The sequence below is a fragment of the Megalobrama amblycephala genome, linkage group LG2 (genome assembly GCF_018812025.1).
Source record: "Megalobrama amblycephala isolate DHTTF-2021 linkage group LG2, ASM1881202v1, whole genome shotgun sequence".
In the NCBI taxonomy this organism is placed as follows: Eukaryota; Metazoa; Chordata; class Actinopteri; order Cypriniformes; family Xenocyprididae; genus Megalobrama; species Megalobrama amblycephala.
This window is the reverse complement of record NC_063045.1, coordinates 18,149,008-18,276,049: the sequence shown is the minus strand read 5'-3', so window position 1 is coordinate 18,276,049 and position 127,042 is coordinate 18,149,008. Positions and strand designations below refer to the sequence as shown.

General features: G+C 37.1%; 7 protein-coding genes across 14 annotated transcripts; 3 read left to right on the top strand and 4 right to left on the bottom strand.

Annotated features, from left to right (window-relative positions):
* Positions 1–17,194: 17,194 nt before the first annotated feature.
* On the top strand, positions 17,195–20,463 carry s1pr1 (sphingosine-1-phosphate receptor 1). Its single transcript, XM_048164250.1, has 2 exons — positions 17,195–17,378; positions 18,137–20,463. The coding sequence occupies exon 2, from the start codon at positions 18,337–18,339 to the stop codon at positions 19,423–19,425; it is 1,089 nt and encodes a 362-aa protein (XP_048020207.1). The 5' UTR covers positions 17,195–17,378; positions 18,137–18,336; the 3' UTR covers positions 19,426–20,463.
* A 1,783-nt stretch (positions 20,464–22,246) lies between these two features.
* On the top strand, positions 22,247–30,892 carry zbtb37 (zinc finger and BTB domain containing 37). The gene is made up of 4 exons (XM_048164232.1): positions 22,247–22,824; positions 24,323–25,296; positions 25,784–25,883; positions 26,128–30,892. The coding sequence occupies exons 2-4, from the start codon at positions 24,353–24,355 to the stop codon at positions 26,647–26,649; spliced, it is 1,566 nt and encodes a 521-aa protein (XP_048020189.1). The 5' UTR covers positions 22,247–22,824; positions 24,323–24,352; the 3' UTR covers positions 26,650–30,892.
* Positions 30,863–34,406, bottom strand: serpinc1 (serpin peptidase inhibitor, clade C (antithrombin), member 1). The gene is made up of 8 exons (XM_048164240.1): positions 34,251–34,406; positions 33,365–33,729; positions 33,070–33,285; positions 32,852–32,989; positions 32,087–32,305; positions 31,826–32,000; positions 31,413–31,477; positions 30,863–31,292 (listed from the first exon to the last, which is right to left on the bottom strand). Exons 2-8 carry the CDS (start codon positions 33,722–33,724, stop codon positions 31,113–31,115), a joined length of 1,353 nt encoding a protein of 450 aa, XP_048020197.1. The 5' UTR covers positions 33,725–33,729; positions 34,251–34,406; the 3' UTR covers positions 30,863–31,112.
* A 253-nt stretch (positions 34,407–34,659) lies between these two features.
* On the bottom strand, positions 34,660–65,158 carry rc3h1a (ring finger and CCCH-type domains 1a). Of its 3 annotated transcripts, none has more exons than XM_048164207.1 (20): positions 65,004–65,158; positions 59,329–59,764; positions 54,151–54,271; positions 53,518–53,757; positions 53,261–53,436; positions 52,400–52,600; positions 51,999–52,131; positions 51,781–51,899; positions 45,701–45,813; positions 45,335–45,622; positions 43,384–43,589; positions 42,946–43,298; positions 42,700–42,861; positions 42,020–42,166; positions 41,208–41,412; positions 41,040–41,124; positions 40,852–40,945; positions 40,545–40,676; positions 39,821–39,912; positions 34,660–39,339 (listed from the first exon to the last, which is right to left on the bottom strand). In XM_048164207.1, the coding sequence occupies exons 2-20, from the start codon at positions 59,557–59,559 to the stop codon at positions 39,183–39,185; spliced, it is 3,255 nt and encodes a 1,084-aa protein (XP_048020164.1). In that variant the 5' UTR covers positions 59,560–59,764; positions 65,004–65,158; the 3' UTR covers positions 34,660–39,182. The 3 variants fall into 3 exon arrangements, with proteins under 3 accessions (XP_048020164.1, XP_048020170.1, XP_048020177.1); XM_048164213.1 differs by having other exon boundaries at positions 39,821–39,909; XM_048164220.1 differs by having other exon boundaries at positions 43,384–43,541.
* Positions 65,159–65,686: 528 nt separating this feature from the next.
* On the bottom strand, positions 65,687–78,096 carry stil (STIL centriolar assembly protein). Its single transcript, XM_048164200.1, has 17 exons — positions 77,758–78,096; positions 77,433–77,519; positions 77,230–77,337; positions 76,168–76,283; positions 75,875–76,056; positions 73,815–74,056; positions 73,647–73,730; positions 73,411–73,497; positions 70,127–70,274; positions 69,793–69,902; positions 69,527–69,653; positions 68,235–69,224; positions 68,030–68,165; positions 67,745–67,946; positions 67,445–67,589; positions 67,054–67,340; positions 65,687–66,976 (listed from the first exon to the last, which is right to left on the bottom strand). The coding sequence occupies exons 2-17, from the start codon at positions 77,516–77,518 to the stop codon at positions 66,253–66,255; spliced, it is 3,774 nt and encodes a 1,257-aa protein (XP_048020157.1). The 5' UTR covers position 77,519; positions 77,758–78,096; the 3' UTR covers positions 65,687–66,252.
* Positions 78,097–78,990: 894 nt separating this feature from the next.
* Positions 78,991–118,658, top strand: eps15l1a (epidermal growth factor receptor pathway substrate 15-like 1a). Of its 6 annotated transcripts, none has more exons than XM_048164152.1 (27): positions 78,991–79,092; positions 80,599–80,640; positions 80,762–80,851; positions 80,940–80,987; positions 81,066–81,161; positions 81,240–81,305; positions 81,400–81,525; positions 83,477–83,536; positions 84,796–85,038; positions 85,115–85,272; positions 85,359–85,515; positions 85,853–85,915; positions 86,479–86,564; positions 87,951–87,983; positions 88,130–88,202; positions 91,674–91,835; positions 91,926–92,123; positions 92,352–92,516; positions 99,561–99,666; positions 99,899–99,949; positions 108,360–108,496; positions 108,594–108,654; positions 109,487–109,569; positions 109,759–109,849; positions 112,108–112,266; positions 114,885–114,901; positions 115,570–118,658. In XM_048164152.1, the coding sequence occupies exons 1-27, from the start codon at positions 79,006–79,008 to the stop codon at positions 115,714–115,716; spliced, it is 2,805 nt and encodes a 934-aa protein (XP_048020109.1). In that variant the 5' UTR covers positions 78,991–79,005; the 3' UTR covers positions 115,717–118,658. The 6 variants fall into 6 exon arrangements, with proteins under 6 accessions (XP_048020109.1, XP_048020127.1, XP_048020100.1 ...); XM_048164170.1 differs by having other exon boundaries at positions 112,108–112,313; XM_048164143.1 differs by lacking the exon at positions 114,885–114,901 and having other exon boundaries at positions 112,108–112,313.
* Positions 118,659–121,960: 3,302 nt separating this feature from the next.
* Positions 121,961–124,739, bottom strand: klf2a (Kruppel-like factor 2a). The gene is made up of 3 exons (XM_048164189.1): positions 124,375–124,739; positions 123,036–123,945; positions 121,961–122,898 (listed from the first exon to the last, which is right to left on the bottom strand). The coding sequence occupies exons 1-3, from the start codon at positions 124,444–124,446 to the stop codon at positions 122,723–122,725; spliced, it is 1,158 nt and encodes a 385-aa protein (XP_048020146.1). The 5' UTR covers positions 124,447–124,739; the 3' UTR covers positions 121,961–122,722.
* Positions 124,740–127,042: the final 2,303 nt, after the last annotated feature.

Genomic DNA, 127,042 nt, shown 5'->3' with positions numbered 1-127,042 from the left:
AAGTCAGTTGCATTTCTTTGTTCACAAACATTCTCCGCGTGCCTCGTACAAACAAACGACTTCTCTTTGTATGTCAGACCTCCTCTGTGCAACGTAAATGCAATGTTAATGGCTGTATAGATGATTTATGCTCCTTTCATACACAGCATATGTGTTTTGTGAATGCTGACATTTTTGCTTCGAGTTGAAGCGTTGATGATTGGATACACAAGCGCTTTGTGTCAAGTGTGTTCTTTCATATTATAATAAGCCTTTCCTCTTCAAACAAATGTCAAAAATATGTAAATTATCTTGGTATTATCTGTTTAAAGTGTAGGACTATCTTATCATGCCCACTGGCGTCTAATTAATGAAAAACTCATTTATCAAAACAACTCCGGTGTATTATTAATGAACTTGACATTTTGCTTGAGTTTGCTCTACCAACGTCTTCTAACGGCTAGAAATATGTTGGCTAGTTAAATGCTCTTTCTTGTTTATAAATGGATTGAGAAGTACTCAATACACCCATAGGCCTACATTTTACAGTTCATTTAACATTACCCAGAAGGCTTTGGATTCATAAGCATATCGATTTAGGACCAGCCAAACATCAAAATAGGTTTATGAAAAAATGCCAAAATTGAGCCATTTCGGAATAAATTTACGCGCTGAACACTTTTTGGTGCTTATCTTTATGAATAACAATGTTATCTCAGTTCATTATGGATTTAAATGAAATCACTGCATAATCAATGATGTCTAAATCTATTTTTTGCCAAGCAAAAAGGCAAATCTATCAACAAAGCACTTTTTTTTTCTGTTGCTCAACTTGTAAAGCATTGCACTAGCAATGCCAAGGTCATGGGTTAGATGTAAGTGTGTTTAAATTGAAATACTTTCTATATTTTGTACTAAATGTTTACCTGGTAAAAGCGTATTGAAAGTGGCACTGATGCCATAGGCTAATTACCAGCTATGATATTATTTAAAGGTGCCCTAGAACTTTTTTTAAAAAGATGTAATATAAGTCTAAGGTGTCCCCTGAATGTGTCTGTGAAGTTTCAGCTCAAAATACCCCATAGATTTTTTTTAATTAATTTTTTTAACTGCCTATTTTGGGGCATCATTATAAATGAGCCGATTCAGGGCTACTGGCCCTTTAATTCTCGTGCTCCACGCCCACGGAGCTCGGGCTTGTCTTGAACAATGCATAAACAAAGCTTACACAGCTAATATAACCCTCAAATGGATCTTTACAAAGTGTTTGTCATGCATGCGGCATGCATGCGTCGGATTATGTGAGTATTGTATACTGTTATATTGTTTACATTGATTCTGAATGAATTTGAGGCTGTGCTCCATGGCTAATGGCTAATGCTACACTGTTGGAGAGATTTATAAAGAATGAAGTTGTGTTTATGAATTATACAAACTGCAAGTGTTTAAAAATGAAAATAGCGACGGCTCTTGTCTCCGTGAATACAGTAAGAAACGATGGTAACTTTAACCACATTTAACAGTACATTAGCAACATGCTAACGAAACATTTAGAAAGACAATTTACAAATATCACTAAAAATATCATGTTATCATGGATCATGTCAGTTATTATTGCTCCATCTGCCGTTCTTGCTTGCTTACCTAGTCTGTTGATTCATCTGTGCAGATCCAGACGTTACTGGCTGCCCTTGTGTAATGCCTTTCATAATGTTGGGAACATGGGCTGGCATATGCAAATATTGGGGGCGTACACCCCGACTGTTACGTAACAGTCGGTGTTATGTTGAGATTCGCCTGTTCTTCAGAGGTCTTTTAAACAAATGAGATTTATATAAGAAGGAGGAAATAATGGAGTTTGAGACTCACTGTATGTCATTTCCATGTACTGAACTCTTGTTATTTGACTATGCCAAGATAAATTCAATTTTTCATTCGAGGGCACCTTTAAACAAAGTGAAAATGTTCATGGTCAGTTTATGGGAAAGTTGCATATGGAATTTTTAGAAGCATGTAGTTAGTGTAAAGTTTACTTTTGGATATTCCCGGGATGTGAACCCTCTTCCACCTGGTATATGGCACTAGCCACATGATTATATGATGGGACTGGGCCAGGCTTTTGTTTTGAGGTTGTGGTGCTGGATTATACCAAAGGAACCGGAGTGTAGGAAACCGGATTGGAAAATAAGAGCCAGTCCTTCAACAGGGCGGTCATTACTGCTGTGAGTAATGGTTTAGTCATTTACTTGCATCCTGGAACATGTATCCTTTAATGTGCAACACTCAAGAATTCAGTCTCATAGGGTTATTATAATGGAAAAATGTTGCATTTTAGTGTACAAATGGACTTGAAGATGCAGCTTTTTTTGATTTATAGCTTCAGTGTACTATTGGATTAGGGTAAGAGGAGATCGCTATAACTGTAACAAGCACGTCTGTGACTAAAGGAAAGATTTAGTGTCTCGGCAGGGAGGCTCAGGTCATTCATTATCTGAGCAGTCAATCTGTTGGAGGAAATTAGACAATTGCTTGAGAACTGGGTGTTTGTGAGATTTAAAATAATGGGATTTCAGCTCTTTTAGCTTACAGTGGTTAAGGGGCTGTTGATTAGAATAGCAGAAGACAAAACTTTATATACAGCTGTGTGTATATATAATGAGCCTGTATTAAATGCAGTTTTTATAACACTTTACAATAAGGTTCATTAGTCAAACATTAGATAATATATTAAAGGTCCCGTTTTTCATGGTTTTTTGAAGCTTTGATTGTGTTTATAGTGTGCAATATAACATGTGTTCATGTTTCGCGTGTAAAAAAACACAGTATTTTTCACATAATTTACTTATCTGTATACCGCTGTTTCCACTGTCATAAAAACGGGCTGATGACTTCCTTGTTCTATGAAGTCCCTCCTTCAGAAATACGTAACGAGTTCTGATTGTGCCAGCGGTTCCTGTGTTGTGATTCGACAGCAGTTTAGCGCTCCTTGCCCTGAAAGGTCACGCCTCTTACCATAACGTGGAGATGCACGCGCTCAGTGTTATTGTAAACATGTCTTTAATTTTACCCTATCAATTTGAGCCGGAATCAGACCCGGTGATTGGACTGCGGGATGAAAATAACAGCGTTTCGACGACATGGCGACAAACACACTCTACAAACGCAACTCTTGTGTATTCCTGTGGGCGGAGGTTAGTCAAAAAACTGTTTTAGTGACGTCATTAAAGAAGGAAGTAGAGGGATGTAGTCCAAACTGGCCGTTCGATGTAGGCGACTTCTGTTAAATAAAATATCTCGCTTGGCATTGAACTTTGAGCTTTAAAATTTTACAGATTTTATTTATACTCTAACAACAACATTACACACTAACTAAAGTTTGAAACATGGGATCACGAAGAACGGGACCTTTAACTAACATGAACTAACCATGAGCAATACATTTGTTACTGTATTTACTAATCTTTGTTAACGTTAGTTCATGAAAATACAGTTGTTCATTGTTTGTTCATGTTAGTTCACAGTGCATTAACTAATGTTAACAAGATTTTAATTATGTAATAGTAAATGTTGAAATTAACATTAACAAAGATTTAACTACATTATTTAATTTAAAACATTATTAAAGACAAGTAAATGGTCAGTAACAAAATAAGAACAAATAATCAAATTACAGGCAAAAGCACAAATAAATACAATATAACAATGATTTGATTGAAATAAACAGTGCTATTCATGTTTTTCAGGTAGGTCTAACAGTAGTTTTCAGGTACACAAATTTAAAGGATTAGTTCACTTTACAGTTTTTCTCAAATGCTAAAACACATTTCACAAACGTTTCCTCCATGTTCCCCAATGTCTAAACACAACACCCTTTTCTAAAGCTACATAAACACAACCACACCTTCTCACTTCAAAACTCAAACTGTCACACCAAAAGAGCAGCTCGAAGCTTTCAAAAATGTAAACACTATACACATCATTACACACTACAGCAAAACAATTGAAAACACAATGCTCAATTTGTGAGAAGGTTCTTTGTTTCATAACTGCCAATGCATATTTTTAGAAACTTTACAGTAATGGATGTTCTTAGATCTCTGCAGAGGATTAGGCATTTAGATTTGTGGGTTTCATATGAAGAGTATAAATCTATAGTAAATTCTGCATGTACACTACTGTAACACAACTCAATGCAAAAACAGAATCTATTGCACACAACAGTACTCTTGAAAACATGATCAGGGTGTGAAGTTTTTTTATTTACTTTATTCACACCACACACACACCACAATCACTGTGCGGCATCATGTCGCTGAGCTGCATCGGGCCACATCACCTCATCCACGTCGCAGGCTATATTGTCTCTTGCCAGGCACCGCGGGAAAAACACCCTGGAATGGCGAATCCATCCTTGGAAGGCCTCCACTGGGATGTCAACACAGGCCAGCTCCATTGCCCTTAGGAGGTTCTCTCTAGTGTATGGTTGTTTGTCGTAAACCTTCCATCTCCACGATGAGAAGAACTCCTCTATAGGGTTCAGGAAAGGGGAGTAGGGTGGCAGACAGACGTTTAAAAAGTGGTTACTGTTGGTGGTGAACCACTCTCTGATTTGGTTTGTTTTGTGGAAGCGTACATTGTCCCAAATGATCACATAAATGTGATGTGCGGGCCCAGGAGGGTGTTGTTGGCGGTCCAGGAGGATGTCTTTTAGCTCCTCTAGGAAGGTGAGGAGACGTTGGGTGTTGTAAGACCCAAGGACAGCATGCCGGTGGACAAGACCCTCCAAACCCATGGCCGCACAAAGAGTAATATTACCCCCCCGTTGGCTCTTTGGCCAATGATGTTACGGCCTCTTTGCCTTCGTTTCTGCAGGTTGAAGCCAGCCTCATCCAGGAAGAGGTACTCATGAGGTCTGGCCATCGCGTCCAACTGTAATATCCTCTGTGAAAATGTGAAAGTGCACAGGTGTTCAGAACAACAGTCAATCAGGTAGCACAGTATTGTCCAGAAGTAATGTAGGCCACTGAGCAACACAGTATGTCCACTAACTGTACGGTGAACATGGATGTATACTTACTTGGACATACTCGTAACGTAGGTCTTTGTGTCGCGCAGAATTGCGCTCAAAGGGAACCCTATAGACCGGTTTCATCCGCATCTTTTGGCGCCGGAGAACTCGGTCTATTGTGGCCAAGCTGACATCATCAATGCTCTCAAAGTTGACACTATCGGCAATGACTTTGTCTCTGATCTCCCGGAGTCTGATGAGGTTGTTCTCACGAACCATATCCACAATGAGGGTTTCTTGTGCCGCTGTAAATATGGCAACCCTCCCACCTCTATGAAAGAAAGAAAGATGTGTTGTCAATTGACATGTTTTACAATACAGTAACAACTGATTTGAAACCAATAGACTACTTTCACAGGCTTGTAAAATTGTATTGTGACAAAGAAAGCAATAGAGTACAATACCTGTTGTGTTGTCTGAATGCCCTGATAATGGTGGCCACGGTGAACCTACTCAGGTTTGGACGGACTCGTAGTCCTGCTTCAGCCATTGTCATGCCATGGACCATGACATGGTCAATGACTGTTGCTCGCATCTCGTCCGTAATGGTGTGAGGTTTTCTTGCTCTCCCTCCTGGACCTTCTCCTCTCCCTTGTTGGCCTGCTCCTCTTCCTCCTCTGATTTGAACTCCTCTTCCTCGTTGGCCTACTCCTCTTCCTCCTCTGACTCGAATTCCTATTCCTCTTCCCCTGACTCTGCTTTCATCCATTGTGTTTGTTTGGAATCTTCAGCAAACTGTGCACTCTGAACTTGCTTTTATACATGTGGTCACAGCATTAGCAACAAGTGTCTTCAATTTGAGTCGTTGTGTGTAATGAATGACGCCAGGTGTGTTGATTGTGTTCAAATATTGCTGACTGTGGCAAGCATTTTGCATCACATGAGCTTTTATTTGAGAATATGAGCAGAGTTCTTTTGCAACTTGTGTTTTAGCAAAGAAAAATGTGTTAAGATTTATGAGAACGGAGGATTGTGTTTTGTGAATTGTGTCTTCATGTGAAATGTGTTTATGATATTGGAAAATGATGGCTAGATTTAGTAAATGTGTTTAGACAACTGGTCATTTGGTTTAGAGGATTGGCTTTTGTGTTTTAGCATTTGAGAAAAACTGTAAAATAAAAATTTCCTCATAATTTACTCACCCCCATGTCATCCAAGATATCATGCCAGAAAATGACCAATCGTTTCGCCAGATAAGACCCTTATTCCTCGTCTGGTATCGTTTAAAGCCCTTTGAAGCTACACTGAAACTGTAATTTTGACCTTCAACCGTTTAGAAGCCATTGAAGTCCACTATAAGGAGAATAATCCTGGAATGTTTTAATCAAAAGCCTTAATTTCTTTTCGACTGAAGAAAGAAAGACATGAACATCTTGGATGACATGGGAGTGAGTAAATTATCAGGAAAATTTTATTTGAAAGTGGACTAATCCTTTAATAAAGTAAGCAAATATAAAATAACTCTGCATAGTCTTCACTGCATAAGTTAAACATCCTTATTAATCCTTTTTAAAATTACAAAAGTTATTCAGTCAAGACCAGTGAGTGTTTTTTTCTTTGTCCTTTGTTGTTTGATTAAAAACCGCCAGCAGCAGGAATATTTGGCTGCTGTCACTTTAAGAGCGAAAGCTTGGATCTAATATACAAATACTTTACACACGCGTTTACTTTCTCAGCTGTTTATGTTCACTTAAGACATAACTGACTATGTTTACTAGTATACTCTGTATTTTTTGACAGAATTTTGTGTGAATTTGCAAGAAGATATGAAAGAGAGCTCAGTTTAGTTTTTGTGTGCTGTCTGACACGGCTTTCTGGCCATGCGCTTTGGTTGTGTGCACACACAAAACTTTCCACTCAGTGCCCGAGTAATTTTAAATTTAAAAAGGCTTAAACTTTTGTGATGATGCAGCGCTGGGCCATCAACTGTCCCGAGTGTCGTTCACAGTTGTTCATGTTCATGCATTGTTAGAAATTCATAAAAATGTTATTGGCCAACTGGCGATTGACACCGTTTTATATACTCACCAATGTCAATTTCTACTCGCATTTGATGCTTGGTCAGTGTTAGGCCTTGTATGTATGTGTATATATATATATATATATATATATATATATATATATATATATATACAGGGAGTGCAGAATTATTAGGCAAGTTGATTTTCTGATCATATTTTTTCCCAAGCACATTTTACCAATTCCAATCCACATCAATCTTAATAACTACTATTAATATTGTTTTTAATCATTTATAAGTGATATATAATTGTTCATGAAGGCTGGAAATGAAAAATGCCTTATATTCAGGTGTGCAGAATTATTAGGCAAGTTTTCTTTTACAGGCAAAATGAGCCAAAAAAGAGATTTAACTCAGACTGAAAAGTCAAAAATTATTAAATACTCATGAGAAGGACGCAATACTAATGCAATACTAGAAATTGCAAAGTTAAAGCATGACCAAGGGACAGCAAAATGCTCATTGGGTCAGCGGGGTCAGACAAAAACAGGTGGAAAAGAAAAGACACGTTAACTGCAAAATAATTAAGAATTATGTGTGAAACCATCAGGAACCCTTTAGTCTCCAGCGCCACCATTTTCCAGAACTGCAACCTACCTGGAGTCTCCAGAAGTGCAAGGTCTCAGGATCTCAGAGACTTAGGTTAGCTAAAGAATCCTAAAAAATGACCCGCACTTGATAAGAATCACAAGCTGAAGTGTTATAAAATACATGAAGACTGGGTTTTTATAGGCCTTATAAACCGACAGCTTGAGAGTGACTCCTGAAGGACCAGCACCACATCCTCTTGTACCACTGTTTGAAGAATTTATCTTCCAGAATCTGGCAGTAAGTTTTGGAAGATCATTTTTAGTCCATCTCTGCAAGACAGACATTTCAGGATAAGAGATGGACTAAAAGTGAACTCAAACACCTTACTGCCAGATTCTGGATAAATTCTTCAAACAGTGGTACAAGAGGATGTGGTGCTGGTCCATCAGGAGTCATTCTCAAGCTGTCTGTCTATAAGCCCTATTAAAACCCAGTCTTCATGTATTTTATAACACTTCAGCTTGTGATTCTTATCAAGTGCAGGTCATTTTTTAGGATTCTTTAGCTAACCTAAGTCTCTGAGATCCTAACACCTTGCACTTCTGGAGACTCCAGGTAGGTTGCAGCTCTGGAAAATGGTGGCGCTGGAGACTAAAGGGTTCCTGATGGTTTCACACTTAATTCTTCACCTTAATTCTTAATTATTTTGCAGTTAACATGTGTCTTTTCTTTTCCACCTGTTTTTGTCTGACCCCGCTGACCCAATGAGCATTTTGCTGTCCCTTGGTCATGCTTTAACTTTGCAATTTCTAGTATTGCATTAGTATTGCGTCCTTCTCATGAGTATTTAATAATTTTTGACTTTTCAGTCTGAGTTAAATCTCTTTTTTGGCTCATTTTGCCTGTAAAAGAAAACTTGCCTAATAATTCTGCACACCTGAATATAAGGCATTTTTCATTTCCAGCCTTCATGAACAATTATATATCACTTATAAATGATTAAAAACAATATTAATAGTAGTTATTAAGATTGATGTGGATTGGAATTGGTAAAATGTGCTTGGGAAAAAAATATGATCAGAAAATCAACTTGCCTAATAATTCTGCACTCCCTGTATATACACAGTGGGTACGGAAAGTATTCAGACCCCCTTAAATTTTTCACTCTTTGTTATATTGCAGCCATTTGCTAAAATCATTTAAGTTCTTTTTTTTTTCCTCATTAATGTACACACAGCACCCCATATTGACAGAAAAACACAGAATTGTTGACATTTTTGCAGATTTATTAAAAAAGAAAAACTGAAATATCACATGGTCCTAAGTATTCAGACCCTTTGCTCAGTATTTAGTAGAAGCACCCTTTTGATCTAATACAGCCATGAGTCTTTTTGGAAAGATACAACAAGTTTTTCACACCTGGATTTGGGGATCCTCTGCCATTCCTCCTTGCAGATCCTCTCCGGTTCTGTCAGGTTGGATGGTAAACGTTGGTGGACAGCCATTTTTAGGTCTCTCCAGAGATGCTCAATTGGGTTTAAGTCAGGGCTCTGGCTGGGCCATTCAAGAACAGTCACAGAGTTGTTGTGAAGCCACTCCTTTGTTATTTTAGCTGCGTGCTTAGGGTCATTGTCTTGTTGGAAGGTAAACCTTCGGCCCAGTCTGAGGTCCTGAGCACTCTGGAGAAGGTTTTCGTCCAGGATATCCCTGTACTTGGCCGCATTCATCTTTCCCTTTGATTGTCGTCCTGTCCCTGCAGCTGAAAAACACCCCCACAGCATGATGCTGCCACCACCATGCTTCACTGTTGGGACTGTATTGGACAGGTGATGAGCAGTGCCTGGTTTTCTCCACACATACCACTTAGAATTAAGGCCAAAAAGTTCTATCTTGGTCTCATCAGACCAGAGAATCTTCAGGTGTTTTTTAGCAAACTCCATGCGGGCTTTCATGTGTCTTGCACTGAGGAGAGGCTTCCGTCGGGCCACTCTGCCATAAAGCCCCGACTGGTGGAGGGCTGCAGTGATGGTTGACTTTCTACAACTTTCTCCCATCTCCCGACTGCATCTCTGGAGCTCAGCCACAGTGATCTTTGGGTTCTTCTTTACCTCTCTCACCAAGGCTCTTCTCCCCCGATAGCTCAGTTTGAGCCAGCTCTAAGAAGGGTTCTGGTCGTTCCAAACGTCTTCCATTTAAGGATTATGGAGGCCACTGTGCTCTTAGGAACCTTAAGTGCAGCAGAAATTTTTTTGTAACCTTGGCCAGATCTGTGCCTTGCCACAATTCTGTCTCTGAGCTCTTCAGGCAGTTCCTTTGACCTCATGATTCTCATTTGCTCTGACATGCACTGTGAGCTGTAAGGCCTTATATAGACATATGTGTGGCTTTCCTAATCAAGTCCAATCAGTATAATCAAACACAGCTGGACTCAAATGAAGGTGTAGAACCATCTCAAGGATGATCAGAAGAAATGGACAGCACCTGAGTTAAATATATGAGTGTCACAGCAAAGGGTCTGAATACTTAGGACCATGTGATATTTCAGTTTTTCTTTTTTAAAAAATCTGCAAAAATGTCAACAATTCTGTGTTTTTCTGTCAATATGGGGTGCTGTGTGTACATTAATGAGGAAACAAAATTAACTTAAATGATTTTTGTAAATGAAATTATTAATTTTAACACTATATATAGTAAATTAATTTATAAAGATTCTTATGAGAATTGTATTAATTTAAATAATATATTATATTATATTATATACTTTTAATCAAAACTGGTTATGTCCTCATGCTACATACAGGTTTTGTGATGTTAGAGACTAACCCTGGTTAACCATTGACGTGTCTACAGAAGACATGCTCCGCAGCGTCCCATCCAGTTACATTCCCTCAACTTCCTTCCAGCAGCGCGGCCCTGAGAACTCACAGTGAGTCAGACAGCTGCTGATAAACTGGATGTTGTGTTTATACTCCTACAGAAGTGTGGCGGGATATTGATTGGAGCAGTGCAAGAGGTAGCAGTGACAGATCTGTGTAAGAAATGAGTCACTGGAAAGGGAAAGAGTGGGAAGAGATGGTGACAATAGCATGGGACCTCTTGAGAGTAACTGTGAAGGACTTTATTTATTAGGTGTGTTTATTGTGGCAGGTTTTGGCATTCTCGTAAGGATACAATTTCTGAAAGTTACAACAGTGTTAAAAGTCTTTTAATTAGAGGTGTTTGGTAAACCAAGCAATCACTATTACTATTGCTAATACTTCGGGTTACAGGTTTGTTCAAATCACTTAAAGGTAGGGTAGGCAATTTTTTATGCTAGTTGAAAAACTCTTCACATCCTGATAGCAATCAATAATAGAATTGGTCTAAATATAAAAAATGTACATATATTTTCTGTGGAAGATTTTTCATCCAATCATTGCAACCATACCTAGCAACCATACACAATACCCTAGCAACACCCTAGATTGTGTTGGTTTGTGTTTTTATATGTATTAACTCAATATTATAGGTTTTTACTATGGTACTTTTAATGGTTTTTCTTTTACTATGGTAACTTTTTTAATGTTGTGTTAGCTGACACCTTCTTGTATTGTGTTAGTTTAGCAAAATCATCTGCATTATTCATACATTTGTACAATATACTTTAAAAGTGAAAATCATAGCAGAGTTCTAGTCAGCCACAAACTGAGACACATTACTGGTGTTGTGAGGGACTATGGGAGATGGCGAATGGAGAGGGGAAGAAAAGAGAGGGAACTGAGTGTGGACTCCACATAGTTTTCCCTGCGCCATGGCAACCGGTGTATAGAGCCGAGCGCTGAGATCTCCAGGCTTCAGTCTCTGACCCCGCGCTTCCCAGAGGAGCTGCTTCAGCGCTACAGTTCTTCACCTTTATGCTGCTTTTACAACAGCCTCTCCAGCCCAAATCACAATCCCACCCGTCATGAAAGAAACAACAAAACTGCTCTGATATCTGCAGCGGGACACAGCCACAGCCTCATGGGAAATGCTTTTTTCAAATGTACTGACATAATAGTGGCATAGCCACAGCATCCCACTTTTGTCATCTTCATTCATAATACATTTGCTCGTTTTGTTTGCTTATTATCATCAACCGTTTTGGCAGCTGACATAGTGAATGAAGTGAGTCAGCTGTTTCAACAGCTATTGTGGGATTAACTTGCTGATTGTCATCTAACTATTTAGCCCATGTGTAATATTAGCTTAACATCCACCACTTATGTTGACCTCGATAAAAAGTCACAAATCGTTCAAAGGGGGATAATCCATACAAGGTTAATATTTTATTTTGTTTTGTTTTGTTTTATTTAGTTTTATTTTTAAATTTATTTTTCTTTTTATGTATTCTAGCTTTTTAAATTTTTCTTATTTTATTTTATTATCTATTTTATTGTATTGTGTTGTTTCTTTCTCTTCTTGCTTACTTACTTTCATTATTTTTTAGCTTTATTTAAGTTTTTTGCTTCATTGTTTTATTTTAGATTTTTTATTTTGTTAATTATTTTATTTTATTAGATTATTTTAATCTGTTAGCTTTTTTATTTTATTATATATTTTATTATGCTGTATTTTTACTTATTTATTTACCTTGTATCCTGTTTTGGTGTGTGAATCTATTTAATTACTTCAAGAATACAGATATAACCCTCACTCAAAATTCGAAACCCTTTTAGTCACTTTATGTAATATTTTTTTCACATTTTTCAGAGGGGAATAATACACAGACGTCTATAAAGTAATTTATTCATTGTGTTGTAACTATTTTATTTTATCTTATTTTATTTTATTATCTTATTTTATTATCTTTCGTTTCTATTTACTTTATCATATTTTATTTTAGCTTTCTTTATTTATTGTTTTATTTTTTATTTTATTTTATCTATTTTTATTAGTGTTATATTTTGGTTTTATTTTATTTTATTTTATTTCATTGTTTTGTTTTTTCATTTTATTTCGATTTTTGATTTTATTTTTGTATTTATTTTATTGTATTTCCAGGCATATATCTAGATGAATGTTATATTCAAGCACACATTTAAATTTTAAGGAGATTGCCCTTCACAATGACAGATCAGTTGCAGTCATAACTAGGTGCTGACATGGTTACCTTGGTTGTCCTTTGGTAGATTCAGTTTTTTTGCTTGTTGCTTAACTGAGATCAGTTTTGAAATTTGAGAGGACAGAGAAATCTGCTCTACGGTCAGCCTATAATGCTGTTTTCATTTTACCCTGCTTCTAATGACTAGGGTCCAATATCTTCTTACATAACATTGGCCAAATCATGCGTACGTGTATGTGTGTTGTGTCCTGCATTTAAACACAAAGTCTTCTATTGTTCCAGAAAGCCTCTGTAATAAACAGTTCTGCAGAAAGGCTTACACTGAGCTGAATCACGCTTGGATTTACCCTGGACAACAAAGACCATGCGGGTGGCTTTAGACTCTGGTCTCCACGGTTGTTTCACTTTCCCTCTGGCCCACATTGCTACGGGTGCGTTTGTGCTGATAACCATGAAGTGACACCAACATGATTTTACATGCTTTTCATCACTCAGATTTTGCTGGGATGGTCAAGAGTTATAACTTATGTGATGTCTGATTTACATATTTAGTAGTCTCATAGTCTCTCATAGGCCTATTGATTTTAAATGTATATAATTTTATAGGAATATAGTCAAGCACGCTTTTACATTCTACAGAGATTGCCCTTTTGTTAAAATAATAATCATTTATTGGATGTGGATGTGACGCTATAAGTGTATATTAAGTATATTATTTTAATTTTAATATAAATATATATATATAGTATGTGTGTGTTTTCCTGAGATTATGATAATACTTGAGAATACTGTAAATCAATTTGACGTTTGTCCACAGATAAAGTTTCTCTCACCTTTAGCAAAAACAACAACAACAACAACAACCAACCAATGTCTATAGGTTTTTAGCTATTGTGTTGACAAGTGAAGCTCAACAGAAACAGTTGGGAAACGTCATTATTTGGGAGAAATTCCTTTGTTGGCCCAGCTGAGCATGTGGAACTAATTACTGTCGAGGAATTTACACAGCAAGTGAAACTGAGAACATGTGCTGTGTGTCACCAGCTTGTATGAATTGCTGTAGCAGTCATGACGTTGTTATGAGCGTCTTCCTGTCTCAGGATTAATGGATGGAACCCGAGGTTAAGAGACGAGGTCACAGACGTATTGATTGCAGTTTATTAATCACTAATGACTTAACGGGAGTAAATACACAAAGACTCCACCTATGTGCGCTGTAATTGTTTACGTCACGTTATGTGCTAGCTTTGCCTGTGAGAAGCAAAAGGACGCAGGTTATTTTGGGGGTTTTGGTTGTGAATAAGAGGATAGAGTTTGACTCTCATGTTTGGGCTATGGGCTATCAGCAGTTCCGCTCTCATCGTTCGACCTGTTGCTGACCTGGTTTTTGTGGACATTGCGAAGCTGTTTAATTTTCATCTCTAGTATTTCAAACAAAAATGTCTGGAATAACAGAAAGAGGAGCTATTTGTGCCGTGTTTCAGGGCGGGCAGCGTGACCTCGGAAACCGAATATAGCTGTCTCGCTCTCTTTCCTTCTTTCTAGGAACAATATGTTTCTTTATCAGTCACTTTTCCCATATTTTCCAGCTAAATCATGTCAGCCTGTGTAAACCCTTGGACAGCCTTGTTAAAATAGCAGTACGTCACCTGTGTGTGTGTGTTTGTGTTGGCTGGCTGTAGCCTGTTAATTCATTTGTTGTTCATTTGTTGTTTCCTGAGATCATATTCCCCAGGAATGCTTTATGAGGTCAATTTGATGTAGTGACTACAAGTTACAGCCATTTTTATTATACACGCCTGAAGGGGCAACAGATCTTTACACTTTTTCAAAGACTTTAAACTGTTCTGCAAGTGGCCTACATCTGGATTCAAAGAAACTGTTCTGGGTTTAATATTCAAGTTAAACTCTATTGATAACATCTGTACCATTAATATATTTTTGACTTGAATCAATCAATCAATCAATCAATCAATCAGTGAATCGATTAGTGAATTAATCAATGAATCAATCAATCAGTGAATCGATTAGTGAATGAATCAATGAATCAAACAATTAGTGAATCGATTAGTTAATGAATCAATGAATGGATGAATCAATGAATCAATCAATTAATTAATCTGTGAATGAATGAATCAGTCAGTCAGTCAATGAATCAATCAATCAGTCAATCAATTTATTATTTTAAATATTTTAAAAAGTATGTGTATTTATTTATTTATTATTTATTATTAAATATAAATATAATAAATGTATTTATAAATGTATTATTTAAATGTATATTATTATTATTATTCATTTTTTAATTCATTCAAATTTAAATATGTAAATAATAAATGTATTATTCATTTAAATGTTAAATTATTATTTAAATAATAAATAGATTAAATCATTTATTATATAATCAATTTAAGATATTTATGAATAATAATAATAGTACAAATATATTAAATAATTAGGTAAAATATTAAATAATAAATTATTATTATTATTAATGAAATAATGAAATGTATTATTTATTTAATTTAATAATAAATATTACTAATAATTATTATTATTTAATTAATAATAAACTTTTAAATTGTAATTCTATACTAAAACTACTAAAACTCTCAAAAAAAATTAGTAAGAAAGGTTAATAAAAAAAGTAAAAAAAAAAAAATATTGTCCATTATAAGTACATTATTGTAAATGCATTTGTTTGTTTCTGTAAACTGAGGGATGGATGAGATGACTTGTTTTTAACACAGAACTTTCATGTTTTTTTATGTTTTGCTTCAAAGAATGTGATGGAAACAGGATTTGTAATATTTTTTCGTGGGTCAAACATCATTTGGATCCACCAATCATCAGTTTGGCACTAATTGTAAAGTTTTGTGATCCTGAAATTGAACTGCAGCTGTAGGGGAAATTCTTACATACTAGGTGCCGAAGAATGGACAGATTTAGTGTTGACTGACTTATGTGTGAATTGTGCACGATGCTTCGAACACTTTCCACGGAATGTTCACCTAATGATCCGTTGTAATGCCTGAAAATCATCCGCGTTTTGTTGGCATGGGAACGAATGGGGTGAGGAGTTGACAGGAAACACATGGCATGTTAGGTGAACGGCTGGGAAGAGGAAAGACCTGTGAAATGTTGTGTAACCGCAGTACATACATCACGTGTCACGCCAGTGCTCAGAACTGTTTTGAAGAACTTTCTAAGAAGACACACCAAATACTTTCACCCCCAATGGGACTATTTCCTTTCTCTTTTCTCTGAAGCTGTGAAACAGTACCATAGGTGAAGTCAGAGAAACACAATTAAAAATACTGCTCCATATTCAACTTTGCTCTCTTCCCACCCCCAATCCCATATACAGCTGCAGGGTTTCTCACAGCAGCTCCGGGTGTGTGACCTTTGACCCTTTGCAACCTTGACCTCTCGATCTGATCTTTGAAGAAGCTGCTTTAACATGAACAGTCGCTTCTGAGGACGTGTCTTTAAGATTCTGTGACTGAACACCCTAGCAACTACTCAAAAAACCTTAGCAACCACATAGCAACACCCTAGCAACCACCAGCACTGATGGTGGTGAGTGCTGCAATTGTATTATCTTAATATTATCTTAATAAAATACAAATTTTTTATCTGTTTTCCCACATGACAGTGATCACAACGTTTTATTTTTTTAACCTCTGTTTGGCCTGCGACACATCCGAGAGATTTATGAGTGGATGGATGAACAATGACTTAAGTGTGGCTTAACACTTTTTGGGGCCACTTTATATTCAAAACATTATATCACTAGATGCAGATCACCCCTGACTGTGAATAGATCTATTAATCCAACTATGAAGATGTTCCTTGGAGGTGTAAATCCCTGACACATCAAAGAGCAGCTCCTTTGCTCTGGGAAACACAGTCCTCTGGACCTGCAGTAGAGGTTTAGGGGCCATTGAGAGCAGTAGACCTGAACAGACCGGGTGGCACATGTGATTAATGCTGAGTTGAAATTAGGGCAAATGGGGGGTAGATGAGCAGTCATGCTTGGCCTGCCCACCCGGTTCAGGTCGTGGTGTTTGGGGTGAGTCTGTTCGCAGCTGGGACATTCCCATAGGAAGAAACAATAGAACAAGGGATATGGGGTTAATCTGAATTTAGCATAATGTGATTTGACATAATACAAATGAGATCTACCTCTATAATGAACTATACATATAAAATGAATATTTATAGACACTACCAGTCAAAACTTTGAAATCATTTTTAAGTTTTTAATAAGTATTTAGTAAGCTTTTTAAAAAAAAATTTTTTTTTTTGAAAGAAGTTTCTTATGCTCACCAAGGCTGCATTTATTTGATCATAATAATATATGTATATATTATAGAGATTTCTGCTTATTATTTTGTGCCATTCATTATTATCCCAGTGTTTGAACTTCATTGTTTTGGAATGTCTTGGAGAGCTTTGGATGCTGTGGAATAATAAGAGGGTAATGAGACCGAGGGAAGGGGAGGGCTATGAAACGGGTGGGCTGAACTGCAGAGGGGAGAATTGGCTCTCCGGTCTCTCTCCAGTCAGAGAAAAATTACCCCTACAATCCTCCACACGAGACTCGAGCGATGCGATAAATACTGCATCTTTGATATCTGGCCATATTGCATCAATATTACAGGATTACACGGTCAAGACGTTTGGTCTGGAGTTTAAAGGTAAGAAAAACTCTTCTTGTCCAACCTTTAACTTTTGAATGTCAAGCGAAAGCGATCTTAACCGTCATAAGTCTAAAGTTTTACTATAAAAGTTGAAAATATCGCGAATGGCTTTTAAATGTAAGTGTGAAATATAACAGAATAGTAATCGTGAATACGACTTTTTTCGTCGCAGTTGACATCTCTTGTCGTACAAATTTGACAGTGTTGAAATTAGTATTCACAAAATGAAGAGCGAATATTTAAAATGTAACACGCATTATTTACACGTTTTTCGTTATTCTGGGTTTAACAAAACATTTTTAAACAAAAAGTAAATTATTAATTTGCTTTTCATTTTCTTTTACATTAGAAAAATACGTTTTACGTTTTATATGAGTGTTGCTATAGGATATAAAAACAGTTTAATCGTATATATATATATATATATATATATATATATATATAGTTGAGGCATCTCATGACATGTCCTCTTAAGTTTGACATTGTTGAGATTAGTATAAATAAGATGATACCGAACAATCCAGTAGGGAATACCAAACGTTTTCATGTTTATGATTCACTTTTCATTATTAAATCATTTCTAATAGTTTTTGTCAGGTGCTTTCTTGTTTTTCTTTCTTTTTTTTTTTTTTTTTTTTTTTAAAGAAAATAACTAGTTTTCAATGAAGCTGTTCATAACATCAAGAAATGTAAATATTCTATTATAGTAATATGCCGTTCAAGTGTTCTAATTTATGGCAATTTATTTCCTCTAGCGTTTTCATGATGCAGTTTTTGGATTTGTGGACCGCATTCATCCTCTGTAAGGATTTTTACCTGACTTGAGAAAACCTTGCTTACATGACATCATACTGAGAGGAGAACTGGATACCCAGTTTCCCAAGTCCACCAGCACCCCTCTGTGGCCTGTGGTGGGTTGCACTTTGGATTTAAAACTACCAAGCCAGTGCGAACCATGGATGACCTAATCGCCAGACACTACAACTTCACTGGGAAATTTCGCAAGGTCGACAGGGACCCCGGACTAAGAGCGGACTCTGTCGTGTTCATCATTGTGTGCTGCTTCATCATCCTGGAAAATGTTCTGGTTCTCCTCACCATTTGGAGGACCAAGAAGTTCCACAAGCCCATGTACTACTTTATTGGGAACCTGGCCTTGTCAGACTTGCTGGCTGGGGTTGTGTACACGGCAAACATCTTGCTGTCGGGAGCCAACACATATAAGTTGACCCCAACGCAGTGGTTCTTCAGGGAAGGGAGCATGTTTGTGGCCTTGGCCGCTTCAGTGTTTAGTCTCTTGGCCATTGCTATTGAGCGACACCTGACCATGCTGAAGATGAAGCTCCACAACAACGGCAAAACTTGCCGGGTCTTCATGCTGATCAGCACCGTGTGGTTCATCGCTGCCATCTTGGGCGGCTTACCCATCATGGGATGGAACTGCATCGAGAGCATGAACAACTGCTCCACAGTTTTGCCTCTCTACCACAAGACCTACATCCTCTTCTGCACTACCGTATTCAGCGTCATCCTCATGGCCATCGTCATCCTGTACGCCCGCATCTACGCCCTGGTCCGCACGCGGAGCCGTAAGCTGGTCTTCCGCAAGGTCGCCAACGGCCGCGGCAGCAACAAGAGTTCGGAGAAGTCCATGGCCCTGCTGAAGACCGTCATCATTGTGTTGAGCTGCTTCATAGCGTGTTGGGCGCCGCTCTTCATCCTGCTCCTGCTCGACGTGGCTTGTCAGATCCGTGCTTGCCCGATCCTCTTCAAGGCCGAGTGGTTTCTGGCTCTGGCTGTGCTCAACTCCGCCATGAACCCTCTGATCTACACCCTGACCAGCAACGAGATGCGCCGGGCCTTCATCAAGATGCTCAACTGTGCCGTCTGCTGCCAACCGGAGGGCAAGTTCTCCAGGCCCATCATGGGCGCCGAGTTCAGCAGGAGCAAGTCGGACAACTCCTCCCACCCCAATAAGGACGAGCCCGAATACTCGCCCAGGGAAACCATAGTGTCTTCTGGGAATATCACCTCTTCTTCTTAAAGGGACTATCTTCTAAATTTTCGTCTCATTCCGTAGCAAGTGTTTGTCTGATTGAGTGTGTTTGTGCGGTCTTCAGCGTCCTCGTTGTTTGCGATCCTTAATGGTAGCGGAGTGCTGGGAGAAACCAGGATTTGTTGGAAGTCTCGGCTTGCGCTTACATTTAAGACTTTGTCTTCTGCTATTCCTGACAGACCGCCAGTTGAAACTTTTCCGCAACTTAGGGAAGCACTTAACCAACTGTTATTGTGTCTTTTTTTTTTTTTTATCCCAGTCAAATGGAATCCTGTAGACAAGCACTTTTCGGGGAAATGCTCCTTGAGAACCAACATAGGCATTACTGACTCGGTCTAAAATGGATTGATATGAAACATACTAGCTTGTTATGGTTGTTTGTACTACATTTTTGGAATTAAATTGAAGAAATGCAGTCGAGAGGTACTTGTGTTTCTTTGAGTTAACACTATGGTTTAGGATGTTATTTTGCCCCTGATCCAGAATGTATTTTGTAAATGTATTTGTTTTTCTTTACCTTTCAACAAATAAACTTTTGTTGTAGAAGAGTGTGCATGTACATTAGCTGTCAATATTAATTTATCTTGAAACAGTTCCAATAAATTTGAAACTTGGAGGGATGGAACTAAATGTTGTGTTTATTAATTGTAAATATATTTTATTATTTTACTTTGATAGTACCCCGTGTATTATAGCTCGTGAACATTGATCTGCTCTGCCGCCCATCAGGTGTAGTTTTGTCTTTGCTGGGCTGCATGGCTCAACTCTAATGACTCTAATTTGGTGGAATGGAAAGATCTGGAGAATTTAAGGTTAATGTCTATGTGAATTTTCTGGTGGCATGTCACAATACAACAGAATTCCAGCTGGTTTATCAATGTACAGGCTTCTATTTATCCATATGTTCCTCATACATACAATTAAATCATGAGCCAGTTTTATCCGTGTTCACTGTTGCACATTGTAACATCTAGCCTGTGTTTTTGTTCTGTTAGTTGTTAATAAATATTGTCGATGAAAAAGAAATTAAAGTTGTGATTTATATTTTAATGTAAATTTAAATTTTAATGTTTTGTTTAGTATTTAGAATTGGGTCCAAAAGTTTGAGGCCATGCAGATCATCACATTTAAACCTGGAAATAAAGTTCAAAAACCTATTGGACGAAAAGGCCATATGTTCTTCCATTTAAGCTCAAAATGCTCTGGATCATTATCATACAATTCTGGAGAACATGATCATCAGGTTTGACACAAAACTGTCAGCTGCTACTGTCATTAAACTGATAGTTCACCCCAAAATTAAAATGTTGTCATCAAAATTTTGTCAAAATTAACAGTAGCCATTGACTTTTTTTTTTTCCTACTGTGGAAGTCAATGGCTATTGGTTACCAACATTCTTCAAATCTTTTGTGTCCAACAGAAGAAAGAAACTCATACAGGTTTGGAACAACATGAGGGTGAGTAAATGGTGACAAAATTTTCATTTTTGGGTGAACTAACCCTTTAAGGCAGACATACTGAAATTTATGTTGTTTTTTCACGTTAATTATTTCAAATGTATGATTATATAGGTACACTTATAAGAATTTAATAACTCCCAAAGAGCACAAAAAAAAAAAAAAAAACCTTTGAAAAGATTAATGTAAATGTACCTTTGATTCATGCGCAGTAGCAAATATGTTCATATATATGAGCAAAGAGCGCCACCTACTGGATATCTGATGAAATGGCTTCTTCAGAGCGTCAAATTTTAACAATATTTTCATTAATAATAATTCATTCGCAAAGCTTAAAATATCAGGCATAATAAATGCTTATCATGTACACATTTACACTAAAAATACACATTTACATTTAAATGGATGATATCATATTGAGATTTCTATGACACGCATCCAGTTTTAAGATGGGTACAGCTACTGCAAACAATTAATATTCTGGATATTTACCATGGCAAGTATGAGCATGCAGATCATTTATTGTTTGACCTTAGATGTACATTTTCCTTTATACATCCACATATATTTTAATCTAAAATCTTGAAGTTGATGAAAAAAGATTCATGAACATGTTATGAGTAGGTAAACTACCTATTTAGCTTTAGATTATTCTAATAATGCAAAATACTACTACTACTACTACTAATAAAATAAATAAACCCACTGAAATTGAAAACGTAAATAAACGTAAATATAGTTTAAATATCACTTGGAATTTCGTTACTGATTAAGAAAATTTGATGAAACTCTACAATTTATAAAATAGAATGTAAAAATGACAGAAATTATTATGACATATTAAATAGATGGAAACAAAGATGTTGCTATAACACAATGATGAATTTTTTTTTACAGTGAACCAAAGCATTACTATGACAAAGAACAGTATAATTCAATATTGCAATAATTTGAATATGGTTGTGAACACAATGCAAATCACGGATGGTAAGGTTGAACAATAGATAAATTACGTAAAGTTTATTTTAGTTAAGACACATGACTAATACATTTTTTTTCATAGGTTCAATGGGTTCAGTTTATTGGAATGGGCCTGCACTGCCCTGCAACAAGAGTTTATTTTACATATGTGTAATTTATTCATTAAATGTTAACATTAATGTTCAGAACGGCTTACGGTATTTCAGTAAGTAAATATCTCTTCGTTTATATCTTTATACTCCCTCACACATACAATAGAGGAAGAAACTGTCACCAAAAAATGCAACCAAACTCTTTACCCACTTTCACGGCGATGGTAAAGCAAAAGCATCATGGGAGCACGAGTCCTTTTCGCCGAGTTTCCCTATTGCTTGTTGCTATGGCTGCGATGCGACAGAACTACAGTTCCCAGAATGCCATTTTCTGTACATTGGCTCATGTTATACATGGGGGAATAAGAGAGCGGCGGAGGAACCGAAAGCGAGAGCAGAATCCCTGGCGATAAGTATAGCGATTAATAGTGATCGTGAAATGGGGGGGATTCAGTGCCAAATCCTTCAAAACAGGTTGTCGTAAAAGAAAAACCGCATTTTGGTGTTGTATTTTTAAATATAAATTTGGCGTGGACCGGGGTAAGGCACCTCCCTGCCTTCTCTGCACCGGGGTGTGTGCGTGTTTTTCGGGTAGGCTTCATCGCATCACCGCGCTGCAGTGTGTTACTGGAACCGAACTGAGGTGCCACGCCGCCGGTTACAGCTGCCCTGCGCCGTCGCCCGATACTATGTCAAAAACAGAGAGAGACAAAGTAACACTGCGAATCAATCCTACTGACCTATGCAATGAAAAAATGGCAACTTTGCTCTCTAACAGCTGTGGTTTGTAGCCATAAAGAAGTGCAATTGTGCCGAAAAATATAGTGGAGCGATTTTTGTGCCTGGTATTAAAAAGGTGAGGTAAAAATGTTTGCATTTCACTGCAACTTTCTTAAAAAAAAAAGGGGGGGGGGGGGGTCACTTTACATTACAATGTTACAGTTGCAATCCTACTGTTTAATTACATAACTACGGAATATTATTAATGAAATATGTATGTATGGTGTTTGTGAAACTGCTTCTAATTGCACAAACTTGTAATTAAACAGGTTGTTGTCATTGCTGCTGTTAACCTATAATTTTAGTTATCTATCATTAAGCATTATAATACAAGTTTTTCAGCATGTTACATTGTAAAGTAAAGTGTTACAAAAACATCTTGTCAGTTGTCAAAGGTGAAATGTGTAATTTCTGTAAAATAATGGGTATGTCCATTGGCAGAGAGATCCCTGCAAAGTAAACTATACACATGGTCAGTTTGTTTGGCCATTTAAGGTGGAATTTTGGATTTGCACTGCAAATGGCTTAGGAAACAAATGTACAGTTATATGACTTTACAGGAAGTAGAAAGGGGAATTGTACCCATGCGTCTTGAATATATGTACTTTGCTACAGTTCTGAACGAAGATGCCAGTCGTGTTTGTTTTAGCTAAACTTTTTCTGCGTCCAAATCCCATACTATCAGAGTGATGAATAATTGACTAGGCTGACCAACATTCTTGGTACCTATAGCTCTTACATGTGAAAAGAGCCACCCGGCTAAATATTTTTATTTGTCAGCTTTTTGACAGCTCCTCAGTTTCATAAGACTTGTGGGACAGAAAAGTGGCCTCTGGGTGCACTCCTCAGTCTCAGCAGATGCAATCTGTCAATTTTGGGTAGTGTTCACCTACTGTTACTGCTAGTGTTCACTCATGAATACTGCATATTCGGACACAATGCTCATTTGACATACTGCTTTTTGCATACTATTTAATTAAAAAGATGTGCTTTTTATCCTGTTGTTTGTGAGTACAAATTGCCGTGATTACTGTCGGCTATATAATAATTAGGAAGACATCACATTTGTTTTATGATAAACATCAAAACAGTAATTTATTACTAAATATAAGGTTCTCAAATATGACATAATTATTTAAATATATAATACTATATATATCTATATAAATACAGTATGGAGTTATTATTTACCTTTACATAATTGAAAGTATGGTAATGTATATTTATTTCTACAAGTTGACCCTACAAGGGACTCAGTGAATCGGAATTCAGCTACTTTGCTGTTTTTCAAACAGGTTTCCTGAACACTCCCGTCGGCCATTGTCTAAACCAAAGAGAGTGTTCACACTTTTTGTGGGAATCAACCTTCGAACAGTTAACTTAGTAGTTTTCTCTGTATATAGAGTTGGGATAGGAGAAGGTACTTTCATAAACATCACCTTTAACATTGTTTGCTAATAATACAGATTGTCAAGTCTGGGATGTTGTAATGGATTTATTGCTGACATGCTCAAAAAGTCCAACTGTAGCAGTCTTGTCCAGTCTCCTAAACATTTCTTGTTTTTTGTCAGCAGCTTTGAAAAGCAGCGCAATAGGCAGCCCGCATGGAACGAGCAGGAAGCATTCAACTTGATATTCCAGACTTCAGCAACTCCGTCCTGTCGCACCTGAACCAGTTGCGAATACAGGGCCGTCTGTGTGACATTGTGGTCAATGTTCAGGGCCACAGTTTTCGTGCCCACAAGGTGGTCCTCGCCGCCAGCTCCCCTTACTTTAGGGACCACATGTCGCTGAGCGAGATGAGCACCGTGTCCATATCAGTGATCCGCAACCCAACCGTGTTTGAGCAGCTCCTTTCTTTTTGCTACACGGGACGCTTGTGCTTGCAGCTTGCTGATATCATCAGCTACCTGACGGCTGCCAGCTTCCTCCAAATGCAGCACATTATTGACCGCTGCACCCAGATTTTAGAGGGAATCCACTTTAAAATCAGTCTATCTGACGTGGAGGAGGAGCTCGGGAACGGGGCCCACAGGACCACCAATCAAACCATAGAGTCAGGAAGAGGTGGGACGGTGTTAGGTGGGTCCCGCTCCCTAAGTCCAAGACACACCAGCTCCCGATTGATCAGCAACACTGGGGTGATCAGCATCCGTGATGTGAGGGAAGTCCGAGAGATCAGTCCCCCTGGGGAGTCCATGAGCCCCCAGATAGTGGAGCACAGCGGCATTGGCTCGGAGGAGGTAGGATCTGGGAAGGAGCCCATTCTCCGTATTAACCGAGCCGGGCAATGGTATGTCGAGACGGGGACTGAGGTGGAGAGAGGTGGAGAGGAGAATGTGCGGATGGTGGATGGGTTTCGGATTAAGACTGAAAGGATGGAGGAATGGATGGGAGCGGAGACCCAGGCATCGGCGGAAGAGGGCAGTGGGGCTGAAGAGGGGCCGACAGTGATGATTGACACCTCAGGACGCAGCACACTGGTGCAGGAAGGAGGAAGAGGCGGGAAAGGTTCTCAGCCGTCCAGTAGCTTCAGTGAAACAGAAAGGTATGTCAAATCTTTTGGAAGTTTACTTTCACTGTCAAAAGGAAATAAAAATGTATCCTATTTACATTTTTAACATGCATTCCTTGTCTTACTGCACATAATTAATCAGTTCATGTTATTCCAAAGAAATTCTTTCTGTATTTTCCTTTATCAAAATGTAATATCTTTCTCTACTTCTAAAACATCATTCTCTTTTGACTTATGTCACCAAGCCATCTTACTTCTCAGCCCCTTCCCTTCAAACATTTTTCATGATCCAGTCTATTCTAGATGGATAAAATCTAAGAAGTCTCAATCTACATTTTTTTTTTTTTTTTTTTTTGTATAAGTATCCCATTCCACTCATTCCACATTGTTTCATGTTGGTTTTAAGGTTTGGAAAATCCAGTTGTGATGCTTTAAAATGTGCTACAATAACTCCAATAGCCAATTTTATTCTGTCGACCAGTGTGCTGTAAAGATTGAACCCACACTGGTTTTCTTTCAGGTTTAGTCCAACAGGAAGTGTGGTGGTAATGGCTGATCGACAGAGAGCCAAGAGTGAGTCCCCAGGAAGAGTCGACGATCAGAGACTCCCCACCTCACAGGTAGGGCATCCTAAATGTAGAAGACTTGATCAAGACTTGACCTTTACACTTACTAAGTTTCAAATGAACATCACACCTTACCAAGCAAATAAGTCACTGTGGATTGCTTACATTTGCGTCATGCTCAGAACAGGTGGTGTGCCTGAGTTGGGAACCATTTAAAGTGCATTTCAATTTGATTTCATTGTGGAAATTGGATGGGGGTCATGAAAACGGACAATAACCTCTCACCTTTCCCCTACAGGGTGAGGAACAAGCTGTGTTTGACATGGGGGGATACGAGGAGTACTTACGAGAACAGGTAGGTGACCGGTGGTTTCGCTACAACCCCCGTCTCACCTGCATTTACTGCTGCAAGTCCTTCAACCAGAAGGGAAGCCTGGATCGTCACATGCGCCTACACATGGGCATTACCCCTTTTGTCTGTCGAATCTGCGGAAAGAAGTACACCCGCAAGGACCAACTCGAGTACCACATCCGTAAGCACACAGGAAACAAGCCCTTCCATTGCCACGTCTGCGGCAAAAGCTTCCCGTTCCAGGCTATTCTCAACCAGCACTTCCGCAAGAACCATCCAGGCTGCGCTCCACAGGAGGTGTCCCACAGTGCCTCTCCTGAGACCACCACGGTCACCTCCCGTGGAGGCCAGAACGAAGATGAGTCGCCCTCCCAGGAGGAAGCCGAGGGTAATGGTGGAGGAGGAGGTGCCGGCTCGTCCTTTGGAGAAGGGGTCCAACCTTCAGTATCCACCACTGGGCCCGACTGAAACGCTTCAAAGGAAAACATTGCAAGTTTAGGGAGACACAGGACAGTGGGGTCCAACAGGACCTTTTCTGCCTCTGTCCCTTGTCTCCCGCCATCCACACTGAAGTTGCAAGTTGGAAGGAGTTGAGCGAGCAGGAGGTTCTCTCAGCTGCTGTCAACAAGGAACGGATAAAAAGGGAGAGTCTTCTGCATCCTACTTGGACGAAGATCCTCTATATTTTTTTCACAAAGATGCAAGGAACAGTTTGCTAGGCATAGTATTCTCTAGGGATTAATAAATGGTATTTCCGCTTTAAACCGCATCTACCTTCACCATACAAACTGAACAGAACGTCAATATATGAAGACAAGCCACACTCCAACAACCTCACACACCACTGGATGCAGTGATTTTTGTTTTCTTCTTCTTTTTTTTCTGTTTTCTTTTTTGTCTTTCCTGTCTTTTATATGTTACGTTTTTTTTATATTTTTGTACTACTACAAATCTTTCAGGATAAAAAAAGAGAAGCTCTAGCTATGATTTGGTCAAATTGCATTGAAATTGCCAAAATTCTCTGTGCCAGAAGATGAGTTTTAAAATGAGAGGACATCGTAGTCCTTTGCTACTTTGCCTTGAGACAATCTTGATAAAATTTATCTGGGGCTAGACTTTGCGCTCCCCAGCCATGGCAAGCTTAGGAAAACGGGTTCAGTTTTTTATTAGGGACCCTCAGGTCTGACCTAACATCAGATTCTTGATTTATTTTTTCGTTTTGTGTTAAGTGCCGATCCGGCCTGCCATAAAACCGAAACACGTTTTTCACACTTCGCCTCGACGCGAGGAAATTGTAGTCGTAGAACTTTGGGTTTATAGCAAGAAACACCCGGGTCATCGTATTTTACTGTTTAACGTTGGTGGTAATACTGTGATATAGGCACGCTGGTGAAAAGATGATGGTAGAGTACAGCAGTTCCATATGTATTTATTCACATTTAATTCCCGTTTAAGGCCTTCATACATCTCCAAGCTCAACAACTCAGCTGCTGAATGTTGACGATAGTGATATAAAACACAGGAAATTCTTCAACCTCAGATAAGCTACAATAGACCGCTCAGTTACCTCTCTCACACATCACTACGCAATACCGATCTGTCGCACGCAGATGCGTGGATGCACTCGGCCGAATTTTATGTTCAGTGTTTTTTCTTCTCATACTTTTTAACTGCTTATAAGTCGCTCATTGAGATTCGCACGTCTCACCAACTCGTTTTACTGGTCTGACGATATTTTGTTTGTAAGAATGTGTTTGAACAGGGCAATGGGTCTCTCAGAGGGCGTAACCTTCTTCCTTTTTGTGTCAAGTCTTGCAGGCTTGGTTGTCGATGCCGTTTAGGAAAACGGAAATCGTATGTCTGTGATGACTGGGAAACGTTGAAATGCCACGGAATGACTTTGAGTGTAAGATTTCCCTTCATCTGATGGAAGGCACTTTAACCTTGGGGTCAAGTGCCTTTACACTTGGCTTATGAACAGATGTTTCCAGCTGGTGCTATGACGTGAATTTACTGAAGCTTTCAGTAACCAAAGGAACTGAAATTTATTGTGGAAGTTCTAAACCCTTAAGATTTGGAGGGCGAAGAGCAGGGGGGAAAAAAAGAGATTACATCAGGCACTTAAAGAAAGGGTGGGGGTGTTTTTTGTTTTGTTTTGTTAGAATATTTGTATATCTATATACATGTGTCACTTATGCATATTTAGACAAATTTATACTTGTAATAACTATACAGAGGCAGTTTCTAGAATGATCAACAAAAGCAAAGGAGTTTTAAGTGAAAGTAAAGCTGTTATCATTTTTATAAGGCTGTGAATCACACTTGGTTGTGACTGATTTTTTAGGAAAGGTTTGATGCATATTATAAAAATCAGCTACTGATGTTTCCAATAGGGATTTTGTGCACCTCACTTCATATCGACATTACTTTTACCGTTACTCACATCTGTGAACACAGGTCAGCAGGTAAACACTTCTTACAAATATCAGGAACTCACTGTTTACTTTTTGTGTTTACCTTTTTGGGTTGTACCAAGCCGATTTTCTTACTTGGAATTCTAGCTCTGGGTAACTTGGGTCAGCATATTTCACAAGTACAGCAAAAAAGGAAAAGAAAAAAAAAAAGAAACTACATGCGTATAAACATTTCCTCTCAATGTAAATACCCATGCCTCAGAAGCAGTGGCAGTGAATTACAATCCTGAAACTGTATAATTTCACGTCTGTTGTACAGTGCAGAACCCAGGTAAAGAGCATGTTGATATTGCTTTTATTTGTCACAATGCAACCTCAAGATAATAGAAAAGGGCAAGTAATTTTGTCTGTAAACAACATAATCATAACCTAATATGTTACAATATATCAAGAAAATAGTTTTTTTTTTTTTTTTGCCTTTGTTTAAATTTAGATTTGGGGCATGGGCCTGTTTTGTGTATGCCAATCATATAAGGGTGATAGTGTTTTTAAATTATCTCTATGTGAATGAATTAATTGCAATTTAATAACAAGGGATCTATATCTGTAATCAGTCATTCCAATTATTGTACTGCACATCTTAGCAGTCTAAATTTAATCATATTAATTTGAGTTTTAGGGCTAATGATAACTTTCAGCATGTTTCCCTATGTTGACCTTCAAAACATTGACGGTTGACCAACCTGCCTGTTTGTTTTTTATTTTAAACAATATTATTCATTCAAATATTATGTGTTTGGCTTCTGTATTTGTTTTTCAAGCTTTAACATGACAGAGAATAGATTTGTTGCTACAGTGTATATATTAGGCTGTAATATTTAATGTTTCTGTATGACAATACATCTACTGCAATTTATTGGTATTGACTGATCAAGTCATTTCTAACCAAATTTTGTCTAATCCTAACACAGTGTTACTGAATGCGTAGTTCCATATGGAACTTCATTTGAAGCAATATTTCACCCCATTTCCTAAATTGCCAAGTTGCTTTCAGATAAAGTGGTGCAGAATTAAAGCACACCGTAACAATCGCAAATGATGACCAATTGATTTCAACAAGAAAGAAAAAAAAATCCTGACTTTGTAAAGCAAATATGCATATTGGCAAATGTGATCAAATTTGTGTCAGTGATTACATTTACCTCATGGTTTTTTGTTTGTTTGGGTTTTCATGGTCTGGCTTGTGAAAAGTGATGCAGTGCATGTCTCTACTTGGTAAATTTTTTTGGGAAGACCGAATGACAACACTGAGCCATATTTACAGAGTTTGTTCAGTTTTGTCGCAAGTCCCTCTGGAGCAAATATTTTGTACATGCAACACATTTTAGAAGTGGACACTTCAATGCAAGTAGCCTACATATATATTTCAACACTTAGTCTGTCTGAATAAGCAAGCAAATGTGATGCATTGTCAAAAAAGTTGTCAGTTGTTTTCTTACCTCAAAAGAATCTTTGTACAAGGAAACAAGACATTGTTTTTCTACTGACCCTCAGTAGAATTTGTTTATTTGCATGTTGTCTGTCTTTTGTAATGGCCAAACATATAAACATTTCCAGGCATCTAAATTTGCACCAAGAGAAGCCAAAATATTGACATTTACAATTTGTCTAGCTATATTGTTTTATCTTGCAAAAAGCAATATAGTCTTTCCACGTGTCTTATATGTTAATCACTTTAATTTAAATCATACTTCAGAAAATATTTTATTTTACATAACCATGCGATAAAACAAAATATAATAGCTATTTTATTCTTGAAAAAAAGTCAAATTCCAAAACATGAGGAGTATTAACTTAGAAGTCAATTTTTCTGATTTTATTAGCAAACCAATATATTTATTGAAATAGTAAATACGTATAAAATTCTAGAATATATTCATAGGTGATTAAGGTATAATTGCTTATTTGAAATTAATCAGAGTTTATGATTACTTAAAATTTGAGACTTTTCACATTTAAAAAGGTACAGGAATCAAAAAGATTAATCATTATTAATGTGAATGCCATTTTCACAATAACCACTATGTTTTTTTTCCTTACTGGCAGTGTGTCAAGTCCATTCTTCTAAATAGAAATAAAGCACTTTAAGTGTAACTGTGAAGGATTTTTGATTATGTTCTTTAAATGTATAATTATGTAAGCCCAGATTGTGTGATACTGCTAAACCCAAATTTCTAATATGAAAAAATAAACCTGTTTTATCCTTGTTCGGTGCCTGTACATATTGTTTTTATTTGTATTTTTCAAATCCTCTTTGCAACCTCTTGCTCCTCAGTGTGTTTGTTTCCAGTGCTTGCTTGGTGAACTGACAAAAACAACATATTGGTACAAATTTTATGTTCATTATTAAGCAATAAGGCAAGAAACAAGGTAGCCTTGTCAAGTTAAAAATTAACCACAAGGATTATCAGTGACCGTCCTCATTGCCCGTCATGTCAAATCCATATCCAATCCATATTAGCTGCTCCCACAAGGATTTGCGACTCGGCCTGTGAAGATCAAGGCGTTGATACTGGCCTCGCGGATCAGCAGAAGGAAGGGCCGGTCCGCAACAAAATAATCCCGGAAGATGTTTAAGGAACGTCCGGTAGCCACTACTGCTGTGGCGGCAGCAGCCTCACTACCTTCTTCATTCACCTGAAGAATTGGAAAATCAGGCCGTTGACTAAGAAATTGTTTAAAATTTCTTGCAATTTGGTTATGCTAATCATAAAAACAGGTTATTTGATTTTACAAAAATTACTGTATGCATCTTACCTCAAGGAAGGCCTTATGGTAGGCGTCAGAGATGTACAAGTTGGGCCCATCATCTGCAACCATTCCTAGTGCAACATGTCATGGGGCAATATTATTGTGCAGTCATCAACTCAATAGTTCGCCCTGACAATGACATGCCTGCCATTTTTCCAAACTTATATGATGTTTTATTTCCCCATGGAACACACTTCCATACAGCAAAAGTTAGAAGTAATCACACCAAGATCCCTAAAGAACCATAAAAATAGTCTATATGACTTGTACTCTACATTCCTAGTCTTATGATGATTTTAGGTTCTACAGAAGGAAGAAAGTCATACAAGTTTGGAACGATATGATGACAGGTGGTTCATTTTTGGGTGAACTATCCCTAAACGACAGCAACAAGTTTTCTTATCAGCCTAATGTCATACCTGGGAGACTGGCATTTTCTGGACTAAAAAGATCTTCAAGGCCCATTTTTGTCAGCTGCTCTTTGAGGCTGAAGCTGTCCTCGATACGGAAACGAGGAACCTGCACTGAAACTGTGGTCTCTTTCATGGCATGTAACCAACCAACAAGTTTCTTGAGGTTCATGTTCGCCACCACCTTAATTGGATGCAGTTTTGTTAAGTAGGACCATAGGAGAAGATCTTTAAGGAAAACATTTTGTTTATTGTTTATAATTGACTTACTTCCGACAGGGCTGTACCCTCAGTTGGTAATATGAGCACCATTGTGATGTCACCACCATTGTAGGGCAATTCAAGGATCTTCACTTTGTCTTCTATGATTTTGGCATACTGGAATTTCTTCTCTTGGTACATCATGGGGACTGGACACTTATGTGTCTCGCTAACGTGAAAGTCTAACTTTACAACATTTTGCTTATCAAACTTGTGTTTCCATTGACCCTGGAATGTAAAAAAAAACAAAAAACAGATTTTAAAAGATCCCAAGTCAAGAGTCCAATCCTGCTCCTGGAGGGCCACTTTCCTGCAGAGTTTAGCTCAACAAACATGCCTGGAAGTTTGTAGTGAGCCTGAAGACCTTGATTAGCTGGTTCAGTTGTGTTTAATTGGGGTTGGAGCTAAAGGTGTGTTCATGCCATGTCGTAATTACCATAGTAATTCTGAACTGTAAAAATCTTTCACGTGCTTGTAGAACTTGTAATTACAACGTGTAAACTCGTAATTTTCTGAAAGCTACCATGTGGCTGCTGTACCACCTGACCACTGCAGATTTAAGGTGTGTTCGACTTGAAGCAGTGCTATGCAGACCGACTGGTGTATGAAATCAGAGCGATTCGAAAGCATACAGAGCTTTATTTACGTAATTACGACATGGCGTGAACGCAGCATAAACTCTGCTGGAAGGTGACCCTGCAGGTTCAGGATTGGATTACTGTCAGAGGTGGAAAAACTGCATCTTAACAAGTACCACTCTGCATCCTCACTTACTTTGAAGTAGATCGCGTTCACCAAGACTAATATGGTGTTGGTGTCTATTGAACCATCAGGCAGGGTGTCTTTTATTCGGTTTTCTGTCTTGTTGGCAATCCATTCATTTATCACCATCCTCGAAACGTCCGGTTTCTCCTAGGGGGCAAAACTTGAATGATTAGTATAAGGTCAAGGATCAGATACCCTACATTTGGCACTTATGGACGTAACGTAACCTTAAAATTGAGAGGCATCAACTTGGCTCCGTAGACCATCTCGCTGATGTGCTGGAAGGACTCATTAAAAAGCGTGGATTTGTCTCCAAACAAACGGTTTGCAGAGATCAGTTCTGTCGTCTCGTGCTTTTTGCGGTATAGCCGACAGTTCAGCTTGGCAAAGAAGTAGTGAACCTGGTCTGATGTCTTCTCCTTTATCGAATCGAAATGAAACACCTACATGTGAAGGACAGAGAAGGTGTTGACCTGCTTCACTGATCAATCTTTATTTGGAGTTACAATTACTTGACCTTACTTTCATGAGCTGCTCCAATGTTCTGTTACAAGCCCCTAGCTTCGTCATGGCGAAAGCTGTTGAGATACTAATTGGAGACAGAAAGATGTTTTCGTCGCTGGACTTTCCCTCGGCAAGCTGCTTGAAAAGCGAGAGGGCGAAGTGGCTGTTGGCTTTGGACAGTTCCCACACTCGAGGGTTGGTGCCAGCTGGGATATTCTCGGGTTCTTTGGTTGGTTGTAGCTCAGCATCCTGCCTTCGGTAGATGCACATTGGCTCCAAGGGAAGGTCTTTGGGCTTTGCGTTGCAAATATCTTTGGTTGCCTGGACGGAACAGAAGGCAAGTACCCACAAAGCCCACGTACATGCCAACAACTTCATTCTGCCTGAGGTGGAATGAGAAACCAGCCCAGGAAAAGTAGTTCAGTGCAAATTCTGGTGGTCAGTCAAGTCATGGAATCATGTGATACAATCGATGTTGCGAATTCAGAAGAGATTTTTCAAAATTGTACTTTGTAGAAAAGTACTGTTATGGAAAAATGTTTGCTAAAATCAAATCTGCATTGACAAAGTAACCAGCTTGTACATTAAAATCCACAATGGTTACAAAGAAATAAAACAATTTCAAGTTTAATTAGCATAGCAAAGCTCATTTTTAATTATTATTCATACATTGCTAGTTTCCCAGGCACAAATTAAGGTTCAATCAGAACTAAAATTTACTACCAATGGCTGATTTACTAATAAAGACTTCTTAACTGGTTCTTGTCTGAGGTGAAAAGTTCTTCATTAAATTAAATGTTAATTCACAAATTGGCAAAACACTTTTTTTTTTTTTCAGCTGTTCCAACAAAACTGCTCTTTTTTGATCAGAATATTCATTGCATTTACGAATCTTTCCACTTACCTGAAGTTGTAGTTTTGTTTCTTTTTAAAGACGAGTTTTAGGGCAATGTTGTACTAAACTAAGCAGCAAAGTGAAGCAAAACACTGCTCTCTGGACAGGTCAGTGCCCTTAAGTGTACTGGAGTGACTAAAGAGATGAAAATTTACTCAGAACAACCTTTGAGCTATTGATTGGTTTTGTTAGGTTAGTCACAAGCAAAGCAAATATGATTCATAATGTGGAATCTGTTCAAAACATTGTTAAAAGAACCATTTCAGTACAAATGTGTAGATCAAATGCCTTTTGAGGCCTGAAGTGAAACTATTTTGTTGTTGACAGTGGTGAACTTAAAGGGTCTTTTGTTCAACGTTCAGCACCAAGTGGTTGTTGTGTAAAAGTACATGAATTTGTAAGAAACACGAGAGGAAAATGGTTTACAATCTCATTTAATCATAATCCATGCCAGAATCACTGCTGCACATAAAATACATTTCTTATTAAATAATTTTTTCAAGTTTTTTGATATCTAATTCAAAAATCCAGTTAGTAATACCCCCTGCCCTCTCAAAGAAAAGCAATTGTATTATACAAAAATGCAATCCAAAATTTCACACAGTGAATTCTTGTACAAAGAGAGAGAGAGAGAGAGAGAGAGAGAAAAAAAAGGTATTACAACTACATCCACATTGGAGAAATATTCTAAACATTCCTTAATGGAGTATAATATACAAACATTTATTTTCTTATTCAGGTTTAAGTTAAAGTGTACCTTAATTTAAGCAGTCTATCATGAGATAACATGGGAGAAATCATCAAAAACAATCATATATCCCAATGTTAGGAATCATGGTATAAAGACCACAATGCAACACCCCTATCTCAAGGAAAATAGTCAATACATGAGTGCAAGCAATGAGTTTCAGTGGGAACAAACATACAGAAATGAGGTGGACAGACAGCACTCTCTTTGGACACACCTGAACACAAACACACAATCATTCATTTCAAAACTACTTCCTACAGCTATAAGCTAAAGCACTAAAGCCTGTATTTGTGCACAACCCTTATGTTTTCAAGTAACATTATGACTTCTCATAAATCTACTACGTGTGTATGTGCATGACGCATACTTTCCCCTCGAGACCAGGGAACAATATGTACCATTAATCATTTATCTGTGGGAAAACATACTACAATCTCTGGTGTTTCAGGCACTAAATGTCAAAATTCAGATTTCAACAATTCCTACTTTCTCATTTTTATAACGTTTGACACTAATTAGTACTACATTTGTATTGAACCCTGAACACGGTCAACAATCACAATAAGAAAATGAGTTCCAGTGAGGAAACACTGAGGCTTTTTATTACACACTGATCATAAATACAAATTTTTTTTTTTTTTTGGATAAATCTCACGAATTAGTCATATTTCACCCCAAAAGAACTTTAAAAAATTTGCAGTAAAAAAAAAATAAAGCACATCTTTAAGACCATTTATTTTTAGACAATTAAGCCAATTAACCCCCCCCCCAAAAAAAAATCATTACCACAATGCAAAAAAAAAACAAACAAAAAAAAATCATTCTCATTACTGTAAAACAGTAACAAAAACAATTTTTTAAAAATAAAATCAGTATAAATTAAACTATAAATGCTACAATGATGTATCAATACTTTTAAATTTTTACAATACAAAGAATTACTTGTGCTTAATGTCATGAAAATAAAATCCACAAAGCAAAAAATAAAAGGCCGCAAAAATAGGATTCATTTAATGCAATGCATACATACATACTTTAACTTTGGGATGAAATGTGACTGTTTTATGACTGGTTTCATGAGATTCACCGTAGTAAACATTTTGGTTCCCTTTTCAAATCGATAGCGATTCCCATTGGCTCATCGGGTGATCGTGTAAATGTTGCTTTGCAACAATAGTTTAAAAGTTGGTTTTCAAATGGCTGACTTCAAATACATAATTTTAAGCCCTTCTGCAAGTGTTCATACAATCTGCGTTTCATTCAAGGAAACAATGAAAATCTGTCGAGGATTGTATCAATGGCTTTTATGAGAACAGTAAACCTTGATTTGTTTACCTGTATCAGACCTCCAATAATGTCGTTAAATATGAGCCTTGACACTCCCTCTCTGAATATCGATATCAAACTACGAGACAATTCACAGACTGTCCTTGTTTTCCTGTTCCAATTTAGACTCTTCAAAGAACCCCAACATCAAAAGACCACCATCACACCATGTAGCATGCTTAAATACTCTAGTTCACTTGCACGAAAGATACACAAAATGGCTACAACAACAAATGACCTGGCAATAAATTCCTTTATCTCAGAAAGGATAGGCAGTACTCAGTTTGGCGGTCTAAAAGCCTGCATATTCGAAGAGATCATTTAATATAAATGCTGACTTAGACTGAGAAGAGTTGAATATTATAAATAAAGATGGTTCAGCTACATCTACACACCCAATATGTGAATAACTGCAGATCTGCATAAAGGCACAGTCCTGAAGTCTTCAAGTCTCCAAACAGACAATTGCAGTCCTGAAAACAAAAAGAGTGCGCAATGGAACAAAGACGTTCACACCCAAATACACTAAAAACCGACCCTGAGATAAAGACAGGTGTTTCTTTAAAATGAAAAAAATTAAGATGACGTTACCACCCAAGTGAACCTAGAACGCGTTCTAGATGCTCAAAATTTTAATTCACCTTCGCCTTTTACTAAATGCCAATAAAGTTTGTAATCCATTTGGCTTCAAACCAACAACAACAAAAAGCTTCTGCTTTTCTGTTTCTTTACAACAAATTTTGGGTAAATTTGTGCTATCCTCAAAGTCTACACTGTGCATTCACAGTTCTGTTACCTAAACGAAGAAATATCCAATCTTGACGATTGCTTATATGTCAAAAGCTCAGACCAAAGCCACAGTAATACCGTAATAACGTAAATAAAAACAATAGAAATCAACTCCAACTTAACAGAAGTTCCACCAAAATAGGTGCTTTTAAGGTTGCGGCAGGATGTCTCAAGAGACTATTATATGGTAAAAAATAAAGCAAGCTCATTTCCAACTTAAAGCTAAATTATCGAGGCGTGACTTTTTCTTAAGTGATGAGATCTCACCACCAAGGAAGCGATCTACATGGAAGAATGCAAGTTTGAGATTTACAGTGCAAGCGTTTTGATAAACCTACAGCAGTATTGACTGCAGATAAACTAACGGAAATATGACTACGTGTTGTGTACTTTATCGATGAAACTAATTTAACAGTCACATTTTAACGCAATTGCTGTTTCTACAAACTTTGACTTTTATACCCAACAACACAATGTATAAGCCATAGGCAGTCACTCTTGATGTTTTTATGTGCCAAATGCCTTACAGTAAATACATTTTCATCATGAAAAAAAAAACAAAAAAACAGAACTGGTTAGTGGTGGGACTGACACAAAATACATTTTTGGATGGGTCGGAAAAAAATCCAAATCATGTGAAATATGGAAAGTGTCTTAATTAGTAGATTGGCTCTCTTAAAAGATAAGGAGTCCAACAGGTCACATGGTGTGATACAAATGACAGGAGCTCCTTTAATCCCCCATCAGTATTTGAATGAAGTTGAGGAGGACTGTGATGTACACAGTTGAGCCCAGCCTATAGGGGAATTCGATTGAACCGGCCCATCAAAACAATGGTCTTTAAACTTCAAAGATGTAACGGAGAATGAAGGAGAGTCTTGAGGCGGCTACAGCTGGATCAAAGTCTTTCTTTTTGCTCTGAATATATGCTACATCTTTCGAAGTGAAAAACGCCGCATACACAAAGAATGTGGCTTGTTCTGAAGATCGTAATTTCACTGACAAAGTGAAGAGAAGTACATAAGCATTCTTACAACAGAATGCATCTTTATGCATTATCGTAGCGGCTTTCTTTCCATCCTCAGGATGGAAAATGTATGTATACCCACTATGGAAAAAAACCAGGCTGACCTGGATTTTTATTCCTATCCACATCCACAAAAAAGAGGCTAAATAATGTATCCCTGAGGACATTACGGCAGAAGATGAGAATGATTACAGGCGGTTCAATCGAAATCCCCCAGGCAGTGAAGTGTACAATACAAGGGTCCCGTTAAGACTTTTGGGTTTGTTGGCATGAGTGCAATCGAGGTCAATTCAGTTAACATTTGGGTTTACGAGCATTACTATAACACACAATAATGTGCATTGTAACAATCGCACTGTAAAAGCCAAAAGGAAGCCTAATGTATGACACATGATTCATCATTTTGACCCTCATCGTAGAACAAAATGGTTTCTGTTTAGGTGAATATGCAGCAAGTCTGGGGTTATATTAAAAAATAATGAATCTGAACACTGTAAACTCAGAAAAAGACAGAAGTGTAAATGCCACACAAAGCACAAACGAGCGTAACTACCGAAAACGTAGCACATTATGATAAAAAGGAAATTTTGAAACCCAAGATAGTGGATTAATGATCATTAAACAACATAAGTGAGATCATGTTATATGTCGCCTGACAAATACTTAAGACTGAGGATATTTTGGATTCACCCTGATTTATGAGGCAATGAAAAAAGGCTTGTCTCAGGAAAAAGGATACAAAAGAAGAAAATACTCAACAGCAGATACTGCTGTAAAAAAAAGGAACTAAATCAGGGCATGATTGTGCAAGTCTCTTGAGGCACATGCACAGTGAATCCCACACAAACTCCACCCATATCTGCCTGACGGGTGTCGGAGGGTCAGCGGAGGAAGCTAACGATCAGGATTAAGCGAATGCATTGGGGTGTGTTATACAGCGATTATGGAGCATCCTGCTCCAGACCGTTTAACCTGGGACAAGAGAGCCACCTGGTTACTGAGTGCTCCGGTGGTTCGCAGAAGGGGAATCTGAGGTAGAAAGAGCCGGCTAGGAGTGGACAACTCCGTTCTTGGGCAGATCAGGGCTGCTGGCCACCTGTTCAGAGGACAAACTGAGAGATGATGTCTTGCTGGTCAGCGAGGACATGCTGCTACTGACAAGACCGCAGTCCTGGACCAAACTGATGGAGCCGTTTAAGCCCTCACTACAACCAAAGAGAGAGAGAGAGAGGCAATAAGAACTACTGTGATGGACACTATAAACCAGATATATGTATTTCAATTTCATTTAATGTAGTGGACGTAAATCATGTATTTCTGAAAGCCAATCTGTTATTGGGTGAAATCACACAAAACCGGTCATCCCCAAAATTTCACCCCAAAATCAAAAATAAAGAACAAATCAATACAACTCAAACGCCTGAAATGTTACTTGTAGAAAAAAGGGAAAAAATACAAAAACATCAAAAAAGAACACACACACACACACATACACACACATATATATATATATATATATATATATATATATATATATATATATATATATATATATATATATATATATATATATATATATATATATGTGTGTGTGTGTGTGTGTGTGTATATAAAATTTTATATGATTTTTTTTTCTTTTGAGTTTTTATTTAAATAATTTTAGTGAGATTCACTTCTATATTTCACCTAAGAGTTAGTGGATGATCCTCTCGTTGCAAAGCGTGTTCGTCTTGTCCGTTTTCGACTGAGACGCGCTTGTACTTGCCATCGTGGTTCTCCTGAAGGCAAAATACTTTAAGCTCAAGCACAGTGATGTAAATCACATGATTTTAACACTTCCTTAATGCCATTAAAGGGATAGTTCACAATATGCACAGTATACGTATAGTCATCCGCCAGAAGCTAGTTATTTGAATTTATAAAGTTTTAAAATATGGATAGTTTTCTTACAAAAACGCATGCCTTTGCTTCAAAAGGCCTTTATTAATTCTCTGGAGCAGTATGTAATACTTTGATTATGGATGGATGCAATTTTTTTTTTTTTTTTTTTTTGAACGTGACCCCCCCCCATTTACAACCATTATAAACCTTAAAAGGACATAAGGATATTTTTAAATACATCTCAGATTGTGTTTGTCTTAAAGAAGATAGTAATATACACCTAGGATGGCTTGAGGGTGAGTAAATCATGGGATAACTATCCCTCTCAGTGAACAGAAATATAGAAGTCATTTTATACTCTACAATGCCAAAATAATAATAAAAAAACACTACTTTTACAAATGACCTTGCTTAAAAATTGATTTTCTGCTCAAGAAATGCCAGTGGCCTCATGAATTATTCACAGGTAATAGAATATATTAATTATGAATAATTAATAGAAGCTCTATAAATTGCATGTCTCACTAACCATGGCCATCTCCTGTGTCCTAATGTCAATCTCTCTCTCCACCTGGTGCAGCTCGAGACTCAGCTGTTCACTGGACATACTCCCAGAGGACCAGTCCACTCGTGGTGGCTGGGACATCACTGAGCTTGGCTTCTGCCAAAGGAGAGGTTGAGATGCTGAATCATGATATTTTTACATTACACACAAACACACACAGATGTTATGGGGACAAAATGTCCTCGCAAAGATACTTTGGTGCCATTTAGTTGGCTCGAACATGTTGCGAACAGGCCTTTAAAATGACATTCATTTAGATGGATAATCTCACCTCAAGGCCGCGGCTCTGAGTCTGTTGACTGATTTGCTGGTTGACCTGCTGTAGCTCCATCCTCAGCTGTTCACGCACCTGCACGGCAGGGGATCTGCAGGATGAGAGGAAAATATTTTGCTCATTTAGGACATTTGCAGATTAAAACTAAACTGAAACTAAGCGAAGGGCGGGGCAGGGCAACATACCGCTCGTTGAAGTGCCCCTGAGACGTTTGGTGCGGCTGGTAGGAGTCGCCGCTCCACCCACTGTGGTTCACATAGGTGTAGTCAGCTTAAAAGAGAAGACAAAGGCTTTTCAAAAAACTGAAATAATCACGCCATTAGCAACGCTGAGACAAAGCATGAAGAGTTTACCGGCGTGTTTGGCAGAGTTAGGCAAAGGCAGCATCGTACTGTTTGGTGGGTAGCCTGGTTTAGACGTGCGTGAAATGGCTCCAAAACGAGACACGGTTGGCAGGGAGCCAAAGGGAATGATGGGGTCGTCGTCTTTCACGTCTGCCGCTCTGCGTTGGAGCTCCAAGTTGTGCGCTCTCAGACTTTTGCCTTTGTCTAAATTTTGCTGGGAGAAATGGTTACAATTTACCTGAAGAACTTAACTAAATTAGAATATGCTTATACTAATTTTCAGCATACTATTATTTAAATATTTTCAGCGCTATTGGTCAAATATTTAAGAATAATGTTAAACCATTTACATGGAATAAGCCTGAAACATGAACAAAACTCACTGGTCCTCTGTTAATATATATATGGCCTTTGGTTTGTCAACAGTATGATTGGTACAAACTAGACAGAATAAACACTGATAACCTTTTGTAATGGAACAGCCACTGAAAACAGCTCAAATTTGAATGTGAGGGAGAAAACTGGACAAAATCTACTTGCAATGCGAAGCTTTTCAGCTTTTAATGAACTCATTTACGTTTTCTAATGCAATTCTTGCCCATAGAAAATTCTGAATTACAATGCTATGGTGTTGTGGTTGGTTGCCAGAGAGTTGCTATGCGGTTGCTTTCAGCCTCAAGTCAAAAGAGCTTCTAAGTTTCTATAATATTCTTTTCTCTAGAAATGGCTCTGGAATGCCAATTTGGCTGTTTTATCGTCAGGCAGGTGAAAGTCGTAGAAATTTAACTGCTTGAGAATCCCTATAAACCAGCAAAACTTACTGTTTCCATGGAGTTCATGCCCTCTTTGGACTTCATATCCTTGCTGCCGATGTAGGAACCAAAGGTGTCGCATGACCAAGGGGAATATGAGGCGGTGTAGTCCGGATCCCGGAAGTGTCCAAAACCATGGGAGTTCTCCTCCATGTACTGCGAACGACACAGACATTGCAACTCATTACCAAACGCTACCTACTAGGGCTGCATGATTTTGAATTTCGAACTGGGGAAAAAAAAAAAATTCTAATAAAAATTGTGATTTAAAAAAAAAAAAAAAAGCTGATTTACTAGTTTCTAGGTCTGCAGAATTTGACTCAATTTTGTGATTATATACCAATATGACTATAAAATTAAACAACAATAATTTTCATTATTATGTCAATTATAATTAAATAAAACCATAACTACTGTAATATTTCACTGTAAAATAGAGTATTTCATATAATAATAATAATAATAATTATAATTATTGTTATTATTATTAAAAAAATATTATAATTTATTTAATTTTTAAAATTACTAATAATTATTATTATATTTTATTTTACATTACACCTGTAAAATTACAATATTAGTATTTTTTTTTGAATGTTGAAACATTGTTTTATTTAGACTAAAAGTGCATCCCTACTACCTTCTTCTTTATTATCATTATTATTTAGTGAAATATTTTTCTGGCTCACATGGCTCTGTCCCCTCATGTCCTGAGGGTAGCTGGGGTCGTACGAGTGCGAGGAGCCGAAGGGTGGCGAGGAAACAACCTTTCTCTCCTCCAGTTGGGCCATGATCTCCTGTCTGCGACGGTGCAGGTAGTCGAGGGAGGGCTGTGCTCGTGTGTAGGCATTCTGGAGACACATGATCAGGTTACGTTTTGTTTAGGTTTGAAATGGGACCAGTGCAGTTCAAATATTGTAAGCAATGGATCTTACCCTGTGGTAATTCCTGATCTGACTGGAGTGGTTATAGTTCTCTGTGGCGTATCTTTCCTGAGCTGATTCCGGCAGGTACGAGGCGGCGGCGCTTTGGGGCTGTAGTGGCGGAGGAATGTCCGGACTCCTTCGGACCATTTCCTCCCGTGAGGCGAATGTTTGGGGATGGGCGTAGGCTGAGTGGCGACGGCCATCGTGGTGTGAAGGGTATCCATAATGGGAGCTAGGGTTGGCATACTGGTGCTTTGAAGAGTAGGAGCTGGGATAAGAGTCCGGATATGGTGGCATGCCTGGATCTGGAGCGGGATGACGGGTGTAGCGTGGGTGGACGTGGTGGTGGGGATAAGGATTACCTGTTGAAATGAGAAATATGGAAATGTTTTCCATCTAAAAATGCAACATAATGTGCTTGTTAAAAAAATTAAAGTGTTTTTGTACCTGCAGGGTACTGGGAGGATTCATATTGGGCAGATGGTGGCGGCGGCGGCGCTCTAGCTTCAGAGTAATACAGTTCAGACTGGTGTGGTGAATATGGGTAAGGAACTCTAGGCACAGCAGGCATGTGCTTCTGTCCGACTGAGCCATCGCCGGCCACCCTAGAGAGAGAATTTGTAAGCATTCCTGATTTTGGGATGGATTCCAATCTGCAAATCAAGAGAGAAAGTGCAGTCACTCTGCAGTCTTTCTTTTTTTAAAAGAATACATTTTTTTTTTAACTCAAATCAATTTGTCCATTTATTTATTTATTTATTTATTTGGCAAGTAGCTGTGTAATAAGTTGAATGATGTAATGTATAACAGCGTTGTTATTGTTAACTATTATTCAGACTTATTAAAAATCAATCATTTCAATTTGTTTCTTGAAATGAAACTGAATTTTAGGATGTCAACTTATTTTAAGTTAGTTGTCAAGGCAAATTTATATTTTTTTGTTTCGAGTTTAAGTTTGTCATTTAATATATTGTCATTTTATATAAAATACAGTTATTAGATAATTTATACTCAAACGAAAATGAGAAATGTCGTCTTGGCAACTAATTGAAATAAAATAAGTTCAAGCAGTAAATTACTAAAACAAATAAAAATAAATTAAAGCTAAAAAGAAATATAAAAAAGGCAAAAAGAGTTCAAATGAAAACAAAATATAAATATAAAAGCTGATTCAAAATTTTACTAATAGTATATAATGTAAATTACATTAAAATAACACTGATGTACAATTAGTCTATGCTGAAAAACTAATAGTGTTGCTGCTACTACTACTAATTAAAAAACGAAAAAAAAAAAAAATTCTTGTGTCATAAATGACACAAGTCATTGTCATTTAATCAGTAATTTATTATTTTAAACTATTAACCATTATTAAATTTTAAAAAGTTAACATTTTACAGATAATATTTAAAGTATTGTTATTTTTCACATAGCTCTTAATACACGCAAATATACATATTCCTTTATATTTTAGGAAGGTGAATGTGATTTTACCAAGTACATCCTTGTTAACCCTGGAACAACATTCCAATCAACCAATCAGGTTTGAGAGATATCAAGTTAATATCGAGGCTTACAACAAGGGTTAAGGGATTCTACACCATTCTTATGCATCTATCATTAGGTTTAGGAGTAGGGATAGGGTTAGGATTATGTTTTTTAGACAGGAACGTTGTTCCAGGATCAACAAAAGATGTCTTACTTGGAAAAAAAATCACATAGACCGTTGTTATGAGCATGAGTCGTTGTTCATTCGTTCCATTCTGTCCTCCTGTGTATATTGTCACATACATGTTTGTGCAACAGGTGGGCAGTTTCTTGTATTAACTTGCTGGAGGCTGCGATTGGTTCTCCACACCTGACCCAGATATAAGGACCACCCCAAACCTCTGCCATTATTGTGCCATAGTTTGTGATTGAGTTATTTGCTTCGTAGTGTTGTCGTTTTGACTAGTCTAGAGTGTCGTACCAGAGAGATTGTGAGTGATTATTTGCGAGTGTGATTGTGATTTCAATTTGTTATAATTCTTGTTAACTTGACCCATGCCTGTTTGACTACGAAGTTTGCTCCGAACCAGTGTATATATATATATCTGTAAATATACTGTTATATAGTTTTTTTGGCAAATTAAAGGGATGTAGGGGGTTTAACACCATTTTATTTTGTATATCTTTTCACGCTGTTTTTGGTTTAGGGAGGTAGGTAAGTTTAAGTTGTATTTTATTTTATTTATTTTCGTTTTAGGAAACGTAGAGATTAAAAAAAGATTGTTTTGTTTGTTATTTTGTCCCTGGCATCTCTCAGGTAGAGAGACTCTCTCTTTTCCCGTTATAGCTGACCCTTAGTGGTCGTAACAACCGTGCTAAGTAACATGAATCAATAAATCAATAAACTCACGAGTCTGGAGGTGAGCCAGGGGCACTGAGGCTCCCCGAGTCCATCTTCCCTGGTTTGTGTGATGGCTCATAAGACGGGTCCGAGCCTCTAGAAACCAGGTGGGCCAGAGTGGATCCAGGTCCTGCTGCTAGGATGCCGTTGGTGATGGAAGAGGGTTTGCGTGGAAGGCCCTCCATCTGCAGCCCCTCGTCAGATAACAGACCAGCGGCAAGGTCCATCTCGTTCAGCTGGGTCAGGGACTGACTAAGCTGTCGGCGCAATCCCAAACGTTTATTCATCTTACGGTACCTGTCATCAGAGAAGAGAAGGTGAAGCTGGTGCTAAGGCTTATTCCGTAGTACTTAACGTACTTAGCATGCTGCTCACTTTTCAAGCTCTTCCTGAGAGTGAGCGAAGGTGCAACTTGCTCCACGAGGACAGCCGCCTTTTTGTTTCATGTCCCGGCACATGTAGGTCTTGTATTTGCTGTGCTGAGGTGGCTGTGGGCAGGAAATGAGATATATTTACTTTTTATTTTTGTGCAAGGTACTTGAATGAGTTGAAAATATAAAAAGAAAAGCTAATTCAAAATAATAATACTATAGTAGTATATAAATACTAAAATAACACTGACGTATAGACATTTAGTCAATAACTGTCTCCATCTACCTATTTTTATGCAAATTGTGAGATCACAAAAAAAAAAAAAAAACACAAGATAGAAAGGCCAAGATGTGGATACATTCTAAAAATGTGCATAAAAACTTTTTTTTTTAATCCGATAAGACGACATGCTCATAAACAACGATGAAAACACATTTACCGAATAAATCCCTCGATGCGCAACAAATAACTCACGTGTCTTTCCCTTTAGAGGGTGTGACTGGATAACTGAATGAACCAGCAGACCAATCGCATCACACAGAATCTCAAATGTTGGTTTAATCATTCTGAAATGCCTGAGCCAAAGTCTGTCATCAAAATGTTTTGGTATAATTACTTCCCAGTCTCACGCGATTGTGTTCCCAAACACCAGGCATCCAAACCAAAGATAAAATTACAGCATTTATTGTGTTCCTCTGCATGCTCTGGTATTTAAGTCATTTATGATGTACAAAAAAGAGCCAGAGTTTCTTCCCCGATTGCAGCCACTTCCATTTCTATTACAGATATTTTGTGCCAATTTCTCAGCATGTAACGATTTTGTTCTCTTGAACACATGGGGGTGGAAATGGTGCTTCATTCGCAAAACGTCACCTTGGAATTCAGAGATTCTATCTGCATTCTGAGCAGTTTTGAGATATTGAGCTTCAAAGTTTTTTCCTTTCATACTCTTTTGTAGATAGAACCTTTTTGTTTCCTAAAAAAAAAGTCCCAAAACGTACACAACTTAAAAAAACATCACATAATATAAATAAGATGTCACAGAATTAGAATATATGAATAACTCAATTTTGACAAAAATGTCAGATAGAACCTTATAATTGCAAGGTGACAAAGTATGTAATATTCTAATTTTGCGCACAAGTTAAATTGGTGACTTTTGATGAAAACTGCTATTGTTGCAAAATTTAGGTAAAAAAAAAAAAAAAAAAAAAAAAAAAAGTACTACTGCTAAAATAATAATAATAATAATAATAATAATAATAATAATAATAAAATATAGCTGCAAGCAGCAATTACGGGGCCAAGCACAAAAACGGCACAAGAAGCCAGCCAACATGGCTGGGAGCATCAGACCAACAGCAGCAGTGAGCAATTAGAAAAAAAAGTTATTAACGTTTTTGTCAATTTTGTTATAACTTTTGACCACAAGGTGGCGCTGGTCCGAAACTTCTCAGGCTCCTTCAGTGCATTGTCCTGATGACCCATACCAAATTTATGAATTTTGGTCAAACCCATCAGAAGTTATAAGCAAAAATAGCTATTTTTCATATCTCCACTCCAGTAGGTGGCGCTACGCCGAAACACTCTATGATGCCTCAGGTCATGCTTGTGATGACACGTACCAAGTTTGATCTGAATATGATAAAGCATTGCAGAGATACAGCTTCAAGAGTCATTTTTGCATCATATCTCAAATTGTTTGCTCTGGTATACGAAAACGGTTTGACATATCGACTTGAAATCCATAACTTTTTGTCGACATGGTCTGAAGATGACACGGTTCAATTTTGGTGAAAATCGGAGCAACGGTCTAGGAGGAGTTCGAAAAAGTAGGTTTTTAAAGAAAAACAATATGGCGGACAGGAAGTTCAGCTAACTATGGCAAACTTGATATCTATGTTCTCAGCATGACCCACAGAATCTACTGAGATCAGTTTCATTACAATCGGTTAATATAGTCAAAAGTTATTAGCATTTTTGTAAATTTTGTTATAACTTTTGACCACAAGGTGGCGCTGGTCCGAAACTTCTTAAGCTCATTCAGGACATTATGCTGATGACCCATACCGAGTTTCATAATGATACGCTAATGCGTTCGTAAAATACAGCATTTAAGCACAAAATTCAAAATGGCTGACAGCTGAAATGGCCAATATGGGAAAATTGGATATCGTTCGACTCAAGATGATGCCCCAAATCCAACGAGACCAAATTCATGATTTTTGGCCAAACCCATCAGAAGTTATAAGCAAAAATACCCATTTATCATATCTCCGCGTCACTAGGTGGCGCTGCGCCGAAACACTGCATGTTGCCTCAGGTCATGCTTGTGATGCCATGTACCAAGTTTGGTCTGAATACGATAAAGCGTTGCGGAGATACAGCCTTATGTCTATTTTCGCAAGCACTACATACAATTTGTTTGTGTGTTTTTCGAAAACGGTTTGAGGAATCGACTTGAATTCCATAACTTTCTGTCGGCATGGTCTGAAGATGATGTGGTTCAATTTTCGTGAAAATCGGAGTAGCGGCCTAGGAGGAGTTCGAAAAAGTACGTTTTTCAGAAAATTCAAAATGGCGGAAAAATTTTCATGACGGAAAATGACGTCATAGAGTGCAATCGATTCGTCTTGACCCAAGGAATCAGAGGAAAAAAGAATTTTGTTTCTAGCCCTTACGGTTCAAAAGTTATTAACATAAACATAAGTGCAACTTTAGACAGCTGGTGGCGCTAGAGGGATTGAGTTAGAGACTCCAAATTTGCTATGGGCATAGTTCAGACTGTCCTCTAACTGTGTGCCAAATTTCACAACTTTCCCGCAAGCGGTTCTATGGGTTACCATAGACTTCAAGAGCGGAAGAAGAAGAAGAAGAAGAAGAAGAAGAAGAAGAAGAATAATAAATATAGCTGCAAGCAGCAATTACGGGGCCAAGCACAAAAACGGCACAAGAAGCCAGCCAACATGGCCGTGAGCATCAGACCAACAGCAGCAGTGAGCAATTAGAAAAAAAAGTTATTAGCATTTTTGTCAAGTTTGTTATAACTTTTGAGCACGAGGTGGCGCTGGTCCGAAACTTCTCAGGCTGCTTCAGGGCATTGTCCTGATGACCCATACCAAATTAATGAATTTTGGTCAAACCCATCAGAAGTTATAAGCAAAAATAGCCATTTTTCATATCTCCACTCCAGTAGGTGGCGCTGCGCCGAAACACTGTATGATGCCTCAGGTCATGCTTGTGATGACACGTACCAAGTTTGGTCTGAATATGTCAAAGCATTGTAGAGATACAGCTTCAAGAGTAATTTTTGCATCATCTCTCAAATTCTTTGCTCCGGTATACAAAAACGGTTTGACATATCGACTTGAAATCCATAACTTTTTGTCGGCATGGTCTGAAGATGACACGGTTCAATTTTGGTGAAAATCGGAGCAATGGTCTAGGAGGAGTTCGAAAAAGTAAGTTTTTAAAGAAAAACAATACACCGGACAGGAAGTTCAGCTGACTATAGCAAATTTGATATCTATGTTCTCAGCATGACCCAAGGAATCTACAGAGACCAGTTTCATTACAATCGGTTAATATAGACAAAAGTTATTAGCATTTTTGTAAATTTTATTATAACTTTGGACCACAAGGTGGCGCTGGTCCGAAACTTCTTAGACTCCTTCAGGGCATTGTGCTGATGACCCATACCAAATTTATGAATTTTGGTCAAACCCATCAGAAGTTATAAGCAAAAACAGCCATTTTTCATATCTCCACTCCAGTAGGTGGCGCTGCGCCGAAACACTGTATGATGCCTCAGGTCATGCTTGTGAAGACACATACCAAGTTTGGTCTGAATATGTCAAAGCATTGTAGAGATACAGCTTCAAGAGTAATTTTTGCATCATATCTCAAATTCTTTGCTCCGGCATACGAAAACAGTTTGACATATCGACTTGAAATCCATAACTTTTTGTTGGCATGGTCTGAAGTTGATACGGTTCAATTTTGGTGAAAATCAGAGCAACGGTCTAGGAGGAGTTCGAAAAAGTAGGTTTTTAAAGAAAAACAATATGGCGGACAGGACGTTCAGCCGACTATGGAAAATTTGATATCTATGTTCTCAGCATGACCCACGGAATCTACTGAGACCAGTTTCATTACAATCGGTTAATATAGACAAAAGTTATTAGCATTTTTGTAAATTTTATTATAACTTTTGACCACAAGGTGGCGCTGGTCCGAAACTTCTCAGATTCCTTCAGGACATTGTGCTGATGACCCATACCGAGTTTTGTATCGATATGCTAATGCGTTCGTAAAGTACAGTGTTTTAGCACAAAATTCAAATTGGATGATGGCCAAAATGGCCGATATGGAAAAATTGGATATCATTCGACTCAACATGATGCCCCGAATCTAATAAGACCAAATTTATGATTTTTGGTCAAACCTATCAGAAGTTATAAGCAAAAATATTCATTTTTCATATCTCCACTCCAGTAGGTGGCGCTGCTCCGAAACACTGCATGATGCCTCAGGTCATGCTTGTGATGACATGTACCAAGTTTGGTCTGAATACGATAAAGCAGTGCAGAGATACAGCTTAGAGAGTGTGTTTTACATCATGCCTCAAATTCATTGCTTCGGTATACGAAAATTGTTTGACGTATCAACTTGAAATCCATAACTTTTTGTCGGCATGGTCTGAAGATGATACGGTTCAATTTTGGTGAAAATCGGAGCAACGGTCTAGGAGGAGTTCGAAAAAGTAGGTTTTTAAAGAAAAACAATATGGCGGACAGGAAGTTCAGCCGACTATGGCAAATTTGATATCTGTGTTCTCGGCATGACCCAATGAATCAACAGAGATCAGTTTCATTACAATCGGTTAATACAGTCAAAAGTTATTAGCATTTTTGAAAATTTTGTTATAACTTCTGACCACAAGGTGGCGCTGGTCCGAAACTTCTCAGGCTCCTTCAGGGCATTGTGCTGATGACCCATACCGAGTTTCGTAATGATACGCTAATGCGTTCGTAAAATACAGCATTTTAGCACAAAATTCAAAATGGTCGACGGCCAAAATGGCCGAAGTGGGAAAATTGGATATCATTCGTCTCGGCATGATGCCCCAAATCCAACGAGACCAAATTCATGATTTTTGGACAAAACCATCAGAAGTTATAAGCAAAAATAGCCATTTTTCATATCTCCGCACCACTAGGTGGCGCTGCGCCGAAACGCTGCTTGTTGCCTCAGGTCATGCTTGTGATGACAGGTACCAAGTTTGGTCTGAATACGATAAAGCGTTGCGGAGATACAGCCTTATGTCTATTTTAGCAAGCACTACGAACAATTCGTTCGCGTGTTTTTCGAAAACGGTTTGAGGAATCAACTTGAATTCCATAACTTTTTGTCGGCATGGTCTGACGATGATCTGGTTCAATTTTCGTGAAAATCGGAGTAACGGCCTAGGAGGAGTTCGAAAAAGTACGTTTTTCAGAAAATTCTAAATGGCGGAAAAATTTTCATGACGGAAAATGACGTCATAGGGTGCGTTCGATTCGTCTTGACCCAAGGAATCAGAGGAAAAAAGAATTGTGTTTCTAGCCCTTATGGTTCAAAAGTTATTAACATAAACATAAGTGCAACTTTGGACAGCTGGTGGCGCTAGAGGGATTGAGTTAGAGACTCCAAATTTGCTATGGGCATAGTTCAGACTGTCCTCTAACTGTGTGCCAAATTTCACAACTTTCCCGCAAGCGGTTCTATGGGCTGCCATAGACTTCAAGAGCGGAAGAAGAAACGGAAGAAGAATAATAATAAGCGTACGGAACGCCAACAGATACAATAGGTGCCTAAGCACCTTCGGTGCTTGGCCCCTAATAATAAAAAAAAAAATTAAAAAAAAGAACGCCAACAATAACAATAGGTGCCTCCGCACCTTCGGTGCTTGGCCCCTAATAAAAGCCATATCTTCTAAACACTGGTCGTAAATCATGAGACAATTCTGATCATTTTAATTAATTATTTAAAAATATTAAAATGTTGAAAAGTTAATATTTTGTGTTTGTGATCTGGTTACCGACCTGCTGCTGATCACCTCCCTTCTTGCTATGGTTCTGGATGAAATCCACCAGGCCGTGAACAACGGTACGCACAGCTTCCAACCCTTTGGCTAGCTGCTCCCATGTGGGCGCAGGGGCATCTATCAGTGCAAAAAAAAAAAAAAAACAGCCATAAAGATTCAGACATTTATGCAAAATGGCTGTACTGACAATTGCATGAATAGAGCAGGCCGACAGACCTGGGCTGGGGTCGATGTCAGCCAGCAGCTCCAGATGGGGTCTGAGGCGGTTGAGATTGGCTGGATCTCCGGTTCTCTGAAGGGCAATGGTGAGTTCCTGAACACTCTGAGCAAAGGATGCTGGTGTCTGCAGCTGAAACACACAAAGCCACATAAACACATACTTCACATACCATCAGACAAAATCAACGTTTTATGCACAATGTGACATTTGCTACAACCTAAATGTGCTCTCTACACAGGGAGGGGTGTTACTGGAGAATTTAAACATGTAACACTGGGTAGTACCTACAGCGCCACCTAGTGAAATCTTAAAATAATACCTGGGAAACAATATGAACTTGATATGTTTGTAAAATGTAAGGTATAATTACTTAACATGCACTTCTGCAAGTTCATACCTTGTCTATAATAGACTGCATGTGGGACTTGTGGGACTGGTCGCCATAGAGTAGAGATGACCACTGGTCAGGGGCGATACGCAGTCCACCCTCCATTGCAATCTGAACAATCTGAGAGTCGTGTTCTCTCCGAAGAGCCTCATATGTGCGAAACTCCTCCTTTAGCTGCATCAAGGAGGAATCCTCATCACGTTTAGTGACCTGAGGTTAAAACACATAAAATGTTATATAATTAATAATATTATATATATATATATATATATATATATCTGATATATGTACACACACACAATGAAACAATGAAAATGTCATTTCTAAAAAACTGTCAAATATATATATATTTTTTAAAATTTACATTAAACTACATTTGATCATATATAAATAATACATATTTTTAGATATAATAATTTTATATAGAATAGAGTTTAAAACAAAAAGGCTGTCATTTGAAATAAAATTTAATAATATAAATGAATTAAATTGTTTGATGTTGAACAATCACCACATAGCAAAATACAGTCTGATTTAGACAATCCTTTATCTGTTTCTGGTTTGAATGGCACATGCATATTCGTTTAGTGAAGTTCAAAAGAGATTCGCTTATGGAAAAAACAAACAGTATTTCGTAATGAAAATGTGTGCCTTGAATTCATTCAGTCATGTTCGACAATCACTAAACTTTTGCCTCGAAAACACTCTGCTTGTATGATAAACTTATTTTTAGAAATTTTTAATTTTATGTTTTAGAAAACAGGTGCAATAGTCTGGAAACACAAATATTTCTCCATACTGTTTTCTTTTTTCCATACTTTTCCAAGCTGCTTAGGAACCCTGAATATCTTAAAAGAAAAGTCGAGGCACCTTAAAGCAGGAGGCCCTGTAGAGGAGCTGCACCACATGTCCTATGCTGGTTTTTGAGGCCTGAGGAAAACGTGGTTCGAGTCTCTGGACCACAAACAGGACCAGAACCTTCCGTGAAAGGGCCGAACCATCTTCCAGAGCGAGAAGAACCAGCTTCAATGCTTCTTCCTGCATGGCTTTTGGACGACAACCAATTTTTTTAGTACTCACAAATGATTTCACCGGCCTGCTATAATGTTACGGTGGTAAAATCTTACCAGGGCCGAGAAACTGGCAGCCTCTGGCTCTGACGGCAGCCCACAGGTTGGAGGAGAGCTGCTGGGGGTTCTGGTGCTGGAGGATGAGCTCAGTGACAGTACGTTCACCCAGAGAACGGGCCGCCCGCATGGCCCGGATGCGGCCCTCCTCCTCCACCAGCTGGCAGTGAACCAGAGTCACCAGTTTCCGCTGCATGGGCCTGCTGAGCACGCTCTGAGTAGCGCCATTCAGCCCTGCACCTGCACACACCAAGACCAACAAAAACCAAGCGTTAACTGAGCCTTTTCACTGATTACTAAATAACACGAAGGATGATAAACATGGTGAATTGTTAGGCATCTAAACAATTAAAAAATAATAAATAAATAATAATTATAAGATAAAATAAATAAATAATTATATACATTAATTTATAATATAAAATTAATAATACAAAATTAAATAAAATATTGAATATATTTTTAAAATACAAAACCATTTTTTTCCTTTTTTGCGGTGCAATTGCAATCTAATTATATCTTGATGCTTTTGATGACATATGAGTTGATGATAAATCTCTTAAAAACCATAAAGTATACGCTAACTTGTACTGAATAAATGAACAAAAGGGGTTATGTAAAATGGCAGGGGACCTCTGGTGTTGCTCAGGGGTTTAAGATAGAGCGCCAGGTCTTCCACACATGTGCGGGACTCCTCATAGTGCTTGACGTCCTCTGCAGCTGTCAGTAAGGTGACGGGTGGAGGTTTGGGTACCTGCAGGAGAAGAGAAAAGAAAAGAAAACAACATTTATCTCTTACCATACTAAAGATAGTTCACGTCTATAAGGCATTAAAGGCATTCTTCACATAACTGACCAGCATTTAATGGGACTGTGAACATTCCTCTTTTACAGAACACGTTCACACCCACAGCTGCATCACACCGAGCAAACATGCTCAGAACAACACGTGTTTTATAATCAAAAACAGAGAAATAAGGAAAGACTGTTTTGACCATGAGGTTGGGCTGTCATGGCTATGAGGTTTAGCTGATTAATGATCATATAATTAACTGCATTTCTGAGTGTAGACTGAAGCTTGGGTCTAAAAATTTATAATGGTAGATTGATTTTGAATTATATATGATTATTACATAAGATACACTACCGTTTAAAAGTTTAGGGTTAGGAAGTGTTTTTTTTCCCCATTTCAGTAGTGTATGATTGTCTTAGTAGATAGTCAAACTTCAATCAAGCTTCATGTTTATAATAATAATTTTAAAAATTGGTAACGCTTTAGTTTAGGGTCCAATTCTCACTACTAGCATGCATATTACTAGGATATTGGTTGTTTATTAGTACTTATAAAGCACATATTAATTCTGCATGTTCATATCCTACATCCCTTAATCCTACCCAATACCTAAAGTTAACAACTACCTTACTAACTATTAATAAGCAGTAATTAGTTGTTTATTGAGGCAAAAGTCGTAGTTAATAGTGAGAATTGTGGCCTTAACTAAAGCGTGACCAAAAATTATTTTCACCATCAGAAAGTTTGTTTTGACATGAAAATGTTTGACGATTTTTATGGCTTAGTACACAAATATTGCACTGGGTATAATGGCATGAATAGTACAATTTTAAATATGAAGAAATACTTCAAAATATTTCTCTTTTGCATCCACTTTGTGATTTCCAAGTCTGATTTCCATACTCACTGTAATTTTTGGGATCCATTCCAACTGAATAATATATTAATATCTTAGTAGAAGTAATAATAATAATAATAATAATAATAGTACAAACAAATATTTTACTGCTATTTTTGGACATTTGCATGAGTTTCACAGTGTAGCTGACAGATTTTTAACAAATATTCTACTGGGTAGAATGACATGAATAATTATGATTCTAAATACTGGAATATGAAAATATTATTTAAAATATTTCTCTTTTTTCTGATTCACGCTCTAATTTTTTTTTTGGAACCCATTCCAACTGAACAATATATTAATATATTAGTAGTAGTAGTAATAATAATAATTATTATTTTCCAATAGTAACATTTTCTGTGCCAAGTTCTTTACTTTTTTCATAATTTCATTTTCTGTGTGTAGTTGACCGTTTTTAACATTCTGCTCATTTCAGATTTGAACAAACACTTTGCGTGAAAACAAACAAACCTGCAGTTTTTTCTGCAGTTACGCAAATGTGAAAGTATTTTTGTGTTTGCATAAATTCCCTTATTTAAATGCAGTGCCCAATGAAGCGCTCAATGACTGTGGTCATCTGAAATAATCGTGACTAGACAATTATGTAATAGTTGCAACAGTCATACCTGACACTGGATAGAGAAGTCTTTTTAAAGACAACACTAGGAATGACAGGCAGATGTTGATTCAACTTCCTGCTTCTCTATTGACAGTGTGAGCCAGGAACCAATGTGTTTTTCTGCATCCTGTCATGCATTCTCACGCTTCGGTATGTCGCATCAGGGCTGAAATCCAACCAGACCGGAACGACCGCGAGCTGATCTTTAGAAACCCGATGCCCTAAGCTCCACCTCTAAATGCTGCACTTGACACGTTCTGCTTGTCCTCTTGATTCAGAAATAAGTGGATGCAGTAAACACTGTGATAAACACACTTCACCTAAAATACAACTGCTGTACTATTTGCATGATCAGTGCGGTCTAGTCTTTTTGGCCCTTTGCCTTATGCTACGATTGTTATGATAATTCGAAAAGGAAAAAAAGTACAATGTCTGAGTGACAAGGAACCACTGTAGTTTTACTTCCTCATCCTCGCAGTTCAGCAGTTTAGACTGAGGCTTGGGGGCACAACTTCATGCATACAAGGCAAACAAAGTCAATAAAGTGAACGTATTGTGCACCGATGTGCACTGGGCTGGCACACAGCAGTGCATTAAGGCAGTGTTTCCCAAACCTGTTCCTGAGGGCACACTAACACTGCACATTTCTCCTTTTCCTAAGCCATAAATTTCTGGTCTTGGAGTCTCAACTAACATGCTGAATTAGGTGTGTTTGATTAAGAAAAGCGGGAAAATGTGTAGCGTTCGGTGTACCTTCATGGTTGGGAAACACTGCATTAAGTGACCGTACCATTTACCATTGTTCTGTGAATTTTTGCAGGTGAAATCCAGTAATTTCAATAGCAATCTCTGCGATTGGGAGTTTTGTGTGAAAGCAAAAGGTTTCCCTGGCATATTTCACTCAGGTTCAGTTTGGTCATGCAAATTCAGGAGTTGTGGGACTTGCACGGGCACTGTAGCTGTGCATTAAGGTGCCGTCATATTTTTCATTGTTCGGCAAATTTATGAGGGTGAAATCCAGTGATTTTAATAGGAATCCACGCAATCAATTTTGTGTGGGGGCAAAAAGTTTGCAGACTCTGCTCATGTTCAAATAGGTTGCGAATTCTCAAGTTGCAGGGCTTGCATGGGAATTGTAGCTGTGAATAAAGGTGTGGTCAAATTTACTGCTGACTGGCGGTAAATATAAAGTCAATATAAAGCAAAAAGCTTCTGTCACAGATTTTGTTTGTGTTCAATTTGGTCACGCAAATTCATGAGCTGTGGGACTAGCATGGGCATTGTAGCTGGCATTAAAGGGATAGTTCACCCAAAAATGAAAATTTGATGTTTATCTGCTTACCCCCAGCGCATCCAAGATGTTGGTGACTTTGTTTCTTCAGTAGAACACAAATGATGATTTTTAACTCCAACCGTTGCCGTCTGTCAGTCAAATAATGCGAGTGGATGGGAACTTCTACTATAAGAGTAAATAAAACTTGCATAGACAAATACAAATTAAACCCTGCAGCTCGTGACGACACATTGATGTCCTAAGACACGAAACGATCGGTTTGTGCGAGAAACCGAACAGTATTTATATCATTTTTTACCTCTAAAACACCACTATGTCCAACTGCGTTCAGCATTCGGTTAGTGTGGTCTGATCACGCTCTGACAGCGGCAGTGATGTCTCGCGCATATACTTCAATGAGAGCGAGACATCACTGCCGCTGTCAGAGCGCGATCAGACCTCACTAAGCGAATGCTGAACGCGGTTGGACATAGTGGTGTATTAGAGGTAAAAAATGATATAAATACTGTTCGGTTTCTCGCACAAACCGATCGTTTCGTGTCTTAGGACATCAATGTGTCGTCACGAGCCACAGGGTTTAATTTGGACTTGTCTAAGCAAGTTTTATTTACTCTTATAGTAGAAGTTCCCATCCACTCGCATTATTTGACTGACAGACGGCAACGGTTGGAGTTAAAAATCATCATTTGTGTTCTACTGAAGAAACAAAGACACCTACATCTTGGATGCGCTGGGGGCAAGCAGATAAACATCAAATTTTTGGGTGAACTACCCCTTTAAGGTGCGATCACACTTGTCGCTGTTCGGCAAATTTTTGCAGACGAGATCCATTCATTTTAACAGGGATCCACACAAAAATTCATGCGATGGCGTCACATTCACCATTCGCCAAATTTTTACGGATGACATCCAGTCACTGCAAATCAACGCACTCCTGAGTTTTGCGTGAAGGTGAAAAGTTTCCCCTAGCAGATTTCGGTCACGTGAATTCAGGAGTTGCATGGCTTGGAACGGATGGATTTCATTTCAATAGCAATCCACAAGATAGGAATTTTGTGTAACGGAGAAACGTATGCAGAATATGCTTATCAATTAGTTGGCAGATTATTTCTTCGATTAATTGATTAATCGGATAAAAATCCCAATTCTCTTTTTTATTTTAATGACAAAACACTCTATTCCACATCCTGCCCAATGCTGTCCATCAAACAAACGTGCAAATGAATGCTATGAAAACATATATAGTGAAAATATCTATATTTATGCTAAATGCAAAAGAGCTATAAACCAAAAGGACAGTTTAAATCCCTTCATTAAAAATGAAGACAATCAAGATAATAAAGAAAAACACAAACTCAGTGTTAACAGATAAGAGGAATGTTCTGCAGGAACACACACATTCACACTGTCATTTCTTTGTCCTGTAAAACTAAGAAACGTCTTACATTTATATTAAATTACACACTGTTATCCCTTCACAGTTACCACTCTCATAAAATACTTGAATTACATGTCAACTTTTAAACCTAAATTTAACATCCAACAACAAATATTTCAGGAAAATGAATATTTTGTGTTGGATTTTAATTGTCTCCCTCTCTAACGCATCCTGTCTGTTCGCTCCTTCATTAAAGTCTGAAGTATAATACAGACTGACCCTTAAAACAAAATGGAAATACTTGCTTGAATTTGTAACACTTACAGATAATGATATAACTGTAAAATGAAAGTTTTGCGCTGAGGAAACATAACACACATTAAACAGCACACGCATCTTTCAAAGCGCCTGACAGGGCAAGCCATGTCAAACATTACGCTATCGCATTAGCTTGAATCTTAAAATAAAGAATTCTCATGTTTTGGGCACTTGGATCACATACCTTTGCCGCAGCAGCTCATTCCTCAACTATTTTTAGATGCATTTTGTCCATAAAAATGCGTTATTCAGTGCTGCGATTTGATGCGATTGGCGGGATTTTTCTGTGCACGGTGGGCAGACCCGACTAATCGATAAGGACATTTGTTGTCAGTGATTTTAAATATTGATTTTTATCGATTAGTTGTTGCAGCCCTAATGCTTATTATGTTAAAGTTGGTCATGAGAGGTTTGAAAGTGACTTCTATGTGAGCTGTGCTTCATTCATCACTACAATGGACATTTTTGTCATGAAATTTTGCCAATGTGACTGCACATTCAGACTCACCTGGCCACTGACGAGCTGCAGCAGCGCAGTGTTGACGGGCAGCTGCTCGATGTCCGTGCTGATGGCGGTCTGGTCGAATGGGCAGGCCTTGCGGTGCAGTTTGTTCAGGCACATTTTGCACACGGTGTGTCCGCAGCCCAAGCTGATGGGCTTGCGGTGGCTCTCCTCGAAGGTTTGCGTGCAGATGGGACACAACAGAAACTCGGTCCATTGCGGGGCTTGCACGGGCATTGTAGCAAAGAGCGGTCTGTGATGCACCGGTCCCCAAGATCTTCTCTTATTGCTGCATTTGTATCAATGTGCGTTTTGTGTAAAGCAATACGGCGCTATGTTCTAGAGGTTCCACTGGAACCGATAAAGCTCTTCCAAAGATCACAGTTCTTAAATATTTCCTGGCATTGTAGGGGCGTTCAGCACATAGTGTGAAAAACATAACCTGCAAGACAAAAACAGAAAACAATGAGTTTAATATATAAAAGATGTCTAGCTCATCCCAACTTGCCAAATTAACTCAATTACGCAATGTTAACTGTGTCTGGACCCATTATTTTTTCAAATGAAACATTAAAAATGCATTTCTAATACATACCTTAATTGAGCCTCATTTATAAAACATAGCAGAACAAACTTGTGTGAATCAATGTTGTTACATTTCTTGCTTTATATGGAATATTGCAGTATTTATTATAAATGATGCATTTGTGCACATTTTTTTTATTCATGTCCCCTTGTAATGAAAAATACTTTCCCTCCCTCTTGCAGTGACATCTCTTCTCTGATAACATGTTTACTGGTGCGAGGGCGGGACAACCTGTCACTCACATGAGATTGACCAATAGCAAACCACTTCAATCCAATCAATTCCCGATGGACAAAATCAAGTCCTGCCCTACATTTTTTCTGGTTCGAGAAGCCGTTTCTCTCAGATATACATCACAATAGCGAAGAAAAGACTATCACAACTTCCATTTCATGCAGACTTTAAACTAAAATAACTTTTGTTAATGAAAATAAATACTCTTTCACAACTTCGAAACAAAACAAAATAAAATGGTCTCAAATTAATTTGAGTTTTTGATACAGAAAATAACCAAAAAGGTTAAAAATGTGATAAAGAGCCTTTAATTAAACAGAAAAATTCCAGTACATAACACTAGACAACCCTGAGAAATGTAATGCTGCTATAAAAACTGCCATTAACACAAAAAAACAAGCAAACAAAATAAACTGAAACAAAAAAAAAAGAAAATTCTAAAAGTTAGTAAAAACTAACAAAAAATAAACTAAAAAGACATATAGCAATAAAAACTAAATTCAGTTATTCTTCTTTTTGCATAAACTGTTAAACTGAATTGAAATAATATAATAATTTTAATTATTTATCAACGATATATAAAACTTTAAATTAAAAAGGCACAAAATGTAATTTTTCGCCGCTAGAGGTCACTTATTCAAAACAAAGGCGTAGCTTAATGATGCCAAGATTGAGCATAGAATCATGGGAGATGTCGTCTTCACCTCACAGCTGGTAAAAAAAATCTGACGGGACTCAGGCAGAAATCACATTGATGGATGAGATTATTAACGTTAATGTAGTTAATATAAAATGATGTTACCACGTTACTCAGTGTGTTCGCTCAGCGGCTGCTATGAGACACTTGTTGCACACTGCAGTAAGCTAGATTGATATTAGAGTATCATATTAATATAATCAAGAACACGAGATTAAAACAATAAGACTAAATGTGTTGAGCTGTATAACAATAATTTGTTTTCTGTCTATAAATGTAACCAAACAGTTGTTCCCTTGTCATGGTTTCTACAAAATAAAACCGGAAATCGAGGGTAATGCAGGTATGATGTCATTAAATTTGCTTATTTCTCTGGATTTAAACATTCTTGGAAACATCTGGGATAATCTAAGTACACAATTCAACAAAATACAAAAAAAAAAAAAAAAAAAAAACCCACTATTCTGGTGGTTTTTGGATATTTGAATCCAAAAATCTTACATATTGTGTCTTTAAATGGCATCATAAACTGCATCAGGAAAACTTCATGGTATTCAAAACTTTCCATTTGGAAAAATAAGTTTAAATAAGTTTAAGTGAAAATTGTTAAAGCTGCAGTCCGTGATTTTTGGCCCTCTAGCGGTTAATAAACAGAACTGCACGCATCTTGTGGAAGAACATTGTAGCCGGAACTACTTTTCTCCGTGTATGTCTATGGCGAGTCACGCAGTTACTGTGATACTCTGCGGCGAGTCCTACTAGTCCGGTCTGAAATAGTCCGAATATAAACACTAATTATAAGTGTACCATAATGATTCAGGATAAGACAAAAACACGGTTTGGAAAATGGATTCATGTTGTACATTCTCATTATATAATTTTTGTCAATTTTGAACACAAAAAAAGTTACGGACAGCGTTTTTTTTTTTAAGTTAATAATCAGGAATTGTATTTATATCAATTCCTTTGTTGAAAAGAAGATCAAAGATCACAATCACTAGTGCATAAAAACATATGACTTTATGAAAAGGAAAAGATTTTTCCTTTTCGTCATCTTAGACATTCTTATCACTGACCCGAGTACAGTAGGTTTATTTTGGTATCAAAGAATAGCAACCAAGCAAGATCTTCAAGCTATCATCACATTTAAACCTTTTGGCTTCAGCCTGACAACGCCTCTCCAGCTTGACAACATGAGCTCTACGAAACATTCAGTCTTGGGAAGTCCAGAACAGCAGCAATAACCTGACTCATCATTTATTACAGCTTAGTCTGCGTACCGTACCTTAGTGCTGCCCAATATAGCCATTATATAACCAAAACAACACCTCCACAACACAAAACCGAGGGGATTTCAAATGACTAATAGTGAGTAAAGTGCAATTGCTTTGACCGCTCCAGCGGGAGACAACACAAGGAAGTGTTTAAACTCAAATCAGGTTATGTGCCCCGCGCTGTGACTCATCTGACAAACATCAAATCTGCGTGAACATGTTTTTAGGAGCAAGGCGGCAGGAATTCTGACCTATAGGGAACAGAAACATGAGCCATAACAAAGATCACAGTTTCTATCACATGCACGGCAATTGCACACTCATGCTTCTGTGACAAAAGGAAGCCGAAAATAAAATTATAGGATACTGAACACCGGTTTCCTTTCTGAATGTTGGAAAAGGTGTACACACCAACACTGAAACTATTCAGAAATCCACCTAATTGCAATGACGCCATCAAGAATGCTATTTTAACTTTCGCAAGGATTCCTGCAGGTATTTTTAAGTGTGCAAACTGAACCCGTAAAAAAAAAAAATGTATAAATAAAAATAATCAAGTAATATATAAACACTATATATGAACAATAATAATAGTATAAATATATATAAACATGCATTGTCTTACCTAATGGGTGCATGTATATATATATATATATATAACATTCAAATATGTGCTGTTATCTACAGCAGCCACCCATGCGACTAGGGTACTTCCTCTTGTGGCAGCCATCAAAAGCACCATTTTAGGTGGCCACACCCACACATTTCTGTTGTAAAATCATTGGTACCAGGATTTCCTAAGAACTATAATTAAATTTGGTGGGTGATTGAGGAAATGGGATCACTTCGCTCTCTCTATATATAAATATTCAATGGGAACACTTCGCTCTCTCTCTCTCTATATATATATTTGACAGTGCTTAAATTTATTAGACCATCTGTCATAATAAAGACAAAAAGATTTTAGGAAATTGTCAAACTTGTTTAAAACTAAAAATTGTACTGTCATTTATTAGGCAAATAACAAACTGAAGCAACTAAATAGTCTTTATTCACACATAATAACCAAAAATATATTTTATTTTTTTATTTTGTATGGCCTTCTTTGGCCTTGATGACGGCTTGCTTTCTTGCTGACATTGTTTTTATGTACTTTTCCACAGGCTCTTTTGTTATTGACTTCCAAATAGTTTCTAGTTGTTCTCAAAGTCTTGCTTTTGAGGAAACTTTTGTAGGCTATATCTTTTGAATTCTTTAAATCACAACAATAGCCTATATTTTAGTGTTAGAAACACTACTGTGAAATACTAAAAATGATTTTGGTAATGACCAATACTGTTAGTTTAGGGCAGCTGAGGCACAAACCTTGGGTTGTGGTCTAATAAATTTGTTAAGCACTGTGTGAACATACATAAACATATACATATATATATACATATATATATATATATATATATATAAAATTATCTCCCAGCATCTCCAAACAAGGAATTGATGCTGAAAATGCAGAGTAATCATGACAATGAGACCTGTTTGTCAACTAGATGTGATTAAAGCTAAATGTATTTAATATGAATCAGAAAGGTGATTTACATGCCTGACACTCATGTGTGTGATTCGAAAAGAAAAATATGTTCAGATGCCAGTGCAGTCATGGAAAAAATTACCTCAGTTCAAAGCATGTTGAGACTTATCTCTTGCCATTTGTCTATTGGAAACCCCCTAAAGCACGTTAAAAAGATTTTAAGCTTCACTTATCATTATTATCAAGAATTTATTTATACAATTCAAAGTGATTTAACAATATATAAAAACTACATCCATCCTACACACTGTGCTAAAAAAAGAGACAATAAGCACGTGTGCATCATCACATTCCCATCAGATTTAGCTGCCAAATTAAGCAAATCAAAAAGATAATTATCAAATGAACCTCCAAGAAACTCTTAGTCAAACACGTCTTGAGAAAATCTGACTTCTATGTAATATTCTGCATAACATCGAGCCCTTTAGGACAGGAAAGAAAGAGACAAAGCCCTTTGACTAGAGCTGGATATAGCTAAAATATAATAAAACACTCGCGTAAAACCCAGTAGAACCCAATTATACCTTCAAATATATATATAATATATATATAACCTACTCGTTTATTTAGCCAAATGCCACGCTATAATGAAGAATCATTACTTATTTAAAATATCAGATTGTCAAACTGTTATGCTAGTCAGCTAACGTTAGCAGGTTAATCAATAGCCTTTTATAATAAAACAAAACACAATAGTAATACCTACCAAGCACCACGAGATGTTTTCTACATATAAACATCGCATATGAAATTTAAGCTAATATAAAAATGTGCATTTGGACAGTTTAAATCGATCAGAAATTTGAATATTAAACAGCTAGCCGGTGTGCTAACAAAACAAAGCTTGTAGCGTTCGGCTAAACGTCATTTGTTCAGTTAAAAACGAAAGTACCGTGAATCCCTTAATACTTGTAATAATATTTTGTTATTTGAAACCATTTTAAAAGCATACAAACTGAATACTAACCAATAATAAAATATATTCTTAGTTTCTTAATAATATAATGTGCTCGTGAGCGTTAGCATGGATGCTACGCCGGTTGATGCATCTTGGGTAACGCTTACAACGCTCATTTGTAATTGTTATACGCGTTTCAGTCGAATTACACGAATATTCAACGATATTCACTGCAGAAGTGTCAATTTTAGAGTTTTAAATGTGATTCAAGCTATGCTGTTGCATTCCTAAGCTAGACTCTTCACACTGTTTTAGCCTCTATAAACGGTATAACGTTATATATATAAAAAACACAACTTAAATGGGCGATACATCTACATGATATGAGCAGTACAATATATACTCACAATATTTGGTTCAGCTCAATCTTCACAGAAGAACGGCGAGTTTCGCCTGCTGCTGTAATGAAAGTTTCTTTGGACTGTCTGACGGAGTCTCAGAGCTCAAGTGAGAGAAGTCCAGGATTGCGCAACCGGAGATCATCCACAGATCAAGACCGTGTCCTGCATTGAGTTAAGAGTCTCAAAACCTATCTAGACAGCATTGGTAATGTCCAAAATACTGTTATATCCCAAAAAACGGCTTTCACAGCCATCATCACTTATGAGCCTCTTTATTTTTGGTAAAGGGTGATGAGAAACTCAAGAGATTGTCTTGGATTTTGTCTGTATTCATAATATATGTTTTGAAGAAAATGGTTCTTGTGCATGCAAAAGTCACCACCATGAAGCCAGCATGTTCTAATATGGTTAAGGCACAAATGGTGTTTAGTATTTTGGTATGCGGTTGCTAGGATGTAGAATTCTGGATGTAGAAAACCATCTTGGGTGGGTAGTAACTTACCAGTCAAAAGAGCCTCCATTCTGGCCCCTGGATGCTTTTATGTAAATATATGCAGTTTTGTTGCCAGGTGTGTTTGCCAAACATATACCTACTAATTAGTTGACTGAGACTTGTTTCTCCTGATCTCTATCAGGATATGTGTGATCAAAGTTGTGATGGTCAGAGATAAAACAAAATGAAGTTGAAGTTATATAAAAGAATATGTAATTTAATTAAGAGACAGATACATGTACATAAAGTCATTTAAAAAGAACATACAAAACAAGGATTAAAACAAACAGTAGTTCTCCCTCTGAAATTGAACATGCCAACTTTAGGTAAAATCAGTTAAGTCAAGTAATGCCAAGAAACAAAAGAAGATTTTGAAAGCGTTTAAAAATGAGTAAAGGGAAAATGAAACAATACTGCCTAAAGTGAGTCACTTCATATATGGCACTTTACCTATTTGCTGTACATGACACATAAGGAGTCATCAGGTACACACACACAAAAAAACTTCAAGCTTTCAAATGAAATAAAATGAACATTAAGGCCCCTTCGGGTTAGACAAAACAAGACAATTTATAGAAATAAAACATACTTAAAAACATTTACTGAAAAGGGTCTGTACACTTTTAAAAATAAAATCATGTTACACTATGTAAACAAACAATGGAAGACAAATTTTTGAGGATTGCATGAAAACAGAAAACATTCCTTGAATCCCTTTGACACACAGAAATGACCCAGTGACCATTTGGAAAATGGTGCATTTTAGAAGAGCTTGGGCAGCTGCCGTAACCTACTCAGATCCAGGAAATTTCCCACCGACCCCTGAGGCTCTGTGACTTCCTGCATCCTCTGGTTTTCAGTTAGCGAGGACCTACGTTTAGGCAGAACATTCTTTGAGTCATTCTCCTTCTCCGTGTTTGTCCCGCCACGCATAAGCAGCTGCATTTTGGGCCGCAAGTCTCGAATTAACTGCTCTTGAGAGTCAACAGGAGACATATAGAGATTGGTGACTGCCTTGTTTGTAATGTTTTTGAGAACCGCAGAACTTTGTTCTTCACGGTCTTGCCTAACGCTCACGTTCTTGGATGTTTCATGCTGTACAGAACACCCGAGAGCGGAGTCTACCAGAACGGGGTCCTCTTGTTCTTCCTCACTACTGTTTTCTCCTTCAATCAGTCCGTATTTCTTCATGTACTTACAAGTAGCTAGAGACATATTGCTGGGGGACAGCATACTGAGTCCAACACTGCTCTTTTCAGCAGCGGGTCTTCTCAGGAGAATTGCGCTGGGGTCTGGATGTGGGCTGGAGGACTGAGCGCCCAATGAGAGTCTTGACAATTGCGAGTCGCTTAGGTACTTAAGTGCAATAGCGTTGGCCTCCAGGCTGAGGTCTACACTGCCGCTTGGTCCCCAAATGCTGGTTCCCATTGGTTCGGAAAGAGCTAGTCTTGGAATCACCGCATCAGGGTTTATGCAAGCTAGGGTGCTGAAGAGCAAAAATGTGTTAGAAACACAATTTCAATCAAATGCTTTGATTAAACAATCTGTCTGACTACGTTTTACCTGGCACTCTCTACAGTTGCACGTGTCATCTTTGCCTGGGAAGAGTCCAAGTCTAAGTTCACCCCGAACTGTTGGAGTTGTCTCAATGTTGCACTTAAGACACGGTCTTGATCTGGTGGACTGGATCCGTGCTTTGGTTTTTGAGTTTGGGGTATGGATGTTGTCGGTGATTTCCTTGACTGACGAACTACAGGGGACAGACTTTGTCTGTTTGAGACACTCTGTTGGTCTTGCTCTACCTTTTCACCCACAGGCATGGAGTCTTGGAGACGACTTTGCACCTGACCCTGGATCAGGAATTAAAATCAAGGTTGGTTTGAACATTAATATTACGTCAATTACAAATTAAATATGTGAAAATTGCAACTAAATCATAAAAATTGGGCCATACCAGTAGTTCTTGGTAAAACCTTGGGTCATCCATTTCTCCATTTTCAGACAATTCTTTACTCTGTGACTGCGAGTGATAATACATGCTAGCACTCTCTCCCAACACTGGACTCTGAAACGAACGGGCTCCAAAACCAGACGACATGCTGCATAAGACAAATAAAGACACAAACATCAAACATGGCCTGGAAAACAATAAAAATATAAATAACAGCCTTCTACAAACCATGTATAATAGACTTTAAGAGGTTAACAATTGCTAAAAAATGGTTTCAGAAAAAAAAAACCTAGGGCTTATTACTCATGTCGTGGAGATGCTGGATGTAGAGGAGATCCTGGACTCTGCTCTTGGGAGTAACGAAATGCATTTTCAGATCCGAGTCTGGAAGTGACTGTACTGTCGTTTTGACCTTCAGACTTTGGCTCCATCTCGGTTTGCCAATCCATACTTGAGGCCTCGTGTGTAGGGGCCTCCTGGGGTGTGGTCCAAAACAAACTCGCCCCTAAATAACACACAACGATAGACAAGAACTTCACAACATTGAAAGGAACTGATAATAAATGCAACAACCTTCCATCATATTACCTGTTCCTACAGCAACACTGACACTTGTTCGTTTAGGTGGAGATGTTAGCGTCTGATTGGCTCTTTCCTGCTGAGCATCATGTTCGCCAGATGATACTGGAGTTGTCTTGCTCTGAGACTCAAGGAGTTTTTGAATCTGTTGAGGAAAGTCCGTTAACAAGCGATGACAGGTCAACACTTAAACATTTAAAGAACTAATACAAACCTGGAGTTGAAGTAGCTTCAACTGACGCTCTTGATCCATGAGCATCCTGTACGCATCAGCAGGAAGGAGACCCAAAGGGGTGTCCTGGACTTGGCAGCACTGGGCTTGACAGGAAGGGACTTGATCAACAGAACCTTTGTTGGGGTTAACTGTGGGGACACACGGACTGGGTGATGGAGAGTGGTGAACTGGAACAGCGGGATGGCAAACAGGACTTTTAGTTGGTGATATGCGACAACCCAAAGATTGCCGAGAAGGCGAGAGACAGTGATCCCCAGGTGGGACACTTTCAGCGCCGCAATGAAAACCACAAGGATTGTGCACAACGGTGGGATACACTGGTGGCCCTTGCCAGTTGTTTTGATACATGGGAACATGGGTGGGTTGATTGGTGCAGCAGCTGCAAGGGTTGGCGGCTGGGGTGCTATGGAAGAGCCTGTGTTGGGACGGATGAGGGATGGGGGTCTGGCTTGGCATTACTGAACTCTTTCTGGCACTGCTGTGACCAGATGTTGGAGGTCCAGAATAAATTGATTGGGTTTTGGTCGGAAACCCTTGCGAAGAATGGTGCCTTTGTTGATGAAAAGAACCATTGGGCGAAGCAGCGTTCTTTGTCGAGGAAGAAGATGAAGATGATGATACAGATGATGCTGACGAGCCATCTCTTGATCTTCTTATTGAGGGCAGGGATTTTCTACTCACATTGGGTTGTGGCGTTTGTTGTCCTGGATTAGGATGTAGTTTGTTTTTTGGCTGAGAGAGGACAGGAGTTAGTGGTCTTCGGATTGGGGGAGGTCCAGGGACGCTACTCTGTTCTGGAGGCCTCAACACTGAGAGGCCCTGGTGGGCAGGATTAATGCTTCTCCGCTGAATATTTGATAGGCTATGAGGAACAGGAGTTGAGTCTTGTGTATTAACAAGACTTGCATCCAAAAAGCTGCCATCTAATACCATAGAGAGTTCTGGAACTGAAGGATGAACACGCCTAGTCTGAAAAGAGAGAGAGAGAGAGAGAGAGAGAGAGAGAGAGAGAGAGAGAGAGAGAGAGAGAGAGAGAGAGAGAGAGAGAGAGAGAGAGAGAGAGAGAGAGAGAGAGAGAGAGAGAGAGAGAGAGAGAGAGAGAGAGAGAGAGAGAGAGAGAGAGAGAGAGAGAGAGAGAGAGAGAGAGAGAGAGAGAGAGAGAGAGAGAGAGAGAGAGAGAGAGAGAGAGAAAAAAGAGAATATTTTAACCCGTTAATGGGAATCCAGCCTGAATAGGTATATCAGGGGTGCAGGGCCATAAGTTAACAAACCTGCTGACTGACAGGATGAGGGTTTGGAGATGGCCGAGGAGAGAGGTCTTCATCTTCTACACCTGAGTCATGATCACTGATAGACAATTTATTCTGAGAAGCAGCTGAAGATGCTGCAAGAGTCATCCTAATAAGATAAAGCAGATGTAGTGTGTTATATTTCTTCTTGCTTTGGGAATATTGTATTCTGTCAGATAAACTAAACAGCCAAAACATAAATCTCAATTAAATAAAAGTTGAAAATTTAGAGAAATAAATGACTGTACCCTGCTAACACAGTCTGAGAGAGCACTTCCTCAAACAGCACAGTTTCCTGATTTTGGTTCTCAGCACTAAGCTCAAATTGTAAAGGCCGTCCTTCTGAAGGCTCTACATTCTGTATTACAAAATACATAGTGTGATTAAAAACTTTTAATAATTAAAGCAACCCTAAAAATCAATTAATGTAATATGTACAACACAAAAACCAAAGACAACTGCTCTAGAAATACTATTAATTTAATACATAATCAGATTACACACCCAGTAGAGATTGCATGAAACATAGACCTTGGCATATTGAAATTTAATTGGCTAGTACAAAGGCAGAGACAGACTGACCTTGTAAAGTGTGAACGACTCTGTGCTGGTGAGCAGCTGAAAGCTCATTTGCTGCTGTCCGACACATGGCTTACACTGGTAGAACTCCGGATCCCGGTGAGTCAGAGAATACAGGACAACCAGGAAAGCGCCTCCCTCTGACATCACTCTGGAAATCCATCAGATGTAGACATGACCATGAATTTTTTATTTTGGTAATACTAATAATGATAATAATAATAATTTTTCAGAGACTTCACAAAGATTCTCGCAACACAAAGAGATCACATTTACTTTGATTAACACCAACATACTGAAATAATTTAAGCAATAATATTAAAACAATGCTTTTATTTCATTTCTGTAATATGACCAGAATCATTATTGGGGTTGTAACGATACATTCACGAGTCGATACGCATCACGATATGATATGCATCATGATATTTTGAACAAAATAAAAAAAAAAGAAACAAATTCAAATAACAGATTTATTTCCAAAACATTAATAATTTTCGATAACATTGTTGTACATACAACTTAAAGGGTTAGTTCACCCCAAAATGAAAATTCTGTCATTAATTACTCACCCTCATGCCGTTCCACACACGTAAGAATTGTTCATCTTCAGAACAAACAATGTGAAAATCTTTTTGATGACAGAATGGTGTCAGATTTCCTTCCATTGACTGCCTTTGTAACTACCAATTTGACGCTTCGAAAACTTCATCAAGAGATCAGAAAACTAATCCATAAGAAACGAGCGGTTTAGTCCAAATTTTCTGAAGAGAATCGATAGCTTGTTGTGATGAATATATTTAATTTAGGCTTTTACTCACATGTAAACATTGATCAGGGTGAGCAGGTGAGTACATGATGACAGAATTTAAATTTAAGTGAATCATACTTTATAAATACAGTAAGCTGAGTCTTGGATGAAACTAACTATATCACGAGTCATATTGTTTACCTCAACGATACATATCATAGCATTATTATATTGCAATATCTCTATATAACGATGTATCGTTACACCCCTAATGATTATATCATGAAAAGTGGGTTAATTTTTTAAAATATTTTATGTAGGGCTGTCACAATTCCGATTAAATTTGAGTAATTGATTAAAAAAAAAAAAAAATCCTCAATTGCAATTTGCCCATGTCGAATAACCAGCAAAATACCAAAAGTGGTGAGAACCAAACCGCATTATTAAACAGTTTTCAGAGGCTGCAAGATACAGTACAGTCCAACAGTTTGGAACCACTAAGATTTTTAATGTTTTTAAAAGAAGTTTCGTCTGCTCACCAAGGCTACATTTATTTAATTAAAAATACAGTAAAAACAGTAATATTGTGAAATATTATTACAATTTAAAATAACTGCTTTCTATTTGAATATATTTCACAAAGTAATTCATTCCTGTGATGGCAAAGCTGAATTTTCAGCATCATTACTCCAGTCTTCAGTGTCACATGATCCTTCAGAAATCATTCTAATATGCTGATCTGCTGCTCAAGAAACATTTAATGTGTACAATTGTACAAAATATTTGTGTACAATATTTTTTTTCAGGATTATTTGATGAATAGAAAGTTCAAAAGAACAGTGTTTATCTGAAATCTAATCTTTTGTAACATTATAAATGTCTTTACTGCCACTTTTGATTGATTTAATGCATCCTTGCTGAATAAAAGTATTCATTTCTTTAATTTCTTTTCAAAAGAATAAAAATAAAAATTCCTACTGACCCCAAACTTTTGAACGGTAGTGTATAATGCTACAGAAGCTTTGTATTTCAGATAAATGCTGTTCTTTTGAACTTTCTATTCATCAAGGAATCCTGAAAAAAAAGTACACAACTGTTTTCAACATTGAAAATAATCATAAATGTTTATTGAGCAGCAAATCAGCATATTAGAATGATTTCTGAAGGATCATGTGACACTGAAGACTGGAGTAACGATGCTGAAAATTCAGCTTTGCATCACAGGAATAAATTACTTTGTCAAATATATTTAAATAGTACACAGTTATTTTAAATTGTAATAATATTTCACAATATTACTGTTTTTACTGTATTTTTAATTAAATGTAGCCTTGGTGAACAGACGAAACTTCTTTTAAAAACATTAAAAATCTTAGTGGTTCCAAACTTTTGGACTGTACTGTATATTAAAACCATTTAAAAAAAAATCATAATATATCATAGCGCTACTGTGAAATTCATTCATTTCAGTTTAATAAATATATGCCCTGCGGGTGAAATGCGACGTTTTATTAACATGCATGCAGGTTACGAGTTTCTTCAATCTCAGAGTGGCTTTGTTCACAGTAAATGCTGCTCCACACAAACTCAGTCTCTGCATGTGCTGTTTGTATGGGTTTCCAATAACGTGCATGAGGGAATGCTTAAATTCTGACATGCTTTGTGTTTCATGCGAAGGGTTGCATAACGTTCGTCTGGGAGCACAATGTGCAGCATTTCACCAGATTTATAATGTAAATAATTTATACACCAACACAGGAGAATACATCAAAATGTTTCTAAATATTGTGAACCGTTCATTGCGATTTCAAAATAAAAAAAGTTTAAACCCTTGCTCTGAGTTTGCATGTTTTGATGTCCACATATTCTTGTTCTGTAGCATTTCTGTCATTAAGAAGTGTTAAGGTGTTAATTATTAAGGATTAAGTGGATATTTGAATTAAATGTTGTTTGGCCAATATTAAGGATTTGATCAAACTGTAACAACAGCAATCACCAGGCCGTTGGTGCTCTCTGCTCTGCAGGCATTTGTACATGACGAGCATAAGTTGATTATGTATATTATATTATGTATTTTAACAGTGTTGTTCAATAAAACCATGATTATTTGCTTTTGATACTTTATCTGAACCAAATATTATTGCCTCATTGCTATTATACCTATACATTGTTTTTATTTTAATGGTTATTATTCACTTAGGCCTATTTTTATTGCCACAAAAAATTATCCGATTACTCAATTAACTGTCAAAATAATCAACCAATTACTCGATTACCAAAATAATCATTAGTGACAGCCCCAATTTTATTATTTAATTTTAAATAAAATGTGTTTTATAATATTTCATGGTTACAAAATCAGAAAATTCATTTCAAATGCAGAAAAAGTTATACATTTCTTGAATATTATGAAAACAATTTAATCATAACATAATGCGCAAAACAATACACTCCAATTTCTTTTTGTCTTTAAATTTGACCCCTTCTTGGAGCTAACTGACTTATTGGCAAAAGAGCAGATGGATGAGACACTCACTTGTCTTGGAGGGCGGAGCTGTGCAGGTACCTCAGGCACCAGGCCCACACCAGGGGATTATGGATGTGTGTAACGCCACTTAACCATCTGTTGCAGGAGAACAACTGTTACACACCTACACTGAACATCTTGCAGGACTCCAAGCATGTAATTAATGTGGCTGAATTATAATACCGGCCAACAGGCTGAATAAAGTAGTAAGAAAGTCAACATTTCTAAACAATTAAAGTACTTACATTCCTACTAACGGGAGAGTGTATGCCTTTGGATCAGATTCAAGTATAAGGAGAAGTTTCCTGGTCTGATCCATAGTTAGAAACCTGAGACAGAATGTCACATTTTAAAGCACAAAAAGATTCTGAGGATGAAACATGGCCATATAAGGAATTATAAGAGCTCCTTACCCACGTTTCCTGCTGTTTTGGGTCACACCTGCTGGGCTGCTGAGGTTCCTGGCCAGTGCGGTAGGGATGACAGGCACTGCCCGAACAGGGATGGCATCTAGCGTGCAGGCCAGAGTGACAGCTGCCCAGGACAGGTCAAAGGTGAGTCTGTCCATGTTCTCAGAGCAGCTGAGACGAGCACGCAGGGTCAGAAGTTTGGACAACTCCAGCATCTCTTTACTGCAGCAGAAATGCTGAAGCATCTAGAATGAGGAAATAAGCATTAGAGGACCACCATTTAATCTCAATGTGCATAAAACGTAAAATATGAAGAACAACAAAAATGGTAGAATGAAATAAACATTTAGTTTACCCCTCCCACCCAAAAAGGTTTGTTTTGTTTGAAGTTAAAGAACGATGGATTAATAAAATCCTTAACCCCCCCCCCACAAATGTTAACTATAACATTTAAATATATGAAAATTTAAAAAAATAATAATAATAATTTATTTTAATTTAATGTTTATATTTACATAATAAAAATGGTGTATTTTAAATTAATATACCATTTAAATGTTTTTGGGGTAAGATTTTTTTAATACATTTGAAAGAAGTCTCTTAGGCTACGTTCACACTGCAAGCCTTAGAACTCTGATTTATTGCTCAGATACAATTTGTTTGGCTGTTCATTTTTTTTTTTTTATGTGGCCAATATCAGATTCAAGTCTGAACAGGTGACAATCGCGAACTGACCCACATGCATAAAAGAACAATAACAAAGACAACACACAGCATGAACTACAGAAGTAAACATTGAAGTTACAGAAATCAACATTTACATGTTCATTTATAAGGTGATGTGCCGTGGAAGCCAGCGAATTTGTGCGCAGGTGATAGGGATGATGCAGATGAGGAGAAAGAAAGTTCTCATACAGTTTTTCCTCAAGTTTTGCTTATATAGAGCCGTCAACATAATACTTATGAGTATAACAGCTCACCATCCCTCCACTGACTAACTTCGCTGTCATCTTCCATATTCACAGAGTGACCAAAGAACTATCGGTATGTAAAATATTTGGAGTGACTCCTGTCAGCGCAGAATTGTGACAAATGCTGATCTGGAGTGACGTAATAGTTGCATGAATTCTGATAGGACTGTTCAGAGTGAGGTCACATTGCAAAACATCAGACCTGTATTAAATTTGGGACCACATCTGGAAGTGTCCCAAATCAGAATCGAAAAGATCAGATTTCATGTGGTTTGTGCTGTTCACACAGTTACAAAGAAGGAAAAAAAAAATTGGATTTAGGCCATTTTTGCCTGCAGTCTGAATGTTGCCTTATGTTGTCCAATGTTGCATGCATTTAAATACAGTAAAAACAGTAATACTGTAAAATATTATTACAATTTAAATAAATAACCTTTAAATAAAAAACATTTTCTATTTTAATACATTTTAATTTATTCTTGTGATGCAAAGCTGAATTTTCAGCATCATTACTCCAGTCTTCGGTGTCACATGATCCTTCAGAAATCATTCTAATATGCCGATTTGCTGCTCAAGAAACATTTATTATCATCATCATCATCAATGTTAATATTTTTCTGTAAACCGTGATACATTTTTTTTGGTTTTTTTGATGAATAGAAAATTCAAAAGATTTTTTTAACAAATTTTTCGTAACAATGTAAAAGTCTTTTTTATTGCCATTAATTTAATATATTCTTGCTGAATAAAAGAATTAATTTCTTTCAAAAAAAAAAAAAAAAAAAGAGTGAGCCCAAACTTTTGAACAGAAGTGAATATTAAAATTTGTCTTATATTAATAAACACATCCAGGTTAAATCAAGAACATTATGAAACCAAGGAAACCACACCAGATGGAAGCAGCGCAACACACTTATTATAATTACCTGTCTCTAAGGAACACTGTGTCACAATCAGGGCAGCTGTTACTGACAGGTTACAGGGTGAAGTTAACTACTATTATGCCTCAACAAGTTGCCATAGCAACAAGAGGAAAGTGCCCCAGCCTTTAGATCCTAAACATGTTTTGTCAGCAATTCTCAGATCAGTTACCTTGAAGGAGATGTTCAAATCCTCCCCCGAGTGCACCGTGCTGCTAGTAGCATGCTGAGCTTCAAATACACATGGCACAAGGATGTCTCCGGGGAGCAGTGCAGTTGGTGCTTTCCCAGGACATCCCGTCTGCTCTCTGCCTGGATCAAAACGATCCAGGGTTATCGTCACACCTTCCTCGTCTAAAAAAATAAGATCTAGTCACTAAAACGTGGACACAACACATCTAAATATGGAACAATCATTGTAAGATGTCTAAATACAGGTACTCTCGGGAAATGCAATATACCAACCGCTGTCTACTGCCAGCGTCCCAAGCAGGAAACAGAAAAACTGAGGCTTGTTGGTCTGTCTAGCATGCCGGTGAGCTAAACGTAATGCTTTTTCCACAAGTAACAGTCTCGGATTCCTGAAAGACACCAAATGTTACGGAGAACATAGAAATCATAAAATGATTCCAACAGTGTTTTTCAAAATCCTCAGATAAGATCAGATAAAAGTTGTTTACGGTAAATGCAAAAGCTGAAATATAATAAAATATTCAAAGAAAAACAAACATTTATTTCAGTTATTTCCATTTTTTGAAGTTAAAAATTGAAGTACTAAAATGACTAAAACTAAGTCTGAAATAAAAACAAATTAAAGTTAAATGGGAATAGAAAAATAGAAGAAAAATGGTATCGCTTTACAATAAGGTTCCATTAGTTAATGTTAGTTGATACATTAACAATGAGCAATTCATCTGTTACAGTATTAATCTTTGTTCATGTTAGTTAATAATACAACTGTTCGTTGTTATCTCAGATCCATTAAATAATATTAGTAGATACTTTTTTGTTTTTAATAATGTATTAGTAAATGTTTAAATTAACTAAGATTAAAATATTCGTAAGAAATATTTTGCATTGTTAGTTTGTGCTAACAAATGGAACCTTATTGTAGTGTTACCGAAAAGAAATAAAAATGACAAAGATACATACAAAGTTACTAAAACTAAAACTAAAATGAGAAAAGTATAAAAATATTAATGAATACTATAATAGTTTATAAATTGTAGTAAAATCCGATGGGTTGGGAGACTTAAAAATGTGTTGCCACAATGACTGCGAAGAAAAATATATATTAAATTAATTACAATTTTAAAATAAGCAAAGTGATATACATCACACCAGGACAAAATAAGGCTAAACGCAAAATACATTTTGCTATCATAATCCCTAGTACATGAAAATTATTCAAGATTATTTTTTTTCCCCCTCAGAACGTAATCACATGACGTTGATGGTGTTTGATATGAAAATATAGTTCACCCAAAAACTCATAAACGACAAAATAACGATGACAGGAAGACTCACCTGTAATATGAAAAATGCAGACTGACAACATCACCACTGGGAGATGGATCCCAGAGAGAGACTTTAGATGTTGGGAATGTCAGTGGAGTGAGGACATTGTCCGATGACCTTAAAAACGTGCAAAATTATTACTTTTATTGAACAATAACAACGTTTTAAAACAGTGGTTTGGGTGCAATGCATGAGAAAGCTTATGTAGTTACCTGAGATTTTGAAGGGTTTCTGTTCTAACACTGTTCTCCAAGATGTGGGCTGGCAACCCTTTAAAGTCCACTTGTACACGATTCATACTGTGGAAAATATGCTTCTTTATTGAACTGAATCTGATCACGCAGCAATGTTTTTGCCTGTATAGTGCGCTCTCAAAATATCTCAGATAACTTACTCAGATAGGATGTTTTGATGTGTTTGGCAGGTCGGGTGACTTAGCTTACATGCTAACATGACAATACTACTAGAAACACTTAAAAACCCATAACATATCACTTAAAACTGATTATAACTGGTGCAGGATATTTAATGTCTTACCTGTGGGTTGTTTGAACGCTTTGCTCATGCCTTCGTCGTGTTTTAATCGCAACGCCGAAGATCCAGCTGGGTGTGCGCGTGAATCCGGACCACAAATGTGTTGAAACTGTCCCTCCAGCTCTTCGAGCGGTATTAACCGCGCCGAGACGCGCGTAAGGACCCTTGGGTTAATAATTGAACTCGTTTAACGTGCCAGAAAACGGAGAAATGCCAGTTGTTGTCAATAAACAATGAAATACAAGACGAATGCATTCAACAAACGCAACAACTCGAAAATAAATTGTGGCGCTGTTTCCAGGTTCCAATGGCGGGGCGCTGCAGCAGGGCGGCTCAGCCAATAGGAATACACTTGCAAGGGACGCTCGACCAATCAGAAGAGAGGAACCGGATCCCTTGCTTGCGGAGTGTTTTTGAACGGCTAGAGTAGATAGTATGAGAATACAGCGCACTATTTTACACGTGAATTCAACCTCTTGAGACTGTTTGTTATAGAAAACAGAAGGATGTTATAGAATAAGAATATATGAGTATAATGGTAAAGTAATAGTATCTTTGTGACCCCAACTGCTTTAAATATTTTTAATACAATTGATTTCATGGGTCAACATCAACAGATCTGACATGTAAAGTATAATAATAAAATATATAACGTTAGGTAAATATTCAGCACACACATTTGCACTTATTGCTCGAAAAAATACGTAATTTACTGATGTTTTGAAGAATTATTACTTAAATTAATATTTACATCGTTCTAGTTTAGTTGGGAAGAAAGATTAATGTATTTGATTTAATTTTTTCCTATGAATGTAAGAATTATTAGCCTACCGAAGTTATGTATACACAATATGTATGTTAATTACATTTTTAAAAGTTGTTCCAAGTTTTGTGGCATTTTAAACATTTTATTTCAATCCGTAATACAATTTAAAAAGTATATTGCAACGTAAAATATTACTTGTACTACATTGTTGAATTGAACTATTTATAATTTATATTTAATTTATATCTATTATTTATTGTGGTTGCACTTTATTTTACAGTGCCGCAGTTACATTGTAATTACTCAAATAAGTACTGAATACTATTAATTAACCACATGTACATACTATAGAGTTACAGTTAGGGTTAGTTATTACTATAGTAAGTACATGTAGTAACGTGTTACTACTGCACTGTAAGATAAAGTGTTACCTTTACTGTTTGTAAGTTATTATTAATATTACTATGATGATGTGATGTGTGTGAATGGTCCTCTTCAGCCCCCCTCAGTCCCTCACGCGCTGTTTCCGCAGCAACAGGGAAAAGATGGCAGCCCTCGCGACCCTCACTCAGGTAATACCAGATAAAAACACCAATTTCAAGGGAATAATGAGGAAGAACACTAGTATGCAGAAATAAATCTAAGCATTAGACACGAATTGATCTCATTGTTTGCGCTCCCGGGTCGTTTTATCGACGTTTATAGCGAAAATGTACCGGGCCTCGTTAATCGGGCTCAGATTGCTAACCGATTAGCTCGCTTTATATTCCATGTCTGTTATAAAATACGAAAATAACAGTGTAGGTTTCAATGAAATTTGCGATAAACATTCAGTAGCAAGAACATATAACGATAACGGCCATTTATATGAATGAGAAATACTGTAAACATAGTTTAACTAATGTAGTTAGCCGCAATATATCACAACATCATGAACACTTAAAAGCTGTCAAGACTATAAACTTATAAAGTCATCATTTCAGAATATGCGTATAGTACAATAATAAAAGCTGCTAAATTATATTGAACAACATTGTAATGCATATATATTAAGTCATGTTGTAATGGGTGTTGGACCGCTAGTTTAGCTTAGCGGTGATGAGAATTAGTGAGCATCAGTAATCTCACTGTACTGCCTGCTTTATGAATTGTAATGGATTAAATGGAATAGTAAATATAGTTATGTGCACAACACATATTAGAATAAATACAAAAAAATACATATAATATTATTATTATATTACGTTTTCAGTGATGTTTTAATATTATTTATATGCTATTTGAATTAACTTTTACCTTTATATTTTCACTTCATTGTAATTTTAGGTAAAGTTTTAATATTGTTATGTGCTTTTGTCATTTTTTTTTATTTTTATTATATATTTTATAATATTATTTAAATGTGTATATATATATATATATATATATATATATATATATATATATATATATATGGCTTTCATTCATTTTTTATTTCCGTTTAGTTTTAGTTATTTTAGTACTTACTTTTAATTACCAAGGCAACAGTTTAACATTCTTAAGTTTAGGTTTTGATTCTAATAGTTATATTTTATTTTATTTTATTTTATTTCAATTTTGCTTTAATTTTAACAGCTTTAGTTAAAGGGATGGATGGTTCACCCAAAATTGTCATCATCTACTCACCCACAAGTTGTTCTTAACCTTTATGAAGTTCTTTCTTCTGTTGAACACACAAGAAGATATTTTTGAAGAATGTTGGTAACCAGACAGATGCTGGCCCGCATTAATTTACGTAGTATGAAAAAAAAAAATATTATGGAAGTCAATGGGGACTAGAAACTGTTTGGTTACCAACATTCTTCAAAATATATTCTTCAACAGAAGAAAGAACTTCATAAAAGTTAAGAACAACTTAAATGTAACATAAATTATGGCAGAATTTATTTGGGTATATATTTATCATATTTGGGCGAACAATCCCTTTAACAATTACATAATTACATAACAGTAAAATAATAATTAAATTGTCAATAATTAGGCATATTTGCCATATACCATAATTGAATTTATTTAATCATAAAGTTTCTTTTTCCTAGCTGTCGAGCGGGAACCCTGTATATGAGAACTTTTACAGACAGGTAAAGCTATAATTCTGTTCTAATTTTGTAGACTGTATCATAGTGATCTCTTTTTTTAATATATCAATCTTTTTTGCAACAATAACCACATTTCTCCCTCATTTATGTGTGTTTTTTGAAGGTTGACCCGGGAAACACTGGGAGGGTTGGACCTACAGAGGCTGCCTTGTTCTTGAAGAAATCAGGCCTGCCAGACATCACATTAGGAAAGGTTGGTGTTTGGATAAATCAATGCAAAAGCTCTTCAGAAATGATACTTGGATATTCATAATCCATAATTATCTACTGTCTTTTCTCAGATCTGGGATTTGGCTGATCCAGATGGCAAAGGTTTCTTGGATAAACAGGTAAAAGTATCATAGTTTTTAAAAGCATCAGTCAGGATCAGAAACTAATGCTAGCTTGATCCCGTTGTGTTTTATCAGGGTTTTTACGTTGCTCTGCGACTTGTGGCCTGCGCGCAGAGTGGGCACGACATCAGCCTTTCCAGTATAAACCTCCCCGTTCCACCTCCAAAATTTGTAAGTCTCAGGGTTTAGGGTTGAAATCATTATTTTCCAGGCAGTATGAACTCAGAGATTTTCTCATTTTTGGTCTAGAAGGACCACAGCAGCCCGTCACTGAGTTCTGTGACGTCAACCAGTGAGAGCCACTGGGCAGTGCGGGTAAGTTATCTTGATTGGTTATTGGTTATTTTACTGCATATTGCAAAAGCTTTTTATGAATATTTATCCTAAATCCTCTTTGTTTATTTTTCAGCCTGAAGAGAAGAGTAAATTTGATGGTATTTTTGAAAGTCTTGCCCCAGTGAATGGATTACTGTCCGGTGAGAAGGTCAGACCAGTACTTATAAACTCCAAACTTCCTGTGGATGTTCTTGGAAAGGTAAAATTCAAATAGGTACTTAAAAAAATACTGCGCTGGCACTCATTTAGTAATGTCTGAAGTTTAACGCAGACTGTCAGGATGAGCCTTCATAAAAAATGGAAATACTCGTGTGAATTTGTAACATTTACAGATAATGATATAACCGTAAAATTAAAGTTTTGCGCTGAGGAAACATCATCATCTGTCAAAAGGCCTGACAAGCCATGTCAAACATTAGCCTACACTAATGCATTAGCTTGAAGCCTAAAATAAAGAATTCTCATGTTTTGGGCAGCTTGGATGACGTATCTTTGCCGCAGCAGCTCACTCTGTTTCTTTCACTATTTTTAGATGCATTTTGTCCATAGATATGTTATTCAGTGCTGTAATTTGACTCGACTGTGGAGGTTTTATGTGCATGGTGGGCAGACGTGACTAATCGATAATGACATTCGTTGTCGATTATTATCAGTTTTATCAATCGTTGTTGCAGCCCTAGTCATTTTTGCTTATTAGTATGGTTGAATTGGATCATCGAAGGTCAGCAGCAAAGACATTGGTTAATAAAGTCAGATTAAATACATAAAGTATATTTGTGTTATTTAATTATTTAATAATTATTTAATTAATACAAGTTTGTGTAACATTCAGAGTTTGCATTTCACAGTTTTAATTCATTTTGAGGAATACAAAGCGCACACAACACCTTTGCCTCTTACTCCTGATTTCTCTCAACATGGGGGCAGGAGAGATGTCAGTCTATAAATGGGAAAACAAAGTAATTTGTATTAGTTACTACATAATTAAAACATTACTTTTAAATTACTACTATTGTATTTATATATATATATATATATATATATATATATATATATATATATAAAAAGTTTGGAACCACTAAGATTTTTAATGTTTTTAAAAGAAGTTTCGTCTGCTCACCAAGGCTACATTTATTTAATTAAAAATACAGTAAAAAACAGTAATATTGTGAAATATTATTACAATTTAAAATAACTGTTTTCTATTTGAATATATTTCACAAAGTAATTTATTCCTGTGATGCAAAGCTGAATTTTCAGCATCATTACTCCAGTCTTCAGTGTCACATGATCCTTCAGAAATCATTCTAATATGCTGATCTGCTGCTCAAGAAACATTTAACGTGTACAAAAGATTAGATTTCAGATAAACACTGTTCTTTTGAACTTTCTATTCATCAAATAATCCTGAAAAAAAATATTGTACACAAATATTTTGTACAATTATATTTGTGTACAATATTTTTTTTCAGGATTATTTGATGAATAGAAAGTTCAAAAGAACAGTGTTTATCTGAAATCTAATCTTTTGTAACATTATAAATGTCTTTACTGCCACTTTTGATTGATTTAATGCATCCTTGCTGAATAAAAGTATTCATTTCTTTAATTTCTTTTCAAAAGAATAAAAATAAAAATTCCTACTGACCCCAAACTTTTGAACGGTAGTGTATAATGCTACAGAAGCTTTGTATTTCAGATAAATGCTGTTCTTTTGAACTTTCTATTCATCAAGGAATCCTGAAAAAAAAAGTACACAACTGTTTTCAACATTGAAAATAATCATAAATGTTTATTGAGCAGCAAATCAGCATATTAGAATGATTTCTGAAGGATCATGTGACACTGAAGACTGGAGTAATGATGCTGAAAATTCAGCTTTTCATCACAGGAATAAATTACTTTGTCAAATATATTTAAATAGTACACAGTTATTTTAAATTGTAATAATATTTCACAATATTACTGTTTTTTACTGTATTTTTAATTAAATAAATGTAGCCTTGGTGAGCAGACGAAACTTCTTTTAAAAACATTAAAAATCTTAGTGGTTCCAAACTTTTGGACTGTACTGTATATATATATATATATTAGTATGTACACAAATTTAATAATATAAAAATATCATTATTATATGACTGTCTGATCAGGTGTGGGATTTGAGTGACATAGACAAAGACGGACACTTGGACAAAGATGAGTTTGCAGTGGTGAGTAATTATTTTTGTGCTATAATAAAATCATACTCATAGCATACTACATACTATCATATACTACCTGTGCATGTTTTGGAACTTTTTTTATATTTCCTGTCTTGTGTGCCATGTTTGTAGTCCTTTGTAGTGTTCCCTTTTTATTAGTCTCACCAGGTGTGTCTTGTTCACTCATTATCTTGTTTGCCCCTGTGTATATATAGCCCTTGTGTTGCTCTTGTGGTTTGTCAGTCTATGTTTGGTGTTTCCTGTGTTTACATGCTCTCTGTGCTTCATGGCGAGATGAAGCCTCATGAAGCATTGAAGCTTTTCAGCCAAGTGGTTCACAAAAGGGTTCATTTCTCGAGGCTTCGTTTGCTCACAATACCACCTGGTGGTCAAGTGTGTAAACAAGCAGATACATTACAGATGACCTGATTTGATCTGTGATACACTTTATTTTGCGCCAGTTAAGGCTTAAAAATCAATTTCCACATAGACTAATCTATTTATATGATGATTGTATATAACATAACTGTATAATAAATGTATTGGCTTTAAATGAATGGGACTATTAAATTTGGTCATAATAGGCTGGAGGGACGATATTATTATTCTAAAACCACACATTTTGAGGGGATCCCATGGTCGCTTATATATCTGTCAAAATGTCGGGCCAAGATTCTAACCGCATCCTGAACCAGTCATGTAGAAGCGAGGCTTCGAACGTCATTGGTCTAAAGCGATACAAGCCTCGATACGCGCTTCACTGAAAGCTTCCGGGATTTCTCGACACACGCTCCGAAGCCTCGGCACAGAACGTAACATTACTAGCTTCCTGTGTTCCCAGTGTTTCTCAGTTTTGGATTTATTTGTGTTTGTTTATTAAATGTACTCTGTGCGCTTAGATCCTTGCCTCTGCCTGCTCTCTCCAAACATGACACGTATAGCTATTTAAGCTTATTGTGTGAAGTGTGCAGATTTTTTTACATGCATGAGATGCATACTAAATTTGGCAAAATGTTCAGCATGCAATATAACTGTGTGGAATACTATATACTGCGATGCAATGCACTCCTTTTCACATTTATATATTATTAAAAATAAAAAATGCTGTGAAATAGCATGCAGTATACATGCATACATACGCACATTCATTGCATACTGCTTACTATATACATTAATATATATGTATAAATGCATAAGTATTTAAATTTCTATTTTTAAAAAAGTGTTAAAACGGCATAATGATGTCAATTTCTTGCACTTTTGTCCAGGCTATGCATCTGGTATACCGTGCCCTGGAGAAGGAGCCCGTGCCCTCCGTCCTGCCCTCTTCTCTCATCCCTCCATCTAAAAGGAAGAAGTCCTCAGGGTCTCTGTCCAACATGGTGCCAGTGTTACCAGGCAGCCCACCGCCACCTAAAGACAGTCTGCGTTCGACCCCCTCTCACGGCAGCATGAACTCTCTCAACAGCGCTGGGAGTTTGTCCCCAAAACACACCCTCAAATCATCACAGGTATTTTTGCTGTGTTTTCATGTTGCTGTTGTACAGAAGAATTGAAGAGGGTCTGATGATTTAACTCTATCATCAGCATTCAGTAAACTGGGTGGTACCAGTTGCAGACAGAGGGCGCTATGATGACATCTTCCTCAAAACAGACACTGATCTCGATGGCTTCGTCAGCGGCCATGAAGTTAAAGATATCTTCATGCAGTCCGGCCTTCCTCAGAACCTCCTGGCACATATTTGGTACAATTTAAAATGTGCTTTTGATTTTTCTTCACTCTTGCTGTTGTGATCGCCACATTCAACGCTTCCTCTGTTGTCTTTGTCAGGTCTTTGGCGGACACCAGGCAAATGGGCAAACTCACACGCGAGCAGTTCTCCTTGGCCATGCATCTCATTCAGCAGAAAGTGAGCAAAGGCTTGGACCCTCCACAAACTCTGACTCCTGACATGATCCCACCATCTGAACGCAGCACACCGGGACCTGTAAGTCACATTAGCATGTTTACAAATATGCGCTCATCGTGGGTGAAAGGTTGTGATTTTGAATCCTAGAGGAAGTGATCCTAGTTTTCATTTTCCTTATGCAAAATGCAATTTCAGATAAAATATTTTCTTGACCAATATTTTTGAGATTTACCCACCTACAGTATGTCTTCGGTATGTAAAATGAATGGGCAATGTGAACTGAAACAATATGAGTTTATAATTGAAATGAAATGACTGAGCACTATACAGATTTATGATTGCTTTAATGGGTTTATGTGAAGCAGCACATAGTTTTGTCCCTTATTTGAAGAGCTTCCTCTGTTTTTTTTTTCAGAGTCTGTCAGGATATATGACACCAGTGGGCTCTGAGATGGCCGCACTGAGCGAGATGCGCCGGGTAAACAGCCTTTTTCTCTCTCTCTCTTATTCTTTCATTCCATGTATTTCCACTTAAGTAGCATTTGTTGTATTTCTTCAGTTAGGATTTCAAACCTAATCGTTTAGTAGATGAAACTGTAGTCATTCACAATACATCAAGAGAGCCACTAACATCACAAACGCAACCCGAATTTCTTACCAAACAATCTTCTGTTCCTTTCCATCCACGTTTCAATGCTGCTGATGTTTTATGCTGTTATTCGCTGGCTAAAATCAGGCAATAATGTTCAAGTTATGGGTAGGTAACGTTTAGAAAAAGACTAAACAAATGCTTTCTTCTGTTAGCCGAGACGTTGAATTGGAAAGCATTTGTGAGAGATCCAGTGCTGTGAAATGGTGCCGTGTCTTGACTTCCCCATGTTTTAAGCATCAGAGGTGGAAGACAAGCTCGTCTCTGCTCCCGTGTGGTGGCTCCTTGCTGTTCTCTACCCTTCTGTTTGTGTGGTGCTGTGTTTGTGTGGTTCAAATGCAGCAGGACTGACATTATTTGCTTAACCCCCCCCCCCCCCCCCCCCCATACAGGACAGCTCCAGCTCCGTGGGTTCAGGCGAGTTCACCGGGATTAAAGAACTGGATGATATAAGTCAGGAGATCGCACAGCTGCAGAGGTAATATAATACACTTGCATGTAAAGGTGCTCTGGGAAATATTTGCATTTCCAAAAGAAAAAAGGGGGAGGGGGCACACAAAAGCACATTAAAATGATCAAAAGTGACATTACCGACAGTTATAATCTCACACAGTATTTCTATTTTAAATAAATTCTGTTTTTTAAAAACTTTCTACTAATCAAAGGATCTGGAAAAAAAATATCACTGTTTCCACAAAAATATTCAGCACAAAAAAATTACAGTTTAAAATAACTTTTCTATTTGTATATATTTTAAAATGTCATTTATTCCTGTGATGCAAAGCTGAATTGTCAGCATCATTACTCCAGTGATTTGTTGCTCAAGAAACATTTATTATTAATATCAGTGTTGAAAACAGTTGTGTACAATTTTTTTCAGGATTCTTTGATGAATAGAATGTTCAAGAGAACAGCATTTATTTGAAATAGAAATCTTATGGACATTATAGACTTCAAAAGTTTGGGAAGAATTTTTTATTTATTTATTTATTGAAGAAATTAATACTTTTATTCAGCAAGGATGCATTAAATTGATTGATTCTTTTGAACTTTCTATTCATCAAAGAATTTTCAACTTTGATAATTTTTCATTGTAATTTTGTTTTTCACAACTGTTATATTGAACAATTCTATGTTGAATATATTAATTAATTAAAAGTGTGAAGTGTTATAATATCTTCAAGTATTTAAATGTTCTTGAATAACTGTCCATACGTGGAAATGTTTCCATGTAAATCCATACTATGACCCCCCCCCCAAAAAAAAAACCACGAACAAAAAAAAAACAACAACTGATGGACTACACAATATTTTTTAAATATTTCCATTAAATACGACGGCATAAAGCAGTGTGGTAAAATTGCTGAGCAAAGTGTGAATATTTGAAGAACTTTTTATTTTTATTTTTTAGGTTGAAATTGTGTATTGCTAAATAAAATTTAGGGTTAGCCTCACAAAAGTTTGGAATTTTTTTTTAAATTGCACCTGAATTAAAATTTTCTGCAAATTATTGCAATTTTCGAAACATAGTTACACTTTTTGAGGAGGCACACCTTTTTTTCCTGTATTTTGCCTCCTCCCATTTTAATTGTCCTCGTTTTATCTCATCGGCCCACCACACCAAACCTAGTATATTTGTCCTTTTCTGAACAGTTCCCTTATAGATGAGCCTGATATGACTGTAATGCTCACATGCACACTTCAAAGGAAGAGGAAAGGTACCTGAAAGCTCTTGGTGATGGATGAGTTTCCCTCTCCCTGACAAATCCTCATCTCACCTCCTTTCCCTCTTCACAGTGTCCGTTTAATGTGTGTAGGTTTTTTTTATGAAATCTCTTGTTTCACTTGCTTGTTCATGCTGCAGCACTCTTGCTTTCACACACTGGGATACACTCAGGTAAAACCCTCTCTTGGCTGTCACGGTTCTTGTTTTGTGTGTGTGACGGTTTTTGTGTGTGAAGGAGGCAGGTATGAGGGATATTTTCTAGTTGCCAACAGTTAATAAAAATTTTTGTGTTTCTTTTTTTATTATTATTTCCACAGAGAGAAATACACTTTGGAACAAGATATCAGAGAAACAGAGGAGGCCATCAGACACAAAACCACAGAGGTTCAGGTAAACCTGGCAGTGCAATTATTTAAATAATAATTCATAATAAATAAGTATATAAGTATAAATAATAATAATATAATAATAATATTTATATTAATAATTATAAAAATATAATTAAAGTATTATTATTATTATATTTAAAAGTAAATGTTTTAATTATTATAAATATTATTAAAATAATTATTTTATTATTAGCATAATTATATTCTAAAAATATATTTAAGGTATTAATATAATATGTAAAATAATTGTATTTTTATTATTATTCTATGATAAATATATTAAAAATATATTTAAACTATTTTAATATACATGGCTTGAAATTAACGTTTTTTACTTGGTAGCACTGGTACTACCAACTTCAAAAGGTTAGGAGCACCACAACTAAAATGTTTCTGTGTGTGTGTATATATATATATGATCCTGAATTCTTGCCACACACTTGCCACACACCTATCATTTCTTGTGCTTGGCACTCTCCCCGAGGTGGGTTGCAGGTGGATGAAAGATAAATCATTAATGTGTTGATTTTAATAAAGACAGAACTGTCATTTCACAGTAAAACACAACAAATGTGTGTCACTCTTTTACTTTCAGTTTAAAAAAAATTTATACAGGTGCTGGTCATATAATTAGAATATCGTCAAAAAGTTGATTTATTTCACTAATTCTATTCAAAAAGTGAAACTTGTATATTATATTCATTCATTACACACAGACTGATATATTTCAAATGTTTATTTCTTTTAATTTTGATGATTATAACTGACAACTAAGGAAAATCCCAAATTCAGTATCTCAGAAAATTAGAATATTGTGAAAAGGTTCAATATTGAAGACACCTGGTGCCACACTCTAATCAGCTAATTAGCTCAAAACACCTGCAAAGGCCTTTAAATGGTCTCTCAGTCTAGTTCTGTAGGCTACACAATCATGGGGAAGACTGCTGACTTGACAGTTGTCCAAAAGACGACCATTGACACCTTGCACAAGGAGGGCAAGACACAAAAGGTCATTGCAAAAGAGGCTGGCTGTCCACAGAGCTCTGTGTCCAAGCACATTTATAGAGGCGAAGGGAAGGAAAAACTGTACAAGCAATAGGGATAACCGCATCCTGGAGAGGATTGTGAAACAAAACCCATTTAAAAATGTGGGGGAGATTCACAAAGAGTGGACTGCAGCTGGAGTCAGTGCTTCAAGAACCACTACGCACAGACGTATGCAAGACATGGGTTTCAGCTGTCGCATTCCTTGTGTCAAGCCACTCTTGAACAACAGACAGCGTCAGAAGCGTCTCGCCTGGGCTAAAGACAAAAAGGTCCAAAGTTATATTCTCTGATGAAAGTAAATTTTGCATTTCCTTTGGAAATCAGGGTCCCAGAGTCTGGAGGAAGAGAGGAGAGGCACACAATCCATGTTACTTGAGGTCCAGTGTAAAGTTTCCACAGTCAGTGATGGTTTGGGGTGCCATGTCATCTGCTGGTGTTGGTCCACTGTGTTTTCTGAGGTCCAAGGTCAACACAGTCGTATAGCAGGAAGTTTTAGAGCACTTCATGCTTCCTGCTGCTGACCAACTTTATGGAGATGCAGATTTCATTTTCCAACAGGACTTGGCACCTGCACACAGTGCCAAAGCTACCAGTACCTGGTTTAAGGACCATGGTATCCCTGTTCTTAATTGGCCAGCAAACACACCTGACCTTAACCCCATAGAAAATCTATGGGGTATTGTGAAGAGGAAGATGCGATATGCCAGACCCAACAATGCAGAAGAGCTGAAGGCCACTATCAGAGCAACCTGGGCTCTCATAACACCTGAGCAGTGCCACAGACTGATCGACTCCATGGCACGCTACATTGCTGCAGTAATTCAGGCAAAAGGAGCCCCAACTAAGTATTGAGTGCTGTACGTGCTCATACTTTTCATGTTCATACTTTTCAGTTGGCCAAGATTTCTAAAAATCCTTTCTTTGTATTGGTCTTAAGTAATATTCTAATTTTCTGAGATACTGAATTTGGGATTTTCCTTAGTTGTCAGTTATAATCATTAAAATTAAAAGAAATAAACATTTGAAATATATCAGTCTGTGTGTAATGAATGAATATATCATACAAGTTTCACTTTTTGAATGGAATTAGTGAAATAAATCAACTTTTTGATGATATTTTAATTATATGACCAGCACCTGTATCTCTTCAGGGAAACCAATCAAGGAAAGCATGCCTCGCACACCTCCTAGTGGTCATTATATAAAACACAAAGGAAAAAACTACGAGAATGAACTTAAACGGTTAGTTCACTCCAAAAATGAAAATTCTGTCATTTATTACTCACCCTCGTGTCGTTCTACATCCGTAAGACCTTTGTTCATCTTCAGAACACAAATTAAATCTTTTTGATGAAATCTGAGAGGTTTCTGTCTCTCCATAGAGATCCAATAACTTAACATTAACCTTAACTAAAAATATACAGAAAATATTCTGATAAAAGTGAAAACAGGTTGCACCTCAAAAATTATCTGCACTTGCACAAATGCTCCCAAATATATTTTGCATATGCAAAGGGAACATATGCGACCAAAATGGTCACAATTTTGAGCATTAAATATTTTACTATTATATTATATTATATTATATTATATTATATTATAATTAGAAAATATGCTTAATGTTTTATTAATATTTAAAGTAAAGATGCATTTACAAATATATTTTATTATTATAAATATAATTAAACTAATCTTATTATATTATTATAAATATTGATATATTATAAATATTATTTATTGATATTCATTGTTTTGTAATATTAATTATAAAATATACTTAAAGTATTAATATTTAAAAATAAATAATTTATAAACATTTTAACATTTTTTATAATTATAATTAATATAATAATTGTACTATTATTATTTGTATTATATTCTATATAAGTAATTTAATATATATCTATATATATTATTTGTATTATAATTAGGAAAATATATTAACCCCCGGTTTCACAGACAAGGCTTAAGCTAGTCCTAGACTAAAATGCATGTTTGTGCTGTTGTAATTGAAAGTAACTTGTACTGACATATCTTAAAATATGTCAGTGTCATTGTTTTGTCTCAAGATGCACACCAGTAATGTTTTTTTTTTCTAGTGAACGTTTATAAAAGCTACTTAAATGCCCTAATCGAACTAAGGCTTAATCCTGGCTTAGGCTAAGCCCTGTCTGTGAAACCAGGCCCTAAAGTATTATTAATATTTAAAGTAAAAATACATTTATAAGTATATTTTACTATTATAAATATAAAGAAATCTTAACTATAAAAATCATTTAAAAAGTTTTATTAATATAATAAGGTATCAATAAGGTAATATAATTAGTATTTAAAGGTTATCTATTGTTTTTTAAATGTTATTTCTTTTACTATGCATAAGTTATATGTTGGCTTCATTGTTAACTGAATGTGGTTTGATTTACAGGAAATGCAGAATGATCTGGACCGAGAGACGTCCAGCCTCCAGGAGCTTGAGGCCCAGAAGCAGGATGCTCAGGACCGGCTGGAGGAGATGGACCAGCAGAAGGCGAAGCTTGAAGACATGCTTAATGACGTACGGCAGAAGTGCCAGGAAGAATCACAAATGGTGAGCGAAAACAAACACAAAGACAGTTTACTTGATCCTCAGATTACATGTTTGATGAATGTTAAACTGATCCACTCTATTTCTGTTCAGATCTCATCCCTGCAGACCCAGATCCACTCGCAGGAGTCGGACCTGCAGAGCCAAGAGGAAGAGCTGGGCCGGGCCAAGGCTGACCTGAACCGCCTACAGCAGGAGGAAGCGCAGCTAGAGCAGAGTCTACAAGCTGGCAGAATTCAGCTAGAAACTATCATAAAGTCACTCAAAGCCACACAGGACGAGATCAACCAGGTTGTGCCTTCGGAGCATTTGATGTATGAACCAAAAGTGTACACTAGGGGGAGACAAATGTCCCTTTTTCAAACAGATGTCTGTTTTTTCAGATGCATTCATGCAAATTTGATTACTTGATAAATTAAAAGGCTGACACCAGAAACTTCTAGATTTAACAGTGTCAGAAAAAGTGTGCTGAGCATTTAAACCTGTAACAGATAAAGCTGACGTTTGTAAATGTTGCAGGCACGGAGCAAACTCTCCCAGATTCAGGACAGCCAACACGAGATCAGTAAGAGCATTGAGCAGTATAGCAGCACTCTGAACGGGACCCATGGGGGCAGCATGACCAACCTGGCAGACATGAGCGAAGGCTTCCCAGAAAAGGAGAACGGAGGTTTTGGGGCCATGGTGAGACGTCTCTTGTGATTTTCATGTATTTTAGGCTTCTCCCAGAGCTTTTTGATTAGAATGGCAATAGATTTATTTTTTTAGAATGCACAGTACATCAAAGTAGTAACTTATTGCACAAATTTAGAATGCACCCTGAGTTGTATAGTATCCGAACTACAAACCCGATTCCAAAAAAGTTGGGACACTGTACAAATTGTGAATAAAAACAGAATGCAATGATGTGGAAGTTTCAAATTTCAATATTTTATCCAGAATACAACATAGATGACATATCAAATGTTTAAACTGAGAAAATGTATCATTTTAAGGGAAAAATAAGTTGATTTTAAATTTCATGGCATCAACACATCTCAAAAAAGTTGGGACAAGGCCATGTTTACCACTGTGTGGCATCCCCTCTTCTTTTTATAACAGTCTGCAAACATCTGGGGACTGAGGAGACAAGTTGCTCAAGTTTAGGAATAGGAATGTTGTCCCATTCTTGTCTAATACAGTCTTCTAGTTGCTCAACTGTCTTAGATCTTCTTTGTTGCATCTTCCTCTTTATGATGCGCCAAATGTTTTCTGTGGGTGAAAGATCTGGACTGCAGGCTGGCCATTTCAGTACCCGGATCCTTCTTCTACGCAGCCATGATGTTGTAATTGATGCAATATGTGGTCTGGCATTATCATGTTGGAAAATGCAAGGTCTTCCCTGAAAAAGACGACGTCAGGATGGGAGCATATGTTGTTCTAGAACTTGGATATACCTTTCAGCATTGATGGTGCCTTTCCAGATGTGTCAGCTGCCCATGCCACACACACTCATGCAACCCCATCAGAGATGCAGGCTTCTGAACTGAGCGCTGATAACAACTTGGGTTGTCCTTGTCCTCTTTAGTACGGATGACATGGCGTCCCAGTTTTCCAAAAAGAACTTCAAATTTTGATTCGTCTGACCACAGAACAGTTTTCCACTTTGCCACAGTCCATTTTAAATGAGCCTTGGCCCAGAGAAAACGCCTGCGCTTCTGGATCATGTTTAGATATGGCTTCTTTCTTGACCTATAGAGTTTTAGCTGGCAACGGCGAATGGCACAGTGGATTGTGTTCACCGACAATGTTTTCTAGAAGTATTCCTGAGCCCATGTTGTGATTTCCATTACAGTAGCATTCCTGTATGTCATGCAGTGCCGTCTAAGGGCCCGAAGATCACGGGCATCCAGTATGGTTTTCCGGCCTTGACCCTTACACACAGAGATTGTTCCAGATTCTCTGAATCTTTGGATGATATTATGCACTGCAGATGATGATAACTTCAAACTCTTTGCAATTTTTCTCTGAGAAACTCCTTTCTGATATTGCTCCACTATTTTTCGCTGCAGCATTGCGGGAATTGGTGATCCTCTGCCCATCTTGACTTCTGAGAGACACTGCCACTCTGAGAGGCTCTTTTTATACCCAATCATTTTGCCAATTGACCTAATAAGTTGCAAATTGGTCCTCCCGCTGTTCCTTATATGTACATTTAACTTTTCCGGCCTCTTACTGCTACCTGTCCCAACTTTTTTGGAATGTGTAGCTCTCATGAAATCCAAAATGAGCCAATATTTGGCATGACATTTCAAAATGTCTCACTTTCAACATTTGATATATCTATATTCTATTGTGAATAAAATATAAGTTTATGAGATTTGTAAATTATTTCACTCCTTTTTTATTCACAATTTGTACAGTGTTCCAACTTTTTTGGAATCGGGTTTATAATTCCATACAGCATTAAGAGTAGTATCAAAATTAATGCAAGTTTATTTTATTTATTACATTATTATTTTTTTAAATATATATTTATATACATTTATAATAATATATATGTATTTGCATTTACAACAAAAAAATATATTTTATAGGACATTATTATTATTATTTTATTTTATAGGGAATTTATTTTAGGGTCCAATTCTCACTATTAACTATGACTTTTGCCTTAATTAATCCCTTATTACTGCTTATTAATAGTTAAGTAGTTGTTAAAGGCAGAGATGGGCACTCGAGTTAGTGACTCGGACTCGAGTCGCATTTTAATAGACTTCAGACTTGACTCGGACTCGACCTGAAATGACTTCAGACTTGACTCGTGAATATTTTAAAAACATCTCAAGTTTTTTAGCCTTAACTACTGATATAATAAAGAATTTGTGTTGTGTTTGAATGGTTTTATAATATCTGCGTCACATATATTCCCTATGTGTTGTGGTAGATCGGACTCTTGTCATAGAATTTGATTACGTATGTCCTTGTATTGTGCGTAAACTCTGAAAGGTCAAGAGTCCCATGAAACATGACTGGAGCCGCCGTGCAATATGTTCTTTTGTTTGGGTTTATTAACATGTCAGATCAGCGGGAAAACAATTAAAAACACCGGAACAACATCATCAAATTTTATGAGAAATCGGATTCACAAAGGTTAGTCACATTAACTCACACAGCTAGCTATTATACTGTGGTGTAGTGTCATGGCTCATTTGGATTGCCAGCCTGTTAAAATATGAACAACAACAAAAACTAGCCTTTAAACCTAGCACTATGTTTTATCAATCATTTTGTAGTATATGCATCTTTTTTTCTTTCTGAATGTGTGTCCATAAGAGAGCAATAGAAAAAGATGTAAATCCATTTATTACTTAAAGCTCATATTTTAACATATCACAATCAGCATGCGTACAGTTTTCTATTAAACATTCCTAGGTTTGATATTTTCTGATAATGACTGTCATCAATAACAACGAAGGTGTATAACAAACTGCTGTCTGCTGTGAGACTCCATTGTAGACACCCACTGCTGTGATTGGCTAACATCTTTGCATTTCAAATACATATTACATGTGTAACCCTCTCTGATACTTTTACTGTTAAAGCTGCTGTCCGTAACTTTTTTTGTGTTCAAAACTTACAAAAAATATATAATGAGAATGTACAGCATGAATCCATTTTCCAAACCGTGTTTTTGTCTTACCCTGAATCATTATGGTACACTTATAATAAGTGTTTATATTCTAAGGCACATTGAGTGCGTGTTTATTCCTCTCAACTGCACAACAGCTTTCATGGTGATGAAACGAGAGGTATGCTTGCAAATACAGGTGCTCTTGTAGACCCGTCCACAAATTGATGAGAAAGTAGATGCACGAAGCGAAATATGGCATTATTTTGCTTACATTGCCGACAGCCAGGGCAAGCCCACGGACACCACAAAGCAAAAATAAAATTAATTTAAAAATACATAAATATGTGAAGGGTACGTACAGTTATTTTAAACCAATTTATGCTTTAATAACATTGCTTTAATTATTTACAGTAATATAATTTTTACAATAATCTTACTGTCAAAAACACCTAAATGTATAAGAAAAGCATAACAGCAAATAATTTACAATTTTATTGAGCATGAAAATAATAAACATTAAAAATTATATTAAATCTAACTCTAACTTCATGGCAATGAAGCTCAAATCCAGAAGTATCAGCCTGCACACTGGTGAAGAAAGAAGTTCTGTCATGTTATTTATTTACTTTTGCTGCTGTTTTAGGTTTGTGCCATAGTATCATTTAAGTATCGGTATCGTGATATTTAAGTTGGGTATCGTACAATGAAAAGTACAATGAATACAATGCAATACAATGAATCAGATATCGATACGGACTAGTGTCTGTGAATATTAAAGTTAAAAAAGACTACTATTGAAATCCGTATGAATGAGCGCCGCATTTTCGTGTACTATACATACTGAAGCACGTGTGACGCTCGCGATGATTTCAGTGTCTGCTGTCTCACTCACTATACATACACACATGAACAATCTACAGAGCTGCTCTGTCACTTTATGAATATTTCACCGTTTAATTTGATAAAACTATCAACATCTGTTGTATCATATACACAGGAAGTCAAAGGTCTTCACGACCCTATCAAAGTTCTGTATAACTTGAGGTAACATAAATATTACTATTGTAAAATAGTGTTCTTAGAGATAATAATAGAGATAATAATAATGATAGTTTATTAAAACACAAACTCAAAGGTCTTCATTGAAATGACAGAAATTGCACAGTAAAAATGTAGCTTACTTAGTATTACTATTATTATTATTAATTTAATTAAATAAATTCATTTGATTACATTTTAAACTAAATTGTTAGCTTAATGAACTGATTTGATTACATTTTTTAAATTAATTTTTTGAAAAATAAAATTTTTTGTCCTTACAATATTTATATAATATATATTTCCTGTACTCCTGACAGTAAAATATGCCAAAATAAAGGTCCAGTGAAACAAAAAGTAATGTACCGTGAAACCGCCAGAATCTTAAAAAAAAAAAACGTGGCCAAACTGCCCAGCACTACATGAAAGGTTGCAGTGATGAGCATTGAGCAGATGACAGTCTGTCGATCGCGTAAATGCAGTGATCTCATCGTTGTAACTCGATTCCTGCACTCTCGCAAAATGCTTTCACCACAACTAACCGCAAACATGATGTGAAAACAGTAACATTAGCCTAAGAGCTTCGTTGTGCAGTGTAACAGCATCATTCATTATAATGGCAGTTTTGCTCTGTGATTGACAGCTTCAGCCATTGTATAGGGAGCATACTTTGATCGCTTTTCTGCTTTCTTTAATTTAATCACAATTTATAATCACAATTTATAATCAGAGTTTTTCATTAGGGGTTAAACGGTTCTTTGTTAAATAAATTGAACCGTACCGTTCTCCACACGCAGTTCGGCACACACTTGCACCATGGTTCATCTCATATCTGATGACGCATACACATCTATAATATGGTTTGATGAAGATAACAATTTTTTTTACGATTGTTCATACTTATAGTATCTCACAGAAGTGATTACACCCCTCACATTTTTTACACACAACTTTACACACTTTAGTAAAGTAGTGTAAAGTAGTGAGTGTACAGCTTGTATAACAGTGTAAATTTGCTGTCCCCTCAAAATAACTCAACACACAGCCATTAATGTCTAAACCGCTGGCCACAAAAGTGAGTACACCCCTAAGTAAAAATGTCCAAATTGGGCCCAATTAGCCATTTTCTCTCCCCGGTGTCATGTGACTTGTTAGTGTTACAATGTCTGAGGTGTGAATGGGAAGCAGGTGTGTTAAATTTTGTGTTATCGCTCTCACTCTCTCATACTGGTCACTGGAAGTTCAACATGGCACCTCATAGCAAAGAACTCTCTGAGGATCTGAAAAAAGAATTGTTGCTCTACATAAAGATGGCATAGGCTATAAGAAGATTGCCAAGACCCTGAAACTGAGCTGCAGTACGTTGGTCAAAACCATGCAGCGGTTTAACAGGACAGGTTCCACTTAGAACATGCCTCGCCATGGTCGACCAAAGAAGTTGAGTGCACGTCCTCAGCGTCATATCCAGAGGTTGTGTTTGGGAGAAAGACTTATGAGTGCTGCCAGCATTGCTGCAGAGGTTGAAGAGGTGGGGGGTCAGCCTGTCAGTGCTCAGACCATACGCCGCACACTGCATCAAATTGGTCTGCATGGCTGTCGGCCCAGAAGGAAGCCTCTTCTAAAGATGATGCACAAGAAAGCCCACAAACAGTTTGCTGAAGACAAACAGACTAAGGACATGGATTACTGGAACTATGTCCTGTGGTCTGATGAGACCAAGATAAACTTATTTAGTTCAGATTTATCTTCCAGAAATCTGGCAGTAAGGTGTGGGAGTTCACTTTTAGTCCATCTCTTATCCTGAAATGTCCATCTTCAGAGCTGGACTAAAAGTGATCTTCCAAAACTTACTGCCAGATTCTGGAAGATAAATTCTTCAAACAGTGGTACAAGAGGATGTGGTGCTGGTCCTTCAAGAGTCACTCTCAAGCTGTCTGTCTATAAGGCCTATGAAAACCCAGTCTTCATGTATTTTATAACACTTCAGCTTGTGATTCTTATTAAGAGCGGGTCATTTTTTAGGATTCTTTAGCTAACCTAAGTCTCTGAGATCCTGACACCTTGCACTTCTGGAGACTCCAGGTAGGTTGCAGTTCTGGAAAATGGTGGCGCTGGAGACTAAAGGGTTCCTGATGGTTTCACACTTAATTCTTCATCTTAATTATTTTGCAGTTAACATGTGTCTTTTCTTTTCCACCTGTTTTTGTATGACCCCGCTGACCCAATGAGAATTTTGCTGTCCCTTGGTCATGCTTTAACTTTGCAATTTCTAGTATTGCATTAGTATTGCGTCCTTCTCATGAGTATTTATTAATTTTTAAATCTCTTTTTTGGCTCATTTTGCCTGTAAAAGAAAACCTGCCTAATAATTCTGCACACCTGAATATAAGGCATATTTCATTTCCAGCCTTCATGAGCAATTATATATCACTTATAAATTATTAAAAACAATATTAATAGTAGTTATTAAGATTGATGTGGATTGGAATTGGTAAAATGTGCTTGGAAAAAAAATATGATCAGAAAATCAACTTGCCTAGTAATTCTGCACACAGTGTATATTTTCACACTGTCACTTATAACATTTAGTGTTTTTCTAAATTAAGCTCAATAACCAGAACATTTTTGAACAAGCATGAACCTCATGTGATTGCGATTGAATTCCTGTTGACATTCTCTGGTTTCTGATGGAGAACTTGCTTTTCTTTCTGAATTATGCCTTGCATGCAAAGGTACAATTTGGAAACCCAGCACTGTTAACAGAGCTTCTTATGTTATTTGGAGCAGCTGAGGTGCTGGCTTAAACTGCAAATTGTAGGCAAAAAATGACTGAAATTTATACTTCGGGGTTCTTATTTCAAGTATTTTTTTCTCTAGTGAGTTAGTGCTTTCCATCTTTTCTCATTTGAGTTGAATATTTTCGGCTGGACCTCTAACATAGTGTTGGCCTACTTCTCACACTTAAACAAAACTAGAATTCTAAGTCATAATCAACTAAAAAAATGAATGTGACAAGATTCTACAATGTCTTCCAGAAAGAAAACACTCTCGGCTAATGTTATTTAAACTCATTACAGGAGGACCCTTTCAAAGTGAAGACCACTGTGTTTAACAGCGCCCCTCAGGAGATGCACACGGACCCCTTCCAGTCTGAAGACCCATTTAAAACAGACCCATTCAAAGGTTGGTTGTGTATTTTCTTTAATCTATCTCTTTGAAATACTTCTCTTCCTTAGCGAATGGTCTTGATGCTATCCTAACCGTTTAGTTGATCAGTTGGGGTTCACCATGGCAATAAGTAAATTCATTCCTGTTTAATTTCAAACTCCTGTTGTGTGGCACATTTGTGAGGCCACACTTTTGAAGCCTTTGCAATGCCTACTAAACACATCTTCTTTCTTTTTGTTTGTTGTAGGTGATCCGTTCCAGAATGACCCATTCTCAAAGCAAACCTCCACGGTTGCAGGTATCCAGTTTATCAAAATGCATAAAGTGCCTCTCAAATGTTTAGCTTTGAACATTCAACTAAATTAATCAATTACTAATTGAATGCATATTCAGTGTGTTTAGTGACAAGTGAAAGAGAATTTTACTTGCCCAACTGGAGGAGTAGCCTGTATTAAAACGTCTATATCAAGTAGCCTGATTAAAACGTCAATAACAAAACAATAACTAGGTTAGAATGACTCTGAGAATGATTTTATTAAATTTAGTGCAAGTGGCGATCGATAGTGGTAAGAGGATCAATGTACTGACGGTAACGAGGTGCGCTGTTGAGACTTGCGCAGCCTCACCTTGAGGAGAAATCGAAAAAAATTAAAACAAAGAAACTCAGTTAACATACTGCGGTAAAAATTCAAAATGAGGAGTTTTATTTGTTACATATGATAAAGTTAAGCAACATCACATGACCAAGAATGCTGTCTTCCGGAATACCATCATGATTGAAAATGTGACACTGATGTCATACGACAATTCAATAAACAAGTAGTTAATAGTAAGTCACTTACATTTTAGATGCATTATTAACTGTTTTTGTTCTGTTTCAGCAGCCAAAATAGTTCCAATTAAAGATCACAGCAGAACCATAGCACATCTTACAGCAACACTCAACAGTGTTTTCATTACTGAGTTATTCAGTGTCTTGAATCTGTTAAAGATTCAATGACCTATTCATAAACAACTGCCTCATTCTTGATTGAATCAGCCGTTTGAACAAATTGTTTTAATAAATGACTCAATGACTCACTCATTAAGATGAACACTTACTGCCACCTACTGGCGGTTAGTTTCATGTTTATAAGTATAATTTTTTCCCCAACATTTATAATAATAATAATAATAATAATAAATAATTAAATAAAAAATACTGTCATCAATGCATTTTCTTTGCGGAGGAAACTTTTGTACATAAGGTAGCAGGGCCAGGTTACATTTATGTTACATTAACTTGCCATACTAGTCTCTATGACCTGTCTTAGTTACATATCTAAATACAGTGTAATACTTCTCCATCTTTGCAAAAATATATCCATCATCATTTGTAGGCATGCAGTCATTATTTCCATTATATAGACCTGTTTCAGTCTGAGTCCACTGAAGCAAAATTAGAGGGTCTTCTTAATACAGTTGAAATGAAATGAAAGATGAAGCATACATATTTAATAAGATTAGGGGGGAAATTTGCCCTTTATAATGGAAAAAAAAAAGCCCTCAATGTAAATATCACAAATATGCAGATTTAAATATACCAAAACTGATTGAACACTGAGAATATTGCTTCAGAATAAATTATATTTACAACACAAAAATTTTTTTTTACACAGACAAGTGAATGACCGACTTACTTGTCCACTTACTTGCACATGACAAGGCTTAATGTCGAGCCCTCAATATATACATAAAATGGCATTAAACAGAAATAATAATTGTGTGCGTGTAAAGGGTTGGATATCGGTATCATTTAAATTTTAACAATTCAGATTCTGCTTTTTGATTCCGATTCTTTTAGATTCCTATTTTTCAATTCCAATAAGGTAAAAAAAACAAAACAAAACCTATCATTCACATTTATTCCGAGTCTTACTGTTATAAGATTTTCAGGTATTCAGGTACAGAAACTGTAATCAAAAGTAAAATAACACTGCACTTTATAAATAAAATATACATTACAAATATAGTTACAAAAGTTATTCAGTCAAGAACAGAGAGTACATTTTCTCTGTCTATTTGTTGTTTGATTAACGTTATTATAGAGATGGCAGCAGGGAATATTAGGCTGCTGTCGCTTTAAGAGCTGCGCTGTTCCATGATTTTCTTTGTCAACTGTTTAGATTCACTTAAGACATAACGGATCTGTGTTTACAAGGATATTTTGACATATTTTTGTGTATTTGTGTGCAAGTGCAAAAAGATGCATAAGAGAACTCTGTTCAATATCGCTCACTATTCAGTAAGAGGCCACATCCACACGAAGCCAGAGCTTTCCCTATCCGATCTTTGTTTTTTTTCCTCCTCGTCTCAAGAAATATCTGCGTACACACAAAACCACTGAAACCGACTTAAAACACGCCAGATCAGTATGTGGCGCTGTAATTCTGCCACAGAGATGCACTAAAACGGAGAATAAGACTTGGAGCATGTGCATTAAAATGGCCCTAAATTTCAAGATATCAGGGCAAAAATGCCCCTGTGTGAGTTTTTATATCATATGATATAGTTAAGCAATATCATGTGAGTAACGAGCACAATATCACACAAAATACCCAAATAGCACAAGTGCAAATGCAATACTGATTTTATACAACAGTTCAATAAACAAGTTAATATTATGTTACTTTAGACACTATATTGTCTGTTTTTGCTCAAATTTGCCAACGAAAATATTAAACTAATTACCTATAAAGCCAGAGAAGAACTGTTGTGCGTCTCCGAGCAACACACAGCGGTGTTTCATTTCTGAATGAATCTGCATTTTGAGTGAATCAAGTGAACTAATTATTCAGTGAGCCATTCATAAAGAGAGCCATTTGCTTCATTCCTGAATAAATCAGCTGTTTGAACGAATCACTTTACTTACTCATTTAGACATTTACCGCCACCTGCTGGCAGCTTTAGATTCTTATTTAGAGTATCAATTCATTTAAAATGTCCCTACTATGCTTTTTCGAATATTATCTTTCATGCGATGTGTAATGTAGCTGTCTGTGAATGTAAACGATCTGCAAAGTTGTGTAGTTGTGATAGTCATTCTCAAAAAAAATCGACTCTGAACCGCCTAAACGAGTCGTCAGGAATTCGAATCCCACTTCTGTGATGGCTACACGTCACTGGGAAACACATTTGCCTGATGCCCGCCTATGTTGTTCATTGGCTGCCCGTGAACAACGTCTACTTTGACCGCCCTCAAACACTTTAGCTGGTTCGTGTTGTGTATACATTTCGAGAAGACGCTGTTTTCTGCTCTGCAAAAGCAAATTCTCTTTGTAAACACTTCCAAAGGAAGTATGATTAATTATTGATGTATATATTTTCTACTGGGTGTTCAAAATACATAGTTTTATGTAGGTCTCCGGCTAACCGGTTAACTTGCGTTATTATTGTCTTACTGAAATACTTACGTAAATCAGCTGTGGCCCACTATTACCTAAAACTGTGTCCATTAATGCAGATTGCCCTTTGTTCTCATTACTCTGAGTAATGATAAAGGACGGAGCAAGATTTGTTTTACAAACTTTAATGTTACATCAGTCATTCACGTTAGTGCTCGGCTAACATTTGCACTGTTATTGATACTGTTAATAATAGACCTTATTTACCAGAGAAACAAGCGCGCCGCCATCTTTAGAATATTGTCTTTGAACTTCCGTTTTAGCGGTAGCCCTGTATATTTCTATGGCATAGTTGTTGAAGAATAATTAGCTGGTGAAGTGGATTTACCTGTTGTACCTGTCGAGTTAATGAAAGTTATCATGAGCATTGTTATGTTTAAAGCAGATGTCTTAACAAATGTCAGTAGACAGGGAAGATTTTAAAATGAGCAGTTCATTCATAAATACATAAGATCGCTGTGGAAATACAAGCCGGAAGTCAAAAGACAACGAGCGCAGCGCTGAAAAGGGGCGGGGCTACATAGTTACCATCAGGTTACCATATGTGCACCGCAATAAATTAGAGATATACACATCGGTTTGTTGATGGACATACATTTGGTAATGCGTGAGGAATAAACGTTGCAACATCTCATAATGTACGTCCTGCTCAAGTCGTTCTTGCGATGGAGGTTTGGGGGCAAATAACTACTTCTTTCAATGTTTCATCAGTGCACTTGCCCTCGGATTGATATGGTTAAATCGACGCCATCTGTCTTTACAGTGTGTACAATCGCTGAGCTTTAGGAAGCCTCCGGAACTGAATCAGTTAAGGTAATGATTGTTTCGTTTCCGTCAGGAGCTGTAAACGGTAGACCAATCACAACAGATTGGGCCGTCTGGCTCACGGAAAGGAGGGACTTAAGCTGGGCATACACTGTGCGATATCTGTGCGATTTCAGCAAGGTTACCAACTCACACCGTACGAGTAGATCGCGTGCGATGGAAAGCCAAAACGCACGATTTATGTGCTCACACTATGCGGTCCGATGGTCGAGACGTGACTCCACTGCTCACACTATGCGTTTGAAATATGCACGATAAACCCACGTACTGGGATGCGCCGATAGACAATATGTTTCCAGAGATATTGTCAAAAGCATCAGCTATGGATATCAAGAGGATTTAGCATTTCCAATACATATATTAAATAATAATAATAATAATTAGCCTATTATTATTATTATTAGTAGTAGTAGTATTAGTAGTAGTAGTATAGGGTAGGCCTATTTAATATTAAATTGATATTAGCTACAATTCATTTGGCCCGCAATATTTCATAGCGCATCACCGCATAACTGACGCGCTGCAAGGATAATAAAAGATTTGATTAGCTTATAATTACTCCTCAATGAAAATTATTTAAAGACATTTATACAATGAATTAAAGGCATATAATTAAAATTATTAACAGTAGCCTATGTGTTCGCAGACTGCAATAATCAGTCAATGAAAAGCAGCTTCACTTCAAAAACAACCTGTTTAATACGAAATACTTCTCATTTTTTCACCCACTACATACAGTTTATGGGCCACAAGAGAAATATTAAGAAAATAAATTAAGATATATAGCCTACCGTTATCAGGTTGAAGTAGGATTTATCTTGTTGTCTCTGAGAGAATATGCACCGAAAGCTCGTCGGTTTTACTTTTATTTTTTTGTAAAGGCTGGTGAATAATTGACAGGGGATTGAGACGTCTTCATCGGCATAACTCGCGCAAAGTTTGCACATTGCTTGTGTAATATAAAGTAGACACTGACTCGCCTTCCTGGTTTAAAATGGAAAAAATTCCTATATGAGACGTGACATTTTTCTTTATCACCAATTGCCAAATGATGGACAACAGTTCACATTTCCGCATTTAATAAAATTAAGTGAATATTAAATAGCCTACATGAGTAAATAGAAAATGAAAAGCGAAACATATAAATTAATGATCAAGTAAATTAATACAAGAGGCACCGTGGGTTTATCCATCATGCAACACGAACTGGAGGTAAGCAACATTTTGCTAAATTGCAGCTACAGAAATTTAAATTTGATAGCTACAGAACTTAAAAGATCTCCCTCTTTTCGTTTTCTTTCTTGCTGCATTAAAGATTGGTTTAATTTCTTTTTTCGCGCAGGCGCAGTGGGGGGAAAAACACAGAGTTTAGGCAAGTCGGTTCGTAGCTCTGCTTCAACTGTGCGATATCCTCACGAGGGGCGACCAAATTTCTGACATGCCAGAACTATGGAGTCAAATTAATGCCTTAAAGTTGTGCACAAAAATAAAGTTTTGCAAAACACAAAAAAGAATTGAGCAATAAAAAAATGTTTTGCAAACAAAAATAAAGAATTGCAAAGGAAAAATAAAGTATTGAGCAGAAAAAAATAAGTTTTGCAAACAAAAATAATAAATTGCAAAATAAAATAAAGTAGTGCAAAAATAAAAATATAATAAATTACAAAAATCAATGACAGCTGTAATGCTATTTTATCTTTGCCAAAGATTTTTCATGCTCAAACCTACTAAATCATTTGCAACGCTCATTTTATTCTGCGTTTCAGTCAAGCGTGCGCTCACGATACTGGTTTTCTTTTGCGCTGCACTTTTCTGTGCGGATCTCTTTATGGCACTGGTTTGACGTGGGGGTGGAGTCAAGAAACGGGGGCACGCCCCCGCGAAATGCATTGGAGGGGAACGTAATCAGCGACAGGTGAAATAATTCTTTGACATGGTTAAAAATAATGAATGGTTTGTTTTTGTTGGTTTGTTTAGCATATGTTGTCGCCAATTACGACCCCCTCCAATGCATTTCTTATAGTAATATGACCTGTTGTGCTCTGTCTCACTGCCTGTATCCACTTTTGTGTCCTTAAACATTCGTTTTTTGGGGTCGACAGCTTATAAAAACTTATTTCTGGGTTTTTTAGCTTGTTAGCTGTACACCTTGTCACACAGCAGCTTTTAGGCATTGTTCTGTTTTTTGTAATGAGTCAGAAAAGACAAGGAGGCAGCATCATGCATTACAAAGTCAATGGAGACGGTTGGATTGATTTTTCCCCCGGTTGGATTGTTTTTCCCCTGGTGGGCATGGTTTTCAGATTATAATAAATGCGCTCTGTCTCTATGCTTGATCTGTTCTGTTGCGATCTGCGTCTCCTGTCGATGACGTGTTTCGCGGGGGCGTGCCCCCGTTTCTTGACTCCACCCCCACGTCAAACCAGTGCCATAAAGAGATCCGCACAGAACAGTGCAGCGCAAACGAAAACCAGTATCGTGAGCGCACGCTTGACTGAAACGCAGAATAAAATGAGCGTTGCAAATGATTTAGTAGGTTTGAGCATGAAAAATATGTGGCAAAGATAAAATAGGATTACAGCTGTCATTGATTTTTGTAATTGATTATATTTTTATTTTTGCACTACGTTATTTTATTTTGCAATTTATTATTTTTGCTTGCAAAACTTATTTTTTTCTGCTCAATACTTTATTTTTCCTTTGCAATTCTTTATTTTTGTTTGCAAAACATTTTTTTATTGCTCAATTCTTTTTTTTGTTTTGCAAAACTTTATTTTTGTGCAAAACTTTAAGGCATTAATTTGACTCCATACAGAACTTCATCCGACCATGCGATTGCCAGTCGGGAGAGGTTTATCGCCTCTCGTTTCCCCGTGTACACTGCACGAACACTGCACGACAAACGACACACGACAAAGCTGAAAATCGGTCCGACTCAAAAAAGAGTCGCACGAGTCAGAATTCGGCTCAAAATCGGACGAAAATCGCACAGTGTATGCCCAGCTTTAGAGAGACTGAATCGTCGGACGAGTCGACAAACAAAATTAGAAACCTTTAAAATAGCATAATAGGGGCACTATTTTGGGGATAGTTTGCCCACAAATTAAAATTGTTTATTTACATTTACTCAACCTCATGTCATTTCAAACCTGTATGATTTTCTTTCTTTAATGGAACATAAAAGAAGATATTTAGAAGAATGTTGGTAATCAAACTCTTTTGGTCTGTACTGACTATATCTAAATACCAAATACTAAATATATCTAAATACCAATTAATGTGCAGCTTCTGAAAAAAAAAAAAAAAAAAAAAAAAGCATGGTCATTGTAGCCTAAAGTTTGTGTAATGAATTCTATGTTGAATCAAATAAAAATATTTCTATCTAAAGCTATTTTTTGTAATTTCTGTTTGCTTTTCTCATTTAACACAATGGGCCCTATCATACACCCAGCGCAATGTGGCATTAGGCACGACGCAAGTGTTTTTTGCTATTTTCAGCCCGACGCAGTTCACATTTCAGTTATCATTTTCACGTCCAGCGCCCACGTTGTTTAAATAACAACGTGGATACAAAAAGATACAAATGCTTTGGTGTAATCCGACTTGTCCCGTAGATGGTCTGCTTGTGCCCTTCAAACTTGCGCATGAGCAGATCTGTTTCCTCACTAGAAACGTTTTTCCACGTGCAAATTCTGTCATGTAAATAGCGAATCCGCCATGGCGCGAACGCAACTTGCTTTTAAAGGGAATGAGAGATGAGAATCTGATTGGTTTATTGCACGTTACGCCCAAAACACACCCATTACTCATTAAGAGAATAGGGACAACCCTTTTAGATCATGCACCGGGTGTGCCGACCATTTTTCCTGTGGTTAAACTAGCAAAAGTGGATTCCGACACACCAGAAGTGCACTTGCGCCGTGCGCTTTAGACCATGCCCATAGATCGTTAAAATAGTGCCCAATGACTTTAAATTACCGTTTGGGGTTAATTTGTCACCCAAATTTGATGTGTGATTAAATTGCGATTAATTCGATTACAAATTTTAATCTCTCGACAACCCTAATAATCGTAATAATTACATTTTAAATAAACATGTATATGATTGTGTGCATAATTTAATTATGAATTAATTATGAAATGCCTCTCATTGTTGATGCATGTAACAGTTCCCCTGCAAGAAAATGTTTAAAATGCCAATATTTAATTTCTGTTTATGAAAGACACCACAATTCTTGCACAAAGCTTCATGGTATTGAACATCATGTTCAGGTACCTTGGCACAGTTCCCTCTTAGTAATAAATGAGGCTTTCAGTTCCCCAACTCTCATAAAATATGGGCTGAAAATAGAAAAATGATAAGATGATATAATGTAAATGATGATATTCAAATGCAGGAATGTCCCCTGGACAGTTACATTTAGCTCTGAACTCTTTCAGATCCTTTCGGTGGAGACCCTTTCAAAGAAACCGACCCATTTAGGACCTCTTCTGAAGATTTTTTCAAGAAACCTTCAAAGCCGGACCCCTTCAACAATGCTGATCCTTTTAGCAAAAGTGCCACTCTTCCCTCAAAGGTACCCAAAAAAACAACAACAACAACATCACATTTATCCCCTTCAGGTTTGAATTTTGTTTCCCAAACACCTTTCTCTTATCTCTTCTGTCTTTTAGAGTCATCATTTCTCTAGTAATGACCCCTTCAGCTCCACAAGCCCCAAACCAAAAGGCCAAGGTACTGTTTGCACGTCTCTCACTTACTTAGCTGAATCATATCATCCCTGACACTCCCTTTCTTTGAAGATGCTGAGCAAAGATCAGCCTGTTCATTTCTACACACAACATTCTTGAACCTGTGAAACTGATCTGTCATCAGCTGAAAATACCTTCTTTTCTCTCGCAAACACCTTGAGGGACAGGGTGCATTACACAACTGCAGGGTGAAACTTTCACACCTCATGCCCAGTGGCAACACTTTTGTCTTTTTATTTGAAGACCTCTCTGAGAACAATTCAAGAGAGCATGTGTGAAGAAGCCGTCAAAAGGGTTCCCATGCAATACGTCCGCTCGCAGGCCCTTTGGCTGCCCTAACTATGTGAAATTCCTCTGCAGTTTCAGTAAACAGTTAATGCAGCATTCAGCTGCAGCATTGTTGAACGATGCCAGGAAATGCTCACCACATTTTTTTTTAAACATGTGGGTTGAAGCAAAAAAAAAAAAAAAGAAAGAAAACAAAGCAACTTGACACTTGTCTTATTTGTTTTGAATTTTTGAAATGGAAAATTAATTGCTAATTAATTGCTTCAGTATGCATCTTATTTGTGATTAAGTGAAGAAGTATATATTTAACCACATGTATTGACTTAAATAATAACAGGATAAGAAATGTCATAATTTATGACCCTCAAATATCATATCTCAAATATCATATCTTCCATTTTCCATTGATTCCATCTACTACAGGCTGTTTTGAAATACATTTGTGACATACTGTAAGATACTTATTTCTGTGGACACATTTAATCATAGAAGATGCGTGCTTAATTGTTTTTCTCTGCCAAGTCCAGATTTCTTCGGTACTTTGGACCCGTTCGGGAGCAGTTCATTCGGCAGCAATAGCGGATTTGCAGACTTCAGCCAAATGTCGAAGGTAGTGAACAACTTTCATTTGTTACGTTTTCAACTTAAGCATAGTGGAACTTAACTTTCTCACGCGTATGCAGCATGACATTTGTAAGATGTGGTTTTGATTGATGTTCCACTCATAATTTGTGTGGTTTGCACCTTATGTGTCTGATAACGGCCCTCTGCTTCTCCTTTCCACTGCGATTTAATATAGGGCTTTGTAGATGACCCGTTCAGCCGAAAACAAGACATGCCTGCTCTCCCCCCCAAGAAAAGTGTACCACCACGGCCCAAACCACCCAGCGGTAAGCATTTAACCTTCATCTTGAGGCCCACAACCCAACTGTGACCCTTTTCAAAAAGTTTATATACATATCTAACCATATAATGTGATTAATCAAACTAGTTTTTGGTATCTCAAAGTAAACGATTATGAAAACTACACACAGATGTTGTGCCAGGAACCTGGTGCAATAAACAATACGTAGACAAAACAACCAACATGAAAGACCTGGAGAATGTTGTTTGGGTGGATCACTTTCTGTGCTTTTGACACTATTTAAGAAGAAAAATCTTCAAAATGCAGCAGTAACATCTCTTTTAACTAGTTGTTTGTTAGCAGTGAAAGCAAAACAGCTTTGAACAAAGTTGCTGACCTCAGCTAACACATTTTAGAAGTATTAGTACTTCAGACCAAACTGAATTTTGACTCTCCATAATGATATATCTAAGACATTCGTGCTCTTCCTTCATTGGTTGTCAACAGGAAATCGAGTTACAACCTTAATATGTTTGGTTAAGCATTTTATTTTTTTAGCTTTCCAGTGTGCAACGGCGTGTTCTTATCTCCATCCAGTTCGAAAACGGTGCACAAACAAACCTGAATGGAAGATACATTTATCACTTGGAGAAAACGAAACCTGTGCCGTTTCCTCTCTGCAGTCGGCAGTTAAGAGGAAAAGGCGAATCTGTGCAGCTCACTCTTTTTCTTTTTTTGTAGCAACATGTTTTTTTTTTTCATTCCTAAAAAACAAGGGAGTGCTTTCCTGGTGTAACCAAGGTTTATAGTTTGGTATGGAGGTTAGAGAGGGAGGTTTGTTCGGTGTGCTTACGGTGGTATAGCTAACATGCTTCGATGATCTGCGGTTAGCCTGCACTGCCAGCATCGTGCGCTGATCTACACACCCCTCCCCACTTCCTGTATGTATGTGTGTTTACACACTCTAGTGGGTAGTGTGGCCTAGCTGCCACAACTTTTTCACATTTTCATATTTTACCCTTGTTTGCCCTCTCTTAAAACATGTTATGAAAATTACAAGTGGTGTTAAATTATAAATTATCTCATAATATGTTAATATTTATGTTTCAAGCTACTGCTTAATGGCAATAGTATACTAACAAATTGAATAAAAATTCAAATAAAGAGCAATAGACAAGCAGTCTTTTGCTGAATAATTCAAAAGTTTACTTGTTTAAATTTACTTGAATTTTAAAATGCAAACCAAAATTAATTTGTTGTAAAATTGAAGATTCTTTTATTTCTGTAAATGCAACGTATAATTAAAGAGCTCTGCTTGTTTCTGACCTTTTTCCCTCAGCAGGGTGGAGTCTTTTTTTGCGGTTTAGTATTCCGTTTACTGACAGAAAGAAACTGATTGCTGGTCTGGTATAAATAACAGCCCTATTGAACATGTGGTTAACACCTTTAGAGGAACCAACAACCAGTTTAAAGTTCTCACGAGCAAGTAAATGCCAGTCTCGGCAAATGGTGCAAGAGGGGAAAAAAAGTAGTATGCATAAGCATTTTTTTTTTTTAATTTTTGTCCGAAGATCCTCGCTGATTTGTGCAAACATTTCTTGCGCAAATTTCTATCATAAGCAAATTGCTTGTGCAAGCATTCTGCTTTCCTATAAAACAAATAACAGAATTTGCGCCATATTTAGTGCTCTTGATGGGAGTGTTGAAAGAGACCGACATTTCAGTGTTACCGCATCATACATGCTTGAACCACTGTGGGTTTTTTGGTTAAGCTTGCGGAAAGATATGTGCAAATTTAATTTAATAATTACATATTGTTAAGAATTACACTACCATTCACAGGCTTGGAGTGTTTATTTGATCAAAAATACAGTGAAGTCAGTAATATTGTGAAATAATATTACAATTTTAAATATCAATAAAAGCATTCATTTCTTTCAAACAAATTATTATATTAATATTTAAATATATTTCATAACAATACTTTAGTAGTTTAATACTTGTGTTTTCAGACAAAATCATCAGACATTATTATTATACATTATATGATGTTTAAATGCTGGTTTCCTCTTTGTGTTTTATTGGGTAAAGATCTGGGTTGGTAACCAAGTTTTTTGACTCCTATTTTTATTAGTAGTAGTAAGTAAATAAAGCAATCAGAGCTTCTTTGACAGTTATTATGAAGTTACACAGTCAAGGATTTTAAACCCTATGAAATTTCACTTAGCACAATGGAAATGAAACGCAATGGATGGTTTAGACACTCTGTAAAGCTTTTAAATGAAAATTGCTATTTCTCAACAGGTAAAAGCACTCCTGTAAACGTGCCGGGATCTGCCGATTCGGCCAAGACGAGCGATCCCTTCCAGCCCTTCAGTGCTGACCCCGGCGATCCGTTTCAGAGTAAAAAGGGGGTGGGAGACCCGTTTAGTGGCAAAGACCCGTTTGCTCCATCTGCCTCAAGTAAAGCCTCTAAAGACTCTTCATTGGGTTTTGCTGACTTCAGCTCTGTAAGTTGAGCTTAGTGATACTCTTCTCTTGTCCGGTCCACTTGTTTCTTTCCAAAATCGAAATAAACCCAACCAGCAAACCAAAAAAAAAGTGCTTTCTAGCGATCATCAGTGAGGTTTCCTAGAGCAGACCGCACCATTGGCTTCTGTACCGCTCAGTCTTTCGCCTTGTGTCGGCTACTCATTTATTTTCCTCCATGTCTGCAGTCCATCTATCTGTGATTAACTCACCAACGCACAGAATTCTGGATAATAAGCCCTAATCAAGCAGCCAGACATCATCTCTCTCTTTCAGTGACTCAGATACAGTTGTTTGTGGCGCACATGGCTATGATGTCATCTGTCGTATTGCTCAGCACTTGCATGGGCTTGTGGGAAGAGGAGCAGTCGCACTTGGTCATACCAAGCGCTCTCGGCTAAGCTAATGTGGCTTCTCGCTGTTCTTCTGTGACTTTTTTTTTTTTTGGTTAGATTTTATGCAAATGTGTCTTGTTTTTTTCCCGGAATGTACTTAAAAACAAGATGAGATACTATGTAGTTTGATGGTAAAAATGTAGAATCTTGCAAAACAGGGGTTTAAAATCATATAGCAAATTATCAGATATTTTCCTGTTTACCTGTAAATTTAAGTGACCTACAAAAAACGTCAGTGTTTATCGTTAGAATCGTTGTGAAAATGTCAGTATTTTTGCTGCTTAATTTTCGTCTAAGAGAAACATGCATTTTCTCGAATTTTTTTTTTTTTTTTTTTTTTTAAAGAAACGTTTTAATTTTCTCTTAAACAAAATGTTGCTTTTTATACAAAAATTATGTCGTTAGTATTTTAGCTTCATTGTCTGCAAGATGGACCATCGAATTGGCTCCTAAAAGAAACCTGTTTTCCTAGCGTCAATGTGCCCAATGTCGGTATTTTAAAATGTCATTAACGCAAAAGTTTGTTAGCTTGAGCAAAACGTCAGTGTTTATAGTGCTATTATTGTGTCTGATGTCAGTATTGTCGCTTCTTTTTTGTCTGCAAATTGAACCGTCTGATTGGCTCCTAAGAGGACTGTAATTTTTCTTGCATCTTTGTTTGCTTAAACATCAGTGTTAGTAGTGTAATCAAAGTTCGTAATATTTTCCTCTCCTATTTCGTCTCAAATCTCAAAAGTTTGTTCCTTTGAACAAAACATCAGTGTTTGTTTTACCGATTTGTCTGTTGTCAGTATTTTCGCCTCATGGTCCACAAAGTTGGACTGTCTTGATAATTTTCTAAAAGAAACTTTAATTTTCTCGCATCCCAAAAGTTTGTTTGCTTAAACATTGGTGTTTGTAGTATTAAGTTCCCAGTATCAGTATTTTTGTCTCATGATCCTGCAACTTACTTTTTGCGAAAAATCAATCAAACAAATCATTTATAGAATTACCAATGGTAAAAAAGTTAGTTTCTTTCTTTCTTTTTTTTCATTCTTATATCAAGCAACTCAAGCCTTGTAATGGACCAGCACTTGTTCTCACCGTTTTCATATCAGTCATCAGTTCATATTTCAAGTGTGGGCAGCTTGCATTGACACATCTGTCGTGTGGTCACACTTCCACAAGTCAGTGGAACAAGCAAGCATAATCATCATTATCTTGATCTTATCTCAACTTATGTATTTTCAGCTCGCTTAAAAGTTGTTTTTAGGAGGAGAATAGAAGTGAAAGTTTTCAGAAAAATGAATGTGAGGTCTCTTTTCAAAGTCGATTAGGGGAGATCGTTTGACGTGGGAAGTGTCAGTATCACTACTCAGCTCTCAGGCTGTCGTTTTCTTCCGCATGGGATCAGTGTGCGCTCCATACTGCAAATCCGCTTGATCCTAGAGCCACAGTGTTTGACATAGCATCATTTTCATCCGCCCTGCCTCCTGTGCTTAGTATTGCTGTGAATGACTTGGGTGCAATGGACCTGCTAAACCATCTCTGATTTAATACGTGACCAAAAAGGAAGATTTTTACAAATTACCAATGGTATTATATTATTTTGTATTTTCAAAAACCAGTGATCGAGATGGTTTATTTGAATTACTACAAGACATTTTGGCATTTGAGAAGACTGATGGTTTTATGATGAAAATGCCACCCCACCCCACAAATTGAATTTTTATTAAACCATTTGTTCAATACAAATTATAATGTAATTTGTAGCTAGAGTTTATGTATGTGATATTACAAAAAAAACATAAACAAACTAAGACCTCCAGGGTGGTTTAGCAATGCTCTCATTCATCTGTAGTCAGCTTGGTGTGCATGTTATGTTGCATATATTAATTCTATATATTACTGTACACGATTTGAAACTCTCAATTGAAAAAGCTTTGTAATGTCTTTTCCTTCTGTCATTTTCTTGCTGCATGAGATCAATGCACGTTCATTCTCCTGTCCATGACATCATTCGCTATTAATGACCAATTAAAAAGGTCCATCATGAGTCATCAGTGGTAGTGGTCTGTTGGTGTTCAATCGGCTTTTGTGTGCAGTTCAGTGGATGGTTGCGTGGTAGTTTGGTGTAAATCTCTTTTGTGTTTTTTTAAATCCATTCCTCTCTTGCAGGAACTGAGCGAATTAAGGTAAGATCTGTCTGAAAATGTGGTGAATCTTTCTTGCCTTTTGCTGTTTTGCAATCTCAAATGAAGGTCACTGAATAATATGACAAAGAAAATGTCCAAAATGAGCCATGCATGCTTAGATTTTTTTCATTTGTACATGTGCAAGATCAAACTGTGCACTTTCGATTTGATTTAATTAAGTATTTTATTTTAATTATATTTTAAATCTCTCATCAGCAGATATTGAGCAAATTCCTTTCTGTACCATTATCAGCACCAAACAGATTTGCAAAAATTAAAACATTTCGAACAGCCTTCCATTGTTTGGACAAACTGATAGTCCTTCCCCAAATTCATGTCACGGTTTATTCAACGTCAACTGGATTGGTATCGCTAATGGCACAGAAATAACACATGATGTTTTTTGATGACTTCCAGTGCCAAGATTGAAACCATTTTTGGTAAAATGTGGCATAAAAAGATTTATTATCTGTGTAGCTGTTTATATATATATATATGCAAATATGTATAATCTATGTACCAATTTAGCACATTTAAACTGGACTTTTGTAAGCAAAGCACTGTACCGATCAATTCAGACCACAGCTTCAGTGATTCACACCACTGTGCAATTCCCAATTTCGGACCAATGGGTCTTAACGTGGCGTGTTCCTGTTTTTCCGGCCCAGTTTGGTAATGAAGCCCAGCAGATGGAGTGGGCGAAGCGGGAAAGTGAGAGAGCGGAACGGGAGCGGCTGAAGAGACTGCGCCAGCAGGAACAGGAAGACCTGGAGCTGGCCATCGCTCTCAGCAAGGCCGAGATGTCCAACGCCTGACCGCCATCCCCTCAGATCCACCCTTCTGTACACTACAGCGACGATTGCGTGTGTGTACGTGATGGACCGAGATAAAATAGATGCAAGTGGGACACAGTCCCTGACAGTTCAACCTCTATCCTTTTGTGTTCATTCAGGAGGGCGGCCTATGGTTTGTGAATCAGCTAACTCACTCTACATGCACTGCATTAACCTCTCAGATGGAGTATATAGTTTATTTAAAGTGTATTAGTATGTGTGTGTGTGTGTGTGTGTGTGTGTGTGTGTGTGTGTGTGTGTGTGTGTGTGTGTGTGAGAATGTGCATCAACAGAGCCATGGACATTTGAAGACCATTACTGGTCTCTGCAGATCAATATCTCCACTGGTGTGGAAAAAAGGGACTGAGAAACCACTAAGAAAGTTGCTTTTGCGGTTTGATCCTGGGTCGAACCAGAAACTTGAATTACTGACGCTACACTCCCTCCCTACGAGCCCTTGAGCAAGGCACTTAATTCCAGGTTTCTTCCTGAATTCAGTCGCTGTAAGCGTACTGTAAGTCGATTTGGATAAAGAGCATCTGCTAAATGATAACTTACTGCCTCTGGCTGTAGTCAGTATAGCACACACTGGAATTACAGCAGCGCCTGCAGACTAAACGTCTGTAAGGAGCTCTTGACGTGACGAAAAGCTGAACGAAAGACAGTGTGATTCTGTAAGTGTCGTTTAAGAGAGCTGATTGATTCATAAGTGAACTTGTTTTCTTTCACAGTACTGTTCAGAGGAGAAGGATCAGCAAAGCTTCTACAACTGCACTGAATTTTTTTTTTTTTTTTTTTCAATTTTTATTTTACCATGTTAAAAGATTTAGCTGGTTAACACCGCTGCAGGACTCAACAGTAAGGTTTTTTTGGGCCCCACTAGAAAAGTTTTTGTTTTTCTAGAAATATTTGATTTTTTTTTTTATCAAATGTTACATTCTCTTTAAAAGGAACTTCATATTTTTGTCTTTACAAAATGAAAATTTACAAAAATCTTGTAAATTTTCTTTTTGTATTAAAAAAAAAAAAAAATCCATCTATCCGTCTATCGTTTTTACATTCTGTCTATTGTTATTTCATACTATCATTCCGCTTTATTGATCTATTTTTCTATCTATTTTACCTGAATGTATGTACAAGATCAACAAGTCTAAGATTTTCAGTGATAAGGACTCTTTCACACATGCCAACTATAGAGCCAACCTTATTGTTGAGTTCTGCACTATGGTGTAATATTTGGTTGTATAAAAAAAACAAATGCCTCCATGAGGGAACTGATAACATATTTTGCTGTTTAGATTTTTGTCGTTTTCAGTTCGTTACTAATTTTGTAATATAGTTTTAGCTTGAACCCGTAAACAGGCCCGTATGGAATGTGAGATACTTGTCGCATTTTCTGTTTTGTTTTTGTTTTGTTTTTTTGTGTCAGGATTACTAAACACCTTTTGGTAGCTGAAAGCACAATCAAATTAGCCAAAATAAATTAATGCGACGATGTGAACTTTGTGAATTCAGGCTCAATAGATTCTTTAAAAAAACAACAACTGGCAATTGCTGTTGTCGTTTACTGTTTGGTTTGTCCTAACTTGAACGTCTTGGTGATGGTACTTCCTGGCACGTTTCAAGCCTGTTTTTTTTTTTTTTTTTTGTCTTTACGATTGAATTATCGTACAACTTAATATCAACGTTTTTTTTAAACATACAATCTGCTGGTCTTTAACGGTAGACTCTTTAACTGGTACTATTAACACGTTTTATCCATGAATGATCTGTATTCACTCATCCAACCTTGGATCATTGGAATAGCTGTTTCTTCCTTACTTCAGTTTGGAATAACTCTTGAATCTATAATGTGGTGTGTCATTACAGGTAAAATCTTTCTGCATAATGATTGATGCTCATTTGCAAAATTGTGGACACAAACTGTGACATATCCTAGTATACTGCTAACTTTCAGCTATGTTATCTTTCTGTTACTTTTTTTTTTTTTTTTTTTTAGTTCCTCTTTTTTTTCTCGACTCTCAATTAGCTTGTGTTTTTTTGACCGCAAGTAGCTGCTCGACACTCCTCGGTCACGTTAGTGTCACACTAAACAGTGTTACTTTGTCTTATTTAAAATACGTAAAATGTATTAGATGGAGCCTAGCTCACAATGAAACTCGTGTGATGGTTCTTGAACCTTAATTTATCTGATTACAGTACTACACTAATCTTTAGTCAGTTGCACGTTTTTAACAAAACCGTACGTTTTCAGGACTGGAATCGAAAGCCGTTGTGTCCCAGACACAGATAATGCCAGATTTTGGCCTATGAAGGGTTTTATGACATAATGTAGGCCAGGAGTGGGTTATTCATGTACAGGGGACTTTGGTCCTGGCTTTCTGCTTTTTACTGTTACAAAAATAACATAACCATTCAAACTAAAAAACAAACAAACATTTTGTTAGCGTTCCTTTTATGCTGTATTTGTCCTCTATACCTCCATTGTGCAATAGTTTGTATATTTTATTTGTTGTAATACCTGTAAATTCATTTAATGTTTTCATATCCTGTTTTATTATCCATATTTTTTTTTTAATGATGAAAGTGAATATTTTTTTAGTTACTGTCATAATTTTGGGCATATGTCCCATAAAACTCAAGCTGAATGCATTCCTTTTTGGCCTGCCTTTAACCCTCGCCTGTGTAGATAAGACCGATATTAACCCGATAGAGAAATGCATAAGAGTATACATAAACCATGTATATTATGTGTTATATTTGTCCTATGAAACATGAGTATCTGCACATGTGTAACTCGAAACATTTAAGGATTTCAGACTGCATTGATAGTGATTAGTGATGCTTGGATTCCTTTGGAAATGTTCATGCTCCATATGTTGTCCCTTGATTTCACAGAATAAACAAAAGATAACATTTCTGAAGCATGTATATGTCACTCTATTCAAATAGTGTAATATCTAATATAGCAACCCCAGAATGTATTTGGACACTTAAAAATGTGTGACTGTCACTATAGATCAAACCAAATCACTTTATCTAAAAAAACTTTATGAAAGGTTTCAATTGTTTTTCTTGGTTCTGTTTTGGTTTGTTTGTTGAATTCTGAGCTGTTCATTCGTAACTCAATGGGCTCAGTAGAAATTTTTTTCAGTATGTTATAATAGTTTTGTTTGCCTCTTTTTTGTGTTCAAAGTAATCTCACATATTTAGCCTAATGTAACTGCATGTCCATAGTTAAATCTGATGAACTAGTCCTGTGTGAACTCGAAGAGAACTGGCTTCACACTTCAGACCAGTTAAAATTGTAATGAAAACGGCTTCGAAAAATGTTGTAGCCTGATGGTTTTGCACTTGGTTTGATATTTTATGTCAGTGTCTTTCATACAAATCAAGTGCGACTTGTTCGGATCGTTATTTTGGGGTTAAACTGTTTTTTTCTCAGCAGGCCTAAGGGCAAATTCTGGTAAAAAAAAAAAAAACTGCATATTAAATTGCTTTATTGTAACTTCTAAAATCAGAAATCCAATCTGAATGCAAAAGGACTGAGTCATACTTGTAAGGTTTCTAATTTCTTGAAGACTTCCTTGTAGCTCAGTGAAAACTGCATCGTGAAACACGAGAACCTGCACACGGAATGTTAACTTTAACAGGAAATTCCGAGATTGATATTTACTTAGTTTTTGTGCTAGTGAACTTTGGGTATCAAAACTGTGGAAAGAGCATTCCAGGGGTGCGTTTCCCAAAGCGAACTATGGTCGCAAGTTCCGTCGTTACCAATAGAGTTCAATGGGACTTACGACCATGGTTCACCAACGATGCTTTCGGGAAACGCACCCCAGATTTGACTGCCGATGTTTATTCCACATGTCTCAGTAGTTATTTTAGTTTTCTTGGGAATGCTTGACTTTTCTAATAACTAGTGTACGAAAAACATCGTTGACCTTGGTGAATGCATGTCTTGACACTTTCCTTACATATGTAGGGAGTTTCTGGGAATAATGGCTACATGTCAGGTGAGATGGTCCAGGTGTGCCAGTAATGCTCTTGTGTTTTACCAGAGCAAGATGAGTATGTTAAATGCGACACACGTGTACATGTTGAAGGTCTGGATGGGGTCATCATGGTAATAAGATCCTGTGTGCACTCACTTGGTTGATTGGATTCGAGGGGACCCTTTCACGGAGTTGAGCGTATTGACAGCTGGCTGGGAAATGTTGGCCCTCTCCTGCGCCAAAAATTGCTCGGTACGGGTATTGATTTAAATCAGCGCGTTGACTAATCGTACCTCGATCTGCTCGTGAAGAGCTCCAGACGTGAGTGACCCAAGCTGGATTTTGTGTATTTAATCAGCTGGGCCAGAGCTGGGAAACAAGGGCTCTCCACCGAGTAATGCTGCCCTGGGGATGTTGCAGTGCACTGACGGACACTCTTCTGCACTCCACCAGGACCGACAGCAGAGGTATGCTGGGAAATGTAAGCCAGATGGCCACTTTCCATTATGTTGTCGCACAAATGTGGTTTTTCTTCAGCCACTGGGATTATCATTTTTCAGTCTTTGTTTTGTTGGTGCTGAGGTGATTTTGAGGAACTGACATATAATATTATTGCCTCCCAATGCAGCAGTTTGCCTGGATTTTGATGGTTTGTCCCAAGTTGGCGCAAATGACGTATGAAACATCATGTCCTGATGTTGTGCTCTATGGGAAGTATCATTACAAAAAGGTTTTGACAGGTTTTACAATGGGCAATAGGAAAGTTACTGTATCTTCTACTAAGATGATTCCCGTGCAAGTCCAGCAGGTGGCAAACTCTTCCCATGACATTTCCAAGCTTTCCAAAGGAATCTGCACCAAAAGCACATGTGAAACCAAAGCAGCTACATGGACAAAAAGATGTTGAGTGATCTTGCAAACTTCCAGTTAATTTTCCCATTACAATCTCTTTGTTTATATTTAGTTCATTAAGATGAGGCTCTAATGATTGATCCCAGAACAGGAAGTGGACTTCAATTAGTATCCCTGGTTGGTGGGTAAATTTTTAGAGAATTCAGGATAGTTTTCTAAGGTAATTTATAGTATTAAAGTTTTGCTTCCGTCATGAGGAATATCCTCAAGACGTTAATAATATCATCGCTCACTCTTCCAAGAACGTAAAGAATCTTGATTTTTATCTTTCCGCATGAAATCCGAGGAACCTTCTGGCTTGAAGCCAGGCAATTAACACAATCCTAAATGCATCATTGGTGTCATTATCAGTTTCTTATGTAGGTTAAAACCATTTCCTAAGTGAATAGTGTCAAGTCTCGGGTATCTCAAGAGATGTAACTTTTGCAGCGGACACCTGAGGTTCATTGGAGGATTAGGGAATTGTTGTAAGCTGAAACGGCACACATTCGCTTGGCTGATTTATCAACTATACGGCAACTCCGAAAAGTGATCTGAGACCAACCTGAAAGTGATATGAAAATGTTTTTCTTACTTCACAAAGTAAGCCATCCATTGACACAGTTTTAGTTCCTCATTTCCTCAAAATAACCATGCAGTGAATACCTCTCAAACAAGTGAGCGGTATAATATTTCCATGCCACTGCACAGGGCCCAGAAAAACACAAGAGAAAGGTCTAAGAGTATTATCATACAATACGAAGATGTGCTTTGTTTTTTGTACTAGTGTCACACCATTAGATACATTATTGGATTGGATTGCTGCTGTGTGACCTGAATATACAAACTGGTATTAAGAGACATACAAGTGGTTTTGTTTCCCAGAGGACAGTCGTTTGTTTAACATTTAGAGCAAAACTAACATTTACATAAAGACTTTGGTGCCAGCCAACCTTGAGCTTGATATGTATTTTATCTGATTGACTTTACAGTGCCTGTAAAGTTTGAACTCTCACCCCAACTGTAAAGAAGAAATTGGAAGCAGAAACTTCACCCACATCTTCCGTTGTTTTTCCAAAGCATCTCCCTCTTCAACTGTGGTGTAGCCCTCTGCCCAGACATGGCTATATTCAGTCTCAACAATTATGTAAATGTAATGTTTGTATTTATAGGTCTAGCCACAGCTCTCTGGCATGGCAAAGTTGCAGCTGGGAAAGATTGCAATCTGCATCAAGGCTTGTAACATCTACCCTTGGGTGATACCACCGAGATCTTGTCTGAAGGATTCGAAAAGATTTATTGGTGTGCTAACATACTGAACATATCGACAGACACAAATGTTTATATCTCAATTAAGTTTAATATGTACATTAAGTACAATATTTACAGTGTATAAATTATGTACATAAAATGTTTGGTCCAGAACAACTCACATAGCCCTTATCATGTCATCCGAACATGGGACAGTCTGCAATTCATGTTAACAACATACAAATTGTAAGAATACGTTAGAAAAAAGAAACGAAACAACCATAAGACCCTGATTTTTAATTTTGTTTATGTCGATAAATGCACAAATTACTTCAAACATTCAGTTAACACCCTTTTGTTAACTTTTAAGGCAGTTTTGAAAGAAGAAAACATTGTCTTACAAAGCTTATTTAGTTTCTTGAAACAATAGCATACAATTTTTTTTTTAAACGCCAAGAGTATTTATGGCACTCGTGAGATGTATACATGATTTAAAAGGCACTGTTGTGCTGTCCATAGTACATCATGTTAACTTAAACACATTTTACTGTTTGATTCCAGTTCCGTCTTGAGGTTTAGGTCCAGCCTAACATGAGTTGAACTTGTTTGGCATTTGTAAAGCTCTTTGGAAAAGAAAAAATATATTTTGTTTCTTAAAAAAATCTGTAAAGAAATGAAGTGTAGAACCAGCTACAATGCAAAAGACAGTGAAGGATTCAGCAATAGGTCAAGTCAGTTCATGATTCCTCTTTTGTCATACTTTAAATAGGGGGTACAGACAAAATGCTTGCTTTGAACATCCATGATGTTCATTGTTCAGTGCGTTTAGTCCAAATATTAAGAGTCCGTTCCTACATATGGCGTTTCATATGGAGGGCGAGATGGTCAGACCGGGAGAAGGCGCGCTCGCACAGATGGCACTGGAAGGGTCGGTGTCCGGTGTGCTTGCGGAAGTGACGGGTCAGTTCATCAGAACGGGCAAACTTCCAGCCACAACCTTCCCAGCTGCAATGGTAGGGCTTCTCGCCTAGCGAAAGAGAAGAAAAAAACAAAGTACGTTAATATTTAATATTCTTTTTCAGCAATCGATTATCATCATGACATTTCAGTTTCAAAAAAGCAGTCAATTGCGATGTCACCCTATTGGCATAGATGTTTATTTACCTGTATGCGTTCTGTGATGCGCCTTCAAGTGGGAACTTTTTGTGTAGGTTTTGCCGCATCCAGAAAAAGTGCAAGTGTGAGTCGCTGTCCGTTTCCTCGGCCAGGTGCGACGTCCCCTTTTTGGTTTGGTGTCCATCTCCAGAGGAGATGAGGGTGGTGTCAGAAGTACTCTTTGGTTGGCATTGGGCATCCCGAGCCCATCGTCGCACACGCTGAAGTGATGCGCATTTGGATAAGGCAGCTGCATCTGTGGAGGTGCGGCATGGGGAAACCCTGTGTTGCCTTGGTAAGACTGAGTGAATGTCATCGCATGGCACATCTGTGACTGACAGTCTGTGTTGATGAGCTCTGCGGGGCTCTGCGGTGGAGTCATGCTGCCTGCCCCCTGGGGCGAGTTGGCCAGTCTTGGCTGCTCGTATGACCGCATGCATGCACCATTGCCCTCCTGTTTGACTTTAGGAACCATTCCTCTTACAGGTCCATAACTGTCCATGCAGGGCTCTACTTTGATACACTCCGAAATGTCCTGACTGGGGAAGGCAGACCTGACCAGGAATCTTCCCTGCATGTTGTTGGGCAGAGACGGCTGGCAGTAGGTGTCTACGTCGGATTGCAGAAGCTCTGCCATGAGGCTGGTAGTATACGGCGGAGGTGACGGGTTGATCTCGGGCACTGAGTATGTAGTGGGAGTCACCGTTGGGTTGTACATGTTTCTGGACTCTTGCATTCTGTAATCGCTTCCCATACCGAGTCCGAGGTTATCAGAACCCGCAGTGTTGGCCAGAATAAACTCCAGATCCAGATATTTATCAAGATCTTCATCGTCTGTTGCTCTGCTGAGGTTGTCCATGTTTGATATGTCAGCTATGCAGCTGAGATGCATGGACCTGTCCAGTTCATCTTTCCACCTCTGCAATGTAACAGATTGATTAAACTTACTTTGAGATTTTAAGAACAAGAATGCACAAAATAGTATAATTAGTGTGCTAAGTATTTAACAACTTTTAAGGGGGTCAAGAATCTCTGTCAGTAATTTTCAATGCGGTTCAAGTTTATCTATATAGAAACTGTAAACTACCTTAAAGACGCTTTAAATATATGTATATAATTTATTTATTTATATATATATATAGTGTCAATGTACAATCGAGCAGCTGTTGCCATGGTTACGTCCTCAGGCGAACGCGATTTATTTTCGGGAGGACACTGTACATTTAGCGCACTTACTTGCAATATAACTTTTGTAGGTCGTGAAATTGTTTGCAAATTCTATTGAAATGTGTATGTAAAAAGAACTACATAATCATAATAATGATGTGAAATAAAAAGAAATACTCACGTTTTCCCAGCATTTTTCCTTCTGTGCCGAAAATGTGGAAATAGACGGTAAAATTGTTCCACTCAAAGCCATTTCCAGTCGTTACAGTAAAATAAAAAGTTTCAAAATCGGGGACCAGTAGCAATCCCTCCAAGAAACTTTGGTTGTAGTGCGCTACAACTCGATTTCTGCTCTTACACTCTGTTTCACACTCATGCAGCAAGTATGAGTGGTGGAAGACCTTATCTTATAAATATCACGGCAGTAGAAGTTGAACCAATTGTACGAAGCGGAGGAAATACGCACTATCCGTCCCTAATTTTAGCCCCGCTATATAGCTGCTGCTCTCCGGCTTGTGTGCCTTTCGTCTTGGATGGTGAGAGCGCACGGGCTTCTTCTTTAAATCACCGGAGTCACTCCACGCCCCCTCGGTAAAACGAGTTAAACGAGTACAACATGATGCGAGATCCCTCCTTTTCTCTCTCCCCTGCCTTTGAGGAGAAAAAGAACAGAATGGGAGAAAAACACACATCATTAACACGTTGTTTAAAGATGAAAAGTGTCGATACCAATTGCGCGCGCCACTGTGAGCCCTCGAGACACGTAGGCTATAACAAAGGGGATTATGGCATCGGGCATTATTGCATTTTAATAATGTATAATGTGCTGGATCAAGAGCAGATAAAATTAATCCATTTAATCCCCCTTTTTTCAGATAAACACGTATTTTACTTCATCCATTTCCCAAATAAAACTAAAAAAAAAAAAGTTTTAAATAAGCTAGTAAAGTGTTTTTCGTTAGACTTTGCTCAGTTTTGTGAAATCACATTAACATTTTTAACAAGCAACTGCTGGGAGAAACGATATGATTTTGTATATTTTTTACGACATAAATAAAAATGCATTTTTATTTTACTTTAATCTGACTATACTTTGGTTTACATCATCAAACTGCATATTTCAATCAGTTACTTATTCAAAATGGGGCTCTTTGTTTTCCTATGGCTGACAAATGTGACCACTGACATATTTACAACAAGTAGGCTATTGTGATAATGATTTACCTGTGTGTGTGTAAGAAATATTATTAAAATAAACTTTAAATATTGTATGTACCAAAATCGGTAGTGGCTTTATGGAGATTTGAGACAAACGTCTTTCAGAAGGGTCTTTCAAACAAGAAGTCAACACCATTTCATTTATATTTACGGCTTTGTGTAAAATACATCAACTCTTGGGATTAGTTATAAACTTTATAAAAAGCCATTGTTAAAGTGACGCTGTGTTTGCACTGTATATTATGCTGCATTCTTTAAAGTCATGATGTAAGCGTGTGGTGTTACTACTGCACCTGCAGCCGAATCCACAATTTTATCGGATTTGCATATCATTGGACCGAAACATTAACAATAACACGACTCTTGGTGCTTTTTAACACCCTTTCAGATTCCAAATGTATCTGTAGTATCAAGCTCTAAACAAAACACATGCCATTAAGCTCTTAAAACCTCTTTCATTTGCAAATAGACCAGGTGAGGCTGGGATTTCCCCCCAATGGCAGGTATCGGGCAAATTATTTGCACTAGTCTACGAATAGTTATTTTTAGCAAATTGCAAGGTCCAGTCACCCACAATGCAGTGCAAAAGAAAACATAAAATGGTGGTTTGTGTGAAATTACATCACTTCTCTATTTTTGTGCATCAAAAATAACATGCAAATGGTGAGAACGTTTATGCATAAGTTCAAATTAGGTGAAAGCCGTGTAAGACATGAACCGTTCAAAGTAGAAATGAATGCCATTCCCTTGAACATACCAACACGTGTTGTGACTGCGATTACTGTTTGATCCTTCCTTTGCACCTTTCCAGGAACAAACTGACATGATTTAAAAGCTCAGTTTAGAAGTACAGTATGTTATTTGGGCACGGAGAATATTGACAAGGCCTCAGAAATGAAAAGGGTGCAGTTTTATTGTTCAGTACAGCTAGTTCTCCCCTTAGGGCAGAATGGATCACACTTTAACATGTAGGTTTCTAATAGTGCTCTGATCGTGCATTTAGGAGGTTTCCGACACACCCTCGCATTCCACCTGTACAGGTAAAAAACAAAAAAAACAGAAAAAGAACCTATAAAGCTGCAGTCCGTTAATTTTGCCTCTTTGTCGCCATCTCTGTTTGAAACCTGCATTTGCAGTTATTTGTGGAATTATCATCTTTATGTGGGTTGTGTATCGGCACGCTCCTCAGTGTGGATGAATCTAATGTTTGCTGTCAGTCTCCACATCGGTGTGTATACTGTACTACGGAATCACAGATTGTAGTTTTGGAAGTATGACCAAAATAAAATTTTTCACTGGAAAATATCATCTGAACAAGTAAGTAACATGTCTGCCACTTTTGTTCTGACCAACTGAGGAAAAAAGCATTACAATAAATCACGCTGCCAATGGTGATTAAATCTAATGATAGCTTAGCTCGGAACATGTCAAACTGTGCAAATTATTATTATTGTTATATGTTCTTAAATTGTTAATGTTAACAACATCAGCATTACATGACTATGTGTATTTATTTAGTGTGCATTAGCGTTTCCTGTAGATTTCAACTTCTGTCACCACTCTGCAGTCCAAAGTGTTTTGCTTTTGACTACTGGTGAATCTTCAGTTGTCACTGATGATTGTCATTTGGA

Bases quoted from the DNA above. Each gene is read 5' to 3' on its own strand.
- klf2a (XM_048164189.1), bottom strand. From the start codon at position 124,446: ATGGCTTTGAGTGGAACAATTTTACCGTCTATTTCCACATTTTCGGCA. The intron at 123,946-124,374 runs GTGAGTATTTCT...GTTACATTGCAG, and splicing joins AGGAAAAATGCTGGGAAAAC to AGGTGGAAAGATGAACTGGA. The intron at 122,899-123,035 runs GTAAATAAACAT...CTCTTTCGCTAG, and splicing joins GCATCACAGAACGCATACAG to GCGAGAAGCCCTACCATTGC.
- rc3h1a (XM_048164207.1), bottom strand. From the start codon at position 59,559: ATGCCCGTGCAAGCCCCGCAATGGACCGAGTTTCTGTTGTGTCCCATC. The intron at 51,900-51,998 runs GTCTGTCGGCCT...TTGCACTGATAG, and splicing joins TGACATCGACCCCAGCCCAG to ATGCCCCTGCGCCCACATGG. The intron at 43,590-45,334 runs GTGAGTTTATTG...CTTGATTTGCAG, and splicing joins CCTGGCTCACCTCCAGACTC to ATTGGAATCCATCCCAAAAT.
- s1pr1 (XM_048164250.1), top strand. From the start codon at position 18,337: ATGGATGACCTAATCGCCAGACACTACAACTTCACTGGGAAATTTCGC.
- zbtb37 (XM_048164232.1), top strand. From the start codon at position 24,353: ATGGAACGAGCAGGAAGCATTCAACTTGATATTCCAGACTTCAGCAAC. The intron at 25,297-25,783 runs GTATGTCAAATC...GTTTTCTTTCAG, and splicing joins AGCTTCAGTGAAACAGAAAG to GTTTAGTCCAACAGGAAGTG. The intron at 25,884-26,127 runs GTAGGGCATCCT...TTTCCCCTACAG, and splicing joins AGAGACTCCCCACCTCACAG to GGTGAGGAACAAGCTGTGTT.
- eps15l1a (XM_048164143.1), top strand. From the start codon at position 79,006: ATGGTCCTCTTCAGCCCCCCTCAGTCCCTCACGCGCTGTTTCCGCAGC. The intron at 80,852-80,939 runs GTTGGTGTTTGG...GTCTTTTCTCAG, and splicing joins CAGACATCACATTAGGAAAG to ATCTGGGATTTGGCTGATCC. The intron at 108,655-109,486 runs GTACTGTTTGCA...TGCCAAGTCCAG, and splicing joins CCCCAAACCAAAAGGCCAAG to ATTTCTTCGGTACTTTGGAC.
- stil (XM_048164200.1), bottom strand. From the start codon at position 77,518: ATGAATCGTGTACAAGTGGACTTTAAAGGGTTGCCAGCCCACATCTTG. The intron at 68,166-68,234 runs GTTTGTATTAGT...TTTCCTCAACAG, and splicing joins TGAAGCTACTTCAACTCCAG to ATTCAAAAACTCCTTGAGTC. The intron at 67,341-67,444 runs GTATGGCCCAAT...TTCCTGATCCAG, and splicing joins GGTTTTACCAAGAACTACTG to GGTCAGGTGCAAAGTCGTCT.
- serpinc1 (XM_048164240.1), bottom strand. From the start codon at position 33,724: ATGAAGTTGTTGGCATGTACGTGGGCTTTGTGGGTACTTGCCTTCTGT. The intron at 33,286-33,364 runs GTAAGGTCAAGT...CTTCACATGTAG, and splicing joins CATTGGAGCAGCTCATGAAA to GTGTTTCATTTCGATTCGAT. The intron at 32,001-32,086 runs GTAAGTCAATTA...CATCCAATTAAG, and splicing joins AGGGTACAGCCCTGTCGGAA to GTGGTGGCGAACATGAACCT.